At 40.5% G+C, this 121,896-nt stretch overlaps 3 protein-coding genes across 11 annotated transcripts; 2 read left to right on the top strand and 1 right to left on the bottom strand.

Annotated features, from left to right (window-relative positions):
- The first annotated feature begins 293 nt into the window (after nucleotides 1–293).
- cacnb2a (calcium channel, voltage-dependent, beta 2a) lies at nucleotides 294–66,280 on the top strand. 8 transcript variants are annotated; one of them, XM_057824002.1, is made up of 14 exons: nucleotides 294–555; nucleotides 1,997–2,089; nucleotides 52,921–53,040; nucleotides 55,821–55,943; nucleotides 56,010–56,146; nucleotides 57,622–57,653; nucleotides 57,770–57,903; nucleotides 58,188–58,268; nucleotides 58,854–58,912; nucleotides 59,427–59,536; nucleotides 59,718–59,869; nucleotides 59,944–60,039; nucleotides 60,491–60,661; nucleotides 62,096–66,280. In XM_057824002.1, the coding sequence occupies exons 1-14, from the start codon at nucleotides 517–519 to the stop codon at nucleotides 62,687–62,689; spliced, it is 1,941 nt and encodes a 646-aa protein (XP_057679985.1). In that variant the 5' UTR covers nucleotides 294–516; the 3' UTR covers nucleotides 62,690–66,280. The 8 variants fall into 8 exon arrangements, with proteins under 8 accessions (XP_057679985.1, XP_057679987.1, XP_057679988.1 ...); XM_057824004.1 differs by lacking the exon at nucleotides 57,770–57,903 and adding an exon at nucleotides 58,034–58,053 and having other exon boundaries at nucleotides 57,622–57,698; XM_057824005.1 differs by lacking the exons at nucleotides 294–555; nucleotides 1,997–2,089 and adding an exon at nucleotides 9,954–10,500.
- Nucleotides 64,566–72,721, bottom strand: nsun6 (NOP2/Sun RNA methyltransferase 6). Of its 2 annotated transcripts, none has more exons than XM_057824011.1 (11): nucleotides 72,425–72,721; nucleotides 70,330–70,485; nucleotides 70,158–70,246; nucleotides 69,986–70,092; nucleotides 68,336–68,489; nucleotides 68,182–68,263; nucleotides 66,838–66,957; nucleotides 66,623–66,767; nucleotides 65,588–65,733; nucleotides 65,289–65,414; nucleotides 64,566–65,213 (listed from the first exon to the last, which is right to left on the bottom strand). In XM_057824011.1, exons 1-11 carry the CDS (start codon nucleotides 72,497–72,499, stop codon nucleotides 65,037–65,039), a joined length of 1,377 nt encoding a protein of 458 aa, XP_057679994.1. In that variant the 5' UTR covers nucleotides 72,500–72,721; the 3' UTR covers nucleotides 64,566–65,036. The 2 variants fall into 2 exon arrangements, with proteins under 2 accessions (XP_057679994.1, XP_057679995.1); XM_057824012.1 differs by having other exon boundaries at nucleotides 65,654–65,733.
- A 206-nt stretch (nucleotides 72,722–72,927) lies between these two features.
- On the top strand, nucleotides 72,928–79,091 carry LOC130908519 (ADP-ribosylation factor-like protein 5B). Its single transcript, XM_057824013.1, has 6 exons — nucleotides 72,928–73,305; nucleotides 73,787–73,847; nucleotides 73,919–74,066; nucleotides 74,517–74,600; nucleotides 78,636–78,787; nucleotides 78,854–79,091. The coding sequence occupies exons 1-6, from the start codon at nucleotides 73,260–73,262 to the stop codon at nucleotides 78,900–78,902; spliced, it is 540 nt and encodes a 179-aa protein (XP_057679996.1). The 5' UTR covers nucleotides 72,928–73,259; the 3' UTR covers nucleotides 78,903–79,091.
- The last annotated feature ends 42,805 nt before the right edge of the window (nucleotides 79,092–121,896 follow it).

The following is a 121,896-nucleotide window of genomic DNA, read 5'->3' as shown; positions in this document are numbered from 1 at the left end:
AGTTGCACTTGAAATTGCAACTGCAAATGTATCCACTAGAGGTCGCTAAGTAATCAAAAAGCAGACATTTTGGTGGACCATATCAGGAAAAGTTTTTAATTTAAATACTATATTGCAAACCATGCATACTTTATTAAAAATAACTGTCCTTAACTGCATTTACTAAATTTTATTTATTAATTTTTTTTAATGATGTACTGTTGTTGTGAGGAGGCGGTGCAACGTGGACGGATGAAGCAGAGAGTGGGCAGGAAAATAATGTGATGCTGCAGGCGGTAAAAAGTCCACGCCACCACCGGACTATCAACACTATTCCTATCCGGAGCAAGTACCCAACAAACCGGCTTCTTCTACAAGCTCCTCCCGCTTCTTCCAAGTTGACAACCGGCGGAGGAACTACTACAGCCCGCCAGTTTCTTGTCTCTCCCCAGGGGGCGATGGCTCAAGACGAAGGGAATATTTTGAGTGTCTGTTCGGATTTTCGTCGTCGTTACTTCTAAAAAAAAAAAAAAAAAGATGATGGAGTTAGATTCGCTGGAGCAGCCAGTGTTTCAGGTAAGTTAAATTGTGTTTCTTGTCGTGTTTTATTGTTAGCAGTCAGATACTTTGGCTCCAGTTTCCCAGTAAAGGTGTTTTTTTTTTGTTTGGTTTGTTTTTGGCATGACTTCATGGTGGTGTATATCAAATCATTTGTTTTAGTTTGAATATTTTTGTATGTTTTTTCCCCGACGTGTTATTTTATCACAATTAAATTTAAAATTTGCAGGTGACTGGCATGTCTCGTATCGCCATTTTAGCTTCGTCATTGTCAATGTCATTTTGTGCCCCTTTTCATACTTTTATATTGGGTTGTTTCGTAGTGTTACTCAAATGTGTAAATATTTCACCGTGTTGTCGTCACTGATTTGACGTATGTCGGAAATGTTTGGATTTTTACATGTTGTTACCGAGTTGCTAAATTAAGCTAAGAGTTAGCCACAGTGACATTTTCCCTACGATTTTCGCTATCTGTGTTATTTTGTGTCGTAACTATTTACACTTTTTTTTGGGTCATTTTTTATTGGTAATTTAATCTGAATCTTTCGGATTCAGCTGTTTTTAACAGACAGATTATTTTCATCATTAAATCAAAATGACCATGTAACCGATGGGTAGGAAGTCCAATTTAGAGAGTTCTGAACCTCCTAAATCAACTTTTGTCACGCCAAATCCGGGACTGTTAGCAACCGTACAGGCAGGTCAAGTTATCATCAATATTTGGACTTAAATACATGGTTGCCATTGTCGTTTTAAGTCATTTTTACTATGTTTGCCAGTACAGTGATCCCTCGCTACTTGACACTTTTAACTTTGCACCCTCAGTCCATCACAGATTTTTTTTTTCTCCAATTAAAAATAAATACTGATGAGCTGCCCCAATCCGACCATGTAGTCTCTCTCTCCCTCCTGCTGTTTTTCTTGGTTGCCATTGATGCTTGGAAGCCAAAACTTAAAAAAGCGCCGCATGCGTCATTCATCGTTTAGCTTGTAAAACAGTTGCTGTGGCAACTCACTGCGTGTAAGTGAGCAGCTTGAGCGGATTTAAGTGGACTAACTCAATTAAAAGCGTTTGATAAAGACAAGCATTTTTCTACTTTATTCTTGTTTAAAGTTTTCTTTTTTTAATTATACTTTGGGGAAAAAATTGAAAAAACGTCTTATATGTATCCCTCTCCAATGCTAAATCTGAATAAATACATTGAACACACACAAAAAAAAAAAATGTGGGGGAGGGTGCTACTTCACGGTTTTTCACTTATCGCGCCGGGTTCTGGTCCCATTAACCGCAAAAAACGAGGGATCAGTGTACTTCTTCACATTCCTTTCAACACATCTCAGTGCATCCAGAGTCATCCGTACTTAATTTAAATTTATCAATTGAACTTCAATGTTTAAATCTGACCGTATTTTGCCAGATTGCCAGCATCTTAATTGTTTTATTTGTGCATTTTGCAAGTATCTAAGCAAAAGAGCCTACAAGAAAAGCCGCTTAAAAGGTTCGGATGGAAGCACATCGTCGGACACCACCACAAACAGCTTCGTACGTCAGGTAAGAAGTGCTCATTTGGTTGCCTATTCAATTCAATTTTCTCTTCTCACTGTTCGTCTGCTTCGTCCACACACACTTGTATTATGGTACTTCACACGTCAGAGCCCGGATTGCTTGAATTGAGGAACACAGCACTGGTGGCGTATGTCCCAAGAGGCCATTTCCTGCGCCCATGTTGGAATTTGTGTGTTTGTACATTAATGTGTGTCGGTAAAAGCAGCCTGGCATGAGTGCTGTGGTCCAGTCATCATCATCATCCATCAGTCGTGAGATGTGCGCTGCCCTGAAAGCCTTGTATAAACATTGCTGGGTACACAGCCACGGTGGCGGCATTTTGCCTGAGCTGCCGCGCTGGCATCCTCTGACATAAAGCAGAACTGGGCAGGTATGTATTTTACGCGTCTGGATTTTGTAGAATTTAGAGACCTGCACAGGTCGGGATGGGTGCCCTCGGCGAAAATGTTTCTCCCTTTTTAGGAGGAAGCGCTTCACTTTTTTGGCACCGGAGCAAAAACGCCAGCTCCTGCTTGCACTCAACTTGTCTGAGAACTTGTGAATGAGCTTCGCTTTGACACAGACTCTGCTCAGTGAGCCATAGCAGACAAATTCGATCGAGTCTGATCATATTGAAATGAGAGGTTGTTCCAGGAACACAGGGAGGAAGAAGTGGATTGTTGTGTTTGGGGTCAGTGAGGTCTGTGACACAAATACAAAAATAGTACACCTTCCCATTACGACGCATTTGTTTTGGTGATAATCTTAATTGTAAAAACATAGTAAAAACATCTGATTCTGTAAGGCATTCCTGCAGGCCTCAGCAGGCATTCTTCCGGCTCGTCCACATCGCTCTATGGTGTTCTGACTATTATCAACAACATGTTCCAGTAAGCGCACATGAACTGAAGGCCAACTTATGCATACCGACGGAAGCGAGAGGATGGTAGACCAACCCTGTGGTGCTCCTGGGGTTAGGGTGAGTGAGTGATACTACATGGTAGAGGTCCCGGTTTGGTCGTGGGAGTTGATTGAAGGAGGAGTGGGTGGCAGAAGTGGTCCAGGAACATCAACACTGTGTGGTTGTTTATTTTTAATAGTGTGTCTCACCGATGACACATCATTTTCGGAATTGCTTGTGAACAAGCTTAAAGCTCAATCTTGCACATGTATGATAAATTCCCGGAATGGCAAAGTGAACAGGACTGAACAGATTTTATGCAGGTGAAAACCTGAGCTGTTTTCTGTCTGAGTCCTAGTTGTCTTCCGAGAGCATCCTGGGAAACCATCCAATCCTAAATATTAATAAACTTTCCTTATTTAGCACTTGACTAGAAGCAATCAACAAAGGCTTCGACTGAAGCGGAGCATAAACAGGACTGAAGTTAGAAGGATTGCTGAGGCGCAGGTCTAAAAATAGGTTTCCTCATAATATATCAAATATGGTAGTCAGATTTTCTCATTTAGGATCCTCTTCCTCCTTATCTCAAATTTGCTGATGAACACTCAAGGGCATGCCCAGGGTAGGAAAGCCCACTCGTATTCCCCGGTGATTGCGGTCCCCATTATGTTCCCCTACTTGCTTACTAAATGATGTCACATGCTGATGTTTTATATAACCTGTACAAGTAGCGTAGGTGTCTATGGGGCTCAGAGAGTGTTTTATTTTGATGAAACACCAAGATATCCCAACTGCTTTAATGAAGAACTGTTGAAATCAGGTGTAGTGCTCCAACAATTAATCGAGTAACTCGAGTAATTTGATAAGGAAAAAAGCTTTGAATCAAATTTTGCTGCTTCGACATCATCTAATTAGAGTGGCGTTGTGATGGTTTGTTTTGAAAGTGTTTGCATTTAGTTTTACTGATTTTGGTGGATACACTGCCCTCTAGTGGCAACAGTGAATATGACATAATTTATGTAACATAGCTGAATCCAGCTGGTCCTTGTTAAGACCAACATGATGTAAGTTTTTATTTGAATGTTTTGTTTGTTTTATTTAGTTGTTTTTTGTAGGAATACGTGTTTGAACGATTTAGGAGCATTGCAAAAAAAAACAAAAAAAAAACAGCATTTTATAGCATTTAAGATAGCTGAATTTTTCCTAATCCGATTACTCGATTATACACTAAATAGTTGATGGATTAATCGACTACTAAAATAATCGATGGCTGCAGCCCTAATCAGGTGTATACTTTTGAGAAACACACAGATCTGTCGACTAAGGGTGTAACGGTACATGTATTTGTATTGAACCGTTTCAGCACGTGGTGCTCGGTTCGGAACGGAGGCGTACCGAACGAGTTTCTGACGTAATGTAACCCTTACTTTTCGAGGCTGTGAGTCGATCGGGTTACAGTTTCTTTGTGTTGATTATATTTACTCCGTCTTCTCTACTATAATGAGGACCAACACGGTAGGACAGTATTACCCAGAAACGTCAACGGCGCGACAACGTGGCCGCCGCGAAAACGCAGTGAAATGCGGGCGTTAAAGTCAATCAGCCAATGCCCACCAGTCGCAGTGCGGCCGCGTCCCAGAAGCGGCTCAACATGACGCACACGAAAAGAACAGCAGAGTTTATTATTTGACGCGAGACGCGACCCTCCTGCGTCAATAATACTACCGGTAGCTAGGATCAGGCAGACCGGAAGTCACTCGTGTAAAAATACGATGGATCCGGTTTTCAAACTAATATGCAATCGTAACCCACTTTTTGAGTCCATCAGATCTCTTGAGTGGTAGATCGGGGCACAGTTGACTTGTCTTTGTTGATTTACTGCTGTCTTCTCTGCTATCATAATAACCAACATGGCCCCGTTTTGAATACAAAACCCTCCTACCACAACAAATCAAGTAGGAACTAATATTCACATAGGGACTAAAGTTATACAACATAAAATATACAATATAAATGAATACTATATCACATTTGTAAAATATAAACACGTAATACAATAAATAATAGCCAATTTAAATAATATAAGTTGAAATGAACTGAAACACCTGTAATTAAATAATAAGAATAATACACAGATCCTGCTTACACAATTACATTTATTAATTTCTGTGTGGCGCTTTAACTTGAGAAAATCCACCAATAAAGCTTTGGAAAACCGTTCTTAAGAAAGAAAAAAAAAATTAATTGAGGCATTTTATTTGTAAAATTCATGTTAAAATCTTTGTCATTAGGATTGCTTTTCTCTTTAGCACAGGACTTCTTTTTTCTTCTTTCTTTCAGAAAGAAAGCTGACCGGCGTCTGAAAGGGAAATTGTTGTTGGATTATCTTTAAATACCCGCTACTTTTTGAGCAGAGTTCTAGCTTAATATAGGCTAATGTTCCTATTGTTGAAAGCACAAAGGTGTGTAATAAACAACTAGCACATTTATATTTTGCATTTTGTTTTCTTACTGTACCGAACCGTGACCTCAAAACCGAGGTACGTACCAAACCGAGATTTTTTGTGTACCGTTACACCCCTACTGTCGACTGAAACTGTCAAATTGACTAGAATTCCAACTGACAGAGGGTGAACTTTGAAAAATTTGTAAAGGACTGCCCATATAGCAGACCCATGTTGAACAAATGTTGATTTTCTATCAAAATCATCAGTATGTTTGACATTGAACTTTTCGACAATAAACAATGCTGAATCAACATTGCAAATACCGATGACACCTGACAGTGACGTTGAAACAACATTGTTCTTTGGTGTGTCAGGCGATGGTTGGGTTAACATTGTTTTATAGTTGATGAAATAATGTTGACAAATAGTTGATTTTAGATTGACCGGGAGATATGATTGAAAAGTCACTGAATTATGGATGAGTGGGAGTTATGGTCAAAAAATAGTTGTGTTCGTGGTTGAGCGGGAAGACAGCGTATCACCTCAAACGAACTCCACTGGAAACGCCTCATTTAAGGATAGCCATCTTTAAAGGTAAGCCTGTTGCTTTTCTTTAAAGCCTTTTTTTAGCAATGATGTCTTACGGTAGAATAAATCACGTTTGTCATCAAAGTTGTATATAAAACAGTTTGACCGACAAAACGTGACAAAGTTGCCGAAATTGTAAGAAACGGTGCATTTGCTGTGATTGGCATACAAGCGAAGACCTACCGTATTTTTCGGACTATAAGTCGCAGTTTTTTCATAGTTTGGCAGAGGGTGCGTCTTAGCTGGAGCTTATACTCTGGAGCGACTTATGTGTGATTAATTACGGTATTTTAAAATAAATATATATTCATATATTTATACTAAAATGATGTATGGATGTCAAATAATTTGGATAAAACAGAGAAGGCGCTGTGCATGCCTGTACACATGAACCCAGTGGCTCTCTTTTCAATCACCCCTTCGTGAGCATCCTAGTATTCCCTTTTCAATATGGAGTAGCTATAGGAGTGAAAAACAAACTAAAGACAGAGGAATTGAAAAGCAAACAACTACGGTGTGGGAGTGGGATATGGAAAGGATTCAAATTGATTGTTGAAGGGTCTATACGGAAACCTGTGTAGGCTTTTGAAGGAGGGGCAGAGGCCCTAACAGCTTCGCTGAATGTAAACGAATGTGGCACTTTGGTCTCATACAAGAAATATATTTAACAAACTTTTCCAGCGTTATTTTGTTGTGTAAATGCATTTATAATGCTCATAAAAATATGTAGAACATTTAAACATTGAGAAAACTTGCGTTTTTTTTTTCTGCCAACTCGAGATTAAAATAAATGTCAAATCCACTATCCGCCTGTTAGAACAGACACACAAATATAAAAGATTTTAAATGTTTATTGAATATCCATCTTACAGTCGCTTTTAACTGGGAGAATTTGTTACAAAAGACAGGCTTCTATTTGTTATCATTATGCATATATGCACCTGCATCGTCACAAACGTGATCACACAAAACGCAACCACGCATCGCATTCCTGCATTTCCTTCTTCTCCTGAGTCCTCACAAACAAAACATAAAATTTTGTTTTTTTTTCGGGCTCGTGCCTCCAAATAAAACATAGAATTTCCGTTTTTTGGGGGCTCGGCCAAGCAAATCAAGTTAATTGATCGGGCTTGGGCCGCGTCGGGCTTTAATACCTGCGGCCCGGTCGGGTTGGATTTTTAGGCCCCATCCAACTTCTAGCGTCATGTAATGTTAGCATACCGTACACCTATTCAGCCTTTTGTTCTCTATTGTATTTTAAATTTCCTTTCAAGATGACATGTCTGTTCTTGGTTCTGGATTCTCTGGATTCAAATAGATTTCCCCCCAAAAATGCGACTTATACTCCAGTGCGACTTGTATATGTTTTTTTCCTTTTCAGTACGCATTTTTTGGCTGGTGCGACTTATACTCAGGTGCGACGTATAGTCCGAAAAATACTGTATTTAGCCTGGATTTTAGCTAAGTAGAACTAGTTCAGGCAAACGTAATTCTTTTTCCAATTAAAGTGCTAAAATCACTAGATATGACACAATCGAGCCTTGTCTAAATTAATTCATTGAACAGAAAGACAGTGCGGTTATTTTTCCATCGTAGCTAGCCCACTAGCTAGCTCCATTCCCATATGTAGCTCTAATTTGGTTTGCGATTGGTTGGGAAACTCACTTCACCACAACATATTGAAGTATGTTAAACTAACCTATGATACCTGCGTGAATTCTTGGATATGAATTAACTGTGAATACCGTTTTGTTTGTTGTTGTTGTTTTTTTTCAGATTCATTGAAGAGGCAGATAGGGTTGGACACGTCACAATATGTATTTGCTGCTGTTGTGCTGAAGTGGCTACGCTATGCCTCAGACCGCGTTGGTGGCAAAGTTCGCGGCGAAGCTTGTCAGACTGAGGAGGAAGCTTAAGTTTGAAACTTTACTGAGCGTTAATGAAGTTTTCTATTGTTGTGTTTTCAATTAAAATAATTGGAAATCTATCAAGTTTTATTATTTATTCATTCATTATTAAATTATTCATTTGAAATATATATATGGCGGAAAACACAGACAAGACTGTAGGAGCAGTTTCTGCTCTTGCACTCCTCTTTAAAAGAAATGGCTGTATTTTAAGCCAAAACAACTGTTGTGTTTGGTAGAACAATATGTCTATATGCTGCCATAGCACATTCATGGTGCAATAGGCCCCCAAACTATTTTTAATTTGTCCGTTTTACCTTGAAAACACCCGTTTACAGACGTCACGCAACCGCTTTTGTTTCAACCCAGCCATAAAACAAAGGTAATTAAATATATTTATTACTCTAAATGTCTGTTGTTTTCAGCTTAGAATCATTAATTGATGCCTCATATTTTGTTTAAAAAAAAAAAAAAAAAAAACGACTTTAAAAAATTATTCACTCACATATTTTAAACTTTATAACAAATTATGTCACAATGAAAAAAATGTCGTCTGTAAAAAAGTCACAGATATCTACCTCATAACTATCGCTTAGTTGTATTTTTTTTTTTTGTTACTGTCGCATTTTCTCCGATGTGTTAGATGATAAATAATCGATCCAAACAAAGACAATTTGGGAAAAAAAATGTGTAAAAGGGTAAATATATGAAAAAGAAAATCTTGACCACTCCTTAATATCTGCGATTCCTGCATTGCGACCCTTGTTCCCTTGTTATATTACCATGTTTAACCCATAAAATCCCCAAAAGATCCAGCTGTGGCCATTCACAGCCATGTCTTGGGACTCCGTGATACATGCTACATGGAGTTTTTGGATCGAAACAAGGTAAGTACGCAATAATATCTCATTAAAGTCACGGCGTCTTTAATTCTGCTCTCGTGTGCTCTCACCTCCAGATAGGGTTTTGCTGTTTAAAAAACATTATTTTTTTAAAAATGCCTTCCTGTTCAAAAATTTTCTTCCCCCAGAAAATTGAGATTTTAAGCTTTCCAATGATGTATCACATGTGCATATCGGACAATTTTGAAAGTTGGCCAAATTGTGGGTCTCAGAGCGGAACTTCAAGTCACCTGAGTGTTTTCCACCACATATATATATTTTTTTCATGTATAATTTTTTATCAGTCAGCCAATATGTTTCTTTTGTCTGTAAATAAAGCAGGATCTCTAAATATGGGCATATTTGAAAGCACTAATATAATCATGGTTGGAAATGAAGGAAAACAACATGGATTCAGCGTTGTTCCAATATTATTAGTAATTGAAATGACGTTTAGGTTTTGTAAGGATTTCAGCGTTGGAACAACATTAATCGAGGGTGCAAAAGTGATGACAAATCAACGTCAGGTGTCAGCGTTGATTCAACGATAAGATTGACAGCGGAATGTTGATTCAACATCATTTTAACGTCTGTCTGCTATCTGGGTGAATACTTAGTAAATTATTCATGACTCTTTTGATGTTTTTTTGATTTTTATTACCTATTCATTTTTTCATAATAGCACTCAAGGTCTTCTTTGTGGAAACGTTTGAAAATATGAACCACGTGCTTATAGTCTTTTGTTTAGAACGCGCCGTTGCACTGCAGCAATTAACTACTGTACAAACAACAATAGTGCTTGACTGCCATCCTGTGGCGGACCATGATAATTGCAATTGCTTTCATCAATGTAATTTTTTTACCCCGTCCCTCCCATCACCTAATACTGAACCTCCAAACTGTGAGGTACATGTGTCAATAACAAGGCTAATTTCAGGTGCCATTCAGGCAAGCTCTTTGTTATGGCTTTGGTCATACCTTTTGACTCTCTAATTCGGTGTCAATGACTGTTTTCCTGAAAGGAAAAAGGGAGCCCACTAATTAAGAAACACTGTGTGTCTACCAAAACACTCGCCAATGCGCCAAAAGCACTGACGCACTTCCTTGCTTTGAAAACAAATTGCAGCACTGAGAGAAAGCATGAAGGCGCGTGCAATGCAAATGAGGACTGACAGCAGCATTCAAGTTAGAAAAGAGGGGACACTCAAAGGAAAGAGAAAAGGGGTGCCGTGAACAAGAATGGATGCTCTCTAGTGGGACGGCGGTCAATAAAGGACACACCGCCTCCCTCTTCCTCCCTTCACAGACCTTCGTACTGAGGAGCAACTTGTGTGCCGTGATGAGTGAGTGGAAATCCACAAGCAGCTGAAAGCAGCCCCGCAAAAACTGAAGCATTGCAGGGTATCTTTTTTGTTTTGTTTTTTTGGATGAGGGTGGATCTGACCTTCTGGAGAACTGAATTGGATTTTGGGGTGTTTTAGTTGCTGCAGTTACAAGATGACTTCGAGATGACAACAGCATCAACAACGTTTCTGAGTTTCTAAGTCCTATCGTCCTTCATCGAGAGTCCGCACGGACGGACTGTGGCGGAGTAAATGCCGCCACCCGACAGGTAGCCCCCGTCCCTCCCTGCCCGGTCCACTTCATGCCGTGCTGTGGGCTGGGCCATCGCCGGAAAGCACCGCTTCCCTATGTAAGTTTGACGGCGAGGGTTAGAGGGTAACAACTGAAGTACAGTAGCATTTATCATCCTTAGACCTTTTTAGATCTCAATATAAATTCTAGATAGTGTGAATTCCATCAGAGACTGACATTATTTGAAAAACCTCATCTAGAATACCGAACACTGGAACATATCACCGTTCACAATATTTTTTTCTGTGTTTAGTTTGTGAAAATGAAAAAGCGTGATCGATATATCATTTATCTCCAATTAGAGCGTTGTCGTATCTGGAGCTTAACTGTAACTAAAATTTTGGGTAGCAATTCGTTGCGAAACAATCAAGCAAGGGACTGAATTTTACCACTTCAATTCTGATTTTCTTTACATTCCTTTGTATGCTAGGCTGTTCCACCGTTCAGAGAAACTCCATTGACGACGAATCCGTGTATGTAATATCTGCGAGTGTCGTAATAAGCCTGAATAATCCATCACAGCCTCTCTGTGGATTACGTGACAGCGAGTGCGCAAGTGATCCACCAGGTGTTGTCCCACAAACGCAGCCAGAAGAATGCTGTGGTATGCTGTTGAAAGATGCAGAGACATTTTTCTATCCCAAAAACATCTTTATCCCGTGTACTGCAGCCAAGAGAAAATATTTCAGATTTATGCTGTGATTAATTTGACTCCACAGTGCACTGGATCAACATTCACCGTACAACTGAGTAAGCTTTAATTTAACTGATGAGTGGATTAGTGTAGGACCAGCTGTTGTAAAACCACCACACTTGACTGGTAAGCCACAGTGTGTGTAAAGGTGTTTGTTTGCACATCCAAACTGCACGCCGACTGCACACGTTAAGTTCAGGTGCGGCCTCTTGTAGTGCTGAAATTTAACATCATGAATGTGATTGAAATCCCAGCAAGGGAGTGATAATTGCACCCCCGGCACCTACGGCTCTGAAAGGACCTCCAGTTACCGTGACCCGCTGTTAGTTCTATGACGCTCCACGTACATGTTAGTGTTACATAATAAAAATTTCATTTCCACTCTAAATGGAATGTGGAGCATCCAGTTTCCTGACAGGCTGGTGTAGACGGTCCCAGACACGACTCATGGAAACTCTGGGAATGGAAGACGGCGGGGGCCCTGTCTCTATTTCAGTCAGTCAGATTTGTGAATGGAGGGCAGTCAGTCAAGTAGGACGACAGAACACATTTGCTAAAATCGGTAATTGAGATGTTAACCCAGGCCTTTTTTATTTTGTTTTGTCTAATAAGATTTAGTTTTGAAGGAATCTGATCTTTTAGCCAGATTGCTGGAATCACGAGAGCTGAACCGCCGGAAACTGCGCAACCGCAATTCCAACGACCCGACCCTGCCCGGCGGAAATCCGTCAACCTGGCCAAAAGGCTAAACCCCGCGGGTTCACCTTAGTCTTTAACCCTTGCACTGACTCCATTTTAAAAGCTGGAAAAAGGCTTTGAAACACAAGTTGACAATTTATTCCAAGTTGGCAGCAATCATACAGCACAGAGAGAGAGACCCAGGGCAGGAGGCAAACTGGATCCAGGGTCACCATATAACAAGTCAACAAAAGATTCCTGAGAAAAATGGTAAATGGACAGTACTTATATAGCGCATTTGTCTGCATGGTTACCATGCCCAAAGCGCTTTACATTAGCACACTTTTACCCATTCACGCACACATTCACACACCAATGGGGCTGCTGCCATGCAAGGCTCTGTCAACCCTTTGGAGGCCAATCAGGTTTCAGCCTATGGGCACTTCGACAGTGGGCAGTCGTAGCCGGGAATCGAACCACTGACCCTTCGGTCTAAGGACAACTCCAGCTACCAACTGCGCCACGGCCGCTCAGATCACAACAATTAGTTAAACATTCAGTCTTTTAAAGGCTCTGGTGAGGCGGGCTGTGGTCCGGAAGAAGGGTGTGTTGGGGACTTGTTTAGGATTATTGTGTTGCGTTACTGTCGGCAAGGCAACAAGAGTTAAGGATTTTGCTATCCTCAGCGCCACGTGAGTGCTGAGTGTTCACTTCTCGGTCGCGGGTTCCTCCGTGTCAAATGTTCCTTGTGGCAAGACAAGATGTCCCGCCATTTGTTCTGGACTGTCCAGAAGAGCTGATTGCGGTATTTGGTGGCGCAGACATGGGCTTGTAGACGTCTTGCCTATCACCTGCTTGTCAGCGTCAGTCTTACTCAGTCAGCTGCATGACGCGCGCGTTGGGCTCCCGTGGTCAGAAGGCGTCCTGTATCTGTTCTGCCCTTATCTGCCCGTTGTCTTGGCGGAGCAAATTCTAATCATTTGAAGTCCAACTGTTCATAATATGAAATATATTCTGCTTGATTTTCTTAAACTATCATATAAATGCTATTTAGTATATATTGAGTGTGTTAGAGTAATACATACAGTCAAACAGTAAATACAAGAAAAGATACTATTCTTTAGTTTAGAACTTGTATTAGGGACCACCAGTAGCAACAGATCTCTAATAAGTTCATTCCAGAACAACAACTCTACATGTGTTGGTCATCTTAAACTAATTTATGTAGTTTGCTGAAACCCAATGAACGCAGGCAAAGACTCAAGTGATGCAAAATCTCTTACTGGATGTAATCCAAGGCCACATTCAAGAAGAGTTACTTTATTTAGGTGTTTACCGATGATTTTCAGAAGCGAAACGTTTTATAATCTGATTCTAGATTTGGCTTGATCATGCAGCGTGTTCCAGAAAACTCCACTCAAGGTTTGTACTTGTATTGACTTATTTCCCAATCACAGTCCATTTCAGTAAATGCAAAACCGTGCACAGTTTGGCAGTGATTCATCTCCCACTTTTCTGGAGGCACTGGATTACTGCCTAGGACTGATCATTGAGCCAGGAGGTTTTGGCAGCCGATGAGCATTTTTTTTTTTTCAAAGTTTTCCAGAGATTCTGGAAATGTCCGGAAATACAGTGACTAATTGGCAGTGGAGACCCCGAGGAATGTCTCGGAACTTGCGGGTCTTGTTGCACTTTCACATAACGTAATTGTTTCGCTTTAAGACTGGAAAGTGTGATATACTCTATACCTGAGTAGACCATTTCAGTCTGATAGCACTGATGTCAGTCTGAACAATGACCAAGGTTTAACAATGAAGCAATCTTTGGTCTGGAAGAAGCAGGCCACTCCAAAAATATCAAGTAGTAGTTTGTGAAAGGTCACAGTTGACATTCACAATTCTTCCTCAGATAATTAGCATGTTGCTTTGTATTTAAGGCACCATACTTGATTATTCTTCTCTGGTTGAGACTTGCTGCATCATTTACTGACTAAAATACAAAATATTTTCTTCCGGAAAAGGGTAAGCATGCGTCATTATTAGCGCACTGCGTCTGTTTGAGGTCTCAGCTCGCGTTTCTACTAAACCTCAGCCTCGAGAGTGAGCCAGGCGGTCTGAGCCACATTTAAAACAGCTGCAGATGTTCCGCCGAGCTAATTAGGGGCAGTGGGACGGAGGCAACCTTCTGCACAAGAGGAGGGCTGCTGGCCAATGTGGATATAAACAATTAATTAAGAGCGGCGGGTGTTAAAAGTGGTTCAAGGCTCTGCATGAAATCTTGCGTTCAAAAACTGACCTCTCAGTTGCCTTTACAGATGCAGGTTTCCTCCATATGTATTTATGTAACCCAAATTAGTATGCAAGTCGGAATTTGCTATAATGAATCGTCCACCTACGCAAAACCAGCTATAATATCACAGTTACAGAAAATTCTTGCAGGCAGGATTTGTTTCTTCATTTGGAAATTGGAGATGACCATCTTTGCCTAGTTTTGTGCTTTAAAACCTCTGACAACATGAACGTTGCTATCTGAAAAGTGTTGCACTAGCTGGAAGACGGTTCAGCCTAAGATAACAAGAGGTGCAAATGCCCCAAATGGTCAGGATGGTCCCGAAGCTGCTTCAGTTTGGAGTGACTGAAACCTCTCAAATACATGCTATTCACAATGTTTAACTTGAGTGAGTATCCAGTAACTGTTTGTATTGGTCAGTACCCTCAATGTATTAGTTGGCATAGATTTAGCATCCGTAGGAGCGGTGCAATACTTTGAACCCTCTGTTTGAACTTAGTTTGCTTTGCATCCAACATTTTTCTATTACTTACCTAAAAACTTGAAAAATGCTTCACAGTTCACCTGAAATCATCAAGGAACTCTTCAAAACACCCTCTAGATATAATTCCTATACCGCGGGTAACTCCTGCGGTCAGAAATGTGGAATCCCTGGTGTTCAGGGGGGATTATAATCAGAGTTGAGAATGAGTATCATATTTACCGGCCTATTATTTTGGAAACACAAGGAAATAGTTTATCCGTCTCAACCCAAGGAAGATACAAAAAATACTAGTGACAAATTGCAGGGAAAGCACAGGGCATCGAGAACTAATGGGTCATGGTGAGGTGCACCGATAAAGGTGAGAAAAGACAAAACAAAAGGTTGGTAGTAGCTCAGGTCCCTTAACAAAGAGGTGCCATGACAACAGGTATGCTGAGAAGCCATAACCCTGAGAATCATGAAAGAAATCATGTACAACAACGGATGAAATCACTGTCTTTGTTTGGAGGGAGTCCGGGGCAGGTTGCCTGGAAGTGACACAAACCTGCCAGTTGGTTAAGAGCCCTCTCCTCCACAGAGTACGCTCATCTGTCTATAAGCTCACCCTCGGGAGCTAGGCCACACAAAACTGCTGCGCGATTGGTAGCGTGCTGGGGCTCAGCTGGGCGGGGTTAAACCTGCTGGGATGTTTCATATTCATACTCCGTGTGAATTCACAAGCAGTCCGTCAAGTCTCTGCCTGCTGTCAGGAGGAAGAAGAGTTCTCCGGATTTGCTTTTTGCAAGGCTTTGCAAACTTTTTGTTTCAGTGGTGGTGTCCTCAGACAAATGCCTGGTGATTCGGGTTCGAAGGGAAGGCCGCCCTCTGGTTGCCACCCCTGATCCCATTCGGGCAATCAGCCGTGGGGTCTTCTGAAGACTCCTCTCAACGGGCCTGCTCCCGTTGCCATGCTCAAACACTCCAAGAACAAAAATGTCTCGTGGGTAAGTGGAGTGTTTGCTATTTGCGTATGAGTGTGAGGATGAGTACAACAGATTATGTTGGACTAAGGTAGTGCAATGCCACTGGTTTTTGATGCTCCTGTCCTGAGCCCGGTGGCCTTTCCAAAGAGAGGCTTTAGAGATTTAACTATTATATAACTACAAGCTACTACATGTCCACTTTATGAAATCTCCTGACCAGTCTGCCAACTCTAATTGCGGTCCAAAAAAGTTATCAACGAGTTTGGAATTCTAACCTGACTCTTAAATTGACATTTGTTAGGAGTAGTTACAATAACGCTAGATAAAGTACTTTTTTTTTCTCATGTTGACCCAGGTTTATTTATTTTTCAAAAATGTGTTTGACATGTAATTCTTTACTAGTACAGCGGGATCAGGGGAGATTAGAGTGAGTGTGGCTTTGCAGGGATGAAATCAGCTACTTGCGCACAGGGGGGTGGTGCAAAGAGGACAGAATGAAAATATGCTTCACTATATGTTTTTAGCTTATGCGTGCGTACAATACATCACCTTGTGCTTTGTTTGTGGTGGTACCGGAGCAACTATGCCAAATCCTCATTAGCAATGTGCTTCTGTCTTCCCCACCCAAGGCAAACTTTGCTCCACTTTTCCACCCTCAGTGCACCCATATGGTGCATATGTCATGCTGATGCACTGCCCTCGCGCTGAACTTGATTTTTCGGCATCCAGAAAAAGCTGGAAATCACATTCATTGTGAGGCTATGCTGCTGATTTGACATCAATCTCTGGTTCCATATGAAACACTGTTGGTGTACCTTTGTCCAACCAATAAGGCTAATGACTTTGAGCACCACGGTTTGAAACGCAGCAATGGTCATTGTCAGGCAGATTAGCGCACCAGATGTTACTCTGGGTCTGTCTTGTCTGTCTGGGGGCAGCTGTATAACCTAGTACGGTGGCTACAACCCAGCCACACAGCAGCGAATTCGCTTCTTAGTATCAGTGAAGCTTTTCGCAGTAGCAAAATACAAAGTAAAAACATGTTGTCAGTAGAGAGCTTTTTACCCCGTCTTGCTCGTAGAGTGCCATCTAGTTAACCATGCAACAGATGTCACCCTATCAAATTAAAGCTTAATGCCCGGCCAGCGGGAAAAACACTTCAGCGCTAACCATGACACCACACAGCTTAAACATTAGACTGTGTGTGTGTGTGCGCCTCAGCCGTCATGTGACATTTGCCATCTTCTTACCAATGGTCCCGTTTCATGGTCCCTTTTCATGACGTGTCACCTGGGTGACATCGGTTGTATTTACGCGGAACTTGCCGGATGAGTAGCATGCGCCGTCTCCTCTTGACTGAGCTGTGAGCACCCATGGGTCACGCTACTCTGAGTGAAAAGCGGGGATTTGCATTATTCATTGCAGTCACAGCCGAGGAGCAGCGCGGCGACACAAGTTGTTTCCTGCATTGAGGGAGGACGAGCATGTCCAAGAAGCCAAAGGTAAAAGCAAAAACAACAATGCAGAACGCTGTTAATCGACTTGTGTTTCACACTAGGCTGCTCCTTAAAATTTAAAAATGTATTTTGCAGTCAGCACAGTCTGTTGCAGGCCTGTGTTGTTGAAATATTGCTCAACATAGAGCTGAGCTTCTAGAAGCACTATTATTTGTGGATTGCCATAGATAAGCACTTTGCTGTCGTACTAAGAAAAGACTGCAGTTGAAGGGTGAGTCAATGACTTTGAATGTAAATGTCAATAATCAGCTGCTCAAAGGGAAATTCAATCAAACAACTCTAAAAAAAGTAGCTTTGTGGTTAAAATAGATTGACTGAGTCAACTTGACTAAGCCCTACAACAAAATGATTGTTATGTTAGTCATTAGCAAGTGGAATATCTCATGAACAAATCATTCAAAATAACAGAAATAATACAACACAGTTCTGTGCTTGAAGTTGAAAATTCACCATTAGGTTTCCTCTCTGTTTTGTTATTTTTATGGAACAAGCAACATAAGCTGAAAAGAACTTCACGAACCGTTGTGCAACCTTAATCGTCTCGTAACATCGAGGATTGATGAGTTGACCTGTCTTTAGCTTTAGTAAAGTACAGTACGCTTTTCCCAAATTCATTTTCCCTGACTACTGTGACATTTGTTTTTGAAGGTAAGCTTTGACCACGTTTCATTTTTGCATTTGTGCTAAAATCCTGGCTCTGTGAAAAGTCGGATAAATCTCCTTACAGAGAGAAGCAATCATTTCAAAGTGGACACAAGCAATCGTCTCCTCAGGGGCTATATTGTGTATGGTATGCCTCATCCCTCACAAATGCCTTGATGTACAGTATTCGGCGGATGAGCTATAGTCAGACTGCTTTGATTTTTGATGAGCTGCTTGTAAGGTTTTTCCCACGACTCGATGTGAGACTGTCGTTGTATCTTTTATGTCTTTACGTATAAGTCTTTGTTGTTTTATATTTTAGCAATTTCATTATTGGGAAGAGACGCTCCACTCGACTTCTTGTTCCGCCTATCTTCTTTTTCGTGGTCTCCCTTCGCCTCAATGCCTGTAATTAGAGATGGTCCTGCGACTCGAGTGACGTGGCTTGTCCTGTATCTAGGTAACCTCCGTCAGACGCTGGGTGCCGGCTCTCACGGGTTTCATTAATTGTGAATCAGAGTCCCGTCAGGCTGCGTCAAGATTTTCCATCCTTGCTTTCATTGAGAAAGAAAGAGAAGTGTTTTTGATAAGAAGACTATCAGACTCCGAAAAAACTATTGTTTATCTCTATACAATTATAGCAATAAAACAGATCCTGTCTAAAGTTAGGGGTTGAATTGCTTCCAGGAAAATTTAAAGATTTATCAGTCTAGCACAATAATTCCTCTTGGAGAATTTTTCATTTGTATAATAGCTTTCTTGGCAAGGCAAAGCCTCGGAGTTGACTTTTGGACAACTCAGTGATTGGGGTGTTTTTACAAAACTTGAAATGCCAACCACGGCCTGTTTTTAAACGCACGCCTGACAGGCAAACCAAACAGTGTTGTTAATGTCCGACTTGGTTTTTCTTAAACGTAGACAGCCACAGGTCAGAATAAATCAATTGCGTCTAGTTTCACGTCATTGTCGGTCCGCAGTTGTCTAGTTGGTAACCAAATTCATTCGTGATCCCTGTCTGCATTTTTGGCAATGTGAAACTGCACTGTTTGTTCATCTCCAAATTATATGCGCTGAAACCACCCTCACTGAAAAAGACAGGTACCACAAGTATAGATTTGTTGACCCTAGTAGCCATCGCAACCTTTCTCCTTTATGAATGCCGTGTGGACGGCATATTGATTTCCCTCTTGCTGTTCATAGTGCTTGTAAGTTGCCTTCGTTGGCCTTTGTGCGCCTGTCAGTAGGAATGCACTTGTTTCCCGATCGATACACCAAAAGGTGATGCAGGCCCTCATTTAACATGAACACAGGAATCAGAAAGCTTTTAAGGCTGGTTATTGTGATATATTGGTTAGGAGTGGGAACCTCTTGGTACCTCACGATACGATACGCGATACATAGCTCACGATAACGATGATCTGACGATATGGCGATACAACGATTATCGATACATTTGTAGAATGTCCTAGAATGATTTTCTGACCAACAACTAATAAACAAAAAAAAAAACAAGCTTCTGCAGTGAATTGGAATGAGTTTATCACTAGTAGACATCCAATCCATTTGAAATTGGAGGGTGGCAGCAAATGAACATTCGTTCCAGCGAATGAACATCCCTTCCACTTCAACCGGATTGAACGTCTACGGCCGTCTGAGGCAGCCAATGCCAGCCAATGAGGTAATTTCGGGCCATGTAAGGTCATTTACCTGTTGATGTTTAGTTACTTCCTGTTGATTTTGGGGTATTTGATGGGTCACTTCCTGTTGATTTTGAGTTACAGAACAGGAAGTGACATGGGAACCACCCAAATGAATAGGCAGTGACTCAAACTCAACAGGAAATGACCTATAAATCATAGGCGGAGTTTGACTTTTGGGCCAGGGGGGCGGGGGGGCACAAAATGTTGATGACCCCAAAACGGAGTGTCAGTAATAAAATTAACCTACAAGAATATTTATAATAATAAGTTGAAAATGACCGTTTTTTTTGTTTCTCGCCATTCTTGAGGAGAATTCTAAATCAGGCTGCTTAGGACGGCTATACTTTTCGCCAAGATCGTCATCGATTGAATATGGTACGCCCGCCGGTGTTGTGCCAATGTAGTTATCCCAGTCAAAAATTGCACCCCCTGGGTGGAGCCATATGGAGGTAGATTTGTGTCTTCATTATTAGATCAAAAAATGTGTTTGAATGCAAAAATAAATTTAACAAAAAAAAAAATGCATTTGAAAGCTTTTTTTCTTTGAATTTTTTTTTTTTTTTTTTTTTTTGATTGAAGCAACTTTTTTGATTGAAGTAATGTTGTTTTGCGTTTGGGCCACATTTTGTCTAGGACATTTGTGTCTTTATTATTCAATCAAAAAATAAGTTGCTTGAAACATAAAATATATATTTTCAAACGAAAAATCACTTCAATGAAAAAAATAAAAATTTCAATCATAGAAAAAAAGTTTTTGAACGCGGAAAAAATATTTGTGACTCAAATGTTTGCATTTGAACACTTTAATTTTTAAAATTTTTAATTAAAAAAATTTTCTTTGATTTTGGCAATCCTTTTTGTTTTTGGGCCATGTTATCGAAATCATTCGATCCCCAAAAAAGTTGCTTCAATACCCCCAAAATATTTTCAAACAAAGAAAAAAATCATTTGAAAAATAAAATTGCCCTCCCCTAATTTCTTTTTTTAAATAATATGCAAAGTAAATGACCATCTAAGGTGGTAGTCACATGATATGTTCGAAAAATAATTTTGACCCGTTATAAAAAAATATATATATTTTTTTGGTTCATTTCATTCATTTTTGTTGTTTGCTTTAGTGCTTTACAACTTTTACACATACTGTATATAGGAAAGTCAATTACATACAATGACACTTTTCGGCCACCGGGGGGGCTGGCCCCCCCTTAAACTCCGCTTATGCTGTAAATGCCCTAAAATGAACCGCAAGAGACCTGTAAATGCCCTGAAAACCCGCAGTCTAAGGCTAGGTTCATACTACAGGTCTTAATGCACAAATCGGATTTTTTTGCCATATCTGTTTTTTGGCGTGCCTGTTCAGACTGCCTTTGTCCATTTAGATCATTTTAGTATTACGCATGCGCACTAATTCGCAGTCCGACACGCGCTGAGCAAGACGACCCGCATGCGCAGAAGCATCAAAACAAAAACCACACATGCTGGTTGTCATCCGTCATTCCAGGGATATCATAATTTGCTTTTTAAAAAGAGGACACAAATAACATACATAAATAATCCCAGTTTAGTCTTAAATTCAAAGTATATGGATCGATAGCATGCTCGCACTGTCCGTGCATGTCACACACACATACGGGCAGTTTGCCCCGACTCTCGGCCGTGTGAGCAATGTTGAAATATTGCTTATATGGAGCAGACAGAAAACCGATCATTCTCAGGATTATCCTCAACCCATTTTTATTTTTTTTTATGACTGTTGTCAAGTCCGACCCTTCCTAAAAAGCCGTGTTCAAGCCAAGCTAGGCGCTAATAACGCACAGCTGCACCGCTACCGTTAGCGTCTCTCTCGCTTTTTAATGACGTAATTGCTGCATGAATTCCGATTGGACAGTACAGACCGCCGCGACGGTCTGGAAAAATGTGGCCCAGATCGGATTTGAACCACATACGAAACTGACCCAGATCGGATTTGAAATGGTCCAGTTCTATGCGACTTGTCACGTTCAGACCGTCAAGTTAATGCCTCACTCGAGTCGGAAAAACACGAAAAAATCGGATTCGTGCATTAAGACCTTTAGTATGAACGTAGCCTAAATGGATTGGGAGTCGTGCACCATCAATGCAGCCTTAGAGTTAGCTGAGACACTATTATGGTGGAAGATTTTAGTAGCAACTTGTTGGTTCCTTTTTATTTATTTATTTTTTTTTATATTTATACCTTTTTAAAACGATATCTCGATTCTTGGCAGGAGCATATCGATAACCTTTTGGGATAAAAAGTATCACGATATATCACCATTTTGTCACACCCCTAATATTGGTGTATTTTTTTCAATCGGCAAATATATTTTTAGCTCGTAGCTTGAGACACCAGCACCTATTTCCTGCTCATCCGTCAGTCACTCGGCATGCTGCCTTTCGTCCCCTGAGGCTTGATAGCAATTAGTCTGACCTTCATTTTGATAGATGTGGTGAATGTTTGTCTTTTCGCAACAATGTCAGAATCCGTTCAAAACGTAAACAATGAATTGATAACGGAAGGTAATTGAGTCAAGTGCCTATCCTTGGTTTCAGCGTTCCAAAGTACATCACAGCAACACACTAAAACTGCTGAATAGCCAATTCTGCCCAATGATGAAGGGTCTGAGCTGACGTGCCATTGTTTTGTCTGGCGCTGACTACACTTTGCTTCGGCACGTGCCGAGCGCACGCTCCGCAACATAATCCTCACGGAGGGGTTAACCCTGATCAAACCCAATATAATCCAGGATTTAGCCCAGGCCGCCCACGAAACAACTCTCTGGGGGGAAATAATACAAATCTGGTTTTTAGTTTGTAGTTTGTATGACAGGGTTTTTATGCAGTTTGAAAACTGGTCCCACCTTTTTGCAGGGTCGCACGTTTTAAAACGTTTCAATCTGGAGTAAAAGGATGTCCTTGGTTTGTGACACTTTAGATTAGAACCCCTATCTCATTACCTTGAAACCAACGGAAACTTTCAGTGGTCTTTGGATCTGATAACCAGCAAAGCCTCTCTGAAGCATTTCAGTGACTTCCTGATATCCTCGGTCTCTCCAACATGTGTTTCATGCTATACAGTAAAAAAAAAACAAAAAAAAAACATGGAAGTCGCGTTAACTGCACAGATCACACACACGCGCAGGCATAAAAAAGCGGCTGCAGCTGCTTTCTGGAATTTTCAGGCCAGCCCTGTTGGCCAAAGATCTTCCTTGCTTACCCGCGATGTGTGTGTGGGAGGGACAGAGGTTGGGGAGAAAAGGGGTGGGGGGTTTGTTTTCTGGGGCTGCTGGACGGTTGTAGCGTTCCGAAGGAGTGTACTCCCAGCGTGGGAAAGACGCTCGTCCTCTCTCCGTGCCTCAAAAGTAGGCCAAAGGAGGACCAAAAGAGACTTTTAACTCTGAAACATTTTTGGGGGGGTACAGAAGCATAAAGTCTAAGGAATTCCTGTGCTACGCGGCAACGATGGGAAGCGGCTGAGGAGATTTTTTTTTCTCCCGGCAGAAATGTTTCACTCGGCTAGTGAGGAGTCAGATTTGGTGAGTTTCAGGAAACACTTTTACACACTTTTCTGAGACTTTCCTACTTCCTCTCTTTGCAAGGGGAAGGACTTGGACTTGGGCAGAATAGAGGTTATTGGGGCACATTTTTAGGGGCGTTATCCCATGGTTGGATCAAAAATGTATTGCTTCTTTGTCGCAGAGATTCTGTACAAAGCATTACTCAACTTTTAGTGGGAAAAAATCATGCTTTTTAACTAATCTGACCGTTCCCAAGTTACGCCTGAACTTTGTAACCTCTGCTGTGTCATGCACTCGACTTGTGAAGTCAGCACATGCTGCACCTTCTCAGTGTGTGCACTGAGTTGAGTTCAGGCTGTGGTAACCTAACAACGCAGAACGCAAGCCCAATCCGAACTGGGGAATGTTTTAGTAACAGTACAAAAGTTTTTATTTAACTACGGATGTCCCGATCACATATCTTTGCACCCGAGTCCGAGTCACCTGATTTTGAGAATCTGCCGATACCGAGTCCCGATCCGATACCGAAAATTTTGTTGTTGTTTTTATTTGAACAAAGGTTCCAAACATGTTACATTACTGTACATTTTACAGTACTTCTTTTACCTTACTTTCTTTTACGGGAGTGTTGCGGAGTATCAAACATAAATTTGTGCATCTTTTCGCAATGCCATTGTATTTCTGGATTATTTTGTTACTTTTTAGGCCTTAAAAAGTAAAAAATACATATATAAATTAAGCCTGAATGATATTGGAAAAAAGTAACATCGCTACATAAATTGCCAAGGCTCCACACTTACTTTTTACATTGGTTGCACCTTTGCAAAGTTGCAACTTTTTTCTTCTGGTGCACCAACTCAAAATGTAGGTGCACAGAACTGTGAAGTGGTCGTGCTAGCCACTGTCCCACCGTACCGCCTTCAGAATGTGAATTATTTTTTTAAAAACAAGAATAACGCAGAAAAATGCTTGTCTTTATTAAATGCTTGATTGAGTGAGTTCACTTAAATTCACTCACGCTTATAGGGGCCGTTTACATGGCGACTCTCCGAGAATACGAACAATTTCAAATTTGCATTTGCGTCTCCATTTGAACAATGTCGCAATTCCGCATGAAAACGATGTAGTATTCATGCCGGGCCCTAGGGGGCAGTGCAGATTTACAGGCCGACAGAGAATGATGCACTTTGACCCCACCAAGCTCCCTCAGCCTGGAAAATAATATGCCCGCCCACTCGAAGCAATGTCATTTTTCTTTTGTTCAAAAAGGCACAAAAATTGAAACATTCAACATATTTAATTTAGAAATGTTATTAAAACAGTAAATTAAAGCCGACATTCTGCCATATTTGCTGTTTTTAATGTTTAGTAGCACCGCGGCGCACGCCCAATGTGACGTGTACGGGTGCTGACGTTAACGGCGCGGTCTCGCGCCGCAGGAGCCTTTGATATGCATGCCGAGGAAGCCCCCTTCAACTCCCCGCAATCGGATTCTTCCACTTTGGAGGCAGGATTCAGAATTTTTCGTCTTTGCCTTCAGTCTTCGCCGCCACCATATGCACGCGAGGCGAGTCCGCTACTCAGTCATTGCGCCTTTGTGTCGCAGAGTCGCCATGTAAACTGCCCCATAGGCTCAAATTGCCGAGAAAAGCCTCTTACATAAAATGAGTTGCCACAGGGGCAGTTTACATGGCGACACTGCGACACAAAGACGCAATGACTAAGTTGCGGACTCGCCTCGCATGCATATGGTGTCGGCGAAGACGAAAAATTCTGAATCCTGCCTCCAAAGTGGAAGAATCCGATTGTGGGGGGTTGAGGGGGCTTCCTCGGCATGCATATCAAAGGCTCCTGAGGCGCGAGACCGCGTCGTTCATGTCAGCACTCGTACACGTCACATTGGGCGTGCGCAGCGGTGCTACTAAACATTAAAAACAGCAAATATGGCGGAACGTCGGCTTTAATTTACTGTTTTAATAATATTTTTAAAATAAATATGTTGAACATTTCAATTTTTGTGCCTTTTTGAACAAAAGAAAAATGACATTGCTTTGAGTGGGCGGGCAAATTTTTTTCCGGGCTGAGGGAGCTTGGTGGGATCAAAGTGCATCATTCTCTGTCGCCCAGTAAATCTGCACTGCCCCCTAGGGCCTGGCATGAATACTACATCGTTTTCATGCGGAACCGCGACATTGTTCAAATGGAGACGCAAATGCGACATTTTTCGTATTCTCGGAGAGTCACCATGTAAACGGCCCCACAGACTGGTGTGTAACAAGCTAAATGACTATTGACACATTTGCGCGTCTGATTGTAGAGCTACCAAGTCTTCTCTTGCACGATCATAGCTTCAAACCTGTCAATCATCGTTAACTTTAAGTTTCAAACAAACACCAGCTGAAGACCAAGCAAGTTTGCACTGGTTAGCTAGTGGGAGGGAGGTAAAAGGCTGTATGAGCATGAAGCAGAAAAACAAATATATTTTTGTAATTAAAAACCCCATCCTTTTCACCAGACTCTGATCCTCTGAAAAATCACTTGATCTGATAGGGACATCCCTATGTTAAACCAATCAAGCGCTCCTAAATCATGGCAGACTTTGTAATATCTGCAATTGTATTCTTGTCCAAAGAATCAAAATTGTATTGTCAAGAAATTGGTGATTTATACTTCTAGTAATGATACACTATCTTGTAATTAGATACAGTAATGCTTTGGCCCATGAGTTTAATTACTTTAATAACATTACAGCTCAGGTAAGCCACAACTTGCCATTAATAGCAACTGTACTGGGAGGGTTTGCGGCGATCATTTTTGTGTTCTTAGTTTTGTTACCTACAGTATTTGCCTGCCACTTTCACGATTGACATCCAATCCATCTACAGTGGTATGAAAAAGTATATGAACCTTTTGGAATTTCTCACATTTCTGCATAAAATCACCATCAAATGTGATCTGATCTTTGTTAAAATCTTACAGATGTAAAAACAGTGTCTGCTTTAGCTAAAACTACCCAAACATTTATTGGTTTTAATAGTTTAATGAGGATAGTATGCAAACAATGACAGAAAGGGGGGAAAATAAGTAAGTGAACCATCACATTTTGTGGCCCCCCCTTGGCAGCAATAACTTCAACCAGACGCTTCCTGTAGCTGCAAATCAGTCAGGCACATCGGTCAGGACTAATCTTGGCTGATTCTTCTCTACAAAACTGCTGTAGGTCAGTCAGATTCCTGGGATGTCTGGCATGAATCGCTGTCTTTAGGTCATGCCACAGCATCTCAATGGGGTTCAGGTATTGACTTTAACTTGGCCACTCAACAACGTGTATTATGTTTGTCTGAAACCATTCTGATGTTGATTTACTTCTGTTTTGGATCATTGTCTTGTTGCAGCATCCATCCTCTTTTTAGCTTCAACTGTCTGACAGACGGCCTCAGGTTTTCTTGGAAAACATCCTGATAAACTTTTGAATTCATTCTTCCATTAAGTATTGCAAGCTGTCCAGGCCCTGAGGTAGCAAAACAGCCTCAAATCATGATGCTCTCTCCACCATGCTTTACTGTGAAGATGAGGTGTTGATGCTGGTGAGCTGTTCTATTTTTCCTCCACACATGAAGTTGTGTGTTCCTCCGAAACAATTCAGCTTTGGTTTCATCAAGCCACAAAATATTTTGCCAAAACGTCTGTGGAGTGTAACAGTTTTACATACAGTATAGTTGATGTGTGCACTGAGATATTGGACTGTGCCAGTGATTTCTGTAAGTCTTTACACTCTAGGGTTCTTTTTTTTTTTTTTTTTTTTTTTAACTTCTCTGAGTATTCTGCACTAAACTCTTGGCGTCATCTTTGGTGGACGGACACTCCTTGGGAGAGAAGCAACTGTTCCAAACTCTCTTCATTTGTAGAGTACTTTACTAACTGTCGATTTATGAACATCCAGATTTTAGAGATGGTTTTGTATCCTTTCCCAGCTTAATACAAATCAACAATCCTTGATCGCAGGTCTTAAGACAGCTCTTTTTAGCGAGCCATGATGCACATCAGACAATGCTTCTCATCAAGACAATTTTTACTTTAAACCACTTATCAGTGTTTGGGCACACACCTGACTTAAATAGTTTGGTAAAAAATGATTTCAATTGCTCTTTAAGTCTATTTAGTCAGAGGGTTCACTTACTTATTTTTCCCTCTTCTGTCATTGTTTGCATGATATCCTCATTAAAATTTGAAAACCTATAAATATTTGGGTAGTTTTAGTTAAAGCATACATTGTTTTTACATCTTTGTGATTTTGACAAAAATCAGATCACATTTGATGGTGATTTTATAAAGGAAATGTGAGAAATTCCAAAAGGTTCAAATACTTTGTCATACCACTGTAGATGGATTGGATGTCAGTCGCGAAAATGGCAGGCAAATACTGTATGTAACAAAACCAAGAACACAACGATATTGTCAAAAATCAAGCTAACAAAATGCTAAACCAACACGTGACGTCAAACCACAATCCATACAGTCCACATGAAATAAACCCAACGAGGCCGAACACATTCATCTCAAGTACGCTCCCATTAGTTGGATGTTACGTTTGACTGGAGATGGTTAGCTCGCTTCTCGTTGCACTCTCTCTCAGCCAGCTCTCATCAATCATCTCGCAGTCTTACACCTCGTACGCCAGGAAGCTGCGGAATATTGATGACACAGGCGTAAAATAGAAGCGTAGAACCACCCCCACCAACTACCACTTCCCTATAGGCGGCCTCTCTCACTTAACTGTATCATCTTCATGAGACGTCATCTTATTACAGTGCTCGTTGCCCGCCTAGGGAATGACCTGCTAGATAAAGAAGATCCAAACGGCGAGGGATTGACTGCAGTAGCTAGTCGCAGGTAATATTTATTAGTAGCCAGGGATTAGATCGTAACATCCAACCAGATATCGTCAAAGTAATAATTGCACCTCGTTCCTGTGTTTTGCCAGCCTCAGTAATAAAGTTATAACAGAACTTGTTGCGAAAAGCTTGATTGGGCTAGCTGCTGACAAGTCAAAGAATGTAGTTTTTTTTTTTTTTTTTTCATCAACGCACACCAACGTGACTCTCCTTCGGATAAGCGTTTCAGAGGATGAATGAATGATTGAATGATGTCAACTAGGGCTGCAGCTATCGAATATTTTAGTAATCGAGTAATCGACTGAAAATTCTATCGATTAATCGAGTAATCGGATAAAACAAATATATTTTTAGGTGAAGAGCAATTATAAATATACAAGAGAAAACAAGACATTTCATCTAATCTTGAACCATTTTCAGTCAATCAATGTCTTTATTTTCGATGTATATTGTAGCTAGAATATAAAAAAAAAAAAAGACTAATTCACTGCTTTCACTCAAAAAACTTTTAGATCTTATTTAAAAAAAAAAAAAAAAAAAAAAACTAATATATATATATATATAACCTAAAAATGCCGTTACCCTTGATAACACACATCACTTAAAAGTTTGGATTTTTTCCCACGTGTTTCAATTGAATTTCTCTTTGTGTCAAGCCATTTTTAAGTTCTAGTTAAGTTTTAAGTTAGTCTAAACTGTAAGTCCTGATATGATTTTGAGTTTTTGCAGTGTTCAAAATAAATGTATGATACAGGCTGTACTGGAGCACATTAGGGACCAGTGCTACTTGGTGTTTTATCCAGCAATGACTACTGAGCTAAAATTGATAGTTAGCATGATTAAGTTTTTATTTTACACCCTCATCACTCCACAATGCTATGTTATGTTAAAGCCTGTATGTAAGACACGTTAGCCACGCAACGACAGTGGTCATAATTAATTGAAACCTAGTCCTCCGCAGGGCTAACTTTACGTGAGCTAGTAGCGACAGTAACGTTAATCTTATTTATTAGCGCTTAGCGCTCTTTATTAGCGCTTAGCGCTGTACTGCTTTAAGATGGCGGCTGTTTAATAACGCTGCCCAGACGCGGCCGAGTCTGTCATTGCGCATCTAGTTCAACATACATGTGATCTTTATGAGACGCATCAGACGCTAGCTGTTACCAACGTTACAGTTTCCTCGTGTAGATTATATTTACTCCGTCTTCTCTACTATAATGAGGACCAACACGGAAGGACGGTATAACCCAGAAACGTCAACAGCGCGATAACGTGGCCGCCGCGAGAACGCAGTGAAACGTGGGCGTTAAAGTCAATCAACCAATGCACACCAGTCGCAGTGCGGCCGCGTGTTAGACGCGTCCCAGAAGCGGCTCAACACGACGCACGCGGAAAGAACGGCAGACATTATTATTTGACGCGAGACGCGACCTTCCTGCATCAATACTACTACCGGTAGCTAGGATCGGGCAGACCGGAAGTCACTCGTGTAAAAATACGGTGGATCCGGTCGATTTTCAAACTAATATGCAATCGTAACCAACTTTTTGAGTCCATCAGTCCTCTTGAGTGGTAGATCGGGGCACATTTGACTTGTCTTTGTTGATTTACAGCTGTCTTCTCTGCTATGATAATAACCAACACGGCCCCGTGTTCAATACAAAACCCTCCTACCATAACAAAACAAGTAGGAACTAATATTCACATAGGAACGAAAGTTATACAACATAAAATATACAATATAAATGAACACAACATCACATTTGTACACACATGATAAAATAAATAATAGCCCATTTAAATAAAATAATTTGAAACGAGCTAAAACACCTGTAATCAAATAATAAGAATAATACACAGATCCTGCTTACACAATTAAATTGATTAATTTCTGTGTGACGCTTTAACTTGAGGAAATCCACCAATAAAGCTTTTGAAAACCGTTCATAAGAAAAAAAAAAAAGATTCATTGAGGAATTTCATTTGTAAAATACATGTTAAAATCTTTGTCATTGGGATTGCTTTTCTCTTTAGCACAGGACTTCTCTTTTCTTTCAGAAAGAAAGCTGACCAATACGCGGGGTCTGAAAGGCAAATTGTTGTTGGACTATCTTTAAATACCTGCTACTTTTTGAGCAGAATTCTAGCTTTGTATAGGCTAATGTTCCTATTGTTGAAAGCACAAAGGTCTGTAGTAAACAATTAGCACATTTATATTTTGCATTGTGTTTTCTTACTGTACCGAAAATGAACCGAACCGTGACCTCAAAACTGAGGTACGTACCGAAACGAGATTTTTGTGTACCATTACACCCCTACTTAATAGATATCGTTTTTGTATCAAATCATGGCCTCCATTATGCCAAAGATTCCCAACCCTACTCTGTATCTAATGGAATGATTGACAGCCAGCAAGTCCATCAAGGGGATGGGACGTTGCACTTACCTAATGCGCTGGCATTTGGAATGCTGGGTAAACACTTTTTCATAGCCCTGTCAGTGTCACCTTGATTTCTTTGCAGGAGCAGCGCCACTCGATCTTTTTTGCCACTTACCAAGACTCATTACCTTGTGCTTCTTTTTTAAACGTCTTGTTTTCTCACAACACTTCACACTCTGCTTGCTCAATTAATAACAAATATTAGTAAGCACAGCGCGTAGCATTTTGCTCTCAGCGCACGCCAAACATTTCAGTGACTTGAGCGAAGTGGCAGTGACGGACAGATGGCAGGGGAGAGCCAGGCAGGCCAGAATGAGTCACGGCGAGACTGAAAACCGCTAGCACGGGTGCTGTGCTGTACATTGACAGTCTTTTGACAGTCAGAACAGAACACGACTGGGAAGCGTTCATTCTTAAGTAAACCGTAAAAAAAAAAAAAAATTCCGAAAGGTGCTGGCAGCTGTGGAATTTTACCGTGGTTTGGTAACCGTATATTTTTTATCTGGGTCTTTGCCTTGCAAAGGCCAATATAGTGTTGCCCCTGCAACTTAATTTATTATTACTATAGATTTTTGTAAATTAGAGTTTAATTTATTATTACTATGGATTTTTGTAAATTAGAGTTTCTATTGCAGACCTGATCTTACCACCAAAATTGAACTATTCCTTATCCTACTTTGTCACTAGACATCTTCTATTTACTAAATATAAATATCATGTTCTCCACACTGAGAAGAAGCCAACAGTGCGAAAGGTCTTTTTGTAGAAAATGCAAACCTTTTCAACTCTCTCTTAAGTGAAGGCATAAAAGCCGCACTGGGAAATCCCAGTGGGAGATGATAGAAGGTAGTGCTTATGATGGGTTATGTCTTAAATGGAAAAAGGTGAAGATGGTTATTCTGGGCGCTTGAGTGAGTGTAAAAATGGAAGCTGTCCTTAACAACAAACAAATTTGGGGGGCTTGTCTGGGAGTCGGACATGGGACCTTTAAAATAACTGCACCTGCAGTTTTTATATGACTGCGCCACCAGCCTCTCCCAGTCAAAATGGATGGAACTCCTATCGTCGTCAATGGCAGACTTGGTTAATTATTTGCATAACGTTCATAGTGTTTCTGGAAGCTTATTAGCGTTGTCACTGTCGGTGTTACGAGTAGACTGCTCTAGGCAAAATCTGTCGTTACAAGTCTCCGTCATTGGTTGAATTAGCATCTTAACAGCATCTGTGTCCTGCATTGCAGAATACAAAACACTCGTAAAAAAACCTTCAGAAATTTCAGAATCCAACAAGCAGCTAGCGCTCCCACACCGGTTGACCTCCGAACTGGCGCAACCCAGCGATCGGTCATGCGTCATCAGTGTAGTGGTTACATTTTTAGTAACCTATCTCAGCCAATCTAACTTCATCCGCTCATGAATGGAGATGGCAATGTTTTAATTAAAAGGCTAATTATTCTCATTAGTCCTGTGTGGCTTAGAGCTGTCCTGCAGTGACTCTCTGGTGAATGGAGGTCCCTCAGAGTTTTAAATAAAGATGACTTTCATGTTCAATAGTGTTACTGCAGTAATTTTGAAAACAAAATCATACTCATTTGTGTCTGTTTGGATTGAAGAACTGAGACTTAATCTCAATTAGTCTTCAAATTCTGTAGTTAATAGAATGTATGACTGTCACGAAAATTCATTACAGAATTTTTATTTCCCTAATCACTGTTCACTCCACACCTACCCGTGTCTGTGTGCTCAGTCCTGACCCCTAAGCTGCAGCAATATGGCCACACTTAAATAATCTTTACGCCTGTGAATTAGATAAAGTGACAGGCATTGTTATTTTCGACAGCAATGACAATAACGTAAATGATGACGTGACGATGACGAGCTAAAACACATGGCTTGGAAGACGAATGCCACTTTTCATCTGACGAGATGACAACGAGACGAAAATGTGACATATTGTACATCGAGTACATCAGCTTGCATCGAAGCAGTGTTTGTGTCAGGTCACTCATGTGAGATGTGCTGCGGCTCTCCGTCATTCTTTTCAACGGAGTTTAGGGTGTGTTTCAAGCTAGGCTAGCTCCATCTTGCTTGTATGGAAACACTAGAGATGTCCTGATCGAATATTTTTGCACCTGAGTCCGGGTCACCTGAGTTTGAGAATCGCCCGATACAGAGTCCCGATCCGATACTGAAAAAAAAATTGTTCCAAAAACAAGAACAAAAATTAAACACGTAACTGTCCCACCGAATTATTTTTAAACAAGAATAATGTAGAAAAATACTTGCCTTTATTAAATGTTTCGTTGAGTGAGTCCACTTAAATCCGCTCACACTGCTAAGAACAACACACACACAATGAATGTCCACTCACACTACCGCAATGTTTAACAAGCTCAACGACGTGTCAATCATCTTTGAGCTGGTCTTTTTCAAGTATAGCGCTCCCAGGCTTCTCTGGCAACATTAATGCTTCAAAGCTGTCATTTATCGTTAACTTTAACAAGCAAACGCCACCTGCACTGGTGAGCAAGAAAAGCAGCAGGAGGGTGAGTGAAGGCTGTACGCGCCTGAAGCAGAGAAACATGAATATACTAGTACAGTGGTACCTCGACATATGATGGCTTCAACACATGATCTTTTTGACATTTGACGTAAAATTTGACTCGCCATTTGTTCTACATTCGACAACATGCTCGAAATACGACGAAATGGCAGCACCGCAGACGAATGCACGGCGGATTTTCTTGTGTGAGAAATCAACACAGGTTTTAGAAAAGGTTGGTACAGGTGGTGAAACAAGGAAAAAGTTGACGCTTACCTTCTAAATGAAGATGCAAATAATTGAAAAATATGAGCGTGGGGTGGGCATCCGTGAAATGGCTCAACGATACATCTCCACGGTCCTCCTCCGACCATCGTTCGCCAGTCTTTATAAGTTAAGCTGACAATTCTTATTGTGGTAACGTCTCCAAAGAAATCGCCAGCTTTGCCACGTTTTTATCATTTATTTCACAACTTATTCAACACAAAATGCCTAATGTCTGCTGCAATTGACTGTGTTCTCAAAAAAACAATGAAAGTGAAAGTGAAACTCTCAAGTAGGGCTGTCCCAAACGACTAATTTTCTCCCGATTAGTCAGCCGACTATTTTTACGATTAGTCGACTAATCTAATAATTTAAAAAAAAAAATTGGGGGGGGGGGGGGGTTGTTTACTAATTTAGCAATGAAATTTTTGTTGACGCTTATCAATTCACAAAAAACATATTGGAACACTTAAATTATTTATTAAAGTACAAATAAACACGTAAATAACAATAATAAATCACAAATAAACAATGAGTTCAAATGCTGATAGAATTAACTAGTGTAGCATCCCGATTGAAAAGGTGGTCTCTTAAACTGATGGTTTACAACTTTTATTCCATCCTTGATGTAATCACACCGTAAGAGCTGCGGTGCACACAAATAAAACAACACAATTAGAAATTAACAAAAACTTTTCACCTTTTTCCTATTAAACCTTATTTATATATCAATGAATTGCCTTTACCTTAATTTATTACCTTATCATTGACAATCTCTCCCTTGAGTGCAATCACTGTATATACTGTATATATTTATGACCTTTTAACCTTATATAATTTTCTATACCATAAAATAAACCATAACATGAAATAAACCTTTCAGTTAGCATTAAGGACAATACTAATAGCACTTATAGGCCCATTGTCAATGAAACATTATTATTCAGTAAGGCGACAGCACCCTCTGGTGTACAAAAAAATGAAGAAAAAAAATTACAAACTGGGTGACGGCATTTGAGGTGTTTATTCACGGCCGACGTGCAGCCAAGCTTGGCATTGAAGAGACAGGACAGAAGAGTGTACCCTCCGTTGTTTCTTTGAAATAAGTCAATGTTTTGGACACTCTGGTGCGCTTTTTTTTGGCTTTGTGCCGCTTTCCCCGCTTGCATACAGCGCATCCGACATTTTGAGCTTTCCACGCATATATTTTTTTTAATCCTTCATTAACCGTCGACGGGATGTTGTGCTCGTCGACGGATTTACGTCATCGATGACGTCGACTATGTCGACTAGTCGGGACAGCTCTACTCTCAAGCTCACCGGTCTCTGTCTCTGGCACGTCAGCCCCGCGGTGCGTTCAGGTACAGCAAAAAAAACGTTTGCCACATTGGAACCCGATTCGTTACAGTAATACAGGAATTATTATTAATAATTTTTGTTATATTATTCCGTTTTTGATTGATAATTTATTTGTTTTGCTATGTGTAATTGCCATTTGTAATAGTACCAGCAGTATTTATTAAGGATTTAGAGTAGGTTTTTGGACTGTGGAACGAATGAATGGAATTATAACAGTGACGTGCGGTGAGGTTCATGGTTGGTGAGGCACTGACTCCTTTAGTGTTAGATTTCCAAATATATAAACCAAAAAGGGTAGCTTATTCAATTGGCTACTGGTTATTTCATATCTCATCAGCATTCTTCACAAAACACGCACACACGGTACATATTATCGATACGTAAAAGTAAGAAAATAACATGCATTTGCTCTACACCCTCAATGTGTTGGCCGTCGCAATTCTATAATTCATGCAACATAAATGAGAGTAAAGAGTGGTGTACAAAACCACAGAATTCAATTCTGACCTTTAGTGAAATATTCAGTTGTTTTTAAAACTTGTAATTCTGATACTTTAATCAATTTATTACAGATTGCTAAACAAAAAGTGGTCTCAACATTCGTAGGGATGATATAACAGCATAACCTGCATGTAGGTACACTTTTTGCTGGGGACGGGACATTAATAAGACCAAACAGATTGGATGGAGGGGGCAAAGGGCCACATTTCTCATGTATATGAACCTAATTAATTAAAAGGCAAAATGATCAATGCAAAATAAATACTTATCTACTGATAATGACTTTTACATGCATTGGTTCAGATGATACACTGTCCGATTCAAACCTTTGTTTTCAAAAAATACTAAAGAAACATTTTGAAAACTTCCTGAATAAATGTCTGGTTTTTATTAGCAAACATAAACATAATGAAAATAATTCACTTAATAATGGTAGGGTCAATTCTATCCTTACAACATATGGAACTATTGAAAGATCTAAATTCTCTGTGTAACTGAACATTATATCATGCAAAAAAGGTAAGGTTGCTTAAACGTTGGTGGGGACAATTTTAGCATCCTGAAAAGTTGGTAGTGTTATGTCCCTACCGTCCCTATGCAAACCTACGCCCTTTTTGTAAAAGTCCTCCTTATTTTCCTTTACATTAAAAAAAATCTCTCCGCCTCAATGGAGGGGATTGCTTCAATTAGATCGTTCTGTGTTCTATTTGACAAGACAGAAAACACAGTGGATGTGTCCAAATGTCTAGCTAACCTTTCATCTTTCTCAGCAAAACCATGTAATCGTTCTACATATATGCGACGTTTAGAAGAGTTTACACGCTCATCGTTACCACGAAATGTTAACTCCTGTTTAGCTAGGATGCAGGTTGCATTAATGAGGTCTTTCAAACTCTTTCGGATTTCCCTTACCGTAGCGTTATGGGTGCTACCGTTGAGCTTCTGCTGTTCGTCAAAGCCAAATCGATCCTTGAGCTTCCAAAAGTTTTTAAAGCAATCAGGCTTTGAATGTGAGTGGTCGAGCTCTCATGTTTGCTGAGGCTTCGTGGTAGTTTTTTAATGTCACAATATCTCGTGTTAGTCCAGACATTGGCACAAGTTGAGAAGAAAAGGCAGGGAAAGCAGCAAAGCCGATTTTTCGAAGGACAGCCACATAGCCAGTCTTTTCGGGTGTACCAGTCCGTTTGAAAAGCGCGAGATATCTTCTGTCCCGTAGTTTGAAGCAAACCTTTTAGCTCCAGTGTTGAGTTAATCGCGTCCACTTTTGACGGAAAGTCCCGTTTCACGTACGCCCCCTTTCAGTGCGGCAGAGTACTATCTGCCGCAACCTGCGCTTTTTCAATGCGGTTTTATTTCCCATCAGCAAAACTAAATATGTCGCTAACAAAAATTAAATTTTAAGACATTAGCCAGACTGTGGAAAATCAGGTCAAATAAACGTATCTGGAAACATTATAATGGCGACATGCAGATGTACGGCAACCAGCACGCTCCAATTCCATATATCAACCCAGTTTGTTATGGATTGCGCAATCAGAGGTGAGGCTTTACTTGTTGCTGCCGCACCTCTCGTTTCATTTCTTTATTTGAACAGGAAATAGGCAAATTCAGCGATTTTGACTATAAAAAATGTTTGAAATGAGTCATACATAAAGAGCAATGGACAAATATTAATATTAATTTGATGCTATAATTATTTTTTTGTCATGATGACAGGTGAGGCAGAGCCTCACCTGCCTCCCCTGACCGCACGTCACTGAATTATAATGTATTCCTATGGGAAAATACCGCTCGACATACGACCATTTCGACTTACAAACAAGGTCTTGGAACGGATTAACTTCGTATGTAGAGGTACCAGTGTATATCTTTAATTAAAAACCTGATCTCAGCTGATTACCATTCTCTGAAAAATGGCGCGATTGGCCTGATTTCCAATCATGTTATTGGACTGGGATATCTCTAGAAACACGGCAAGGTTTGTTTTCTAATCTTTGCAATAGGGAATATGCATTGTTGCTTTAGCCTTTAAAGGTCTGCGCTGAGTGATCATCACACACTAAATGCAACTCGTTGTGTTATCATAGCATTCTCGTTGGCATTAACATCATGTTAGCATGGCGAGCATCCTCTTGAATGCTCGAGAACTTCTTTTATACATACAGTTCATGCCTTCTAGTTTAATTAAAAATAATGCACTGTAGACACTGCAATATATGCTCTTCAGTCTGTTTATTCGAAATTGTTGGAAACCTTTATTTGTTTTTGGACTAAAACATTTGAATTTTCCACACTAAAACATTTTGAGTAACTGTCGACTAAAACTAGACAAAATTTTTTACGAGATTTCGTCGACTAAAACTAGATGAAGACGATCACGTTTTGAAATGACTAAAACATAAATAAGACTAAAAAGTAGGGCAGTCAAACGATTAGAATTTTTAATCGAGTCAATTACAGCTTAAAATGTATCGTAATTAATCGCAATTCAAACCATCTATAAAATATGCCATATTTTTCTGTAAATTATTGTTAGAATGGAAAGATAAGACACAAGACGGATATATACATTCAACATACGGTACATAAGTACTGAATTTGTTTATTATAACAATAAATCAACAAGATGGCATTAACATTAACATTCTCTTAGAGTGATCCACGGATAGAAAGACTTGTAGTTCTTAAAAGAGAAATGTTAGTACAAGTTATAGAAATTTTATATTAAAACCCCTCTTAATGTTTTCGTTTTATTTAAATTTGTAAAATTTTCAATCAAAAAATAAACTAGTAGCTCGCCATTGTTGATGTCAATAATTACACCATGCTCATGGTACTAACCCATAAAATCAGTTGGATCCCAAGCGCCAGCAGAGGGCGCCAAACACCAAAAAGCAAGTAACAAGCGGACATTACACTGTACTGTCATTTTAATCTGTTTGAGCGGGGCATGTGCGTTAATTACAACAAATATTTTAACGTGATTGATTAAAAAAATTAATTACCACCCGTTGACGCGATATTTTTGGCAGCCCTACTAAAAAGTATTCTCGTCCAAAATACTAAGACAAGAAAAAAAGGCTGCCAAAAACAACACTGATGACAGGGAGGTTTATTTATCCCCTGAAAAATGGATATTGCAAAGTTACTGTAATTTTAACTTTTTTTTCCACTGCTTTGAACCCGCGACTTATATTCCAGTGTGTCTTATTCACAGGCAAACCGCTTGAAAACCATCAAAAAAGGACTCATTGGCTAGGTTCATACTGCAGGTCTTAATGCACAATTCCGATTTTTTGTCGTATCTGTTTTTTCTGGCATTCCCATTCAGACTGCATTTCTCCATTGAGTCCATTCAAGTACTAAGCATGCGCACTAATTAGCAGTCCGACACGTGCCGAGCAAACTGACTCACATGCGCAGAAGCATCAAAACAAATAACTACGCACTGTGCGTGCTTGCCCCAACTCGGCCTTGTAAGCATTACTGAAATATTGCTCATATGGCGCACAGTAAGAAACCGAGCTTTATCAAGCTTATCCTTTTCTTCATTGTATTTCTTTATGACTGTGGTCAAGCCAGCCTCCTGCATAGTAAAAGTCGAGTTCAAGCTAGGCGCTAACGCTAATGAACAACTACATCGCTGCTGTCTTGTGTGCCGCTCTCGCTCTTTGCTGACGTAATTGCTGCATGGATTCCGAATTAGGACACTTGACAGTTTGGACCGCCGCCACATTCTGGAAAAATGTGCCCCAGATCGGATTTTAACCACATACGAAAGTGACCCACTTCGGATTTTAAATGGTCCACTTCTGTGCGACTTGTCACGTTCAGTCAAGTTAATGCCTCACTCGAATTGGAAAAACACCCAAAAAATCGGATTCGTGCATTAGGACCTGCGGTGTGAACCTACCCTAAGACAAAAAAGTACTCTCTTCCAAAAGACTTAGACAAAAATTGAAAGGGCTGCCAAAAACAACACTGATGACCGGGAGGGTCGCTTAACCTCTGAAAAATGTAATTTTCGAACTATAAACAGCAACTTTTTCCCCTGCGTAGAACCCTGCGACTTACTAGTATAGTCCAGTGTGTGTAATTCACAGGCAAACCACTTGAAAACCATCAAAATATGACTCTTTTTGAGAGACTTTTCCAAATATATCAAACAAATAAGTTTGCATTAGTATATAGACAAGTTTCCTGAGTGAAACATGGGTGGTGCCATGTTGGAAAAATTCTGCTCCGAACTTCCGGTTTAGACAAAACATCAAGAGTCATGGTTAAATTTATCAGTGTGTTGACGAAGTCAAAATCAAATCAAAGGAACCCACTGATTCTCCAAAAATGGATTCAGCACAACGTAAACTAGGGTAAACTTAAATCCTCCACCTAAAAGATTATATGTTTGTTCTTATCACTCCTTTTATAACAAACCCACTGAAGAACATCGTTTCCCGGAAATTTGGTTGTGTTGTTGCAGTAGCAGCTAGAGCAGCAGCAGTAGTTGTAGTAAAAATTTAAACTTTAAATTACAGTCATCATCGTAATATCAATAGCAAAGGCATCAAGTCGTTTCATGCGCCAGATTTTAGGTTTCGTATTTTTGGAGAACATACCTTCCATAACACAGTGGCAGCATGACTACATAAACGCCCCGGACCCGCGATTCATGTACAGCCTGCAGTTTCGACATCTCCCTCCTTTGCTACCACCACTCATGCTTTTTGGTTTGTGTCAGGGAAGCTCAAATTTGAACTCCAAGACAAGCGTTACCTCGATAGCTCGATTAGAGAAATTAATACGACCCCAACCATGGATTGCTTTTTCTTCAAAGGCTTTATGAACAAGGCCTCTCGGGTACAAACCGATGTGACCCAGCTAGGAGCTGTGATAACCCAGAAAGTACGAAGAAGTACAATAGAGGCTGGACATTTATACTGTTGAAAGGATGGTGCCGAAGCTCACCGTGAAACGAAACTCATCATCTCACAAACCTGGGTATTCTTCCATACAAAAACATCTTTGAGCTGAGACCTTGAACACCGGTCCCGGCTAGAATGATGATAAGAAACCACAGTCCTCCCTTGTATTCATTCAGGGCATATTGAAAAACATTGGAACATAATAGTCCATATTTGGGCATATTGTGATGCAGTCTACGAAGGCTATGGGAAGGCACACTCAAACAGGTTGATATAACAATGATGCTTTATGCTACAATATTCTCATGCAAGCATAACAAAAGCATACAAAATATAATGTATAATGGTTGTGTTTTAAGCATGAATAAAATTCTCTCACAGTATGGAGCATTGAGGCACTGGCTCGGTTCCACATCCGCCTTCATGATGACAAAATTCCGGTGTTCGTGTATGAGGACACATCCAACTTTGTGGGTGTGCAGCAAGGGCGTAGGTTTGGTCTCAACATTGGTAGGGACAGCATAACCTGCATTAACACTTTTTGCTGGGGAGGGGACATTAATAACACCAAACAGACTGAGGGAATGGGGGTCAGGTGATCATTTCTCAGGAATATGAACCTAATTAATTGATCGGCCAAATGATCAATCCAAAAATAAATCTGTATCGACTCATACTAACTTTTATATGTATTGGTTCAGGTGAAACAACAATAAATTCAAACCTTTGTTATCAGAAACTACAAAAGAAACATTTTGAAAACTTCCAGAATAAATGTCTGGATTTTATAAGCAAATTTAAATTTCAATATTTGAACATCAATTCTATTAACATACACACTTGTAAATAATCTCTTAACTATTCAGGAATGCAAATAATAAACATTTGTGGAATAAATAAATTAAATAGAATTGAAAAAACTTTTTAGTCAGGGTATAACAAAAATAAATAAAAATGCAGCCTTCCCTCAGGTATAAAACTGCTTTTGTCCACAAGCAAAGCCAAACTCAACAAAATAATAGAAGCTTTTTACCTCGATTATGATGAATGTGTAATTATCTAAAAAAAATGTCTTTATAGGCTGCAAATAAAGATATTTTAAATAAAATAATGTAGAAAATAGATAAATTTAAAATGAATGTAAATTAAAAAGTCAATCACATATGCGTTTGAGGGGAAAAAATGGACTGGCACATTCAGCAAGCAAAAAGAGGTAAATTTTAGTCTGAACGTCAGGAAAATAATTCACTTCATAATGGTAGGTTCAGTTCTATCCTTACAAAATATGGGAAGACAATCTTAATAACCTATATAATTAATGCAAATAAGGTTGCTTTAAAGTTGGTGGGAACAATTTGAGCATCCTGAAAAGTTGCTAGTGTTATGTCCCTACCATCCCTATGCAAACCTACGCCCTTGGTGTGCAGGTACTGGAATGCCCCGGAGCTTTTTAAGTTCTCGATGACGTTTCCATCCACTGCCATAGAGTCAATAAAATACGACAATATTTTACTTGTGGTCACCCTCGGCCATTTCTTTATGTTGTCTTCCCATGTCAAAATGGCAAAAGTATGCGGTATTTTCAAATAGTGTTTTTTCAGGGTTTTTCAGTGAGTGATGCCACTCCATTGCTGTCAATGTTAAATAACGTGAAAACGGAAGTCGCGAGCAGAAAGCAGGAAGTAAAGCGGAAGTACCACGGAAACTTGTCTATAGTCTATTAAATATAAAACAGCTGATCACTGAGATTGATCCAAAGTTTTTTTCCCGATCTTTAAACTTAACCATATAAGGTGATGGAAGCCCTCCCAGTCGGAATGGATTAACTATCTATCGCCATCAATGATAGCCAATGAGTGTACACTGGAAATCCAATTAAAACAAGGGACGAGCTTGTATGATGTAACTGCAGAACTACAGCATCCCATTGCAAAAATCAGGACTCTTACTCCTGTAGATAAGGATGTTTCTGACCTTGCTGATGCCATTAAGCTGTCACCTTACTATACGTTAACGCAACATCAATGTGCACATACTGTCATGTCCCACTATTACTTATTGTAGAAAGCCTTACAGATGAAAGTGCGTCGTTGTGCTTGCACAATGAGAGCCCCGCAATGCGAGCAGATGGAAGCACTGTTAGGGGGTAACTGAGGGAAAAAATGTGGGGAGTGACGGAGAAGGAGGAGGAGGAGATGGCGAAGGAGGGGTGGACAGAGACAGAGAGGCAGAATCACTGAAATAGCACAAGCGAGATTGTGACAAACGCAGAGAGCCGGAGCTTGCGTCAAGGCGGCACCTGTGAGGCGTCATTAGCGCTGAGGAGAAACGGGACAATCAGCTGTTTGCATGTGAAGGAGCAACAGAGGAAGATGATGGGAGGATGCGGCACTCGGCTACCACCTGACTCATCCTGGGAGTCGACACCTGCTGCAGCTGTTTGAGAAAATTGCCATGATGCGCGGGGCAGCCGGCTCCTGTGGATTCCTTATGAAACGCCGCCGCTTGTCGGAGCTGCGGCAAAAGCCCATTGACATCTGCGTTCAAAGGGAGCGGCTGTCCATGTAGCGCCGGCATTCTTTCTACCTGTAGCAGCGGAGGTGTAAAGTTGACCGCAGCGGTGCGGGTCAAGTGTCGCGGTAGTGGCTGGAGATACTGAATGAGCGGCGTGGCTGATGAAGGCCACCTGGATCCGCCTGCTGAAAAGAGCCAAGGGAGGTCGCGTCAAGAGCTCAGATGCCTACGTAAGCAAACGTTGGGAAAGTTGTTTACCGTCTCGCATGAACCTGCGTGGATGCAGTACTAGTTGTAAAACTTGAGGGAAGAGTAGGTTGTGTTTGAGTCTGTTAAAACTGGATTTTACACTACATGACAAATGATGGAATTGGAGCGTTTTCTGAGGATAGTCCTGATTTTTCCTACAGATTAAAAACAAACATATTAGGTTGATTAGAGACTTGAGTGTGGCTGTTTGTCTAAAAGTTGAGTCCAGTGTGTAATCAAACTTTCTCTAAAAAACCTCTAAAAAAAAAAAAGAGTGTCGACAATTTTTGCGTTTAGAAATACGTATTCACTTCATCATTTTTTTAACCTGTAGTTTAAAACGCTACAATGAAAACTAGTGATGCACGATAATACATTTTTCAACCGATATCAATAACCGATAATTTCCTCCTTGTTCCAACCGATAACCGATAATGTCAAGCCGATAATTCTATTAAAAAGATTCATGTAAAATTTTAAAGTATACACAAAAGAAAATGTTACTGTGCAAAAATATAATTTATTGCTCTTTTTTTTCAAAATCAAATGTGAACAACTAGTAGATTCCAACATCTAAATAATGACATTGTCTGACATTGTGTAATGGTAAACTTTTGGCAACCATTGCTGACAGAGTACCTAAGTTGCACGAAAATGCCTTTAAAATTAAGCCATTTCTAACATAACATTACTACAATGCAAAAACACACCTCCTTAAAACTAGTTAAATCCCTTTGTTTTCAATGGAAATCTATTGGAAATAAGTGAAATGATCTGCCAGCTCTTCAAGTGTATTTCACTCAGATTTCTTGAAGAAAAATAGCTGAAAATAAGCTTAACAGCCTTATTTTAAGCAATAAATTATTACACTTAATCCTAAAAAACGTGCTTGTCAGAAATGTTCTTTATTCAAGAATAGGTATGGTTCAAAATTATCGGTAACCGATATTATCGTGCATCTTTAATGAAAACCTAAGAAACTTCTCATTTAAAGTAACAATTAACATAAAATTAGCTGTACTGAATACTCTGCCTCTGTAAAAACAATACTTTGTTGATAAAGCTTGTTTTTGGCAGCATAGAAAGAAAGCCTGTAAATGTTGTAGTGCTGCAACGGTTAATCGATTAACTCGAGTATTCGATTAGACAAAAAATATTCGAATTTAATTTTGTTGCTTCGAGTATTCATTTAATTAAAGTGGCATTGTAATGGTCTATTTTTAAAGTGTTTGCATTTAGTTTAGGGCTGTCAAACGATTAAAATTTTTAATCGAGTTAATTACAGCTTAAAATAATAATTAATCGTAATTAATCGCAATTCAAACCATCTATAAAATATGCCATATTTTTCTGTAAATTATTGTTGGAATGAAAAGATAAGACACAAGACGGATATATACATTCAACATACGGTACATAAGTACTGTATTTGTTTATTATAACAATAAATCAACAAGATGGCATTAACATTATTAACATTCTCTTAAAGGGATCCATGGATAGAAAAACTTGTAGTTCTTAAAAGATAAATGTTAGTACAAGTTATAGAAATTTTATATCAAAACCCCTCTTAATGTTTTCATTTTATTAAAACTTCAAATTTTCAATCAAAAAATTAACTAGCTCGCCCGCCATTGTTGATGTCAATAATTACACCATGCTCACTTCCCAAACCCACAAAATCATTTGGACCCAAGCGCCAGCGGAGGGCGCTAAACAACAAAAAACAAGTAACAAGCGGACATTACACTGCTGTCATTTTAATCTGTTTGAGCGGGGCATGTGCGTTAATTGCGTCTAATATTTTAACGTAATTAATTTGAAAAATTAATTACCGCCCGTTAACGCGCTAATTTTGACAGCCCTAACTTAGTTTTATTGATTACGGTGGATACACAGCCCTCTGCTCTGCCTGTTTTCACATGGCTGAATCCAACTGCTCCCCGTTAAGACCAAAATAAGCTAAGTTTTGTTTGACCTTATGTTTTTTGCTGCATTCATAATTTAGTTTATAGGTATATTTAGCCGATTTTTGTCGGAATATGTGTCTGAACCATTTGTATAGAGCATTGTAAATAAAAATTTAGCATTTTATAGCATTTTAGTCAGCGGACTTTTTTATGTAAGTTAGCCAATTGTTCTTTTGTTGTATATAGGTCCTCATTTAAAAAAAAAATTATACCGTTTGAGGCTCAGCTCTTCAGGTATTTTAATTTTTCATGTTCATGATCCGATTACTTGATTATTCGAACTAACTAGTCCATCGATTAATCGACTACTAAAATATTCGATAGCTGCAGCCCTAAAATGTTGTGATATTTCTTGTCTCAGATTTTACTGGGGCATTTGTGTGTGAATATCAATTGCAAAGCAATGCTAATTTTCGTAAGCAACTGAATGGCGCCTTCGATTGTATAATAGCATCAAGCTAGCGGGTGTATGAAAACTGAATGTATTTTCTATTTTAGTGCACAAAATGTGTAATTTCCTTTGTTATGTGTGTTTAGCTTCCCAGTTCATCTTACCTGGAGTGTGATAAGTCACTTGAAATTGCTTGACTCTTTTATGGTCAATTAAATATGTCCCAGCTGATCACGGAGATTAACTTAAAAGAATTTCGATTTTAAAATTGCTCAGCCCTACTCTAAACCACGGTTTTCCTAAGAATTGAAACAACTGAGCAGCATGTTGAGATTCAAGATTCTATAATGAGCTTCTCAATGCGGCACGAACAAAGGCGGAAATTATTTTTGCCCAAATACGACTATCCTTGCGTGATCACAACAACGGCTTCATCCCCTAAATCAGGTAATGTAGACAAGGAGCGATCCACCGCGGCATGCATGCGACGGCTGGGTAATTCTAATGAGGCAGCGCAAGCGAGGGAAGCTATTTTTAACTCAGACAGCAGCGTGTTGTGCTGGTGCAGTGAGATGAATGAAAAGCTCTCGTGTGGGTGCCAAAGTTGCGTACGGGTGCAGATGAGGCTTCACGCCTCGTATTTAAAGCACCTGTCTACTCTTGAGACAATACATTTCGACGCGAATTAGTGTAAAACATGTGGGGTGACGGGTTTGAATGTTCATGTTCTTCTTTGGCTTTCAAGCATGTTGTTTAAATATGTATGTTGTTGAAGGGGGAATGCAATATTTACTACAAAGTGGAAACTTACATTTTGTTTTAGTCTTTTAGGTGTTGTATTCACTATGGTTCTATTTTTTAAATGGCAGTGTTCTTTTCACTGTTATTATTTCATTGTCTTTTGTTTTTTTAAATGTATCATTCAATTTGTTTTGGGGTGTTTTTATTAATAACAGATTTGTTTTTTGTTTTTTTACAATTTTATTTTTACTTTTTCAGGTGCGTTTTTTGGAGCAGTGTCTTGATAAATATTTTTCTGGTACTTTTATGTTTGCTTATTTTAATCATTTACATATTACAGTGTTACCTCGACATACGATCGCTTGACAGAGGATCTTTTCAGCATTTGACGTAAAATTTCACTCGCCTTTTGTTTCTACAACCAACGACATGCTAGAAATACGACGATTTATGACAGCGCTGCGGTTTTTTGTTTTCCCGCAAGACGCACGGCGGATTTTCTTGCGAGAGAAATCAAAATGGGTTCCAAGAATGTTAGTGCAGGGGGTGAAAAAAAGGAAAAATGTGAGGCTAACAATTGAAATGAAGATGGAAATGATAGAAAAATATGAGCGTGGTGTGCGCGTCCTTGTACTCGCTCGACAATACGGCCGTACAATGTCTTGACCAGGGGCGGACTGGGACTAAAAAGCAGCCCTGGACTTTGACTCAGCCCAGCCCAAAAGAATCGCTGTACGAAGGGAAACACAGACCTTCTAAGGGGGTCCGGGGGCATGCCCCCCGGGATAATAAAAAAAAAAAAAATGTTTTATTGTAAAATGCATCAATTTCGTGCACTTTGAGAGAAAAATGAAGAAAATGTGTCTAGACTGTGACTGCCTGACTTGGGGCGCTCAAAGTACTGCAAGGCTGAACTGGAGTTGGATTCATCTTCTGCCCTAGCTCTATGGTCAACCTGAATAAACAAATGAAAGAATTTATTTTTAAAAGCAAGTTTTATGTATCCAATTGATTATAATAACACCTATCCCCTGTGTCTATAAAATGACTTCATTGTTTATGCCATTATTAATCTTGCCACACAAATAATCAATTTAAATGAAAATACAATAAACATTTCAAGACAAATCCTGTATACATAACCTTCATTGGAAAGTTTTAACCAGAAAACAAAACGATATATAAATGATTAAAAATATATATCATATCAATTTAACTACCTAAACTCTAAAATAAAACCATTCATTTTATTAATATTTTGTTATATTTCTTCTGAATTAATATTGCTGCTACGTGTGCATACGTTGTTTTATAGCTAAAATACTAGCTCTTTAGTTGCCATTTATTTCATTTAAATTGTAGCTACCTGGTGGATAACAATTGCCAATATCCCTAACAAGTAACCCTCTTCATTCCATCTCAGCCCGGTGGCAACTAGAAAGTCCGCCAAAGCTCTTATCGCTCTATCCTGCCCCTTCATGGGCCACAAGTCTTTCAGAGTCACAGCGACTTGCGGCAATGGCCTACTTCTTCGTTCTCCTCCTATCAGATTGGCGGTTAATAGCCAGGCGCATTGCTGCCACCTGTCGGATTAGGTGCGAACTGTAGATAATGATGGCGAATAGGGGGATAAAAACAGTGATGTGTGTATGGCAGAGGTCCGGCCGTTCTGTGATCCTCCAGAAGCTACAGATTACCAGTCCGCCCCTGCTCTTGACGGTCCTACTCCGACCTCCGTTTGCCAGTCTTTATAAGTTAAGTTGACAATTATTATTGTGGTAACATCACCAAAAAATCGCCAGCGTCGTCGGTTTTTAATAAATTTTTACAGAACTTGTGCAACAAAACATGCCTACTGTCCGCCGCAGCTGAACAAAGTGAAAGTAAAAAGTCCTCCCTCACTCTGTCAAATCAGCCACGCGGTGCATTCAGGTACACCACACAAAACACATCCGCCACATTAGAACCTGATTCGTTACATTATCACAATATTTGCAATAGTACCAGCAGCATTTATTAAGGATTTAGTGTAAGTTTTCAAGCTGTGGAACGAGTTAATGGAATTATAATGTATTCTTATGGGAAAACCCTGCTCGATATACGACCATTTCGACTTGCAAACAAAGTCCTGGAACGAATTAACTTTGTATGTAGAGGTACCACTGTATGGAACTTTTTTGTTTAATAGAGATCTCTTCAATATTTTTACTGGGATTGCTATTTTTACCATTTTGTTTCTATTTGAGCCTTTAATTGTTTTTAATTACATTTTTAAAGGCAGTTTTATTTAATATTTTTCTAGTACTTTAGAATTTTTTTTTTTTCATTATTTACTAGAGATGTGGATCTCCATTACTGTGGCGATTAGATATTTATCTCGATGCCCTTCCAGCGGTACGATATAATTTGCGATACACTGAATCCCTGCCAGATACGATGCTTGCGATTAATCCATGTTTTCGATACGATGCGATGTGATTCACCCTCCATCCCAATTTGATATGATACAATACAACCTGTTCCCGATACGATGTGATGCACTTCGATACAGTGCGATACACCTGTTTGTGATGCTTTTTGATAAATTAGTTCAATCAAACCCGATTCAGTGTGAAGCAAAAATCTACTAAGCAAGCAAACAAACAAAAAAATAATATTGCAATTAAGTATGTTACAAAAGGCTTTGGTTTATTAATATAAGGGTAAAACAAATAAAGATAGCTTAAAGATGCTGTACGTGTAAACGTTACAGTAACATTAATCACTCTCAATGAGTGACTTAAGTAACACTTTGCAATGTCTACATACCTGTCTGCCAGAAAAAACCTAATATGAAATACACACAACTGCTTATGCAAAGAAGACCACAAACAACTTGGCAGTGGCATCTGCTGTAAACTGACCACTCTCACTGAGTGTCGTAAGTGCAATGTCCATCTATATCCCAAATAGTAATATGAAAAAAAAAACAAATAATGACCTTTCACAATAAGGTCTATCTTTAACAAATCACAACTGCTTGTGAAAAGAACAATACAAACAACTTGGCAGTGACATCTGCTATAAACTGACCACTCTCACAGAGAGTCTTAAGTGCAATGTCCATACATAAAAAACAATAAATAATAACTTCACAAAAGTAGTAGCTTTACTGTTCTTGCCATAATAATCAGTTATCTTCTCTTCCTTCTCATCAGTCTTGTTGTTAGCCCCCTGCATTGTCGTTTTCGCGACGTCGATACCATGTTGTCTCTTCAAGTGAGTACCCATGTTTGTTGTGCTGCCGTTGTAAGGTTTAGAAGCGCGGCATTCTTTACAAATAACGTGAGTCTTGTCAAGTCTGCCATGTTTCTTTTAAAATCCATAGTACTGCCAAACGACGGATTTGAATTTTGAGGGTGCATTGAAAATCTTATCCGCTTCAGCGCCACTGCTGCTACCCTTCACCATGTTAACTTGTAGCACTAGCTGATGGTGCATTCAAGACACCTCGGAAAAAAGGACAGAATGCAGTACAACGTGGAAAATATTGATGCAACGTTGAAGATTACCGATAAAACACACAGCGAACAAATGCATCTTGATTTTACGTCGTCTTTGCACCGATGTACAGTGAATGAATCTATACACTCGCATCGCACACCTTTTTATCTCGACCACAATCCATATTGATTATTTTCCACACCTCTATTATTTACATATTATGTAACTTTTTTGTTTTAAAAAAAATCTCTTCAATCATTTTACTGGGATTGCTAATTTTACCCTCTTTCATGTGTGTTTTCTATTCAGTTTTGGTTTTGTCAACGATGATTATAATGAAAATATTTTGTCGACGAACAACTTTTTTCATGACGGTGACGAGACCATAACGAGCTAAAAACGTGTCTTGGGAGACGAAAACTTGACGAGACGAAAATGCGCCATAGTTTCCATCACATGTTCAAAATGTGTGACATCTTATGTGTAGTTAGCCTGCCTGGTTGTGTCACTCATGTGACGTGCTGCACCCCCCACCTCACCCACTAGTCTAGTGTCCTCTCCAGTCTCCCCATTGCTTGTTTTGAGACACACGGTAAGATTTGTCTTATCTTGGCAAGCTAGAATATGCAATGTTGCTTTAGCCTTTAAAGGTCTGTGCTGCTGAGTGCTAAATGTAACTCGTAGCGTTAGCATAGCATTCGCGTCAGCACTAGGCCATTGCTAACGGCAAGCGTCCTTCTAAACTCTCAGAAAGCTTTTTTTACATACAGTTCGTGGCGTCCAGGGGGGTATAACTAATTGAAAATAATGTAGGCTACTGTTTTCCTGGGAGTGTGTATTATCAAGTGATAGATTTGTAGATACTTGTAGATGCAACAGTATGTGCTTGTCTATCAATGTTCATTGGAAATGGAAACCTTCTTATTTTTGGAGGGAAACTTTCGAATTTTACAGATGAAAATATTAAGTAAACGACTAAAACTAGTCGAAGATATACACATTTTGAAATGACTAAAATATGACTAAGACTAAGACTAATAAGTATTATAGTCCAAAATGCTAAGATGAAAATTAAAAGGGCTGACAATAACAACACTGTTTCTTGTGTTAACCTTTTATATATAATATTTTTTTAAATTATTTTTTTAAAGGCAGTTTTACTCTGTTTTTTTATTTATTCTTTCATTTTTTTTGGGGGGTTGATAATTATGTTATATTTTTAAAATTATTTACAGATTACATCATTTATTTGTTTTTAAATTCATTATGTAATCTATTTTATGACTGCTTTGTTTATGAATCACTATTGTTACAGTATTTTCAGGTGCCTTAACTATTTTATTCATTTTGTTGAACAATTTTGTCAGGGCACTGTCTTATTTACAGTAATTATCGGAGCAGAAGCCGTTACTTTTTTCCCTCATTTTAAATCCTGCGGTTTATAATCCAGTGCGGCTTATTTGTTAATTTATTTGGGTTAATAGGTAACTCTTATTTGACAGCGGCGTTATAAGACTCATAATTATGACATGACATTATCATGGGCATGAATAAATGGAGATGTCATTAAGTGTCATTTGGCAAATCATGTCACTAGCTTTATTTATGTCCAGCTCAGTTTTTTTACATCCATTTAAAAGTGAGATAATTTGCTGGATGGCACAAAATGATTATCATTATCATTAATTATAAGGGTCTTATGACAATCTTATGGCGCCACTGTCAAATAAAGTATTACCAAATTACATAACTAGCAATTAATGAAACAATTAGAACAGTAACTGAAGAAACAATTAGCACAGAACATGAATTTTGATTGTTATTTACATCTGTAGTGCTGCAGTGCATCCTAGGAGGCAAAAACAGTGCTGACAACAGTGGTGACAGAAGGTGGCAGCAGAGGTTGATTGTCTTCCCCAAGAGAACAGTGATGGCCAAATGAAGTTTCTTGAAGCAATGAAACTTTGCAGCCAATTGGTTCAAAGGTTCATTGTGGTTGATTTGGTCTTATGACAGTCTTATGAAGCTGCTGTCAAATAAAGTGTTACCGGTTAATATCTTTTGGTGTAAATTAGGGCTGCAGCTATCGAATATTTTAGTAATCGAGTAATCGACTGAAAATTCTATCGATTAATCGAGTAATCGGATAAAACAAATATATTTTTAGGTGAAGAGCAATTATAAATATACATGAGAAAACAAGACATTTCATCTAATCTTGAACCATTTTCAGTCAATCAATGTCTTTATTTTCAATGTATATTGTTGAAAACAGCCAACAATTGCATCTCAGATGTAACTAGAATTAAAAAAAAGACATTCACTGCTTTCACTCAAAAAACCTTTAGATCTTATTAAAATATATATTTATTTATACCTAAAAATGCCATTACGCTTGATAACACACATCACTTAAAAGTTAGGATTTTTTCCCACCTGTTTCAATTGAATTTCTATTTGTGTCAAGCCATTTTTAAGTTCTAGTTAAGTTTTACGCTACTCTAAACTGTAAGTCCTGATAGGATTTTGTGTTTTTGCAGTGTTCAAGATAAATGTATGATACAGGCTGTATTGGAGCACATTAGGGACCAGTGCTACTTGGTGTTTTATCCAGCAATGACTACTAAGCTAAAATTGATAGTTAGCATTATTGAGTTTTTATTTTACACCCATATCACTCCACAAAGCTATGTTATGTTAAAGCCTGTATGTAAGACACGTTAGCCACGCATCGAAAGTGGTCATAATTAATAGAAACCTAGCCCTCCGCAGGGCTAACGTTGCGTGAGCTAGTGACTCAGACAGTAACGTTAATCTTATTTTTTAGCGCTTAGCGCTCTACTGCTTTAAGATGGCCGCTGTTTATTACCGCTGCCCAGACGCGGCCGACTCTATCATAATGCATCTAGTTCAACATACATGTGATCTCTATGAGACTCCTCAGATGCTACCTGCTACCCACTTAACATCACGCGGGCTAGTTTTTAGCAACGTCGGCGTAGTTTGGAGCGGCTGTCGGCTGCGGAAATGTTTTTTATATTTTTTTATTGCTTCTTCCTCTACGCACGTGACGTCGGCGCGTTGTCCCGCATTAAAAGTAGTCCGAGCGAAACGTGATGCTTAGAGCTGTCAAAATAAACGATTACTCGAGGTGAATAAAATTACTCGGATCAGTTTTTAAACTCGAGTTACTCGAGTTGCTCGAGTATTCGTTTCAGCTCTAGTGTAAATATCCCATAATACAGTAAGAACAGCTGCTGTTTATAGTCCAGTGCAGCTTATCTATGAACAAATGCCATTTTCGTGTCAAATTTGGTGGGTAGCGGCTTATAGTCAGGTGCGCCTTGTAGTGCGAAAATTATGGGTAAGATATTTCTGATACTTTATTTAGCGTTTAATTTTTGTGTTAGACGACAATGTCATTGCTCTTCTCGATATTATCAGATGCTTTATGTTTTTCCCCTTTTACTGCATACGTAGGTGTATAGACACCATGTTTTCTCTTTTTTTTTTAGGTGCTTTTATTTGTTCTTTTATTGATGTATCGATTCATTCGTTCATTGTTGTTTTTATTACTCATAAAAAAGTAACTTAGAGGTACAACAAAACTATTTCAAGGCTGATTTTTAAAAGCAAAAAAAGTGCCTGTTGTGAGAATGAGTTTTAAAAAATAAAATAAAATAAAAATCTTGTGCGTTTCTTGCAGGGTTCGGCCGATTCCTACACCAGCCGTCCATCAGACTCTGATGTGTCTCTGGAGGAGGACAAAGAGGCAGTTCGCAGAGAGGCAGAGAGGCAGGCTCAGGCACAACTTGACAAGGCAAAGGTACGCCACACAGAACTACTCTATTCATGCACTAACTCTTACTAATCCTTGCATGTTCACTTACAGTACTTTTCTAAGTATACCCGCACAGTCACAAATCATAAAGTTATACTTTCCCTTCACTCAGCATTTGGATCAGCACCAATGTGCACATTTCGTTAACTAACCGCCACCTGCCTGTGCCAGAATTTCACAATTTGAATCTACTGAATTAATTAAGGAAAGTGTTGCAGGGGGGGAAAAAAGTCTATCACGCAATTGTATCTGTAGCAAAATGCAATGAACTCATTCACTGCCATTGACGGGGAGAGACGTCCCATCAATTTTGAATGGGAGGAGCGAATGAACGAATGTCGGTCGAGGTCAGAGGAAGTGCAGACGCTCCGGCTCGGGATTGTTTATGAGTCGAGGCTTCCCGCTACTAACGGTGCTTTTCATACATGGCTATGCTGGGTGTATTTTTTGCTCGTTGCCGTATGTGGCCTTTCATGGGCCTTGACACGATGCCAAAGTTTTTCATGTTGGAATGAATGTGAATACTGCAATTGGGTGGCGAGCAGTCTGTAAATACATAAGACAAAATATCAATTATTGTATGGATATGAGAATATTTACTATTGATAGGGTTTGGACCATTTTTATTCTACAATGTAAGTAAAGTATTTAAATAAAGGAAAATATTTACTGGTAACTCCTCTGAAATGTTTTAAGTTTTAAATATAAAAAAAAATATACAATATATGTATAAAAAATAAATAGAAGAATACTTACTGGGTTTTTCTGTTGTTTTTTTATTTAGTTAATTTAAAAAGAAAAGGAAAATACATTATTACAGAAATATATAGGAGTATATTTACTTTTTCTTTTTACCTTTTTTGTTGAAAACATTACAAAATAAATGAATAAAATAAATTAAAACAAAACCTAATCAGAGATCTAATATTTACCTTATTTTTTTCCTATAAAAAAATTAGATTAATTAAGACCAAAAATAAATAAAAGAATATTTAGTTCCCCCCCCCCCTCTTTTTTTAATTTAAAATATAAAAAAATAAGTAAATTAAAACTAAACTAAATAATTGAACATGCTTTTGTTTTTTTTTTTAATTTAAAGAAGTACAAAAAGTTATAAATTAAAACAAAAATAAATAAGAGAATGTTTACAGTTTTTGACACGTAGCTTTTTATTTAGAACATTTCTTTTACAGGTTTACAGTTTATGCGGGTCATTAAAGGCGTAAAATGTCAATAAAAGGACTTTGTCAAAATTCAGGCCTTAAAAAGCATTAAGCTAAATGTTAGAGGCATTAATAATGATCTAAACATGACAGTTAAAAAAAACTTTTTTACATTATAATTATATTGTATTATACTGTCTGATATTATCAGGTAGCTGGGATAAGAGAACATAAGATCATTACGGGATGAGAAAGCTGATACTTTAGGCTGCCCAATAATATCAGCCAATAAACGCATTTTAAAATGATATAAAATTATATCGACGTCGGTTTTCCATTATCGGTTTTGGGCCAATATGCATGTTGCCTTCAAAGTGAATGTAGAAGCCTTCTGCCTCTGTACAAGGGCTTGTCACAGCTTAGCACAGCAGTTATGCTTATTGACCGTTAGATGTCTCCAAACTAAGATGCTTGGGATTTGTTTTTGTTTTTGTGAGAACATTTGCGTTCATAGTGCAAAATTTAAATGAACAATAAATGATTAATAATAATGAATTATAAACTCATTACATATCTCATTCACTGTCTTGAAGCTGTTGTTATTTGTTGTTATTTTGAGCCGGAAGCACTGTGTGAGCCATATTTGATATGGCAGTGCCTTTTTGTCACATTACACTTGCATTTGTTCAAAAAACCTGATGTTTGCAGTATTCGGATTTCAACAATAAATATAGTTGTGCAATTTAAACACTTTTTCCATAACTTCAGTTGAACTTATTCTCCAATTTTTCACAGAATGCTTATTGGAAAACATTGAAGTTGTTACATTTATCATTGTTAAAGTAGTGGGGCATCACAGTACAATTAGCCCTAATATGTTAAGTCCATAACCGCATATCAGTATCGGATTTTGGGAGTTGGACAATTTCGGGATATCCTTTAAAAAAATAATTATCGGGCAACTCTACTTACAATTTGTGTGTGTGAAACTATCTGCAGTTGGACATTGGGGTTCAATTAATTTATAGTGGCATTAAAAAGCATTAAATAAGATTTGCTGATAACTGTAGAAACCCTGTTTTAATTAAATAAAATTAGTTTTTTCCCCTTTTTAAAAAAATAATAATTAAAAAAAAAAAAAAACAGCGTTATATTACATTTATCAAAATGATCGATTAATTTGATAATCCTTTCGTCGTGGCAGCCTAGCAAGCAGTATAGAAAATATCCTGGCCCCTATAGTAGTAACAATCATTAAAACATCTCAAAGTCAACGACAAAAACACCCTTGAGAAGAACACGTCGGCAATTCAGGACAAACAGTGCTAAAAGTACGGCGTGAACATTGCTCGCAACCGTGAAACGTATCGATCATACAGCCGACGTGGCAAACGCTACACTCAAAACCATCCAACCGTCAGTGACGCTTTGTCACTTCAGATGCTTCTCCTCACAGGAACAATGGACGCAAACAAAAGACGCCGTCTCCTTGTTTGTCACCCACGCAAAGAACTTGTACGCCGCTTGTACAATGGAGGCGTCATTGCTTTCGACGTGAAGGGCAATTTTTTCACACTTGTGCTTCATTTACTTTCCCGGCAGACGAAACCCGTTGCGTTCGCCGTCCGCACAAACGTCAACTACAGCCCCAGTCACGACGACGATGTCCCAGTACCCGGCATGGCGCTCTCCTTCGAGGCTAAAGACTTTCTTCACGTCAAAGAGGTGAGAACCTGAAAAGCGTTTGCGGTGAAATACAGTTGACAGTCTTTTTTTTTTTATTTGTGGTAGAAATTTAACAACGACTGGTGGATAGGGCGTCTAGTCAAGGAAGGTTGCGATATCGGTTTCATTCCTAGTCCGGTGAAGCTGGAAAATACTCGAGTTCTACAAGAGCAGAGGGTCAAACAGGGAAAGTTTCATTCCAGGTAAGATAAATAAGCACACTCAAAAAATTAAAACAATGTCAATTTATTTATTTTTTTTTTAACTCAATGGCTGCCTCTGACTGCAATATAAGTCAAATATCCATGTTAACTTACTGGCTACCATTGATAGCGAGAGACATTCAACCCATTTAGACTGGGAGGGCTTGCAGTTTTATTTTTGTTATGTTAAAATAACGTAACGTTACATAAAATATGTTACAATACGTTGCTTTATGTGGCGTTACGTCCCACTGTGTCATGTTATGCTACGTTACATCACACCTTACGTTACATTATGTCAAATCATGTTACGTCATATTACATTACATCAAGTTCTGTTATGTCACATAATGTTACGTCATGTTACGTTACATCACGTTCTGTTAAGTCACATCATGCTACGTCACGTAACGTGACACATCACGTTATTTTACGTCACGTTATGGCATGTTACATTACATTACGTCACGTTATGTCATGTTACATTACTTTAGTTTTCACTTTTTTCACTTTCACAAACTGGCAGTTTTATTTGTGTAATGTTACATTCCGTTGTGTTGCGCTACGCTACGATATGGTAAACTATGTTACAGTACGTTGCTTTATGTTGCGTTACACCACATTACGTCACATCATGTTACGTCACGTTACGTTACATCATGTTACATTACGTCCTGTTCCGTTACGTCACATCGTGTGACGTAACTTAACGTGACACTAAGTCACGTTATGTTACGGCACGTCATGTCATGTTACGTCACGTTATGTCATGTTACATTACTTTAATTTTCATTTTTTTCACTTCCACAAACTGGCAGTTTTATTTGTGTAATGTTACATTCCGTTGTGTTGGGCTACGCTACGATATGCTAAAATATGTTACAGTAAGTTGCTTTATGTCGCGTTAAATCACGTCACATCAGGTTATGTCACATTACGTTACATTACGCCACGTTACGTTACATCATGTTACATTACGTCCTGTTCCGTTACGTCACATCGTGTTACGTAACTTAACGTGACACTACATCACGTTATGTTATGTTATGTCATGTCATGTCATGTTACGTCACATTATGTCATGTTACGTTACATTACGCCACGTTACATTACTTTCACTTTTTTGACTTTTATTTGTGTAATGTTACATTCCGTCGTGTTGGGCTATGCTACAATATGCTAAAATATGTTACAGTAAGTTACTTTTTGTCACGTTACGTCAGGCTGTGTCACGTCACACTAACCTACGTTACGTTACTTCACATCTTACGTTACATTACATCACGGTACGTTACGTCACATCACGGTACGTCATGTCAGGTTACACCACGTTACATTTTGTTACGTCACGTTACGACACTTTCACTTTTTTCACTCCACATTTCGTGACTCTCCCAGTTTAAATGGATTGTAGATCTATCACCATCAAAGGCAACAAAACATTCTCTGATCATTACTTTCCATTTTTATTCCAGCAAACTGGGCGCAAACTCCTCCTCTAGTTTAGGTGAGGTAGTTTCCAACTCCCGAAAATCTACTCCTCCATCGTCTGGTGAGTATTACTCACAAGCAAACTAACTTTCCCGTGTTCTCCTCCATATAATTGTCAACCACCGTTGACAGCCATTGACTTAGACACCACAGGCTTAGACACAGACGACAATGAGCCACCCGTCATCCTGCGCTCCCCTCGCTGCGGCGCAAACAATGTCACGTCCCCTTTAGCAAAAGAGAAACGAATGCCCTTTTTTAAGAAGGTAAAGCGGACGGCAGCACTTCTTCCTAGGTTTAGTGAACGCCACATCTTTTTCATCCTTCCCCAGCACCGCAAGCATGCATATTTCTTCCTGTTTTTCTTAACTTTTTCCTCTTTTTTGCTTACCGCAGCTAAGCAGAAGCAAAAGTCGGTAAGTTGTGCCTATGCGTACTAACTCAACGTTCTTTCTCTTGCTGCTGTTTAACTAATTCTTGGCTATAAATGTTGTCGTTTGGTATATTTCTGATGTTTCACATTTATAATTTTTATTCTTCCTCTGTGAAGACGGAACACATTCCTCCATATGATGTTGTGCCTTCCATGCGGCCCGTGGTTCTGGTTGGACCGTCACTCAAGGGCTACGAGGTGCGTTCAAGCACATGATCTATAGCAGTGTTCTTCAACCGCGGTTGAAAAACTCGATTTCTTACATTATTACAGTTATTATTAATATAATTGCTATTATCATATTATTATTATTATTATTATTTTATTCATATTGTAGTTGTTTTGCGCTTTGTAATTGCTATTTGCAATAGTAACAGCAGTATTTATTAAGGATTTAGTGTATGTTTTCGGGCTGTGGAACGAATTAATGGAATTATATTCTTATTGGAAAATCCTGCTTGACATACGACCATTTCGATTTACAAACAAGGTCCTGGAACGAATTAACTTCATATGTAGAGGTACAACTGTATTAGTTATCAAAAAATAAGATTTGGACAATTTTGAGGTCATCAAGGTCTCAAAACAATTCATCAACTATCAAACCAGTTGTCGATTCATGTCATCATCGATTCGTGGTCAATTAGCCTTGTTGACTGATATAATGGCCTTCGGAAAGAAACCATAACGACGATGCGGCCAGCGACAAAGATGACTTTAACACCCCTGGTTTATAAAGTGCCCAGCTACATAAACAGTTTCTATTTTTTTTTTTGCTTACAGGTGACTGACATGATGCAAAAAGCACTGTTTGACTTTTTGAAGCACCGATTTGAAGGACGGTAGGTTCTCATCCCACTTCCTTCCTCATTCCTACCCCCCCTTTTACCCTAGGGAGAAAGTAACAAGTTGGCCCGGGGAGACGCGAGTGTGTCGCTGCTTTAAATAGGCATGTCCTTAATAGGCCATAGTGCACTTCTTTGAGGCCGAGCACAATTCTGCTTTTTCAACGTGGACTCGTCAGAGGCACGGAACACACACATTCAGGCTGTGACCTTCATAAATGGATGGAATTGCTAATTATTCATTTGCTGCCATTGATGGGCATAGACGCCCAATCCATTTTGATTGGGAGAGTTGGTGGCGATTATTCGCCGCCAGCCCTCCCAATCAAAATGGATTGGACGTCTATCCCCGCCAAAGGCAGCCATGACATGAACATAAATTTTCTTCATTTACTAACTACCACAGCACATACTCAGTTAATACTTTACATATACCTTAATTTATCATTTACCAATAAGCATACACAGTAAATGATTTAATAACACTCTGTCATCATGTTCTTGCCTGCAGAATATCCATCACTCGGGTGACGGCGGACATTTCACTCGCTAAGCGCTCCGTTTTGAACCATCCTAGCAAGCACGCTATCATAGAGCGCTCTAATACGCGCTCCAACTTGGGTAAGTGCAGTGATGAAAGATTACGAATCACAATCGATTATCATGGCCACAAATTAACACGGTTTTATCGGTGTTATCATGATATTGCAAAAACAAACAGGAACAAACACTTAAGCAATTGTACTTCTTATTCACAAGTGAAATTCACAGTTTATTATATCATACTCGTACCTTTTTTTAGCTGAAGTCCAGAGAGAAAGGGAGCGCATATTTGAGCTGGCGCGGACGCTGCAGCTGGTCATCCTGGACGCCGACACCATCAACCATCCGTCGCAGCTGGGCAAGACGTCGCTAGCCCCCATTATTGTCTACGTCAAAATCACCTCTGCCAAGGTGAAGGTCAATGATAATGAGAATTGTGATTGTTCAAACAAAAGTTGGAGTACTAGCTACCTTGTTGCCTTCAGGTCCTGCAGAGACTCATCAAGTCGAGAGGCAAATCTCAAGCCAAACACCTCAACGTCCAAATGGTGGCAGCTGACAAGCTAGCGCAGTGCCCGCCTGTAAGTCACCTCAGTGGCGTCTTTTTTTTTTTTTTTTTTTAGTAAAGTGGTTCCTACAATGGTATGAAAAAGTATCTGAACCTTGTGGAGTTTCTCACATTTCTGCATAAAATCACCATCAAATGTGATCTGATCTTTGTCAAAATCACACAGATGAAAAAAAGTGTCTGCTTTAACTAAAACTACCAAAACATTTTTAGGTTTTCATATTTTAATGAGGATAGTATGCAAACAATGACAGAAGGGGGAAAAATAAGTAAGTGAACCATCACATTTAATATTTTGTGCCTTTCGTATCCTGAAATTTATTTCATAACAAGAGACAATATTTTCCCATTGAGGCGAGTCGTAACTTGAAAATTTCATGTGTAGAGACGTTCGTAAATAGAGGTACCAATGTATTTCAATTTTTTGTTGTTGTAAATGTACCTTTTCGCTCGGCCATTCTCAGGAGATGTTTGACATCATCCTGGATGAGAACCAGCTGGAGGACGCGTGCGAACACATGGCCGACTACCTGGAGGCCTATTGGAAGAGCACTCATCCCAACAGCTGCGACGCCCCAGACCCGCTGGCGACCAAGATGCCTGCCGCCGCCCTGCCCTCATCCTCCGGCGTGCAGGTACCGAACATCCTGACACATTCGAACTTGAACACAAGCTATTTGGTGTAACTGTCATTCCTAAATGACAAGCTTATCGCAACTCTGAGAACATCTTAATTTTTTACACCAAGTTTGAGTGACAAAAATATAACGACAGATTAATTGGTTCAAACAAAATGTGATTTTTTTTAATGTATTAAAATTAAAAAAGTTATTTATTGAAGGCAACCTTGCAAGACTTGTAGGCTTTAATAAGCCACAATTGTTCTCTTTTACTAAAATTTGTTATTAGAAACACATAAATTATTGCCATTGATTTAAAAATCTATAATAGTTCGTGTTTTGACCTATGGAGGGCGCCATGTTTTAAGCGCGCAATGGACACTCTGGGTGATGATGTAGAGATCGTCACTGTCACTTTACGAATAATATCGGGTTACTGCAATTCCTTCTACACGGCGAGACGTCCAACACATGCGCTCATCAGTTAAAAGTGTAGAATACTTACTATTTGTGTTTTTATTGACTCTTTTATTACCTTTACATTGCCTCAAAATACTTTTTGGATGTGTTTCCCTCACATACTTTTAGGCATTGTGTTTTCTTGTGGTAGCATTGAAGCACATTGTTGAGCTGTTAACCACATTAGTCACGTAGCATATTTAAACCACCCTTATTTAATATTACAATGTTTAAGTATTTTCTGAAGGCATCTTTAGTATGTTTTGTCTGCATGCATCTAAACAAAACAAGCTGAAAGTGCACGGTAGTACTTTGGATTTCAAAATCGCCTCTTGAAGCAGATTTCGCCGGTGTAGCACATTTTGGCAAAGCACCGTTTTTGTTTTCCTACTCTCGTCTCGTCTCAACCAGTCTTTCCTGTTCATTTTGCTTTTGCTGCTCATTTTGTGAAATATTGATAGTGCTGTCATGCTAATTAATGTTCCTCTCGGGTTCAAATTGAAAGCGTTGTACAGGTGACGTGTTTATGTCACTAGAGTTATACTCTGGATGCCGGGTATGTGACGTCACTGCACTGCGACATCAACAACAATGGCGACCTGCTAGTTAAACTACTTTTACAAATTGTATAAAAACAAAAGCATCAAGTGGGGTTTCGTTATCAAATTATTTTAACTCATGTTGTCCAATCTTATTGGGTAGCCAATAATAGCCGCCAATAAAAGCATTTTAAAGTGGTACTATTAATTATTATTATTATTATCATATATTAAAGTGAAGTTGTTACATTTATCAATATTAAAGCATCCAGTGGGGCATCACAATAAGATTAGCCATAAATATCGTAAGTCCACGAGAATATAGAACAGTGTCTGTTTGATATCGGGTTTTTGGAGTTGGACAATATCAGGATATCGATTAAAAAATCATTATTAGACAACTCTAATCCTAACATGAGTCGACTAATACTTTCCTTGTATTCCACAACAGAGTGGCGGTTCAGAGCATCGAACAGACAAAGCTTTAGTGGAAAGGAAGAGCTCCAGAGAGGAGCACCACCACCATCATCAAAACCAGGACGGCGCCGACCCTGAGGAACCCGACGCCGAGGAGCGCCCCGCCAGGACCGAGTCCTCCCGTCGAGGACAGCCTCCCTCCCAGCACCGTTCTTCCTCTACCCGGACCGAACACCACAACCACCACCACCACAGACACCACCACCATCACCACCACCACCACCACCGGACCAGAGGCCTCCCCCGACAGGAGACGTTGGACTCTGAGAGCCCCGAGGGCAAGGATGTAGAGCCTCACACTCAGCTCCTCCACCAGCGGCAGCAAGCCGAGGAGGAGGAGAGGCAAGACTTAGCCGAACCTCAGCCCCACCGGGATCACAACCACCACCATCACCACCACCACCACCGCTCCAAAGAACGCGAGCAGGACCACAATGAACGCAACAAGCAGCGCTCTCACCACCATCAACAACAAAGGCCGACACGGGACCACCACCAATATGACAGAGAGCCCAACAAAAGGAGCGACGCGGGGGAATGGGCCCGAGACTCGTACATCCCCCAATAGACTTGATTTTTAGCCGTGCTGCTACACCTCCAAACCACAGCATCCTATTTATGACCACTTCCTTCCAATTTTTCATAGCAGCGTTTCTATGATGTAGATACAAGCAGACGCTGGATAAAAAGAAAAAGTCTACAAAAAAATTGGGGAGCTCGGATCGGATACCTCTTAGATAGCTCCACCTCATAACTTGTTGGTTGCCAATGACGGCGATGGACGTTAATGGCGGCCAATGAGTTATATAACAGATTTATATCTCAACAAGGGTGTGTAGACTTTTGATATCCACGCTATGTACATGTGTGTATCTATGCATAGATCCTTATGGATATGCATGAATGTTCACAAATATGCATATTTGATAAAAAGAAAGAAAAGCATGATTGTTTTGTTCATGGAATCAGTTGAATGACGTTTTTTTTTTCCTTTCAGATGTTCGAGCAGTGAGTCGCCATGTTTGTGTTTTGAGAAAGTTCTTTGCTGGTGTTTTCATAGCTTTGGGAAATGCAGTAAGTCGGTCAAGGAGGTATGTCAGGGGTGGGCAAAAATTTCTGCTTAATTTTTAAAATGGGACAGGAAGCAAAGGCTATGTCAGAAATGGAACAAGGATTATTTTATGAATCAATTTGTGGTCATTTTTTAAATTTATTTATAATAAAATAACATTATATTAGCTGATTATTTCAAACAAAACGACTATTAATGATTTTATTCAGCTTCATAAAATAATAAATTACTGCATATATACCGGTACGAATAAATTTAAAGTTTGAAGCTTTTGATTGATGTAATGTTTAAAATTAAATAAATTGTTTACTTTTAATCAAATTTAATCATCTGATTTTATTAGTATATTTGAATATTTAAAATAATATTGAATGTAATTATGATCAACCATTTCCTGTATCCATTTGTAGACAATGTAATTAGGGCTGCAGATATCGATTATTTTAGTAGTCGATTAATCGATGAACTAATTAGTTCGAATAATCGAGGAATTGAATAAGGGACATAAAAATGTAAAATAGCTGAGCCTCAAACGGTATTAAAAAAAAAAAAAAAGGCTCAAAGTACAACAGAAGAACAACTGGCTAACTTGCATAGCAAAAGTCCGCTAGCTTAAATGCAATAAAATGCTAATGCTAAAAAAAGTTTAAAAAAAAAAAAAATGCTCTTAACAAATGATTCAAACACATATTCCCTCATAAACAACAAAATACACTTATAAACTAAATTACAAGTGCATTAAAAAAAAACGTTCAAACAAAAACTTAGCTTATGTTGTTCTTAACAGGTAGCAGCTGGATTCAGCCATGTGAAATAAGTTATGTCATACTGTTGCCACTAGAGGGTAATGTATCCACCCAAATCAATAAAAGTACATGCGAACACTTTCAAAACAAACCATAACCACGCCACTTTATTTAAACGAATACCCGAAGCAGCAAAACTTAATTTGAATCTTTTTTCTAATCGAATTACTCGATTTACTCGATTAATCGTTGCGGCACTAAATGTAATGCTTTAAATAGATTTTTTTTTTTTAAATAGATTATTCATTTAGTGAAAGTGATTTTGAATGTCCGAATTTATGTATATAAAAAAAATAGTACTAAATTTAATTATAATTAATCAACCAATGACTTATTTCCTAAAAAAAATATAGTCCTTCATTTTACCAATATTTGTTTGCTTTTGTTTGGAATAAATTACGGAATCACTTGAGAATTCATAGTAAAGAAAGAATATTAAAAAAATTTGACAAAAAAAAAAAAATTACAATACTCTTATTCATGTAAATGATGTGCTACCATGCCATACTTTGCCCACCCTTGTGATAAATGAAAATAATACACCAAATTCACGAGTAATGCAGATTTTGATTGTTTATTCAACAGTGGTGACTGTTAAAATAGTTGCATTGCATTTTGAAAACACCCAGGCTACCACATCTATAAATAGTGTCTTCTTCTTCCCCCTCGCTCTTAAAACGCTCCTGAAAAATTGAGGTAGACTCACGGGGCCGTCGTCAAGGCAACGTCACCTCCAAAGTTGAAAATAGGCTGGCTGCCGAGCGCGCCGGTGTTTTCCTGGGAATCCGGCCAGCTGCACAAACAGCCGTAAATTCTCCCGGAGACGCAATACCTCCATTTAAAGAATGTTCTTGTCTCGGTGCCATTGACGGCGATAGACGTTTCATCCATTTCGACTGGGAGGGGCTGGCAGTCAAAATGGTTTGGACGTCTATAGCCGTCAATGGTAATGAATGTTCAAGTTTGGCGACTGTACTGTCAATCACATGCTGACATCTCCCTCTACTGGCGTAACATGTGCATTACACCATGTCCAGTCAGTTTTTCTGGAACTTGGCGATAAAAAATCCGATGGTGTCGCCGTCGGCCCTATAGGGGAGCGGTATGTCGGCGGCGACCTCCCAGCTCAACTCAGGTCGGAACCTCTGAAGCAGGCGGAGCTGCTCCGGGGACAGCCCCGCGCCAGGCATGCCTTCGCCACCCACGCGGGGTTCCTAAAGAGGCATAAGAATCAATAGATGATGCATGCGAGAAAACTAAAATGGTCCTAATTTTCTTTTTCTTCTTACCTGAGGTAGCAGTGTGAGCTCAGGGAAGGTGCGTAAAGCCCAGGCAACCTGCTCCTCGTTCTCTGCGAGCGTCACCGTGCATGTGCTGTACACCAAAACGCCGCCGCGCTTCAATGCACGCACCGCCTACATGTAGAAATCAGCGGGGGAAAACAATTATTCAAATGTTGTCAGTGTTTCATATGTGTCTGATCAATGGCCTCATTGACAACTAATTGATTCTAATCAAAAAAATAATTTTTCCCAGCCTTGGACTGTACTGCTATCTAGTGTTGAAAAGTGGGGTAGCAACTACATACAGCGTGGAAGAGGCTTCTTTGCAGTGGAGGGTAAGAGCAAACTTCCTTAAGAGTCCAAGTACTCGCCATGTTGGGTCTCTGACCGAGGCCGCTGCAGGGTGCGTCCAGCAGCACGCGGTCGAAGCTCTCAGGAGGATAGGGCGGCCCTGGAGAACAAAAAGCAAGTTGGTGAGTAAGGGTGTGACAACATATCGAAATGATGATATATCGTGATACTTTGTATCCCAAAAGGTTATCGATATGCTCCTGTCAAGAATCGAGATATCGTTTTAAATAGGTGTCAATATTAAAAAAAAAAAAAAAAAAAAAAAAAGAACCATCAAGTTGCCACCAAAATCTTCCACCATATTAGTTTCTCAATTAACTCTAAGGCTGCCATTGACGGTGCTCGACGCCCAATCCATTTAGACTGGGAACGGTCGTTCATTCAAAACCAGAGCATTCAGAGTCATTCGGTCTGATTTTCGGGGCATTTACAGGTCTTTTGCTGTTCTTTTTAGGGCATTTACAGGTCATTTCCTTTTGAGTCACTACCTATTCATTTGGGTGATTCCCAGGTCACTTGCTGTTCTGTAACTCAAAATGAACAGGAAGTGACCCATAAAATACCCCAAAATCAACAGTAAGTGACTGAAAATGCACAGGTAAGTGACCTTGAATGGCCCAAAATTACCGCATTGGCTGCCACTGACGGCCATGGACGTTCAATCCGTTTGAACTGGGAGGGTGGCAGCGAATGAACATTCGTTCATTCGCTGCCACCCTCCCAGTTCAAACGGATTGGACGTCTACTAGTGATAAACTCACTCCAATTCACAGCAGAAGCTTGTTTTTCTGTTTATTAATCGTTTGTAGAATATTCTAGAATGATTTCCTGACCAGTGTATCGATAATCGCTGTATCGCAGTATCGTCAGATCATCGTTATTGTGAGCTTTGTATCGCAAATCGTATCGTGAGTTACCAAGAGGTTCCCACTCCTATTGGTGAGTATGTTTTTTTATTTACGGTGGTGAAAGCAAGCTGACAATGTCACCTTCCGTGTCTTGGCTGACATCCTCGCTCACAACTTTAGTGCTGTTAAAGCAAAACGCCTTGACGCTACGCAACTGCAATATGTTAGCATTCTTGCGAATCAGCTCGGTCTTGTTTCGGATCTTGTCCAAAGCCACCACTTCACCCTAATGACAGAAAAATAGTGACATAATTGATGAATTGATAGGGAAAAAGCGTCATCATCTTGCAGCGTACCCGATCCTTCATGAGGGTGGCGATGTGGCACGTCTTCCCGCCCGGGGCGGCGCACATGTCTAAGACGCGCTCTCCAGGACGAGGACCTAAAACGTGACCCGCCACCACAGATGGAAGGTTCTGGCAGAAGTAACAGATTTACTGACATCTCGCATGACATTTTGAATTAATTTTTCAATGCCTATCTGTAGTGCTGCAACAATTAATCGATGAATTTGAGTAATTCAATTACAAAAAAGATTCGAATTAAATTTTGCTGCTTCCGTTATTCGTTATAATAATAAAGTGGCGTTGTAATGGTTTGTTTTGAAAGAGTTTGCATGCACTTTTATTGATTTGGGTGGATACATTACCCTCTAGTGGCAACAGTAAATATGACTCAACTCATTTAACATGGCTGAATCCAGCTGCTCCCTGTTAAGACCACAGGTTACCCACGGGGTCTTAAAAACTCGAAAAAGTAAATTTTGTTCACAACTCTTAAATTTTTCCCTGCCTTATCTGTGTGATAGAGCTAATAACTGTATAATAAGTAAACTGACAAAACAGTATGGAATATTGTGTCGTAAAATCAGTTTTCATTTTCTCCGACTCCGACTTGCATGCACTGTTTCGGTCGGAAAAAAACAGATTTCCGCGTTTTCGAAAATGCAGCATTACGTTGGAGCTTTACGATGCGCGATTGTTGCTTGTCTCTATCTTATGCTGTTATTCTTAGTTATTCTGACAGATTCTTTTACATTATTTCATTAATGTATGCCAGAATAGGTGTGAGATTGGTCTTACGTTTCATTGAATGTGGTCTAGAAAAGGTCTTAAAAAGTCTTAAATTTGAATGGAAAAATTCTGGGGGAACCCTGGACCAACATGAGGTAAGGTTTTGTTTGAGCTAATATGATTGCTTTGTAACTTAAAGGTATATTTAGTAGTTTTTGTAGGAATATGTTTATTATTAGCATTGTAAACAAAAACAAACAAAAAAATTAGCATTTTATAGCATTTTAGCTAGCCGACTTTTGCTATGCAAGTTAGCCAACTGTTCTTGTGTTGTACTTTGATCCCCATTTATTATTTTTTAACCTCAAGTATTTTAATTTATTGATAAATGCATTTATTGCACTTGTGAAATGAAAGTGCAATTATTTTGAAAAAACACTCAGAAATTTTATTTTGTATTCGCATTTAACGCTGTTTTGAAAGTGCAATCTGAGCAAGCCTTTGTTTTACATATCCAAAAATTGATTCCGCAACGCATTAAATGTTCCTAACCCGATTACTCGATTATTCGAACTAATAGATAGATTCGTCAATTACTTAAATAATGATATCTGCAGCCCAACTTACCTGTAAAAAGGCCAAGTGTGGTAAAACTCCATCAAAGGATGGACTCCAGTACAGTGGCTCCGTCATGCGAACGCCGACACCCCTAAAAGACAAAAATTGTGAATCGCAGCTCACCAAATTTGCAATTTCAAACAATTATCATGGTTTTGGCTACCTGGCAGTTTCTCCAGCACCGAAAATCTCCGTACGGTCCTTTTCTGCCACTCCGTTACCCACAAATGTCGTCTTTCCGTGAAAGCCAAATGCTCCACGGGTGCACTTTCCTTCAACATCGGAGAACACCGAAACTGCGTCACCAGCCTTCATGACTGCAATGAAAAACTTTTTAACTCATTGGCTGCCTTCAGTGCCTAATTTGTAAATCATAAAGTGCCGGAACGCAAAGTACATATGACAGCGCAGGGATGACGAGACGGGCAAAGGTCCCGGAACATACGCAGAAAATGGTGCTGAAAACAACACGCAAATGCCCACTTGCCATGCTGTGGGACTTACAAGCCTCAATTTTAGATAATATCCATGGTATAAATGTTATGACAACAATTTAAAATTATTTAGGCTGTACTCTGCACAACACCGGCAATTGCCCACATAACCACAGGTGGGACTTATAGTACACAGTCTGGAATTAGTTTCTCAACAGGTCTAACTTGTAAAACATAACAAAAAATCAGATATTACAATAAATAACACAAACCCATTCTTTTGCTAGTTTCATCCCCTCCCCTGTCTTCTCTGCCCCCAGAGTTCCCACCGCCTTACAAATTGTGCAGCCCAAACCCGAATTTCCCATATGGGTACTGGCCTGTTGCTCCGGCTGTTAGTGGTCCACCTGGCTGACAGCTGACACTGTAGCGGGCCCCCACTCCGGGTGCCGCTGAACCTGACCAGCTGCTGCCATGTTAGCAGCCTCCTGCCCCAGCTTGGCTGGCTGGCTGGCTGTCTGTGAACCTGGCTAGCTGCTGCAGCGCTAGCCTCCTACTCCACCCGTTAGCATGATCGCTGCAGCTGCCCTCATTGCCGGTTGTTGCTTTTCTGACACGTTTTGAACCATCTTCCTTCTTTTTGAAAAAGGACAGTAAATGTAACTGTCTTTTTGGCATGTTGAAATACCGTTTAAACCTGGCTGCTTGCTCTTCAGATGCCGCTTTTTTTTTTATATGTCAGGGGCGTGATTTGTTGGTCCAGCTTTTCAGTGCATCAACAAATCTCTGATTCTTTCAAATGACAAATTTCTATGATCAACATTGTTACTGGCATCCCCAAGGGGCCGCTGTCTTGTTTCAGTGTGACCAACATTGCTAATTTGGCATAGAAAAAGAAGTGGCCAGCGTTAGGGGAAGAGAGAGCAAAAAGGAGAGTTGCACGGGAGAACGGTCTTGACTGGCTGACTTTGCCCCGCTGGTTTTTGTTTAGTTAATAAAAGTCTCCATGCAAAATCCATCTGAGGCGTCTCTGTGTTTTTATACACTACACCACCTCCCCAAAGGAAGAACTGGAAATTGGAGCGACGACGAACGAGCCACTGAAATTGCCAGTCCACATATTATTGTTATTTTCTATACACGAGAGGTGCCCTATCTGCCTAAATAAGTCCCGGAACATAGGGAGGCCAAAATCAAAAGGTGCCGGATCTTGTTCCGGCAGGATCCGGCACAAATTAAACCCTGGCTGCCTTAGACGTCCTATCCATTTGAACTAATCAAATGGATTGGACGTCTATTCAGGATAAACTCATTTGAATTCAAGCTTTTTGAGACATATTTCAGTAGTTGCGCTGAAACTTGTACAGAATGACACTTACACTTTGGGCACGCGAGTACTCCCGGGGCAAACACATGTGCGCCCCTCAGTACTGCGTTGCCACACTGCGTGCCAACCACCACCACAGAACTGAGCTTCTGCACTAATCTGCAAATAATAAAAATAAGTCACTTTTAGGGAAAAAAAATTTAAGACACACGATCCTGTCGTACCTGGGCCCGACTACAGGGATGAGCAGCACATCTGGAACTGCAGGATGAGCAACAATCTCCAGTTCCTCGTCCTCACATCCCCATGTTTGCTAGTCCAATGCCAACAAACACGTCATTTTTACGACTGATGGGGTTTTGTTTTTGAGCGTTACGTTTTTTGTTTTAATCTTGCCTTTTTTAGCTCCTCGCCAAGCTTTAATCGGATCTCCCCCAACGAAGCCAGGTGAACATTGGTTCGGACGCAGGTGTAAGATGGAGGGTGCGACAGGCAGGAAAGAAGCGTCTGGAAATGGCGTTCAGCTTCCTGCTTGCCAATGGATGCCAACAACTGAAAATAAATAAAAGAATATGAATACCGTAATTTTCGTACCTGAATATAAGCTGCCACCCACCAAATTTGACACGAACACCGCATTTGTTAATAGATAAGCCGCACTGGACAATAAGCCACAGCTGTCCTCACTGTATTATGGGATATTTACACCAAAAGATATCAACCGGTAACACTTTATTTGACAGAGGCATCATAAGAACAAATGAACCACCATGAAGATTTCAACCAATTGGCTGCAAAGCTTCATTGCTTCAAGAAGCTTCATTTGGCCATCACTGCTCTCTTGGGGGAGACAGTCAACCTCTGCTGCCACTTGCTGTCAAGACTGTTGTTATCCAACATACCTCCTAGCATGCATTGCAGCGCAACAAATGTAAATAACAAATTTAAATTCATGTTCTGTGCCAATTATTTCTTCAGTTACTGTTCTAGTTAATTCATTAATTACTATTTATGGAATTTGGTAACACTATATTTGACAGTGACGCCATAAGACTGTCATAAGACCATCATCTGGCAAATTATCTCCCTTTTGAATGGATGTAAAAGATCCCAGCATACTGTATAAAGCACATAAATGGAGTTAGTGAAATAATTTGCCGGATGACACTTAATGACATGTGTCATAAGCGTTCATAAATGCCCATGATAATGTCATATCATAATTATGACGATCTTATGGCAGTTATATCACGCCGCTGTCAAATAAAGTGTTACATATTAACCCAAATAAATCAACAAATAAGCCGCACTGGCCTATAACCAGTGTTGTTAATAACGGCGTTACAATATAACGGCGTTACTAACGGCGTTATTTTTTTCAGTAGTGGGTAATCTAATTAATTTTCTCATCTTGGCAACGCTGTTACCGTTACTGAGGACGGAAAGGCATGCGTTACTATATTGGTCGAAAAGTCTGAGGGAGACTGACTCACCGAGACGACAGAGCAGAGCAGGAGTGGGGAGAAGGCAAGAAAGTTGTGACGCCGAGCAAACGCGATGTTAGGTAGCTCCAATAATACATGTTGTAGCCGATAGCCTACAAACTACGCCCGCATGTTATGGTAGATATGGTAGACATGGTTGATATCACATGTACTGTATATAGATATAACTAGATGCAAAATAACAGACATGGCAATAAATGCGTTAGTAGACAGCCGCCATCTTAAAACAGTAGACTTTTTAGGACTGCTCTGTTGTAGAGAACCTTCCTAGCGAACCTAAGTAACTTTTTATCTAAAATACTTCTAAATCGGCAAAATCTTGACTTGAATCTATCTTTAAATGATGAAACAGTTTTAAAACTTTCATATGTCGAAAGTACAGAGAAGGGAAGTAATGCAATAATGGGAGCAATTTTAACAACTTTTAACAGTTGATTCAGGGTAAAGGGTAAATTAGGGTAAAGAATTGGGCTCGGGCCAATTGTACCAAAAACCTTCACAAAAAACTTCACATAGTGTGGCCAATGTTTTTTTTTTTTTTTTTTTTATGAGGGAAAAAAAAAGAAGTAATTATCACCAATTACTTTGCCAAGTAACTAATTACTCTTACATTCAGGTAATTGAGTTACTAACGCAATTACTTTTTGGGAGAAGTAATTTGTAACTATAATTAATTACTTTTTTTCAGTAAGATTAACAACACTGCCTATAACCCCCAGGATTCAAAATGGGGGTAAAAAGTAGCTGCTTATAGGCTGAAAATTACGGCAATTACATATATGTAAAAGTTTTTTTGTGTGCACTTGAACTGATCACATATTTAAACATAAAAAATAATCAAATGTTTAACATAAAAACACTTTCACCAAAATTGCATGATTCCATAAACAACCCCAGCGTGTTTAGTCAACCGATACTACATAAGGATAATCATGTTTTATTCTCTTAGTATCGTTAAATGTTAACAGATTTTCATAAAAACATACCTCCTTGTTTAAAAACACTCCCTTCAGGTAATCGGCGACCTCCGGTCTTAGCGAAATCCTCGGAAAGACTGACATTTATTCTGTTTTTGTCGCAATTTTAGCTTGAGAGACACGCGTCAAGACATCGTACAGCGTCAAAAACTGGAAAAAGTAAAAACTCTTATTTCATGTTGAAAAAGACCTATTCTAGTCAAACTTAAATTTAAAAATCTTACAAAATGCCTTTCTAATATGTTAAACTGTCCACTTTTATCGCAAGAAAATACTATACAACACAATATTTTGGCGTGGGTATAACTTCCGCTTACGTCACAGGGAAGAAATCACTTGTGATGTTTGCTCAACTACGCGTTCACGCAAACTAAAAAAAAAGCAACTAAATAATTATTTTTAAAAGTGTGTAAAACATTATGCTTCGTGAAACCGCTTTATTGATATTTCTAAATTAATTTAAGAAAAACGTCTACGTCGTGGCGTGATGACGTCAGCAATAAGTTGTTAAATATGTGGCTTGTTTTCTCTCGAGCCGGCCCATTTGAAGAACTGGGGGCTGACTATCGTGGAACAGCTAACGGCGTCGAGTCTTCCGCACATACCTCAACTCTCTCGACGCTTAAGACGCTTCCAAAACCCCGACTTGTCTTACGCCGCGGCTGGATACATTTTTCGATGTCTCCGGGGACGCATGGAGGCCACGTCGGGGAAAAGTCGCAGTGTTCTCGTAGCTTAGCTTAGCCGCCGTGCGGACTTTTAGCTCGGAACCGACCGACGGATGTAAGAAACAAAGAAGAGAGGTACACTCAGACTTTGGCGTCTTTTTTTCTCTCTCCAAACAATGGGCCTTATTTTCGCTAAACTGTGGAGCTTCTTCTGTAACCAAGGTACGTAAAGTGTTAATTTTTTTTTTACCACCGTAGAATAAAATATTGGTCGTTAGCCTTGTTAGCTTTGTTTGGCTTGAGTTTTGTTTACTGTAAATGCTCGTTTTATAACGCGAGCTGCCACCAGAATCTCAAATTTACGTCGAAACTCAAGATGATTCCATTTATAATTATCATGTTGGTTCAACGCTGGAATTATTCGTGCGTACACTGACGTCACTGTATTGTAATACCTTAGTGACTAACAGCAAAATTACTTAACACTAATTAATGGGAAAGTTATCTGATTAACTTGTGAAATGCGACTTCACTTACACAGAAAAATATTTAGGGTAGGAGAGAAAATGTCATTTTTGGTAATATTTTTCTAATTGTACATTAATATTTTGAATTGAAAAGGTGCAGGACTGTTCTCCCATCACAAAAATGACTTTTCCAACCGTCTGGACTCACTTTTGTTGTCATTTTTTCCCTGAAACAGAGCACAAGGTGATCATCGTCGGCTTGGACAATGCTGGCAAGACCACCATCCTCTACCAATTGTAAGACACTTCCCACTCTGACAACACGACTCTGAATTTACGCACAATCATGACGTAAATCCTTTGTTTAGCCTGATGAATGAGGTGGTCCACACGTCGCCCACCATCGGCAGCAACGTGGAGGAGATCGTTGTGAAAAACACGCACTTCCTCATGTGGGACATCGGCGGCCAGGAGTCACTCAGAGCCTCCTGGAACACTTACTACTCCAACACGGAGGTACGCGCGGGGGCAGATGGTGTTTTTGTTGAAAGCGCATACGACAGCTGGGTGCCGACTCGGTTCAAAGGTCAAGCGTTGACAAAGGGGCCCCGTGAGGAACAGAAGGATGCCCTTTAAACGCTTCTCGCACACCACAAGGATGACATGTTGTTGGGAGTAGGGTGGTGGACTACTTGTACAAAAGTCATGTATATTTATACAGCCCAAAAGATTCCAAAGGGCTTCACGGACAAACAGCTGACAGTAAAATAATAAATAAATAACAGTAAATAAGTAATAGGGCTGGTTCGATTGATCGTCCAGAGACATTGTTGGCCCAAAGGTTGTCTTTAAAAAAATAAAAATAAATGTTGGATTTATATTAATTAAATCAGTAAATATTATCATTACATTTTAAAAGTATTATTTTAATTACTGTAGTAACTTTTGTCTTTGTGTTGTGTGCAGTTTGTGATCCTTGTGGTGGACAGCACAGACAGAGAGCGCCTCGTCATCTCCAAAGAGGAACTCTACAGGATGCTAGCGCACGAGGTCACACGCTAGAATCACACCTCACACCTCACTTGTGATTCTAATTCTTCTACTTCATTTATTTTTACTTCGACTTATACTCTTCCACTACTTCTTTTCCACTACTTCTTCTGCTACTATTCATCTACTTATTCTACTCCTACTCATTCTTTTACTCCTACCTCTACTCGTCTCCCAACTTATATTACTACTACTTTTGCGCTCTTACTACTTCTACTTCAACTACCTTTACTACATCTATTTCTACTCTTTTACTACTTCTATATCTAATTATACTTCTGCTGCTTTTACTTCTACTCCTCTACTACTACTACTTTTGTTCTCCTACTACTTCTACTATTACTACTTTTGCAATAGACTTCACTATCAGTTGACGGGGCTCGGGGTCGATCCGTAGGGGGCCTATTTTCAATAACTTAAAATTCTAATATTTTCAAAACCAAAGCCGCTAGCGACCTAAAACCAAAATAGGCACCTCCCTTAGACATATGTGAGTCTCCATGAGTAGCGACATCAAAAAATTCAAAGTTGTTTCCGAATAAAATCCCGATTATTTTTTATACAAGTATAACACAACTTTAAATGGATATAAAATTCTCAAATTTTACACAAAAGTTTGCACAAAAATCACCAAATGCAGATATAATCACCTATATTTTCAGGATCAATAGCAATATTTAACATAGGTTTTTGCCCAAAATAGCAACTTTTTTTTTTTTTTTTTATGTAGTGCAAGTTTTCAACAGCTATTAAATCACTCAGTTTTCACATCAGAAACTTAATACTTTCGGAAAGCATGCCGAATCATCTTAATTTTACTCAATAAAAGCTAAAATTGCATTTTTCTATATACAATCACACCTTATTTAGGTTGAATTCCGCTATTGTGTAGAGATACAAAGTCCGGCATGGTGGCCGTCACAAAGTAAAGAGCTTTTTAATGCTTAAATTGCAGAATTTCTAAAGATTTACAGTGGGGAGAACAAGTATTTGATACACTGCCGATTTTGCTGATTTTCCCATTTGCAAAGCATGTAGAGGTCTGTAATTTGTATCATAAGTTCTCTTCAACTGTGAGGGACGGAATCTAATACAAAAAAAACTGAAAATCATGTTGTATGATTTTTAAATAATACATTTGCATTTAATTGCATGAAATAAGTATTTGATACATTACAAAAATCGAACTTAATATTTGGTACAGAAACCTTTGTTTGCTATTACAGATACCAAACGTTTCCTGTAGTCCTTGACAAGGTTTGCACACACTGCAGTAGGGATTTTGGCCCACTCCTCCATGCAGATCTTCTCCAGAGCCTTCAGGTTTCGGGGCTGCTGCCGGGCAACACGGACTTTCAGCTCCCTCCATAGATTTTCTGTCGGGTTCAGATCTGGTGACTGGCTAGGCCACTCCAGGACCTTAAGATGCTTCTTACAGAGCCACTCTTTAGTTGCCTTGGCTGTGTGCTTTGGGTCGTTGTCATGCTGGAAGACCCAGCCACGACCCATCTTCAGGGCTCCCACTGAAGGAAGGAGGTTGTCAGCCAAGATCTGGTGATACATAGCCCCATCCATCCTCCCCTCAATACGACGCAGTTTTCCTGTACCCTTGGCAGAGAAACAGCCCCAAAAAACGTTGTTTCTTCCTCTATGTTTCACGGTTGGGATGGTGTTCTTGGGGTTGTACTCATCCTTCTTTTTCCTCCAAACACGACGAGCCGAGTTTAGACCAAAAAGTTAAATTTTGGTCTCATCCGACCACATGACCTTCCCCCATTGCTCTTCTGGATCATCCAGATGGTCAGTGGCAAACTTCAGACATGTCTGTACATGCACTGGCTTCAGCAGCGGGACCTTGCGTGCGCTGTCGGATTTTAATCCATGATGGCGTAATGTGCTTCCGATGGTTTTCTTCGAAACTGTGTTTCCAGCTCTCTTCAGGTCATTGACCAGGTCCTGTAGTTCTGGGCTGATCCCTCACCTTCCTTATGATCAGTGATGCCCCACGAGGTGAGATCTTGCATGGAGCCCCAGAACGAGGCAGATTTACCGTCAACTTGAACTTCTTCCATTTTCTAATAATCGCTCCAACAATTGTTACCTTCCCACCAAGCTGCTTGCTTATTTTCCTGTAGCCCATCCCAGCCTTGTGCAGGTCTATTATTTTATCCCTGATGTCCTTACACAGCTCTTTGGTCTTGGCCATTGTGGAGAGGTTGGAGTTTGTTTGTTTGAGCATGTGAACAGGTGTCTTTAATACAGGTAACAAGTTCAAACAGGTGCAGTTACTTCCGGTAATGAGTGGAGAACAGGAGGGGTTCTTAAAAAATAACTAAGAGCCGAAATATTTACTAGTTGGTAATGTATCAAATACTTATTTCATGCAGTTAAATACAAATTTATTATTTAAAAATGATACAATGTGATTTTCTGGATTTTTGTATTAGATTCCGTCCCTCACAGTTGAAGAGAACTTATGATACAAATTACAGATCTCTACATGGCTTGCAAGTGGGAAAACCAGCAAAATCGGCAGTGTATCAAATACTTGTTCTCCCCACTTTAACGGTAAAACTGTCTAGATTCTTGATTAAAAGCAAAAAATGGGCAGTTATCATTCAATTTACGTAAATATTTCAAGCCAAAGTTAGACGAATTTTGTCCATTGATTTTTCACAATGTTTAAAAGTGCATGCATGGTGCTATTTAATATAATTACCTTGAATCCTTGACCAAATCACTTTTGATACACTCCTGCCTGTTTGTATGCAGTAAAACCTTCGTCGTATTTCCACCTAAATCCGGCGTTAGAACGCAGCGTGTGTTTGAGTTTATCACAGTGAAAGCCAACTCAACATTATGCCTGGGTCGGCCCCCTACAGGAATGCGTGGCGCAATGTCTGTGGGAGCTGTCTTGTCAACTGATGGTGGAGTCTATGGTTTAGCTCCTCTCCTTCTTTTATTTAATTGATTCATAGGCTGCAACTAACAGCGCTAGACGTCCAATCCAGTTAAAGTGGGAGGGTTGTTTATTCGCTGCCACCCTCGCAGTTCAAATAAATTGGACGTCTATTAGTGATGAACTCATTTAAAGAACTACGATATTGGACATCTATCATTGTCAATGGCATTTGAAGAGTTGATGAAATATTACAACTAGGGGTGTGACAAAATATCGAAATGGTGATATATCGTGATACTTTGTATCCCAAAAGGTTATCAATATGCTCATGCCAAGAATCGAGATACCTTTTTAAAAAGGTGTCAATGTTTTTAAGGAACCAACAAGTTGTTACCAAAATCTTTCACCATAATTGTGTCTCAGTTAACTCTAAGGCTGCCATTGACTGTGCTCGACGCCCAATCCATTTATACTGGGAACTTTTGTTCATTCAAAACCAGAGCATTCAGTCATTCGGTCAGATTTTCGGGGCATTTACAGGTCACTTGCTGTTCATTTTAGGGAATTTACAGGTCATTTCCTGTTGAGTTTGAGTCACTGCCTACTCATTTGGGTGATTCCCAGGTAACTTCCTGTTCTGTAACTCAAAATAAACAGGAAGTGACCCATAAAATACCCCCAAATCAACAGGAAGTACTGAACATCAACAGGAAAATTATCTTAAATGGCCTGAAATTACCTCATTGCCTGGCCCAAAATTACCTCATTCCCTGGCTTTGGCTGCCACTGACGGCCATCGACGTTCAATCTGTTTGAAGTGGGAGGGTGGCAGCGAATTCGTTCATTCGCTGCCATCCCTCCCACTTCAAACGGATTGGACGTCTGCTAGTGATAAACTCATTCCAATTCACAGCAGAAGCTTGTTTTTCGTTCATTAGTTGTTTGTAGAATATCCTAGAATGATTTTCTGACCAGTGTATTGATAATCGTTGTATCGCCATATCGTCAGTTCATCAGTATCGTGAGCTTTTTATCGCAAATGATATACCAAGAGGTTCCCACTTCTAAATACAACTTGTGCTCCTTTTTTCTTTTTTAGAACTTGCCTTGACTTTGCTCTTCCGCCATTTTAGGACCTCCGCAAAGCCGCCGTGCTGATCTTCGCCAACAAACAGGACATGAAAGACTGCATGTCGGCCGCCGAGATCTCCAAAAACATGACGCTGAGCTCCATCAAAGACCACCCTTGGCACATACAGTCCTGCTGCGCCCTCACCGGGGAAGGGTAGGCTATCAGCTAATAATGTTATAGAAAGAGTGCTTCGTTTGACGTGAAACCCTTTTGTTGCAGCTTGTGTCAAGGACTTGAGTGGATGACATCACGAGCCGGACTCAGATAGCAGGACGTTGAGGTGTTTCCATTTTTATACTTTTGGATTATTATTGTGGCGCACGCTGACTTCACAAAGACAACATGGACGCCCTTTTTAGCAATTTAGTTTTTTTTTTTTTTTTTTTTTTTTTCATCTCCGCTGACGTGTTCAGAGACAAAAACACGGAAGTTTTTTTTTTTTTTTTTTTTTTTTTTTTGACTCCATTGCACACACTTTATTTTTTGTCTGTTACACAATAAGCTATGACGTGGTTTGTGGGTTTGGCACCACAAGCAAAAAATGTGCTTGAGGGTTTATTTTAACTTCTTTTTTTTCCCTGTTCAACAAACACAAGCGGTTTTTTAATGACAGTATTTTAAATTGTATGGAAGCGGATTGCTGCCACACCAGAAAAAACACTTAAAAAAAAAAAAAAAAGTTCAGTATCGTGTTTAAACTAGGGCTGTCAAACGATTAAAATTTTTAATCGAGTTAATTACAGCTTAAAAATTAATTAATCGTAATTAATTGCAATTCAAACCATCTATAAAATATGCCATATTTTTCTGTAAATTATATATATATTCTGTAAAATAAATTGTTGGAATGGAAAGATAAGACACAAGATGGATATATATACATTCAACATATGGTACATAAGGACTGTAGTGGGCATTTCACTCTACTGTCATTTAAATCTGTCTATGCTGTCCTCACTCCGAAGCGTCTACTTTTTCCAAAGCTAGACAGCTAGTGAACGAAGCCTTAATAATTAGACTTCTTCCTTTTTCATCTGATTTATTAATAAAATGGCCTCAAACCATTGCCCTCTTTAGACCGTCGTAAAACTACAAAATAAAAGTACACAAGCATTGCATTAGCAACAACGTTAGCTTAGCACGCTATACAGGTTCACTAAACATAAACAAAAAGCGTCTCATACAAAAAATAGAACATTTCACTTACTAACATAATATGTACATTCTTTACAACAACCATACTTAGGGACAAATCTTGTCCAAGGATCATATAAGCACAACATTATCAGCCCGAGACGTCGTGCAGCCATAATGAAGAAAGAAAAGAAGAAAATAATAAACTATGTCGCAAAGCGACCACAAGAGTTCGCTGTTGGACAGCACAAAGGCCTTGCTGTAAAACTTACCAAAAGGCAGAATACTTTCTGAGCGGGACATGTGTGTTAATTGCGTCAAATATTTTAACGTGATTAATTTAAAAAATTAATTACCGCACGTTAACGCGATAATTTTGACAGCCCTAGTTTAAACGTCATAAATTTCATGTTGCTTGTACATTTGCATATTTATGACAAAGTATTACGGGCCAAACAAAGAAGGGGAGATTAAAGGTTGAATACTTTTTTTTTCTCTCGTAGTATTACAATGTATGAATTTTTTTTCCTCGTAATGTTACGAATTTAATCTCGTATTATTACAACGTATGGCTTTATTCAAGTAATATTACTAGTTTTCTCGTGGTATTAGAACACATGACTTTATTGTAATTCTACGACTTTATTCTTTTGGTCTTTTTTTTTTTTTTTCTTCTTTCTATGGCCCTAATACACCATCATAGCATATTAGATTTAAGAAATGGAAGAAATTAAGTCTATTTTGTTCTTAGGCATTAAAGTGACTCAATTAAAAATGTCAAATATTAAAACATGAAATTTATCACCTAAAAACATGAAATTTATCACAAGATGATACTGAGCTAACCGGAGAAGGATGCTACTTTTTTTTATTTTTTAAAATTTTTTATTTAAATACCTTCAGATAAATGGTGCTCTTGTGTGAATGCAATATAGGGCGTGCAGTTTTGTAGAAGAAAATAAGATGGTGGTACAGTATTTGAACCACAGCCTACCTAGTTAGCCAACAATACTTGACTCAGCCTTAAGCCGTCGGCTTGTCACATTTGACCGGAATGGAACTGGGCGGAAAATGGCAAGTCGTCTTCTCAAAGGAACTCGTGTTGCATTTATATGATTAAATATTTTTGAGCCATGGATGTTTTTTATTCAACTGGGAGGGAGGAGGGAAGGGTTGGTCACATCAGCAATTATAGTTATCCTTGAAAACTGTTGGGTCTTAGGAGAAATTATTTTTTTAATAGTTGTAAAAGGTAAACTTGTCTTTTTTGTTCTAAACGTGCAAAATGTGACCATGTCCAAAAATGAAAATGACTGCACTAATGTAATTTGACATGAAGAAAATGAGTTTGGCACTCAAATCTGGCTTTTACCATTTCATAATTATTCCATCCAAAACAATGCATCAGGAAATGTCTGGTTGTGATGTCACAACTGCAATTGATAATCACGCCTAGCTTTCTCGTGCTGTGCTAGCTAGTACATGTTGACAGAACGCTCACAACAACAGCATACAAAGCCGATGGATAGCATGCTAGAAAACTACAAAAATCTGCAGCGCATTCTGGTTGTGACATCAGCTTGTTTTATTTTCCCCAATTTTTTTCATGCCCCAAAAATTTGATCGACAGTTATGTGAAAAATTTAGGACTCCCCATTTAATGTTCAGTGCTTTATTAAGAAATGTTCACATATCAATGTCTGATCTTGTTTTTCTTTATCTCTGGAAAAGAAAGTGATTTAACTGCAGGTAAACAACAAAAACTTTGTTTTACTCATTAAACCAAATATATCAACAAAAGTGCATATTCTTACTGAGGAAAAAATTAGGACACCCTACCACCTAATAGCTAGTATTACCCCCTTTGGCTGAAATAACTTCATTGAGACGCTTTTTGTATACATCTACCAGTCTTTGACATTGGTCTGAAGAAAGTTTGCACCACTTCTCAACGCAGAATACTTTCAGCTGTGAGATGTTTGAGGGGTTTCTTGCATGTACAGCCCGTTTCAAGTCAACCCACAGCATCTCATTGGGATTAAGATCTGGGCTTTGACTCAGCCATTCCAGGACTCTCCATTTCTTCATTTTCAGCCAGTCCTTGGTGGATTTACTGGTATGTTTTGGGCCAAAAACCAGTCAGGACTCTCGGCACAGCTCAAATATGCAAAAAAGTGGATTTTTGGGGAAAGTCAATTTTTGACTTTTTCGTAAGGTGGGGTGGTTACGCATTTTTTCAAAATTTCAAAATCGGTCAAAAAACATTTTTGGGCCAGGAAGCGCCAGGAAACATTCCAAAAACCCGTCAGGACTCTCGGCACAGCTCAAATATGCAAAAAAAGTGGACTTTTGGAGAAAGTCAATTTTTGACTTTTTCGTAAGGGGGAGTGGTTACGCATTTTTTCAAAATTTCAAAATCGCTCAAAAAATGCTTTTGGGCCAGGGAGCGCTGGGAAACGTTGCAAAAACCTGTCAGGACTCTCAGCATAGCCCAAATATGCAAAAAAAGTGGCCTTTGGGAGAAAGTCAATTTTTGACTTTTTCGTAAGGGGGGGTGGTTACGCATTTTTTCAAAATTTCAAAATCGGTCAAAAAACACTTTTGGGCCAGGAAGCGCTGGGAAACGTTCCAAAAACCCGTCTGGACTCTCGGCACAGCTCAAATATGCAAAAAAAATGGACTTTTGGAGAAAGTCAATTTTTGACTTTTTCGTAAGGGGGAGTGGTTACGCATTTTTTCAAAATTTCAAAATCGGTCAAAAAATGCTTTTGGGCCAGGAAGCGCCAGGAAACGTTCCAAAAACCCGTCAGGACTCTCAGCACACCCCAAATATGCAAAAAAAGTGGACTTTTGGGAAAAGTCAATTTTTGACTTTTTCGTAAGGGGGGGTGGTTACGCATTTTTTCAAAATTTCAAAATCGGTCAAAAAACACTTTTGGGCCAGGAAGCGCCGGGAAACGTTCCAAAAACCCGTCTGGACTCTCAGCACAGCTCAAATATGCAAAAAAAGTGGACTTTTGGAGAAAGTCAATTTTTGACTTTTTCGTAAGGGGGGGTGGTTAGGCATTTTTTCAAAATTTCAAAATCGGTCAAAAAACACTTTTGGGCCAGGAAGCGCCAGGAAACGTTCCAAAAACCCGTCAGGACTCTCGGCACAGCTCAAATATGCAAAAAAAGTGGACTTTTGGAGAAAGTCAATTTTTGACTTTTTCGTAAGGGGGGGTGGTTACGCATTTTTTCAAAATTTCAAAATCGGTCAAAAAACACTTTTGGGCCAGGGAGCGCCGGGAAACGTTCCAAAAACCCGTCAGGACTCTCGGCACAGCTCAAATATGAAAAAAAAGTGGACTTTTGGAGAAAGTCAATTTTTGACTTTTTCGTAAGGGGGGGTGGTTACGCATTTTTTCAAAATTTCAAAATCTGTCAAAAAAACGCTTTTGGGCCAGGGAGCGCCGGGAAACGTTGCAAAAACCCGTCAGGACTCTCAGCACAGCCCAAATATGCAAAAAAAAGTGGTCTTTTGGAGAAAGTCAATTTTTGACTTTTTCGTAAGGGGGGGTGGTTACGCATTTTTTCAAAATTTCAAAATCGGTCAAAAAACACTTTTGGACCAGGAAGCGCCGGGAAACGTTCCAAAAACCCGTCAGGACTCTCGGCACAGCTCAAATATGCAAAAAAGTGGACTTTTGGAGAAAGTCCATTTTTGATTTTTTCGTAAGGGGGGGTGGTTACGCATTTTTTCAAAATTTCAAAATCGGTCAAAAAACACTTTTGGGCCAGGGAGCGCCGGGAAACGTTCCAAAAACCCGTCAGGACTCTCGGCACAGCTCAAATATGCAAAAAAAGTGGACTTTTGGAGAAAGTCAATTTTTGACTTTTTCGTAAGGGGGGGTGGTTACGCATTTTTTCAAAATTTCAAAATCGGTCAAAAAACGCTTTTGGGCCAGGGAGCGCCGGGAAACGTTGCAAAAACCCGTCAGGACTCTCAGCACAGCCCAAATATGCAAAAAAAGTGGACTTTTGGAGAAAGTCAATTTTTGACTTTTTCGTAAGGGGGGGTGGTTACGCATTTTTTCAAAATTTCAAAATCGGTCAAAAAACGCTTTTGGGCCAGGGAGCGCCGGGAAACGTTGCAAAAACCCGTCAGTACTCTCAGCACAGCCCAAATATGCAAAAAAAGTGGACTTTTGGGGAAAGTCAATTTTTGACTTTTTCGTAAGGGGGGGTGGTTACGCATTTTTTCAAAATCGGTCAAAAAACACTTTTGTGCCAGGAAGCGCCGGGAAACGTTCCAAAAACCCGTCAGGACTCTCGGCACAGCTCAAATATGCAAAAAAAGTGGACTTTTGGAGAAAGTCAATTTTTGACTTTTTCGTAAAGGGGGGTGGTTACGCATTTTTTCAAAATTTCAAAATCGGTCAAAAAACACTTTTGGGCCAGGAAGCGCCAGGAAACGTTCCAAAAACCCGTCAGGACTCTCGGCACAGCTCAAATATGCAAAAAAAAAGTGGACTTTTGGAGAAAGTCAATTTTTGACTTTTTCGTAAGGGGGGGTGGTTACGCATTTTTTCAAAATTTCAAAATCGGTCAAAAAACGCTTTTGGGCCAGGAAGCGCCGGGAAACGTTCCAAAAACCCGTCAGGACTCTCGGCACAGCTCAAATATGCAAAAAAAGTGGACTTTTGGAGAAAGTCAATTTTTGACTTTTTCGTAAGGGCCAGGGGGTGGTTACGCATTTTTTCAAAATTTCAAAATCGGTCAAAAAACACTTTTGGGCCAGGAAGCGCCGGGAAACGTTCCAAAAACCTGTCAGGACTCTCAGCATAGCCCAAATATGCAAAAAAAGTGGCCTTTGGGAGAAAGTCAATTTTTGACTTTTTCGTAAGGGGGGGTGGTTACGCATTTTTTCAAAATTTCAAAATCGGTCAAAAAACACTTTTGGGCCAGGAAGCGCTGGGAAACGTTCCAAAAACCCGTCTGGACTCTCGGCACAGCTCAAATATGCAAAAAAAATGGACTTTTGGAGAAAGTCAATTTTTGACTTTTTCGTAAGGGGGAGTGGTTACGCATTTTTTCAAAATTTCAAAATCGGTCAAAAAATGCTTTTGGGCCAGGAAGCGCCAGGAAACGTTCCAAAAACCCGTCAGGACTCTCAGCACACCCCAAATATGCAAAAAAAGTGGACTTTTGGGAAAAGTCAATTTTTGACTTTTTCGTAAGGGGGGGTGGTTACGCATTTTTTCAAAATTTCAAAATCGGTCAAAAAACACTTTTGGGCCAGGAAGCGCCGGGAAACGTTCCAAAAACCCGTCTGGACTCTCAGCACAGCTCAAATATGCAAAAAAAGTGGACTTTTGGAGAAAGTCAATTTTTGACTTTTTCGTAAGGGGGGGTGGTTACGCATTTTTTCAAAATTTCAAAATCGGTCAAAAAACACTTTTGGGCCAGGAAGCGCCAGGAAACGTTCCAAAAACCCGTCAGGACTCTCGGCACAGCTCAAATATGCAAAAAAAGTGGACTTTTGGAGAAAGTCAATTTTTGACTTTTTCGTAAGGGGGGGTGGTTACGCATTTTTTCAAAATTTCAAAATCGGTCAAAAAACACTTTTGGGCCAGGGAGCGCCGGGAAACGTTCCAAAAACCCGTCAGGACTCTCGGCACAGCTCAAATATGAAAAAAAAGTGGACTTTTGGAGAAAGTCAATTTTTGACTTTTTCGTAAGGGGGGGTGGTTACGCATTTTTTCAAAATTTCAAAATCTGTCAAAAAAACGCTTTTGGGCCAGGGAGCGCCGGGAAACGTTGCAAAAACCCGTCAGGACTCTCAGCACAGCCCAAATATGCAAAAAAAGTGGTCTTTTGGAGAAAGTCAATTTTTGACTTTTTCGTAAGGGGGGGTGGTTACGCATTTTTTCAAAATTTCAAAATCGGTCAAAAAACACTTTTGGACCAGGAAGCGCCGGGAAACGTTCCAAAAACCCGTCAGGACTCTCGGCACAGCTCAAATATGCAAAAAAGTGGACTTTTGGAGAAAGTCCATTTTTGATTTTTTCGTAAGGGGGGGTGGTTACGCATTTTTTCAAAATTTCAAAATCGGTCAAAAAACACTTTTGGGCCAGGGAGCGCCGGGAAACGTTCCAAAAACCCGTCAGGACTCTCGGCACAGCTCAAATATGCAAAAAAAGTGGACTTTTGGAGAAAGTCAATTTTTGACTTTTTCGTAAGGGGGGGTGGTTACGCATTTTTTCAAAATTTCAAAATCGGTCAAAAAACGCTTTTGGGCCAGGGAGCGCCGGGAAACGTTGCAAAAACCCGTCAGGACTCTCAGCACAGCCCAAATATGCAAAAAAAGTGGACTTTTGGAGAAAGTCAATTTTTGACTTTTTCGTAAGGGGGGGTGGTTACGCATTTTTTCAAAATTTCAAAATCGGTCAAAAAACGCTTTTGGGCCAGGGAGCGCCGGGAAACGTTGCAAAAACCCGTCAGTACTCTCAGCACAGCCCAAATATGCAAAAAAAGTGGACTTTTGGGGAAAGTCAATTTTTGACTTTTTCGTAAGGGGGGGTGGTTACGCATTTTTTCAAAATCGGTCAAAAAACACTTTTGTGCCAGGAAGCGCCGGGAAACGTTCCAAAAACCCGTCAGGACTCTCGGCACAGCTCAAATATGCAAAAAAAGTGGACTTTTGGAGAAAGTCAATTTTTGACTTTTTCGTAAAGGGGGGTGGTTACGCATTTTTTCAAAATTTCAAAATCGGTCAAAAAACACTTTTGGGCCAGGAAGCGCCAGGAAACGTTCCAAAAACCCGTCAGGACTCTCGGCACAGCTCAAATATGCAAAAAAAAAGTGGACTTTTGGAGAAAGTCAATTTTTGACTTTTTCGTAAGGGGGGGTGGTTACGCATTTTTTCAAAATTTCAAAATCGGTCAAAAAACGCTTTTGGGCCAGGAAGCGCCGGGAAACGTTCCAAAAACCCGTCAGGACTCTCGGCACAGCTCAAATATGCAAAAAAAGTGGACTTTTGGAGAAAGTCAATTTTTGACTTTTTCGTAAGGGCCAGGGGGTGGTTACGCATTTTTTCAAAATTTCAAAATCGGTCAAAAAACACTTTTGGGCCAGGAAGCGCCGGGAAACGTTCCAAAAACCTGTCAGGACTCTCAGCATAGCCCAAATATGCAAAAAAAGTGGCCTTTGGGAGAAAGTCAATTTTTGACTTTTTCGTAAGGGGGGGTGGTTACGCATTTTTTCAAAATTTCAAAATCGGTCAAAAAACACTTTTGGGCCAGGAAGCGCTGGGAAACGTTCCAAAAACCCGTCTGGACTCTCGGCACAGCTCAAATATGCAAAAAAAATGGACTTTTGGAGAAAGTCAATTTTTGACTTTTTCGTAAGGGGGAGTGGTTACGCATTTTTTCAAAATTTCAAAATCGGTCAAAAAATGCTTTTGGGCCAGGAAGCGCCAGGAAACGTTCCAAAAACCCGTCAGGACTCTCAGCACACCCCAAATATGCAAAAAAAGTGGACTTTTGGGAAAAGTCAATTTTTGACTTTTTCGTAAGGGGGGGTGGTTACGCATTTTTTCAAAATTTCAAAATCGGTCAAAAAACACTTTTGGGCCAGGAAGCGCCGGGAAACGTTCCAAAAACCCGTCTGGACTCTCAGCACAGCTCAAATATGCAAAAAAAGTGGACTTTTGGAGAAAGTCAATTTTTGACTTTTTCGTAAGGGGGGGTGGTTACGCATTTTTTCAAAATTTCAAAATCGGTCAAAAAACACTTTTGGGCCAGGAAGCGCCAGGAAACGTTCCAAAAACCCGTCAGGACTCTCGGCACAGCTCAAATATGCAAAAAAAGTGGACTTTTGGAGAAAGTCAATTTTTGACTTTTTCGTAAGGGGGGGTGGTTACGCATTTTTTCAAAATTTCAAAATCGGTCAAAAAACACTTTTGGGCCAGGGAGCGCCGGGAAACGTTCCAAAAACCCGTCAGGACTCTCGGCACAGCTCAAATATGAAAAAAAAGTGGACTTTTGGAGAAAGTCAATTTTTGACTTTTTCGTAAGGGGGGGTGGTTACGCATTTTTTCAAAATTTCAAAATCTGTCAAAAAAACGCTTTTGGGCCAGGGAGCGCCGGGAAACGTTGCAAAAACCCGTCAGGACTCTCAGCACAGCCCAAATATGCAAAAAAAGTGGTCTTTTGGAGAAAGTCAATTTTTGACTTTTTCGTAAGGGGGGGTGGTTACGCATTTTTTCAAAATTTCAAAATCGGTCAAAAAACACTTTTGGACCAGGAAGCGCCGGGAAACGTTCCAAAAACCCGTCAGGACTCTCGGCACAGCTCAAATATGCAAAAAAGTGGACTTTTGGAGAAAGTCCATTTTTGATTTTTTCGTAAGGGGGGGTGGTTACGCATTTTTTCAAAATTTCAAAATCGGTCAAAAAACACTTTTGGGCCAGGGAGCGCCGGGAAACGTTCCAAAAACCCGTCAGGACTCTCGGCACAGCTCAAATATGCAAAAAAAGTGGACTTTTGGAGAAAGTCAATTTTTGACTTTTTCGTAAGGGGGGGTGGTTACGCATTTTTTCAAAATTTCAAAATCGGTCAAAAAACGCTTTTGGGCCAGGGAGCGCCGGGAAACGTTGCAAAAACCCGTCAGGACTCTCAGCACAGCCCAAATATGCAAAAAAAGTGGACTTTTGGAGAAAGTCAATTTTTGACTTTTTCGTAAGGGGGGGTGGTTACGCATTTTTTCAAAATTTCAAAATCGGTCAAAAAACGCTTTTGGGCCAGGGAGCGCCGGGAAACGTTGCAAAAACCCGTCAGTACTCTCAGCACAGCCCAAATATGCAAAAAAAGTGGACTTTTGGGGAAAGTCAATTTTTGACTTTTTCGTAAGGGGGGGTGGTTACGCATTTTTTCAAAATCGGTCAAAAAACACTTTTGTGCCAGGAAGCGCCGGGAAACGTTCCAAAAACCCGTCAGGACTCTCGGCACAGCTCAAATATGCAAAAAAAGTGGACTTTTGGAGAAAGTCAATTTTTGACTTTTTCGTAAAGGGGGGTGGTTACGCATTTTTTCAAAATTTCAAAATCGGTCAAAAAACACTTTTGGGCCAGGAAGCGCCAGGAAACGTTCCAAAAACCCGTCAGGACTCTCGGCACAGCTCAAATATGCAAAAAAAAAGTGGACTTTTGGAGAAAGTCAATTTTTGACTTTTTCGTAAGGGGGGGTGGTTACGCATTTTTTCAAAATTTCAAAATCGGTCAAAAAACGCTTTTGGGCCAGGAAGCGCCGGGAAACGTTCCAAAAACCCGTCAGGACTCTCGGCACAGCTCAAATATGCAAAAAAAGTGGACTTTTGGAGAAAGTCAATTTTTGACTTTTTCGTAAGGGCCAGGGGGTGGTTACGCATTTTTTCAAAATTTCAAAATCGGTCAAAAAACACTTTTGGGCCAGGAAGCGCCGGGAAACGTTCCAAAAACCCGTCAGGACTCTCGGCACAGGTCAAATATGCAAAAAAAGTGGACTTTTGGAGAAAGTCAATTTTTGACTTTTTCGTAAGGGGGGGTGGTTACGCATTTTTTCAAAATTTCAAAATCGGTCAAAAAACGCTTTTGGGCCAGGAAGCGCCGGGAAAAGTTCCAAAAACCCGTCAGGACTCTCGGCACAGCTCAAATATGCAAAAAAAGTGGACTTTTGGAGAAAGTCAATTTTTGACTTTTTCGTAAGGGGGGGTGGTTACGCATTTTTTCAAAATTTCAAAATCGGTCAAAAAACGCTTTTGGGCCAGGGAGCGCCGGGAAACGTTGCAAAAACCCGTCAGTACTCTCAGCACACCCCAAATATGCAAAAAAAAGTGGACTTTTGGGAAAAGTCAATTTTTGACTTTTTCGTAAGGGGGGGTGGTTACGCATTTTTTCAAAATGTCAAAATCGGTCAAAAAACACTTTTGGGCCAGGAAGCGCCAGGAAACGTTCCAAAAACCCGTCAGGACTCTCGGCACTGCTCAAATATGCAAAAAAAGTGGACTTTTGGAGAAAGTCAATTTTTGACTTTTTCGTAAGGGGGGGTGGTTACGCATTTTTTCAAAATTTCAAAATCGGTCAAAAAACACTTTTGGGCCAGGAAGCGCCGGGAAACGTTCCAAAAACCCGTCTGGACTCTCAGCACAGCTCAAATATGCAAAAAAAGTGGACTTTTGGAGAAAGTCAATTTTTGACTTTTTCGTAAGGGGGGGTGGTTACGCATTTTTTCAAAATTTCAAAATCGGTCAAAAAACGCTTTTGGGCCAGGGAGCGCCGGGAAACATTCCAAAAACCCGTCAGGACTCTCGGCACTGCTCAAATATGCAAAAAAAGTGGACTTTTGGAGAAAGTCAATTTTTGACTTTTTCGTAAGGGGGGGTGGTTACGCATTTTTTCAAAATTTCAAAATCGGTCAAAAAACACTTTTGGGCCAGGAAGCGCCAGGAAACGTTCCAAAAACCCGTCAGGACTCTCGGCACAGCTCAAATATGCAAAAAAAGTGGACTTTTGGAGAAAGTCAATTTTTGACTTTTTCGTAAGGGGGGGTGGTTACGCATTTTTTCAAAATTTCAAAATCTGTCAAAAAAACGCTTTTGGGCCAGGGAGCGCCGGGAAACGTTGCAAAAACCCGTCAGGACTCTCAGCACAGCCCAAATATGCAAAAAAAGTGGTCTTTTGGAGAAAGTCAATTTTTGACTTTTTCGTAAGGGGGGGTGGTTACGCATTTTTTCAAAATTTCAAAATCGGTCAAAAAACACTTTTGGACCAGGAAGCGCCGGGAAACGTTCCAAAAACCCGTCAGGACTCTCGGCACAGCTCAAATATGCAAAAAAGTGGACTTTTGGAGAAAGTCCATTTTTGACTTTTTCGTAAGGGGGGGTGGTTACGCATTTTTTCAAAATTTCAAAATCGGTCAAAAAACGCTTTTGGGCCAGGGAGCGCCGGGAAACGTTGCAAAAACCCGTCAGGACTCTCAGCACAGCCCAAATATGCAAAAAAAGTGGACTTTTGGAGAAAGTCAATTTTTGACTTTTTCGTAAGGGGGGGTGGTTACGCATTTTTTCAAAATTTCAAAATCGGTCAAAAAACGCTTTTGGGCCAGGGAGCGCCGGGAAACGTTGCAAAAACCCGTCAGTACTCTCAGCACAGCCCAAATATGCAAAAAAAGTGGACTTTTGGGGAAAGTCAATTTTTGACTTTTTCGTAAGGGGGGGTGGTTACGCATTTTTTCAAAATCGGTCAAAAAACACTTTTGTGCCAGGAAGCGCCGGGAAACGTTCCAAAAACCCGTCAGGACTCTCGGCACAGCTCAAATATGCAAAAAAAGTGGACTTTTGGAGAAAGTCAATTTTTGACTTTTTCGTAAAGGGGGGTGGTTACGCATTTTTTCAAAATTTCAAAATCGGTCAAAAAACACTTTTGGGCCAGGAAGCGCCAGGAAACGTTCCAAAAACCCGTCAGGACTCTCGGCACAGCTCAAATATGCAAAAAAAAAGTGGACTTTTGGAGAAAGTCAATTTTTGACTTTTTCGTAAGGGGGGGTGGTTACGCATTTTTTCAAAATTTCAAAATCGGTCAAAAAACGCTTTTGGGCCAGGAAGCGCCGGGAAACGTTCCAAAAACCCGTCAGGACTCTCGGCACAGCTCAAATATGCAAAAAAAGTGGACTTTTGGAGAAAGTCAATTTTTGACTTTTTCGTAAGGGCCAGGGGGTGGTTACGCATTTTTTCAAAATTTCAAAATCGGTCAAAAAACACTTTTGGGCCAGGAAGCGCCGGGAAACGTTCCAAAAACCCGTCAGGACTCTCGGCACAGGTCAAATATGCAAAAAAAGTGGACTTTTGGAGAAAGTCAATTTTTGACTTTTTCGTAAGGGGGGGTGGTTACGCATTTTTTCAAAATTTCAAAATCGGTCAAAAAACGCTTTTGGGCCAGGAAGCGCCGGGAAAAGTTCCAAAAACCCGTCAGGACTCTCGGCACAGCTCAAATATGCAAAAAAAGTGGACTTTTGGAGAAAGTCAATTTTTGACTTTTTCGTAAGGGGGGGTGGTTACGCATTTTTTCAAAATTTCAAAATCGGTCAAAAAACGCTTTTGGGCCAGGGAGCGCCGGGAAACGTTGCAAAAACCCGTCAGTACTCTCAGCACACCCCAAATATGCAAAAAAAAGTGGACTTTTGGGAAAAGTCAATTTTTGACTTTTTCGTAAGGGGGGGTGGTTACGCATTTTTTCAAAATGTCAAAATCGGTCAAAAAACACTTTTGGGCCAGGAAGCGCCAGGAAACGTTCCAAAAACCCGTCAGGACTCTCGGCACTGCTCAAATATGCAAAAAAAGTGGACTTTTGGAGAAAGTCAATTTTTGACTTTTTCGTAAGGGGGGGTGGTTACGCATTTTTTCAAAATTTCAAAATCGGTCAAAAAACACTTTTGGGCCAGGAAGCGCCGGGAAACGTTCCAAAAACCCGTCTGGACTCTCAGCACAGCTCAAATATGCAAAAAAAGTGGACTTTTGGAGAAAGTCAATTTTTGACTTTTTCGTAAGGGGGGGTGGTTACGCATTTTTTCAAAATTTCAAAATCGGTCAAAAAACGCTTTTGGGCCAGGGAGCGCCGGGAAACATTCCAAAAACCCGTCAGGACTCTCGGCACTGCTCAAATATGCAAAAAAAGTGGACTTTTGGAGAAAGTCAATTTTTGACTTTTTCGTAAGGGGGGGTGGTTACGCATTTTTTCAAAATTTCAAAATCGGTCAAAAAACACTTTTGGGCCAGGAAGCGCCAGGAAACGTTCCAAAAACCCGTCAGGACTCTCGGCACAGCTCAAATATGCAAAAAAAGTGGACTTTTGGAGAAAGTCAATTTTTGACTTTTTCGTAAGGGGGGGTGGTTACGCATTTTTTCAAAATTTCAAAATCGGTCAAAAAACACTTTTGGGCCAGGGAGCGCCGGGAAACGTTCCAAAAACCCGTCAGGACTCTCGGCACAGCTCAAATATGAAAAAAAAGTGGACTTTTGGAGAAAGTCAATTTTTGACTTTTTCGTAAGGGGGGGTGGTTACGCATTTTTTCAAAATTTCAAAATCTGTCAAAAAAACGCTTTTGGGCCAGGGAGCGCCGGGAAACGTTGCAAAAACCCGTCAGGACTCTCAGCACAGCCCAAATATGCAAAAAAAGTGGTCTTTTGGAGAAAGTCAATTTTTGACTTTTTCGTAAGGGGGGGTGGTTACGCATTTTTTCAAAATTTCAAAATCGGTCAAAAAACACTTTTGGACCAGGAAGCGCCGGGAAACGTTCCAAAAACCCGTCAGGACTCTCGGCACAGCTCAAATATGCAAAAAAGTGGACTTTTGGAGAAAGTCCATTTTTGATTTTTTCGTAAGGGGGGGTGGTTACGCATTTTTTCAAAATTTCAAAATCGGTCAAAAAACACTTTTGGGCCAGGGAGCGCCGGGAAACGTTCCAAAAACCCGTCAGGACTCTCGGCACAGCTCAAATATGCAAAAAAAGTGGACTTTTGGAGAAAGTCAATTTTTGACTTTTTCGTAAGGGGGGGTGGTTACGCATTTTTTCAAAATTTCAAAATCGGTCAAAAAACGCTTTTGGGCCAGGGAGCGCCGGGAAACGTTGCAAAAACCCGTCAGGACTCTCAGCACAGCCCAAATATGCAAAAAAAGTGGACTTTGTGAGAAAGTCAATTTTTGACTTTTTCGTAAGGGGGGGTGGTTACGCATTTTTTCAAAATTTCAAAATCGGTCAAAAAACGCTTTTGGGCCAGGGAGCGCCGGGAAACGTTGCAAAAACCCGTCAGTACTCTCAGCACAGCCCAAATATGCAAAAAAAGTGGACTTTTGGGGAAAGTCAATTTTTGACTTTTTCGTAAGGGGGGGTGGTTACGCATTTTTTCAAAATCGGTCAAAAAACACTTTTGTGCCAGGAAGCGCCGGGAAACATTCCAAAAACCCGTCAGGACTCTCGGCACAGCTCAAATATGCAAAAAAAGTGGACTTTTGGAGAAAGTCAATTTTTGACTTTTTCGTAAAGGGGGGTGGTTACGCATTTTTTCAAAATTTCAAAATCGGTCAAAAAACACTTTTGGGCCAGGAAGCGCCAGGAAACGTTCCAAAAACCCGTCAGGACTCTCGGCACAGCTCAAATATGCAAAAAAAAAAGTGGACTTTTGGAGAAAGTCAATTTTTGACTTTTTCGTAAGGGGGGGTGGTTACGCATTTTTTCAAAATTTCAAAATCGGTCAAAAAACGCTTTTGGGCCAGGAAGCGCCGGGAAACGTTCCAAAAACCCGTCAGGACTCTCGGCACAGCTCAAATATGCAAAAAAAGTGGACTTTTGGAGAAAGTCAATTTTTGACTTTTTCGTAAGGGCCAGGGGGTGGTTACGCATTTTTTCAAAATTTCAAAATCGGTCAAAAAACACTTTTGGGCCAGGAAGCGCCGGGAAACGTTCCAAAAACCCGTCAGGACTCTCGGCACAGGTCAAATATGCAAAAAAAGTGGACTTTTGGAGAAAGTCAATTTTTGACTTTTTCGTAAGGGGGGGTGGTTACGCATTTTTTCAAAATTTCAAAATCGGTCAAAAAACGCTTTTGGGCCAGGAAGCGCCGGGAAAAGTTCCAAAAACCCGTCAGGACTCTCGGCACAGCTCAAATATGCAAAAAAAGTGGACTTTTGGAGAAAGTCAATTTTTGACTTTTTCGTAAGGGGGGGTGGTTACGCATTTTTTCAAAATTTCAAAATCGGTCAAAAAACGCTTTTGGGCCAGGGAGCGCCGGGAAACGTTGCAAAAACCCGTCAGTACTCTCAGCACAGCCCAAATATGCAAAAAAAGTGGACTTTTGGGGAAAGTCAATTTTTGACTTTTTCGTAAGGGGGGGTGGTTACGCATTTTTTCAGAATTTCAAAATCGGTCAAAAAACGCTTTTGGGCCAGGGAGCGCCGGGAAACGTTGCAAAAACCCGTCAGTACTCTCAGCTCAGCCCAAATATGCAAAAAAAGTGGACTTTTGGGGAAAGTCAATTTTTGACTTTTTCGTAAGGGGGGGTGGTTACGCATTTTTTCAAAATTTCAAAATCGGTCAAAAAACACTTTTGGGCCAGGAAGCGCCGGGAAACGTTCCAAAAACCCGTCAGGACTCTCGGCACAGCTCAAATATGCAAAAAAAGTGGACTTTTGGAGAAAGTCAATTTTTGACTTTTTCGTAAGGGGGGGTGGTTACGCATTTTTTCAAAATTTCAAAATCGGTCAAAAAACGCTTTTGGGCCAGGGAGCGCCGGGAAACGTTGCAAAAACCCGTCAGTACTCTCAGCACAGCCCAAATATGCAAAAAAAGTGGACTTTTGGGGAAAGTCAATTTTTGACTTTTTCGTAAGGGGGGGTGGTTACGCATTTTTTCAAAATTTCAAAATCGGTCAAAAAACGCTTTTGGGCCAGGGAGCGCCGGGAAACGTTGCAAAAACCCGTCAGTACTCTCAGCACAGCCCAAATATGCAAAAAAAGTGGACTTTTGGGGAAAGTCAATTTTTGACTTTTTCGTAAGGGGGGGTGGTTACGCATTTTTTCAGAATTTCAAAATCGGTCAAAAAACGCTTTTGGGCCAGGGAGCGCCGGGAAACGTTGCAAAAACCCGTCAGTACTCTCAGCTCAGCCCAAATATGCAAAAAAAGTGGACTTTTGGGGAAAGTCAATTTTTGACTTTTTCGTAAGGGGGGGTGGTTACGCATTTTTTCAAAATTTCAAAATCGGTCAAAAAACACTTTTGGGCCAGGAAGCGCCGGGAAACGTTCCAAAAACCCGTCAGGACTCTCGGCACAGCTCAAATATGCAAAAAAAGTGGACTTTTGGAGAAAGTCAATTTTTGACTTTTTCGTAAGGGGGGGTGGTTACGCATTTTTTCAAAATTTCAAAATCGGTCAAAAAACGCTTTTGGGCCAGGGAGCGCCGGGAAACGTTGCAAAAACCCGTCAGTACTCTCAGCACAGCCCAAATATGCAAAAAAAGTGGACTTTTGGGGAAAGTCAATTTTTGACTTTTTCGTAAGGGGGGGTGGTTACGCATTTTTTCAGAATTTCAAAATCGGTCAAAAAACGCTTTTGGGCCAGGGAGCGCCGGGAAACGTTGCAAAAACCCGTCAGTACTCTCAGCTCAGCCCAAATATGCAAAAAAAGTGGACTTTTGGGGAAAGTCAATTTTTGACTTTTTCGTAAGGGGGGGTGGTTACGCATTTTTTCAAAATTTCAAAATCGGTCAAAAAACACTTTTGGGCCAGGAAGCGCCGGGAAACGTTCCAAAAACCCGTCAGGATTCTCGGCACAGCTCAAATATGCAAAAAAAGTGGACTTTTGGAGAAGGTCAATTTTTGACTTTTTCGTAAGGGGGGGTGGTTACGCATTTTTTCAAAATTTCAAAATCGGTCAAAAAACACTTTTGGACCAGGAAGCGCCGGGAAACGTTCCAAAAACCCGTCAGGACTCTCGGCACAGCTCAAATATGCAAAAAAGTGGACTTTTGGAGAAAGTCCATTTTTGATTTTTTCGTAAGGGGGGGTGGTTACGCATTTTTTCAAAATTTCAAAATCGGTCAAAAAACACTTTTGGGCCAGGGAGCGCCGGGAAACGTTCCAAAAACCCGTCAGGACTCTCGGCACAGCTCAAATATGCAAAAAAAGTGGACTTTTGGAGAAAGTCAATTTTTGACTTTTTCGTAAGGGGGGGTGGTTACGCATTTTTTCAAAATTTCAAAATCGGTCAAAAAACGCTTTTGGGCCAGGGAGCGCCGGGAAACGTTGCAAAAACCCGTCAGGACTCTCAGCACAGCCCAAATATGCAAAAAAAGTGGACTTTGTGAGAAAGTCAATTTTTGACTTTTTCGTAAGGGGGGGTGGTTACGCATTTTTTCAAAATTTCAAAATCGGTCAAAAAACGCTTTTGGGCCAGGGAGCGCCGGGAAACGTTGCAAAAACCCGTCAGTACTCTCAGCACAGCCCAAATATGCAAAAAAAGTGGACTTTTGGGGAAAGTCAATTTTTGACTTTTTCGTAAGGGGGGGTGGTTACGCATTTTTTCAAAATCGGTCAAAAAACACTTTTGTGCCAGGAAGCGCCGGGAAACGTTCCAAAAACCCGTCAGGACTCTCGGCACAGCTCAAATATGCAAAAAAAGTGGACTTTTGGAGAAAGTCAATTTTTGACTTTTTCGTAAAGGGGGGTGGTTACGCATTTTTTCAAAATTTCAAAATCGGTCAAAAAACACTTTTGGGCCAGGAAGCGCCAGGAAACGTTCCAAAAACCCGTCAGGACTCTCGGCACAGCTCAAATATGCAAAAAAAAAGTGGACTTTTGGAGAAAGTCAATTTTTGACTTTTTCGTAAGGGGGGGTGGTTACGCATTTTTTCAAAATTTCAAAATCGGTCAAAAAACGCTTTTGGGCCAGGAAGCGCCGGGAAACGTTCCAAAAACCCGTCAGGACTCTCGGCACAGCTCAAATATGCAAAAAAAGTGGACTTTTGGAGAAAGTCAATTTTTGACTTTTTCGTAAGGGCCAGGGGGTGGTTACGCATTTTTTCAAAATTTCAAAATCGGTCAAAAAACACTTTTGGGCCAGGAAGCGCCGGGAAACGTTCCAAAAACCCGTCAGTACTCTCAGCTCAGCCCAAATATGCAAAAAAAGTGGACTTTTGGGGAAAGTCAATTTTTGACTTTTTCGTAAGGGGGGGTGGTTACGCATTTTTTCAAAATTTCAAAATCGGTCAAAAAACACTTTTGGGCCAGGAAGCGCCGGGAAACGTTCCAAAAACCCGTCAGGACTCTCGGCACAGCTCAAATATGCAAAAAAAGTGGACTTTTGGAGAAAGTCAATTTTTGACTTTTTCGTAAGGGGGGGTGGTTACGCATTTTTTCAAAATTTCAAAATCGGTCAAAAAACGCTTTTGGGCCAGGGAGCGCCGGGAAACGTTGCAAAAACCCGTCAGTACTCTCAGCACAGCCCAAATATGCAAAAAAAGTGGACTTTTGGGGAAAGTCAATTTTTGACTTTTTCGTAAGGGGGGGTGGTTACGCATTTTTTCAAAATTTCAAAATCGGTCAAAAAACGCTTTTGGGCCAGGGAGCGCCGGGAAACGTTGCAAAAACCCGTCAGTACTCTCAGCACAGCCCAAATATGCAAAAAAAGTGGACTTTTGGGGAAAGTCAATTTTTGACTTTTTCGTAAGGGGGGGTGGTTACGCATTTTTTCAGAATTTCAAAATCGGTCAAAAAACGCTTTTGGGCCAGGGAGCGCCGGGAAACGTTGCAAAAACCCGTCAGTACTCTCAGCTCAGCCCAAATATGCAAAAAAAGTGGACTTTTGGGGAAAGTCAATTTTTGACTTTTTCGTAAGGGGGGGTGGTTACGCATTTTTTCAAAATTTCAAAATCGGTCAAAAAACACTTTTGGGCCAGGAAGCGCCGGGAAACGTTCCAAAAACCCGTCAGGACTCTCGGCACAGCTCAAATATGCAAAAAAAGTGGACTTTTGGAGAAAGTCAATTTTTGACTTTTTCGTAAGGGGGGGTGGTTACGCATTTTTTCAAAATTTCAAAATCGGTCAAAAAACGCTTTTGGGCCAGGGAGCGCCGGGAAACGTTGCAAAAACCCGTCAGTACTCTCAGCACAGCCCAAATATGCAAAAAAAGTGGACTTTTGGGGAAAGTCAATTTTTGACTTTTTCGTAAGGGGGGGTGGTTACGCATTTTTTCAGAATTTCAAAATCGGTCAAAAAACGCTTTTGGGCCAGGGAGCGCCGGGAAACGTTGCAAAAACCCGTCAGTACTCTCAGCTCAGCCCAAATATGCAAAAAAAGTGGACTTTTGGGGAAAGTCAATTTTTGACTTTTTCGTAAGGGGGGGTGGTTACGCATTTTTTCAAAATTTCAAAATCGGTCAAAAAACACTTTTGGGCCAGGAAGCGCCGGGAAACGTTCCAAAAACCCGTCAGGATTCTCGGCACAGCTCAAATATGCAAAAAAAGTGGACTTTTGGAGAAGGTCAATTTTTGACTTTTTCGTAAGGGGGGGTGGTTACGCATTTTTTCAAAATTTCAAAATCGGTCAAAAAACACTTTTGGACCAGGAAGCGCCGGGAAACGTTCCAAAAACCCGTCAGGACTCTCGGCACAGCTCAAATATGCAAAAAAGTGGACTTTTGGAGAAAGTCCATTTTTGATTTTTTCGTAAGGGGGGGTGGTTACGCATTTTTTCAAAATTTCAAAATCGGTCAAAAAACACTTTTGGGCCAGGGAGCGCCGGGAAACGTTCCAAAAACCCGTCAGGACTCTCGGCACAGCTCAAATATGCAAAAAAAGTGGACTTTTGGAGAAAGTCAATTTTTGACTTTTTCGTAAGGGGGGGTGGTTACGCATTTTTTCAAAATTTCAAAATCGGTCAAAAAACGCTTTTGGGCCAGGGAGCGCCGGGAAACGTTGCAAAAACCCGTCAGGACTCTCAGCACAGCCCAAATATGCAAAAAAAGTGGACTTTGTGAGAAAGTCAATTTTTGACTTTTTCGTAAGGGGGGGTGGTTACGCATTTTTTCAAAATTTCAAAATCGGTCAAAAAACGCTTTTGGGCCAGGGAGCGCCGGGAAACGTTGCAAAAACCCGTCAGTACTCTCAGCACAGCCCAAATATGCAAAAAAAGTGGACTTTTGGGGAAAGTCAATTTTTGACTTTTTCGTAAGGGGGGGTGGTTACGCATTTTTTCAAAATCGGTCAAAAAACACTTTTGTGCCAGGAAGCGCCGGGAAACGTTCCAAAAACCCGTCAGGACTCTCGGCACAGCTCAAATATGCAAAAAAAGTGGACTTTTGGAGAAAGTCAATTTTTGACTTTTTCGTAAAGGGGGGTGGTTACGCATTTTTTCAAAATTTCAAAATCGGTCAAAAAACACTTTTGGGCCAGGAAGCGCCAGGAAACGTTCCAAAAACCCGTCAGGACTCTCGGCACAGCTCAAATATGCAAAAAAAAAGTGGACTTTTGGAGAAAGTCAATTTTTGACTTTTTCGTAAGGGGGGGTGGTTACGCATTTTTTCAAAATTTCAAAATCGGTCAAAAAACGCTTTTGGGCCAGGAAGCGCCGGGAAACGTTCCAAAAACCCGTCAGGACTCTCGGCACAGCTCAAATATGCAAAAAAAGTGGACTTTTGGAGAAAGTCAATTTTTGACTTTTTCGTAAGGGCCAGGGGGTGGTTACGCATTTTTTCAAAATTTCAAAATCGGTCAAAAAACACTTTTGGGCCAGGAAGCGCCGGGAAACGTTCCAAAAACCCGTCAGGACTCTCGGCACAGGTCAAATATGCAAAAAAACTGGACTTTTGGAGAAAGTCAATTTTTGACTTTTTCGTAAGGGGGGGTGGTTACGCATTTTTTCAAAATTTCAAAATCGGTCAAAAAACGCTTTTGGGCCAGGAAGCGCCGGGAAAAGTTCCAAAAACCCGTCAGGACTCTCGGCACAGCTCAAATATGCAATAAAAGTGGACTTTTGGAGAAAGTCAATTTTTGACTTTTTCGTAAGGGGGGGTGGTTACGCATTTTTTCAAAATTTCAAAATCGGTCAAAAAACGCTTTTGGGCCAGGGAGCGCCGGGAAACGTTGCAAAAACCCGTCAGTACTCTCAGCTCAGCCCAAATATGCAAAAAAAGTGGACTTTTGGGGAAAGTCAATTTTTGACTTTTTCGTAAGGGGGGGTGGTTACGCATTTTTTCAAAATTTCAAAATCGGTCAAAAAACACTTTTGGGCCAGGAAGCGCCGGGAAACGTTCCAAAAACCCGTCAGGATTCTCGGCACAGCTCAAATATGCAAAAAAAGTGGACTTTTGGAGAAGGTCAATTTTTGACTTTTTCGTAAGGGGGGGTGGTTACGCATTTTTTCAAAATTTCAAAATCGGTCAAAAAACTCTTTTGGGCCAGGAAGCGCCGGGAAAAGTTCCAAAAACCCGTCAGGACTCTCGGCACAGCTCAAATATGCAAAAAAAGTGGACTTTTGGAGAAAGTCAATTTTTGACTTTTTCGTAAGGGGGATGGTTACGCATTTTTTCAAAATTTCAAAATCGGTCAAAAAACGCTTTTGGGCCAGGGAGCGCCGGGAAACGTTGCAAAAACCCGTCAGTACTCTCAGCACAGCCCAAATATGCAAAAAAAGTGGACTTTTGGGGAAAGTCAATTTTTGACTTTTTCGTAAGGGGGGGTGGTTACGCATTTTTTCAGAATTTCAAAATCGGTCAAAAAACGCTTTTGGGCCAGGGAGCGCCGGGAAACGTTGCAAAAACCCGTCAGTACTCTCAGCTCAGCCCAAATATGCAAAAAAAGTGGACTTTTGGGGAAAGTCAATTTTTAACTTTTTCGTAAGGGGGGGTGGTTACGCATTTTTTCAAAATTTCAAAATCGGTCAAAAAACACTTTTGGGCCAGGAAGCGCCGGGAAACGTTCCAAAAACCCGTCAGGATTCTCGGCACAGCTCAAATATGCAAAAAAAGTGGACTTTTGGAGAAGGTCAATTTTTGACTTTTTCGTAAGGGGGGGTGGTTACGCATTTTTTCAAAATTTCAAAATCGGTCAAAAAACACTTTTGGGCCAGGAAGCGCCGGGAAACGTTCCAAAAACCCGTCAGGACTCTCGGCACAGGTCAAATATGCAAAAAAAGTGGACTTTTGGAGAAAGTCAATTTTTGACTTTTTCGTAAGGGGGGGTGGTTACGCATTTTTTCAAAATTTCAAAATCGGTCAAAAAACACTTTTGGGCCAGGAAGCGCCGGGAAACGTTCCAAAAACCCGTCAGGACTCTCGGCACAGCCCAAATATGCAAAAAAAAGTGGACTTTTGGAGAAAGTCAATTTTTGACTTTTTCGTAAGGGGGGGTGGTTACGCATTTTTTCAAAATTTCAAAATCGGTCAAAAAACGCTTTTGGGCCAGGGAGCGCCGGGAAACGTTGCAAAAACCCGTCAGTACTCTCAGCACAGCCCAAATATGCAAAAAAAGTGGACTTTTGGGGAAAGTCAATTTTTGACTTTTTCGTAAGGGGGGGTGGTTACGCATTTTTTCAAAATCGGTCAAAAAACACTTTTGTGCCAGGAAGCGCCGGGAAACGTTCCAAAAACCCGTCAGGACTCTCGGCACAGCTCAAATATGCAAAAAAAGTGGACTTTTGGAGAAAGTCAATTTTTGACTTTTTCGTAAAGGGGGGTGGTTACGCATTTTTTCAAAATTTCAAAATCGGTCAAAAAACACTTTTGGGCCAGGAAGCGCCAGGAAACGTTCCAAAAACCCGTCAGGACTCTCGGCACAGCTCAAATATGCAAAAAAAGTGGACTTTTGGAGAAAGTCAATTTTTGACTTTTTCGTAAGGGGGGGTGGTTACGCATTTTTTCAAAATGTCAAAATCGGTCAAAAAACACTTTTGGGCCAGGAAGCGCCGGGAAACGTTCCAAAAACCCGTCAGGACTCTCGGCACAGCTCAAATATGCAAAAAAAGTGGACTTTTGGAGAAAGTCAATTTTTGACTTTTTCGTAAGGGGGGGTGGTTACGCATTTTTTCAAAATTTCAAAATCGGTCAAAAAACGCTTTTGGGCCAGGAAGCGCCGGGAAACGTTCCAAAAACCCGTCAGGACTCTCGGCACAGCTCAAATATGCAAAAAAAGTGGACTTTTGGAGAACGTCAATTTTTGACTTTTTCGTAAGGGGGGGTGGTTACGCATTTTTTCAAAATTTCAAAATCGGTCAAAAAACACTTTTGGGCCAGGAAGCGCCGGGAAACGTTCCAAAAACCCGTCAGGACTCTCGGCACAGCTCAAATATGCAAAAAAAGTGGACTTTTGGAGAAAGTCAATTTTTGACTTTTTCGTAAGGGGGGGTGGTTACGCATTTTTTCAAAATTTCAAAATCGGTCAAAAAACACTTTTGGGCCAGGAAGCGCCGGGAAACGTTCCAAAAACCCGTCAGGACTCTCGGCACAGCTCAAATATGCAAAAAAAGTGGACTTTTGGAGAAAGTCCATTTTTGACTTTTTCGTAAGGGGGGGTGGTTACGCATTTTTTCAAAATTTCAAAATCGGTCAAAAAACGCTTTTGGGCCAGGGAGCGCCGGGAAACGTTGCAAAAACCCGTCAGTACTCTCGGCACAGCCCAAATATGCAAAAAAAGTGGACGTTTGGGGAAAGTCAATTTTTGACTTTTTCGTAAGGGGGGGTGGTTACGCATTTTTTCAAAATTTCAAAATCGGTCAAAAAACGCTTTTGGGTCAGGGAGCGCCGGGAAACGTTGCAAAAACCCGTCAGTACTCTCGGCACAGCCCAAATATGCAAAAAAAGTGGACTTTTGGGGAAAGTCAATTTTTGACTTTTTCGTAAGGGGGGGTGGTTACGCATTTTTTCAAAATTTCAAAATCGGTCAAAAAACACTTTTGGGCCAGGAAGCGCCGGGAAACGTTCCAAAAACCCGTCAGGACTCTCGGCACAGCTCAAATATGCAAAAAAAGTGGACTTTTGGAGAAAGTCAATTTTTGACTTTTTCGTAAGGGGGGGTGGTTACGCATTTTTTCAAAATTTCAAAATCGATCAAAAAACACTTTTGGGCCAGGAAGCCCCGGGAAACGTTCCAAAAACCCATCAGGACTCTCGGCACAGCTCAAATATGCAAAAAAAGTGGACTTTTGGAGAAAGTCAATTTTTGACTTTTTCGTAAGGGGGGGGTGGTTACGCATTTTTTCAAAATTTCAAAATCGGTCAAAAAACGCTCTTGGGCCAGGGAGCGCCGGGAAACGTTGCAAAAACCTGTCAGTACTCTCGGCACAGCCCAAATATGCAAAAAAAGTGGACTTTTGGGGAAAGTCAATTTTTGACTTTTTCGTAAGGGGGGGTGGTTACGCATTTTTTCAAAATTTCAAAATCGGTCAAAAAACACTTTTGGGCCAGGAAGCGCCGGGAAACGTTCCAAAAACCCGTCAGGACTCTCGGCACAGCTCAAAGATGCAAAAAAAGTGGACTTTTGGAGAAAGTCAATTTTTGACTTTTTCGTAAGGGGGGGTGGTTACGCATTTTTTCAAAATTTCAAAATCGGTCAAAAAACGCTTTTGGGCCAGGGAGCGCCGGAAAACGTTGCAAAAACCCGTCAGTACTCTCAGCACAGCCCAAATATGCAAAAAAAGTGGACTTTTGGGGAAAGTCCATTTTTGACTTTTTCGTAAGGGGGGGTGGTTACGCATTTTTTCAAATTTTCAAAATCGGTCAAAAAACACTTTTGGGCCAGTAAGCGCCGGGAAACGTTCCAAAAACCCGTCAGGACTCTCGGCACAGCTCAAATATGCAAAAAAAGTGGACTTTTGGAGAAAGTCAATTTTTGACTTTTTCGTAAGGGGGGGTGGTTACGCATTTTTTCAAAATTTCAAAATCGGTCAAAAAACGCTTTTGGGCCAGGGAGCGCCGGGAAACGTTGCAAAAACCCGTCAGTACTCTCGGCACAGCCCAAATATGCAAAAAAAGTGGACGTTTGGGGAAAGTCAATTTTTGACTTTTTCGTAAGGGGGGGTGGTTACGCATTTTTTCAAAATTTCAAAATCGGTCAAAAAACGCTTTTGGGCCAGGGAGCGCCGAGAAACGTTGCAAAAACCCGTCAGTACTCTCGGCACAGCCCAAATATGCAAAAAAAGTGGACTTTTGGAGAAAGTCAATTTTTGACTTTTTCGTAAGGGGGGGTGGTTACGCATTTTTTCAAAATTTCAAAATCGGTCAAAAAACACTTTTGGGCCAGGAAGCGCCGGGAAACATTCCAAAAACCCGTCAGGACTCTCGGCACAGCTCAAATATGCAAAAAAAGTGGACTTTTGGAGAAAGTCAATTTTTTACTTTTTCGTAAGGGGGGGTGGTTACACATTTTTTCAAAATTTCAAAATCGGTCAAAAAACGCTTTTGGGCCAGGAAGCGCCGGGAAACGTTCCAAAAACCCGTCAGTACTCTCGGCACAGCCCAAATATGCAAAAAAAGTGGACTTTTGGGGAAAGTCAATTTTTGACTTTTTCGTAAGGGGGGGTGGTTACGCATTTTTTCAAAATTTCAAAATCGGTCAAAAAACGCTTTTGGGCCAGGGAGCGCCGGGAGACGTTGCAAAAACCCGTCAGTAATCTCAGCACAGCCCAAATATGCAAAAAAAGTGGACTTTTGGGGAAAGTCAATTTTTGACTTTTTCGTAAGGGGGGGTGGTTACACATTTTTTCAAACTTTCAAAATCGGTCAAAAAACGCTTTTGGGCCAGGAAGCACCGGGAAACGTTCCAAAAACCCGTCAGGACTCTCGGCACAGCTCAAATATGCAAAAAAAGTGGACTTTTGGAGAAGGTCAATTTTTGACTTTTTCGTAAGGGGGGGTGGTTACGCATTTTTTCAAAATTTCAAAATCGGTCAAAAAACACTTTTGGGCCAGGAAGCGCCGGGAAACGTTCCAAAAACCCGTCAGGACTCTCGGCACAGCTCAAATATGCAAAAAAAGTGGACTTTTGGAGAAAGTCAATTTTTGACTTTTTCGTAAGGGGGGGTGGTTACGCATTTTTTCAAAATTTCAAAATCGGTCAAAAAACACTTTTGGGCCAGGAAGCGCCGGGAAACGTTCCAAAAACCCGTCAGGACTCTCGGCACAGGTCAAATATGAAAAAAAAGGGGACTTTTGGAGAAAGTCAATTTTTGACTTTTTCGTAAGGGGGGGTGGTTACGCATTTTTTCAAAATTTCAAAATCGGTCAAAAAACGCTTTTGGGCCAGGAAGCGCCGGGAAACGTTCCAAAAACCCGTCAGGACTCTCGGCACAGCTCAAATATGCAAAAAAAGTGGACTTTTGGAGAAAGTCAATTTTTGACTTTTTCGTAAGGGGGGGTGGTTACGCATTTTTTCAAAATTTCAAAATCGGTCAAAAAACGCTTTTGGGCCAGGGAGCGCCGGGAAACGTTGCAAAAACCCGTCAGTACTCTCAGCACAGCCCAAATATGCAAAAAAAGTGGACTTTTGGGGAAAGTCAATTTTTGACTTTTTCGTAAGGGGGGGTGGTTACGCATTTTTTCAAAATTTCAAAATCGGTCAAAAAACGCTTTTGGGCCAGGAAGCGCCGGGAAACGTTCCAAAAACCCGTCAGGATTCTCGGCACAGCTCAAATATGCAAAAAAAGTGGACTTTTGGAGAAGGTCAATTTTTGACCTTTTCGTAAGGGGGGGTGGTTACGCATTTTTTCAAAATTTCAAAATCGGTCAAAAAACACTTTTGGGCCAGGAAGCGCCGGGAAACGTTCCAAAAACCCGTCAGGACTCTCGGCACAGCTCAAATATGCAAAAAAAGTGGACTTTTGGAGAAAGTCAATTTTTGACTTTTTCGTAAGGGGGGGTGGTTACGCATTTTTTCAAAATTTCAAAATCGGTCAAAAAACGCTTTTGGGCCAGGAAGCGCCGGGAAACGTTCCAAAAACCCGTCAGGACTCTCGGCACAGCTCAAATATGCAAAAAAAGTGGACTTTTGGAGAAAGTCAATTTTTGACTTTTTCGTAAGGGGGGTGGTTACGCATTTTTCAAAATTTCAAAATCGGTCAAAAAACGCTTTTGGGCCAGGGAGCGCCGGGAAACGTTGCAAAAACCCGTCAGGACTCTCGGCACAGCTCAAATATGCAAAAAAAGTGGACTTTTGGAGAAAGTCCATTTTTGACTTTTTCGTAAGGGGGGGTGGTTACGCATTTTTTCAAAATTTCAAAATCGGTCAAAAAACGCTTTTGGGCCAGGGAGCGCCGGGAAACGTTGCAAAAACCCGTCAGTACTCTCGGCACAGCCCAAATATGCAAAAAAAGTGGACTTTTGGGGAAAGTCAATTTTTGACTTTTTCGTAAGGGGGGGTGGTTACGCATTTTTTCAAAATTTCAAAATCGGTCAAAAAACGCTTTTGGGCCAGGAAGCGCCGGGAAACGTTCCAAAAACCCGTCAGGACTCTCGGCACAGCTCAAATATGCAAAAAAAGTGGACTTTTGGAGAAAGTCCATTTTTGACTTTTTCGTAAGGGGGGGTGGTTACGCATTTTTTCAAAATTTCAAAATCGGTCAAAAAACACTTTTGGGCCAGGAAGCGCCGGGAAACGTTCCAAAAACCCGTCAGGACTCTCGGCACAGCTCAAATATGCAAAAAAAGTGGACTTTTGGAGAAAGTCAATTTTTGACTTTTTCGTAAGGGGGGGTGGTTACGCATTTTTCAAAATTTCAAAATCGGTCAAAAAACGCTTTTGGATCAGGGAGCGCCGGGAAACGTTGCAAAAACCCGTCAGGACTCTCGGCACAGCTCAAATATGCAAAAAAAGTGGACTTTTGGAGAAAGTCAATTTTTGACTTTTTCGTAAGGGGGGGTGGTTACGCATTTTTTCAAAATTTCAAAATCGGTCAAAAAACGCTTTTGGGCCAGGGAGCGCCGGGAAACGTTGCAAAAACCCGTCAGTACTCTCAGCACAGCCCAAATATGCAAAAAAAGTGGACTTTTGGGGAAAGTCAATTTTTGACTTTTTCGTAAGGGGGTGTGGTTACGCATTTTTTCAAAATTTCAAAATCGGTCAAAAAACACTTTTGGGCCAGGAAGCGCCGGGAAACGTTCCAAAAACCCGTCAGGATTCTCGGCACAGCTCAAATATGCAAAAAAAGTGGACTTTTGGAGAAAGTCAATTTTTGACCTTTTCGTAAGGGGGGGTGGTTACGCATTTTTTCAAAATTTCAAAATCGGTCAAAAAACACTTTTGGGCCAGGAAGCGCCGGGAAACATTCCAAAAACCCGTCAGGACTCTCGGCACAGCTCAAATATGCAAAAAAAGTGGACTTTTGGAGAAAGTCAATTTTTGACTTTTTCGTAAGGGGGGGTGGTTACGCATTTTTTCAAAATTTCAAAATCGGTCAAAAAACGCTTTTGGGCCAGGAAGCGCCGGGAAACGTTCCAAAAACCCGTCAGGACTCTCGGCACAGCTCAAATATGCAAAAAAAGTGGACTTTTGGAGAAAGTCAATTTTTGACTTTTTCGTAAGGGGGGGTGGTTACGCATTTTTTCAAAATTTCAAAATCGGTCAAAAAACGCTTTTGGGCCAGGAAGCGCCGGGAAACGTTCCAAAAACCCGTCAGGACTCTCGGCACAGCTCAAATATGCAAAAAAAGTGGACTTTTGGAGAAAGTCAATTTTTGACTTTTTCGTAAGGGGGGGTGGTTACGCATTTTTTCAAAATGTCAAAATCGGTCAAAAAACACTTTTGGGCCAGGATGCGCCGGGAAACGTTCCAAAAACCCGTCAGGACTCTCGGCACAGCTCAAATATGCAAAAAAAGTGGACTTTTGGAGAAAGTCAATTTTTGACTTTTTCGTAAGAGGGGGTGGTTACGCATTTTTTCAAAATTTCAAAATCGGTCAAAAAACACTTTTGGGCCAGGAAGCGCCGGGAAACGTTCCAAAAACCCGTCAGGACTCTCGGCACAGCTCAAATATGCAAAAAAAGTGGACTTTTGGAGAAAGTCAATTTTTGACTTTTTCGTAAGGGGGGGTGGTTACGCATTTTTCAAAATTTCAAAATCGGTCAAAAAACGCTTTTGGGCCAGGGAGCGCCGGGAAACGTTGCAAAAACCCGTCAGGACTCTCGGCACAGCTCAAATATGCAAAAAAAGTGGACTTTTGGAGAAAGTCAATTTTTGACTTTTTCGTAAGGGGGGGTGGTTACGCATTTTTTCAAAATTTCAAAATCGGTCAAAAAACGCTTTTGGGCCAGGGAGCGCCGGGAAACGTTGCAAAAACCCGTCAGTACTCTCAGCACAGCCCAAATATGCAAAAAAAGTGGACTTTTGGGGAAAGTCAATTTTTGACTTTTTCGTAAGGGGGTGTGGTTACGCATTTTTTCAAAATTTCAAAATCGGTCAAAAAACACTTTTGGGCCAGGAAGCGCCGGGAAACGTTCCAAAAACCCGTCAGGATTCTCGGCACAGCTCAAATATGCAAAAAAAGTGGACTTTTGGAGAAGGTCAATTTTTGACCTTTTCGTAAGGGGGGGTGGTTACGCATTTTTTCAAAATTTCAAAATCGGTCAAAAAACACTTTTGGGCCAGGAAGCGCCGGGAAACGTTCCAAAAACCCGTCAGGACTCTCGGCACAGCTCAAATATGCAAAAAAAGTGGACTTTTGGAGAAAGTCAATTTTTGACTTTTTCGTAAGGGGGGGTGGTTACGCATTTTTTCAAAATTTCAAAATCGGTCAAAAAACGCTTTTGGGCCAGGAAGCGCCGGGAAACGTTCCAAAAACCCGTCAGGACTCTCGGCACAGCTCAAATATGCAAAAAAAGTGGACTTTTGGAGAAAGTCAATTTTTGACTTTTTCGTAAGGGGGGGTGGTTACGCATTTTTTCAAAATTTCAAAATCGGTCAAAAAACGCTTTTGGGCCAGGAAGCGCCGGGAAACGTTCCAAAAACCCGTCAGGACTCTCGGCACAGCTCAAATATGCAAAAAAAGTGGACTTTTGGAGAAAGTCAATTTTTGACTTTTTCGTAAGGGGGGGTGGTTACGCATTTTTTCAAAATTTCAAAATCGGTCAAAAAACGCTTTTGGGCCAGGAAGCGCCGGGAAACGTTCCAAAAACCCGTCAGTACTCTCGGCACAGCCCAAATATGCAAAAAAAAGTGGACTTTTGGGGAAAGTCAATTTTTGACTTTTTCGTAAGGGGGGGTGGTTACGCATTTTTTCAAAATTTCAAAATCGGTCAAAAAACGCTTTTGGGCCAGGGAGCGCCGGGAGACGTTGCAAAAACCCGTCAGTACTCTCAGCACAGCCCAAATATGCAAAAAAAGTGGACTTTTGGGGAAAGTCAATTTTTGACTTTTTCGTAAGGGGGGGTGGTTACACATTTTTTCAAAATTTCAAAATCGGTCAAAAAACGCTTTTGGGCCAGAAAGCACCGGGAAACGTTCCAAAAACCCGTCAGGACTCTCGGCACAGCTCAAATATGCAAAAAAAGTGGACTTTTGGAGAAGGTCAATTTTTGACTTTTTCGTAAGGGGGGGTGGTTACGCATTTTTTCAAAATTTCAAAATCGGTCAAAAAACACTTTTGGGCCAGGAAGCGCCGGGAAACGTTCCAAAAACCCGTCAGGACTCTCGGCACAGCTCAAATATGCAAAAAAAGTGGACTTTTGGAGAAAGTCAATTTTTGACTTTTTCGTAAGGGGGGGTGGTTACGCATTTTTTCAAAATTTCAAAATCGGTCAAAAAACACTTTTGGGCCAGGAAGCGCCGGGAAACATTCCAAAAACCCGTCAGGACTCTCGGCACAGCTCAAATATGCAAAAAAAGTGGACTTTTGGAGAAAGTCAATTTTTGACTTTTTCGTAAGGGGGGGTGGTTACGCATTTTTTCAAAATTTCAAAATCGGTCAAAAAACGCTTTTGGGCCAGGAAGCGCCGGGAAACGTTCCAAAAACCCGTCAGGACTCTCGGCACAGCTCAAATATGCAAAAAAAGTGGACTTTTGGAGAAAGTCAATTTTTGACTTTTTCGTAAGGGGGGGTGGTTACGCATTTTTTCAAAATTTCAAAATCGGTCAAAAAACGCTTTTGGGCCAGGAAGCGCCGGGAAACGTTCCAAAAACCCGTCAGGACTCTCGGCACAGCTCAAATATGCAAAAAAAGTGGACTTTTGGAGAAAGTCAATTTTTGACTTTTTCGTAAGGGGGGGTGGTTACGCATTTTTTCAAAATGTCAAAATCGGTCAAAAAACACTTTTGGGCCAGGATGCGCCGGGAAACGTTCCAAAAACCCGTCAGGACTCTCGGCACAGCTCAAATATGCAAAAAAAGTGGACTTTTGGAGAAAGTCAATTTTTGACTTTTTCGTAAGAGGGGGTGGTTACGCATTTTTTCAAAATTTCAAAATCGGTCAAAAAACACTTTTGGGCCAGGAAGCGCCGGGAAACGTTCCAAAAACCCGTCAGGACTCTCGGCACAGCTCAAATATGCAAAAAAAGTGGACTTTTGGAGAAAGTCAATTTTTGACTTTTTCGTAAGGGGGGGTGGTTACGCATTTTTCAAAATTTCAAAATCGGTCAAAAAACGCTTTTGGGCCAGGGAGCGCCGGGAAACGTTGCAAAAACCCGTCAGGACTCTCGGCACAGCTCAAATATGCAAAAAAAGTGGACTTTTGGAGAAAGTCAATTTTTGACTTTTTCGTAAGGGGGGGTGGTTACGCATTTTTTCAAAATTTCAAAATCGGTCAAAAAACGCTTTTGGGCCAGGGAGCGCCGGGAAACGTTGCAAAAACCCGTCAGTACTCTCAGCACAGCCCAAATATGCAAAAAAAGTGGACTTTTGGGGAAAGTCAATTTTTGACTTTTTCGTAAGGGGGTGTGGTTACGCATTTTTTCAAAATTTCAAAATCGGTCAAAAAACACTTTTGGGCCAGGAAGCGCCGGGAAACGTTCCAAAAACCCGTCAGGATTCTCGGCACAGCTCAAATATGCAAAAAAAGTGGACTTTTGGAGAAGGTCAATTTTTGACCTTTTCGTAAGGGGGGGTGGTTACGCATTTTTTCAAAATTTCAAAATCGGTCAAAAAACACTTTTGGGCCAGGAAGCGCCGGGAAACGTTCCAAAAACCCGTCAGGACTCTCGGCACAGCTCAAATATGCAAAAAAAGTGGACTTTTGGAGAAAGTCAATTTTTGACTTTTTCGTAAGGGGGGGTGGTTACGCATTTTTTCAAAATTTCAAAATCGGTCAAAAAACGCTTTTGGGCCAGGAAGCGCCGGGAAACGTTCCAAAAACCCGTCAGGACTCTCGGCACAGCTCAAATATGCAAAAAAAGTGGACTTTTGGAGAAAGTCAATTTTTGACTTTTTCGTAAGGGGGGGTGGTTACGCATTTTTTCAAAATTTCAAAATCGGTCAAAAAACGCTTTTGGGCCAGGAAGCGCCGGGAAACGTTCCAAAAACCCGTCAGGACTCTCGGCACAGCTCAAATATGCAAAAAAAGTGGACTTTTGGAGAAAGTCAATTTTTGACTTTTTCGTAAGGGGGGGTGGTTACGCATTTTTTCAAAATTTCAAAATCGGTCAAAAAACGCTTTTGGGCCAGGAAGCGCCGGGAAACGTTCCAAAAACCCGTCAGTACTCTCGGCACAGCCCAAATATGCAAAAAAAAGTGGACTTTTGGGGAAAGTCAATTTTTGACTTTTTCGTAAGGGGGGGTGGTTACGCATTTTTTCAAAATTTCAAAATCGGTCAAAAAACGCTTTTGGGCCAGGGAGCGCCGGGAGACGTTGCAAAAACCCGTCAGTACTCTCAGCACAGCCCAAATATGCAAAAAAAGTGGACTTTTGGGGAAAGTCAATTTTTGACTTTTTCGTAAGGGGGGGTGGTTACACATTTTTTCAAAATTTCAAAATCGGTCAAAAAACGCTTTTGGGCCAGAAAGCACCGGGAAACGTTCCAAAAACCCGTCAGGACTCTCGGCACAGCTCAAATATGCAAAAAAAGTGGACTTTTGGAGAAGGTCAATTTTTGACTTTTTCGTAAGGGGGGGTGGTTACGCATTTTTTCAAAATTTCAAAATCGGTCAAAAAACACTTTTGGGCCAGGAAGCGCCGGGAAACGTTCCAAAAACCCGTCAGGACTCTCGGCACAGCTCAAATATGCAAAAAAAGTGGACTTTTGGAGAAAGTCAATTTTTGACTTTTTCGTAAGGGGGGGTGGTTACGCATTTTTTCAAAATTTCAAAATCGGTCAAAAAACACTTTTGGGCCAGGAAGCGCCGGGAAACGTTCCAAAAACCCGTCAGGACTCTCGGCACAGGTCAAATATGAAAAAAAAGTGGACTTTTGGAGAAAGTCAATTTTTGACTTTTTCGTAAGGGGGGGTGGTTACGCATTTTTTCAAAATTTCAAAATCGGTCAAAAAACGCTTTTGGGCCAGGAAGCGCCGGGAAACGTTCCAAAAACCCGTCAGGACTCTCGGCACAGCTCAAATATGCAAAAAAAGTGGACTTTTGGAGAAAGTCAATTTTTGACTTTTTCGTAAGGGGGGGTGGTTACGCATTTTTTCAAAATTTCAAAATCGGTCAAAAAACGCTTTTGGGCCAGGGAGCGCCGGGAAACGTTGCAAAAACCCGTCAGTACTCTCAGCACAGCCCAAATATGCAAAAAAAGTGGACTTTTGGGGAAAGTCAATTTTTGACTTTTTCGTAAGGGGGGGTGGTTACGCATTTTTTCAAAATTTCAAAATCGGTCAAAAAACGCTTTTGGGCCAGGAAGCGCCGGGAAACGTTCCAAAAACCCGTCAGGATTCTCGGCACAGCTCAAATATGCAAAAAAAGTGGACTTTTGGAGAAGGTCAATTTTTGACCTTTTCGTAAGGGGGGGTGGTTACGCATTTTTTCAAAATTTCAAAATCGGTCAAAAAACACTTTTGGGCCAGGAAGCGCCGGGAAACGTTCCAAAAACCCGTCAGGACTCTCGGCACAGCTCAAATATGCAAAAAAAGTGGACTTTTGGAGAAAGTCAATTTTTGACTTTTTCGTAAGGGGGGGTGGTTACGCATTTTTTCAAAATTTCAAAATCGGTCAAAAAACGCTTTTGGGCCAGGGAGCGCCGGGAGACGTTGCAAAAACCCGTCAGTACTCTCAGCACAGCCCAAATATGCAAAAAAATGTGGACTTTTGGGGAAAGTCAATTTTTGACTTTTTCGTAAGGGGGGGTGGTTACACATTTTTTCAAAATTTCAGAATCGGTCAAAAAACGCTTTTGGGCCAGAAAGCACCGGGAAACGTTCCAAAAACCCGTCAGGACTCTCGGCACAGCTCAAATATGCAAAAAAAGTGGACTTTTGGAGAAGGTCAATTTTTGACTTTTTCGTAAGGGGGGGTGGTTACGCATTTTTTCAAAATTTCAAAATCGGTCAAAAAACACTTTTGGGCCAGGAAGCGCCGGGAAACGTTCCAAAAACCCGTCAGGACTCTCGGCACAGCTCAAATATGCAAAAAAAGTGGACTTTTGGAGAAAGTCAATTTTTGACTTTTTCGTAAGGGGGGGTGGTTACGCATTTTTTCAAAATTTCAAAATCGGTCAAAAAACACTTTTGGGCCAGGAAGCGCCGGGAAACGTTCCAAAAACCCGTCAGGACTCTCGGCACAGGTCAAATATGAAAAAAAAGTGGACTTTTGGAGAAAGTCAATTTTTGACTTTTTCGTAAGGGGGGGTGGTTACGCATTTTTTCAAAATTTCAAAATCGGTCAAAAAACGCTTTTGGGCCAGGAAGCGCCGGGAAACGTTCCAAAAACCCGTCAGGACTCTCGGCACAGCTCAAATATGCAAAAAAAGTGGACTTTTGGAGAAAGTCAATTTTTGATTTTTTCGTAAGGGGGGGTGGTTACGCATTTTTTCAAAATTTCAAAATCGGTCAAAAAACGCTTTTGGGCCAGGGAGCGCCGGGAAACGTTGCAAAAACCCGTCAGTACTCTCAGCACAGCCCAAATATGCAAAAAAAGTGGACTTTTGGGGAAAGTCAATTTTTGACTTTTTCGTAAGGGGGGGTGGTTACGCATTTTTTCAAAATTTCAAAATCGGTCAAAAAACGCTTTTGGGCCAGGAAGCGCCGGGAAACGTTCCAAAAACCCGTCAGGATTCTCGGCACAGCCCAAATATGCAAAAAAAGTGGACTTTTGGGGAAAGTCCATTTTTGACTTTTTCGTAAAGGGGGGTGGTTACGCATTTTTTCAAATTTTCAAAATCGGTCAAAAAACACTTTTGGGCCAGTAAGCGCCGGGAAACGTTCCAAAAACCCGTCAGGACTCTCGGCACAGCTCAAATATGCAAAAAAAGTGGACTTTTGGAGAAAGTCAATTTTTGACTTTTTCGTAAGGGGGGGTGGTTACGCATTTTTTCAAAATTTCAAAATCGGTCAAAAAACGCTTTTGGGCCAGGGAGCGCCGGGAAACGTTGCAAAAACCCGTCAGTACTCTCGGCACAGCCCAAATATGCAAAAAAAGTGGACGTTTGGGGAAAGTCAATTTTTGACTTTTTCGTAAGGGGGGGTGGTTACGCATTTTTTCAAAATTTCAAAATCGGTCAAAAAACGCTTTTGGGCCAGGGAGCGCCGAGAAACGTTGCAAAAACCCGTCAGTACTCTCGGCACAGCCCAAATATGCAAAAAAAGTGGACTTTTGGAGAAAGTCAATTTTTGACTTTTTCGTAAGGGGGGGTGGTTACGCATTTTTTCAAAATTTCAAAATCGGTCAAAAAACACTTTTGGGCCAGGAAGCGCCGGGAAACATTCCAAAAACCCGTCAGGACTCTCGGCACAGCTCAAATATGCAAAAAAAGTGGACTTTTGGAGAAAGTCAATTTTTTACTTTTTCGTAAGGGGGGGTGGTTACACATTTTTTCAAAATTTCAAAATCGGTCAAAAAACGCTTTTGGGCCAGGAAGCGCCGGGAAACGTTCCAAAAACCCGTCAGTACTCTCGGCACAGCCCAAATATGCAAAAAAAAGTGGACTTTTGGGGAAAGTCAATTTTTGACTTTTTCGTAAGGGGGGGTGGTTACGCATTTTTTCAAAATTTCAAAATCGGTCAAAAAACGCTTTTGGGCCAGGGAGCGCCGGGAGACGTTGCAAAAACCCGTCAGTACTCTCAGCACAGCCCAAATATGCAAAAAAAGTGGACTTTTGGGGAAAGTCAATTTTTGACTTTTTCGTAAGGGGGGGTGGTTACACATTTTATCAAAATTTCAAAATCGGTCAAAAAACGCTTTTGGGCCAGAAAGCACCGGGAAACGTTCCAAAAACCCGTCAGGACTCTCGGCACAGCTCAAATATGCAAAAAAAGTGGACTTTTGGAGAAGGTCAATTTTTGACTTTTTCGTAAGGGGGGGTGGTTACGCATTTTTTCAAAATTTCAAAATCGGTCAAAAAACACTTTTGGGCCAGGAAGCGCCGGGAAACGTTCCAAAAACCCGTCAGGACTCTCGGCACAGCTCAAATATGCAAAAAAAGTGGACTTTTGGAGAAAGTCAATTTTTGACTTTTTCGTAAGGGGGGGTGGTTACGCATTTTTTCAAAATTTCAGAATCGGTCAAAAAACACTTTTGGGCCAGGAAGCGCCGGGAAACGTTCCAAAAACCCGTCAGGACTCTCGGCACAGGTCAAATATGAAAAAAAAGTGGACTTTTGGAGAAAGTCAATTTTTGACTTTTTCGTAAGGGGGGGTGGTTACGCATTTTTTCAAAATTTCAAAATCGGTCAAAAAACGCTTTTGGGCCAGGAAGCGCCGGGAAACGTTCCAAAAACCCGTCAGGACTCTCGGCACAGCTCAAATATGCAAAAAAAGTGGACTTTTGGAGAAAGTCAATTTTTGACTTTTTCGTAAGGGGGGGTGGTTACGCATTTTTTCAAAATTTCAAAATCGGTCAAAAAACGCTTTTGGGCCAGGGAGCGCCGGGAAACGTTGCAAAAACCCGTCAGTACTCTCAGCACAGCCCAAATATGCAAAAAAAGTGGACTTTTGGGGAAAGTCAATTTTTGACTTTTTCGTAAGGGGGGGTGGTTACGCATTTTTTCAAAATTTCAAAATCGGTCAAAAAACGCTTTTGGGCCAGGAAGCGCCGGGAAACGTTCCAAAAACCCGTCAGGATTCTCGGCACAGCTCAAATATGCAAAAAAAGTGGACTTTTGGAGAAGGTCAATTTTTGACCTTTTCGTAAGGGGGGGTGGTTACGCATTTTTTCAAAATTTCAAAATCGGTCAAAAAACACTTTTGGGCCAGGAAGCGCCGGGAAACGTTCCAAAAACCCGTCAGGACTCTCGGCACAGCTCAAATATGCAAAAAAAGTGGACTTTTGGAGAAAGTCAATTTTTGACTTTTTCGTAAGGGGGGGTGGTTACGCATTTTTTCAAAATTTCAAAATCGGTCAAAAAACGCTTTTGGGCCAGGAAGCGCCGGGAAACGTTCCAAAAACCCGTCAGGACTCTCGGCACAGCTCAAATATGCAAAAAAAGTGGACTTTTGGAGAAAGTCAATTTTTGACTTTTTCGTAAGGGGGGGTGGTTACGCATTTTTCAAAATTTCAAAATCGGTCAAAAAACGCTTTTGGGCCAGGGAGCGCCGGGAAACGTTGCAAAAACCCGTCAGGACTCTCGGCACAGCTCAAATATGCAAAAAAAGTGGACTTTTGGAGAAAGTCCATTTTTGACTTTTTCGTAAGGGGCGGTGGTTACGCATTTTTTCAAAATTTCAAAATCGGTCAAAAAACGCTTTTGGGCCAGGGAGCGCCGGGAAACGTTGCAAAAACCCGTCAGTACTCTCGGCACAGCCCAAATATGCAAAAAAAGTGGACTTTTGGGGAAAGTCAATTTTTGACTTTTTCGTAAGGGGGGGTGGTTACGCATTTTTTCAAAATCGGTCAAAAAACGCTTTGGGGCCAGGAAGCGCCGGGAAACGTTCCAAAAACCCGTCAGGACTCTCGGCACAGCTCAAATATGCAAAAAAAGTGGACTTTTGGAGAAAGTCAATTTTTGACTTTTTCGTAAGGGGGGGTGGTTACGCATTTTTTCAAAATTTCAAAATCGGTCAAAAAACACTTTTGGGCCAGGAAGCGCCGGGAAACGTTCCAAAAACCCGTCAGGACTCTCGGCACAGCTCAAATATGCAAAAAAAGTGGACTTTTGGAGAAAGTCAATTTTTGACTTTTTCGTAAGGGGGGGTGGTTACGCATTTTTCAAAATTTCAAAATCGGTCAAAAAACGCTTTTGGGCCAGGGAGCGCCGGGAAACGTTGCAAAAACCCGTCAGGACTCTCGGCACAGCTCAAATATGCAAAAAAAGTGGACTTTTGGAGAAGGTCAATTTTTGACCTTTTCGTAAGGGGGGGTGGTTACGCATTTTTTCAAAATTTCAAAATCGGTCAAAAAACACTTTTGGGCCAGGAAGCGCCGGGAAACGTTCCAAAAACCCGTCAGGACTCTCGGCACAGCTCAAATATGCAAAAAAAGTGGACTTTTGGAGAAAGTCAATTTTTGACTTTTTCGTAAGGGGGGGTGGTTACGCATTTTTTCAAAATTTCAAAATCGGTCAAAAAACGCTTTTGGGCCAGGAAGCGCCGGGAAACGTTCCAAAAACCCGTCAGGACTCTCGGCACAGCTCAAATATGCAAAAAAAGTGGACTTTTGGAGAAAGTCAATTTTTGACTTTTTCGTAAGGGGGGGTGGTTACGCATTTTTCAAAATTTCAAAATCGGTCAAAAAACGCTTTTGGGCCAGGGAGCGCCGGGAAACGTTGCAAAAACCCGTCAGGACTCTCGGCACAGCTCAAATATGCAAAAAAAGTGGACTTTTGGAGAAAGTCCATTTTTGACTTTTTCGTAAGGGGGGGTGGTTACGCATTTTTTCAAAATTTCAAAATCGGTCAAAAAACGCTTTTGGGCCAGGGAGCGCCGGGAAACGTTGCAAAAACCCGTCAGTACTCTCGGCACAGCCCAAATATGCAAAAAAAGTGGACTTTTGGGGAAAGTCAATTTTTGACTTTTTCGTAAGGGGGGGTGGTTACGCATTTTTTCAAAATCGGTCAAAAAACGCTTTGGGGCCAGGAAGCGCCGGGAAACGTTCCAAAAACCCGTCAGGACTCTCGGCACAGCTCAAATATGCAAAAAAAGTGGACTTTTGGAGAAAGTCAATTTTTGACTTTTTCGTAAGGGGGGGTGGTTACGCATTTTTTCAAAATTTCAAAATCGGTCAAAAAACACTTTTGGGCCAGGAAGCGCCGGGAAACGTTCCAAAAACCCGTCAGGACTCTCGGCACAGCTCAAATATGCAAAAAAAGTGGACTTTTGGAGAAAGTCAATTTTTGACTTTTTCGTAAGGGGGGGTGGTTACGCATTTTTCAAAATTTCAAAATCGGTCAAAAAACGCTTTTGGGCCAGGGAGCGCCGGGAAACGTTGCAAAAACCCGTCAGGACTCTCGGCACAGCTCAAATATGCAAAAAAAGTGGACTTTTGGAGAAAGTCAATTTTTGACTTTTTCGTAAGGGGGGGTGGTTACGCATTTTTTCAAAATTTCAAAATCGGTCAAAAAACGCTTTTGGGCCAGGGAGCGCCGGGAAACGTTGCAAAAACCCGTCAGTACTCTCAGCACAGCCCAAATATGCAAAAAAAGTGGACTTTTGGGGAAAGTCAATTTTTGACTTTTTCGTAAGGGGGTGTGGTTACGCATTTTTTCAAAATTTCAAAATCGGTCAAAAAACACTTTTGGGCCAGGAAGCGCCGGGAAACGTTCCAAAAACCCGTCAGGATTCTCGGCACAGCTCAAATATGCAAAAAAAGTGGACTTTTGGAGAAGGTCAATTTTTGACCTTTTCGTAAGGGGGGGTGGTTACGCATTTTTTCAAAATTTCAAAATCGGTCAAAAAACACTTTTGGGCCAGGAAGCGCCGGGAAACGTTCCAAAAACCCGTCAGGACTCTCGGCACAGCTCAAATATGAAAAAAAATTGGACTTTTGGAGAAAGTCAATTTTTGACTTTTTCGTAAGGGGGGGTGGTTACGCATTTTTTCAAAATTTCAAAATCGGTCAAAAAACGCTTTTGGGCCAGGAAGCGCCGGGAAACGTTCCAAAAACCCGTCAGGACTCTCGGCACAGCTCAAATATGCAAAAAAAGTGGACTTTTGGAGAAAGTCAATTTTTGACTTTTTCGTAAGGGGGGGTGGTTACGCATTTTTTCAAAATTTCAAAATCGGTCAAAAAACGCTTTTGGGCCAGGAAGCGCCGGGAAACGTTCCAAAAACCCGTCAGGACTCTCGGCACAGCTCAAATATGCAAAAAAAGTGGACTTTTGGAGAAAGTCAATTTTTGACTTTTTCGTAAGGGGGGGTGGTTACGCATTTTTTCAAAATTTCAAAATCGGTCAAAAAACGCTTTTGGGCCAGGAAGCGCCGGGAAACGTTCCAAAAACCCGTCAGGACTCTCGGCACAGCTCAAATATGCAAAAAAAGTGGACTTTTGGAGAAAGTCAATTTTTGACTTTTTCGTAAGGGGGGGTGGTTACGCATTTTTTCAAAATTTCAAAATCGGTCAAAAAACGCTTTTGGGCCAGGAAGCGCCGGGAAACGTTCCAAAAACCCGTCAGGACTCTCGGCACAGCTCAAATATGCAAAAAAAGTGGACTTTTGGAGAAAGTCAATTTTTGACTTTTTCGTAAGGGGGGGTGGTTACGCATTTTTTCAAAATGTCAAAATCGGTCAAAAAACACTTTTGGGCCAGGATGCGCCGGGAAACGTTCCAAAAACCCGTCAGGACTCTCGGCACAGCTCAAATATGCAAAAAAAGTGGACTTTTGGAGAAAGTCAATTTTTGACTTTTTCGTAAGGGGGGGTGGTTACGCATTTTTTCAAAATTTCAAAATCGGTCAAAAAACACTTTTGGGCCAGGAAGCGCCGGGAAACGTTCCAAAAACCCGTCAGGACTCTCGGCACAGGTCAAATATGAAAAAAAAAGTGGACTTTTGGAGAAAGTCAATTTTTGACTTTTTCGTAAGGGGGGGTGGTTACGCATTTTTTCAAAATTTCAAAATCGGTCAAAAAACGCTTTTGGGCCAGGAAGCGCCGGGAAACGTTCCAAAAACCCGTCAGGACTCTCGGCACAGCTCAAATATGCAAAAAAAGTGGACTTTTGGAGAAAGTCAATTTTTGACTTTTTCGTAAGGGGGGGTGGTTACGCATTTTTTCAAAATTTCAAAATCGGTCAAAAAACGCTTTTGGGCCAGGGAGCGCCGGGAAACGTTGCAAAAACCCGTCAGTACTCTCAGCACAGCCCAAATATGCAAAAAAAGTGGACTTTTGGGGAAAGTCAATTTTTGACTTTTTCGTAAGGGGGGGTGGTTACGCATTTTTTCAAAATTTCAAAATCGGTCAAAAAACGCTTTTGGGCCAGGAAGCGCCGGGAAACGTTCCAAAAACCCGTCAGGATTCTCGGCACAGCTCAAATATGCAAAAAAAGTGGACTTTTGGAGAAGGTCAATTTTTGACCTTTTCGTAAGGGGGGGTGGTTACGCATTTTTTCAAAATTTCAAAATCGGTCAAAAAACACTTTTGGGCCAGGAAGCGCCGGGAAACGTTCCAAAAACCCGTCAGGACTCTCGGCACAGCTCAAATATGCAAAAAAAGTGGACTTTTGGAGAAAGTCAATTTTTGACTTTTTCGTAAGGGGGGGTGGTTACGCATTTTTTCAAAATTTCAAAATCGGTCAAAAAACGCTTTTGGGCCAGGAAGCGCCGGGAAACGTTCCAAAAACCCGTCAGGACTCTCGGCACAGCTCAAATATGCAAAAAAAGTGGACTTTTGGAGAAAGTCAATTTTTGACTTTTTCGTAAGGGGGGGTGGTTACGCATTTTTCAAAATTTCAAAATCGGTCAAAAAACGCTTTTGGGCCAGGGAGCGCCGGGAAACGTTGCAAAAACCCGTCAGGACTCTCGGCACAGCTCAAATATGCAAAAAAAGTGGACTTTTGGAGAAAGTCCATTTTTGACTTTTTCGTAAGGGGCGGTGGTTACGCATTTTTTCAAAATTTCAAAATCGGTCAAAAAACGCTTTTGGGCCAGGGAGCGCCGGGAAACGTTGCAAAAACCCGTCAGTACTCTCGGCACAGCCCAAATATGCAAAAAAAGTGGACTTTTGGGGAAAGTCAATTTTTGACTTTTTCGTAAGGGGGGGTGGTTACGCATTTTTTCAAAATCGGTCAAAAAACGCTTTGGGGCCAGGAAGCGCCGGGAAACGTTCCAAAAACCCGTCAGGACTCTCGGCACAGCTCAAATATGCAAAAAAAGTGGACTTTTGGAGAAAGTCAATTTTTGACTTTTTCGTAAGGGGGGGTGGTTACGCATTTTTTCAAAATTTCAAAATCGGTCAAAAAACGCTTTTGGGCCAGGAAGCGCCGGGAAACGTTCCAAAAACCCGTCAGGACTCTCGGCACAGCTCAAATATGCAAAAAAAGTGGACTTTTGGAGAAAGTCAATTTTTGACTTTTTCGTAAGGGGGGGTGGTTACGCATTTTTTCAAAATTTCAAAATCGGTCAAAAAAC

Source organism: Corythoichthys intestinalis, chromosome 20 (genome assembly GCF_030265065.1).
Source record: "Corythoichthys intestinalis isolate RoL2023-P3 chromosome 20, ASM3026506v1, whole genome shotgun sequence".
Lineage (NCBI taxonomy): Eukaryota > Metazoa > Chordata > Actinopteri > Syngnathiformes > Syngnathidae > Corythoichthys > Corythoichthys intestinalis.
This window is presented reverse-complemented; position numbering and strand designations above follow the sequence as displayed.

Coding starts and splice junctions, on each gene's coding strand:
- nsun6 (XM_057824011.1), bottom strand. CDS start 72,499: ATGTCAGTCTTTCCGAGGATTTCGCTAAGACCGGAGGTCGCCGATTAC. Junction 66,768..66,837: donor CCACCCTCATGAAGGATCGG/GTACGCTGCAAG, acceptor TTCTGTCATTAG/GGTGAAGTGGTGGCTTTGGA. Junction 65,214..65,288: donor AGCTCACACTGCTACCTCAG/GTAAGAAGAAAA, acceptor ATGCCTCTTTAG/GAACCCCGCGTGGGTGGCGA.
- LOC130908519 (XM_057824013.1), top strand. CDS start 73,260: ATGGGCCTTATTTTCGCTAAACTGTGGAGCTTCTTCTGTAACCAAG. Junction 73,306..73,786: donor GAGCTTCTTCTGTAACCAAG/GTACGTAAAGTG, acceptor TCCCTGAAACAG/AGCACAAGGTGATCATCGTC. Junction 73,848..73,918: donor ACCACCATCCTCTACCAATT/GTAAGACACTTC, acceptor TCCTTTGTTTAG/CCTGATGAATGAGGTGGTCC.
- cacnb2a (XM_057824002.1), top strand. CDS start 517: ATGATGGAGTTAGATTCGCTGGAGCAGCCAGTGTTTCAG. Junction 59,537..59,717: donor TAATACGCGCTCCAACTTGG/GTAAGTGCAGTG, acceptor ACCTTTTTTTAG/CTGAAGTCCAGAGAGAAAGG. Junction 59,870..59,943: donor TCAAAATCACCTCTGCCAAG/GTGAAGGTCAAT, acceptor TGTTGCCTTCAG/GTCCTGCAGAGACTCATCAA.